This window comes from Trematomus bernacchii, unplaced genomic scaffold, assembly GCF_902827165.1.
Source record: "Trematomus bernacchii unplaced genomic scaffold, fTreBer1.1, whole genome shotgun sequence".
Taxonomy (NCBI): Eukaryota; Metazoa; Chordata; class Actinopteri; order Perciformes; family Nototheniidae; genus Trematomus; species Trematomus bernacchii.
This window is the reverse complement of record NW_022988098.1, coordinates 1,108,417-1,250,000: the sequence shown is the minus strand read 5'-3', so window position 1 is coordinate 1,250,000 and position 141,584 is coordinate 1,108,417. Positions and strand designations below refer to the sequence as shown.

General features: G+C 40.7%; 7 protein-coding genes across 8 annotated transcripts in view; 3 read left to right on the top strand and 4 right to left on the bottom strand.

Annotated features, from left to right (window-relative positions):
- Positions 1 to 25,042, top strand: part of prickle2b (prickle homolog 2b) — an 89,245-nt gene extending 64,203 nt beyond the window's left edge. The window contains exons 1-8 of one of the 2 annotated variants that reach the window (XM_034121903.1): positions 4,971 to 5,435; positions 11,888 to 12,071; positions 17,157 to 17,270; positions 18,343 to 18,480; positions 20,366 to 20,569; positions 21,165 to 21,351; positions 22,395 to 23,270; positions 23,470 to 25,042. In XM_034121903.1, coding sequence (XP_033977794.1) covers positions 11,940 to 12,071; positions 17,157 to 17,270; positions 18,343 to 18,480; positions 20,366 to 20,569; positions 21,165 to 21,351; positions 22,395 to 23,270; positions 23,470 to 24,416 — 2,598 coding nt within the window. In that variant the 5' untranslated portion in view covers positions 4,971 to 5,435; positions 11,888 to 11,939 and the 3' untranslated portion in view covers positions 24,417 to 25,042. Of the gene's footprint in view, positions 1 to 4,970; positions 5,436 to 11,887; positions 12,072 to 17,156; positions 17,271 to 18,342; positions 18,481 to 20,365; positions 20,570 to 21,164; positions 21,352 to 22,394; positions 23,271 to 23,469 lie in introns of those variants that run through there. The other variant, XM_034121902.1, reaches the window with a different exon arrangement.
- An 8,477-nt stretch (positions 25,043 to 33,519) lies between these two features.
- LOC117475581 (solute carrier family 2, facilitated glucose transporter member 9-like) lies at positions 33,520 to 41,773 on the bottom strand. Its single transcript, XM_034121874.1, has 12 exons — positions 41,691 to 41,773; positions 40,779 to 40,874; positions 40,462 to 40,622; positions 40,259 to 40,383; positions 40,052 to 40,181; positions 39,754 to 39,902; positions 39,096 to 39,283; positions 38,902 to 39,012; positions 38,680 to 38,784; positions 35,729 to 35,804; positions 34,874 to 35,001; positions 33,520 to 34,251 (listed from the first exon to the last, which is right to left on the bottom strand). Exons 1-12 carry the CDS (start codon positions 41,718 to 41,720, stop codon positions 34,066 to 34,068), a joined length of 1,485 nt encoding a protein of 494 aa, XP_033977765.1. The 5' UTR covers positions 41,721 to 41,773; the 3' UTR covers positions 33,520 to 34,065.
- A 3,654-nt stretch (positions 41,774 to 45,427) lies between these two features.
- Positions 45,428 to 63,933, bottom strand: LOC117475580 (solute carrier family 2, facilitated glucose transporter member 9-like). Its single transcript, XM_034121873.1, has 12 exons — positions 63,892 to 63,933; positions 61,693 to 61,788; positions 61,400 to 61,560; positions 61,197 to 61,321; positions 60,990 to 61,119; positions 60,726 to 60,874; positions 60,067 to 60,254; positions 59,873 to 59,983; positions 59,652 to 59,756; positions 59,151 to 59,226; positions 58,275 to 58,402; positions 45,428 to 45,613 (listed from the first exon to the last, which is right to left on the bottom strand). The coding sequence occupies exons 1-12, from the start codon at positions 63,919 to 63,921 to the stop codon at positions 45,428 to 45,430; spliced, it is 1,485 nt and encodes a 494-aa protein (XP_033977764.1). The 5' UTR covers positions 63,922 to 63,933.
- A 1,186-nt stretch (positions 63,934 to 65,119) lies between these two features.
- On the top strand, positions 65,120 to 71,528 carry psmd6 (proteasome 26S subunit, non-ATPase 6). The gene is made up of 8 exons (XM_034121675.1): positions 65,120 to 65,393; positions 66,123 to 66,328; positions 66,904 to 67,049; positions 67,147 to 67,366; positions 67,475 to 67,583; positions 68,510 to 68,678; positions 71,148 to 71,225; positions 71,311 to 71,528. Exons 1-8 carry the CDS (start codon positions 65,249 to 65,251, stop codon positions 71,405 to 71,407), a joined length of 1,170 nt encoding a protein of 389 aa, XP_033977566.1. The 5' UTR covers positions 65,120 to 65,248; the 3' UTR covers positions 71,408 to 71,528.
- Positions 71,529 to 74,329: 2,801 nt separating this feature from the next.
- Positions 74,330 to 99,243, bottom strand: LOC117475458 (ataxin-7). The gene is given in 16 exon segments (XM_034121674.1): positions 74,330 to 74,682; positions 76,059 to 77,187; positions 77,314 to 77,435; positions 78,038 to 78,227; positions 78,405 to 78,709; positions 79,844 to 79,926; positions 80,302 to 80,642; positions 81,508 to 81,793; positions 87,108 to 87,212; positions 92,786 to 92,797; positions 92,800 to 92,842; positions 92,844 to 92,854; positions 93,070 to 93,124; positions 93,126 to 93,286; positions 96,864 to 96,964; positions 99,069 to 99,243. Coding segments are annotated over 14 exon segments (2,853 nt in total). The 5' UTR covers positions 93,279 to 93,286; positions 96,864 to 96,964; positions 99,069 to 99,243; the 3' UTR covers positions 74,330 to 74,664.
- Positions 99,244 to 104,937: 5,694 nt separating this feature from the next.
- On the top strand, positions 104,938 to 107,877 carry thoc7 (THO complex 7). The gene is made up of 8 exons (XM_034121824.1): positions 104,938 to 105,018; positions 105,277 to 105,397; positions 106,005 to 106,132; positions 106,321 to 106,407; positions 107,190 to 107,247; positions 107,331 to 107,397; positions 107,492 to 107,561; positions 107,698 to 107,877. The coding sequence occupies exons 1-8, from the start codon at positions 105,000 to 105,002 to the stop codon at positions 107,754 to 107,756; spliced, it is 609 nt and encodes a 202-aa protein (XP_033977715.1). The 5' UTR covers positions 104,938 to 104,999; the 3' UTR covers positions 107,757 to 107,877.
- Positions 107,878 to 109,147: 1,270 nt separating this feature from the next.
- Positions 109,148 to 123,960, bottom strand: LOC117475442 (interferon-induced GTP-binding protein Mx-like). The gene is given in 13 exon segments (XM_034121640.1): positions 109,148 to 109,570; positions 109,676 to 109,933; positions 110,018 to 110,094; positions 110,204 to 110,362; positions 110,437 to 110,578; positions 110,704 to 110,745; positions 110,747 to 110,827; positions 110,904 to 110,982; positions 111,091 to 111,289; positions 111,377 to 111,515; positions 112,831 to 112,985; positions 113,110 to 113,247; positions 123,441 to 123,960. Coding segments are annotated over 13 exon segments (2,202 nt in total). The 5' UTR covers positions 123,949 to 123,960; the 3' UTR covers positions 109,148 to 109,345.
- Positions 123,961 to 141,584: the final 17,624 nt, after the last annotated feature.

Here is a 141,584-nt window from a genome sequence, read left to right as displayed (position 1 = left end):
AACGCAGGAATATTAATAATGTCAAAACTAATAATTCACTGTGTCTTGTTTGCCATTCCTCATATCCCACTGTGTCCACTAAAGTATTTTTTTACTTCTTAGAACGCCCTTTTTCTAAGGCCAGCACATGACCTAGATATGATTTGAACCAGAATCCACATGTACAGTACGATGAGAAAAGCTCATTGACAAACCACCATTGTTGGGCACAGCCCGCTGGAAATTGAGCTGCTTTGCCCTGGAGAGTGCGGTCTACACTGGAGATGGATGGTCTAATGGATAGACGTACGTAGAGGGCTCAGAGTGTGTTTTCTCTCTGTGCTGAAGAGCCCTTGTGTAAGTGGGCCAGAAGGGGCAAAACATAACTCCAGTCCCCTTGAGGAGTCACTCCACAAGGTCACCTCCTTGCCATAGGCCTTATTCGTGAAACTAAGTGTCCATATTATTTATTCTTTCCTCTTTCTTTCTCTTTTTCCTTTTGCTGTCTCCCACTTTTTCCCCCCCATTGGCTTAATAGCTTACCCAGGCCTCCCTACCAGCAAAGTCTCTGCAGCAAGAGTTGAGTTTGTGTGTTAACGAACCCCCAAGCTAATTAGAATTTCAGCCAGGCTGGCTACTCTGCTCATTTCCTTGCCATTTCCCTCCCTTTGGACAAATACAATTTCACCCTTCAGCTCAAGCAGAATTAATCCAGTTAATGTTCAACACGGGGTGAATAATGGCCACTTATCTGTTGGGAACATGGCTACAGAGGGGCTCTTGGGTGGAGGACCCATAGTGTGCCCCCGGTATTGTGTCACACTAAATCTGCTTTCTGGGCAGCGTAGTTGAGCCAAAGTACTGCTTGTTCATGGTAGAGAGGAGGTCAATGTGTCTTCAGAATGACTCTGCTCTCACTCAATGGTTTGAGAAAATCAGTGAACCTTTATACTAACTGGCAGCTGCTTCCTCTTCTTTGTAACTGTATGCGAGTGTTAACATGAATCATTACACCTTTAATGTAGCGGAAGGACCGTTATCCAACAGCAGGTAAGCAAACAAACTTACCAGGATTATCTGCAGTGGTTGGCAACAACTTCCACATCGTCTCCAGTGTGCCATTCACTGAGTGTAATGCCCCGGTAGTTTGATTTTGTTGGTCTGTGTACTAGCAAATAATCTAACAATTAAAGATTAACTTTTTTTTCACCTCTCAATGTTGAGAAGAAAATCCTGCCTTCATGGAGACAGGCGAGACCTGATCAACCCTTTAAATGGTTCAAACACAAATTACATTAATAGTTGTTTGACTTGTGGGAAAAAAGCCTTAGTTCAAATCAGGCTTTCTGTCTCACCTCTGAACATCAATCGCTGCACAAAATGGGCGAGCTATCCGTATTCATTTTCAGAAAGTTACAGATACTGTCAGACACTCAAATATTCTTATACTATAAGAGGTGTATGTTGGTATGAGTTTCGATGCTGTTATGGCATAACTATAAGTGTGAATTAATGCTAACAACGTGACTGCATGGTGGCTCTGTATGTGCCAATAAGCACCTCTCTTGTCATGTTGGAAAGCTGTTACTTCTAGTTAAATAAGTTATTATTCAACTAGTTAACAATCTGCTTTGTGGTTATTGAGGCAAAATGTTGTATCACTTGTCTTTTCTTCCTTTTATCTCAAATGTATTTGAGATTGCAGAACTTTCTTTCTTCAGTGAACCCTCAGAAAAAATCTCACTATGCTCGTTGTCCAAGACAGGTCAGGTTGCTGAGGAATGAAATGGGTGTGATTATAACCCCGCCCTCAAAATCATGGCCGCCTGAGTTTTAGACCCTTTGGTTAAAGGAGTTGCATCACAGTTCAGTAGCTTGGAGCAAATCCAAGTTAGAGCTTGGATTTGCAGCACTGTAAATACTTAAAGAGTAGTCAGAAAGTGCTCAGGAACCTTCTTCAGCAGGGGGATAGAAAACTATATGGAGAGGAAGCTGGCTCTCTCCCTCCCTCCCAACATGTCTGAGCTATCAGCTGTTGGGGTGAGTCCCAGCTGCCTCATATGTTGACTCTAGAGTGATAGCCATCAGCATTTGCCACATGAAAGGAGAGGAGACTGGTGTTCCTAAAAAAGCAGATGAGGAAGCCATGTTGGGATGTTGGCTACTTTTCAAATCGAGATAAACGCATTGATTTATCAGGAGTGTTTTTCTTACCATGTCATGCAGTATATAAATCAGTTCCTTCCCTGGTGAAATATGAATAATTTTCTTGTAGGATATAATCCTTTGATGCCATACAACTTGCATACTTTAGATAGGGATCCCGGCCCCTGGGGCAACATGTATTTACAATATCTCTCATCCTGTGCTTTGATAGAGACAAAAAACTCAATACGCTTATGCATGCTTGGGAAGGGAGTAAACCTGTTTGGCTCACTGTCTAAAATTACCAAGCAGCGACTCTTGGTGCATGCCAGGAGTCCATGTAGGCAATGCTATCTGTGGTATGTCCCCCAAGCTGGCCTCTATGCTTTTATTCACTCCTCTCTGGGCATTTGAAACAGCTCACTGCAAGTTGAGGAACAGTTTATTGGCAAAAGGGAATGACCTATTGTGGTAAATGCCTGGCCCCACAAGAATTGACCCATTCTGTGGTTACTCCGAGCTGAGGACACTGTCACTTAGGGGTCCTCTAAAAAATATTGTGGATAGGCCGCAAATACAGCCCGAGCTGTAATTGATATTCTTGTGTTTGTAAAGAGGCCGCGGTCTTATGTTGAGATGTATGAGACAAAGTCACAGCAAGAGTTGGCCCTGCCATGTGTGAGTGGAGAACACAGGGCAGAAAAAATAAAAGCAGAGCTTCAGTCTGAAGGAACAGTTCCTGAAGGAGAAAAAGACTGAAGCACTGTCCTTAGAAACTGAAGAGGTCGTTCAGAGCTGCTGGCGGTTTTCAGAAGAAAATGCTTCCTTGTGCAGCTTTACATATATTATTTCAAAGGAAGTTTAAAAAAAAAATAAGATATTCCTCTCCACATTTCTTGTTTTGTGTTTAGCCAACAGGCAGCAGCGGGGCACTTTGAGAAGAATATAGACAAATCTTGATTTAATTACTTTCTAACCCACTCCCATCCGTCCTCCAAGTTGCCTTTAAAAATCTTCTTCGAATCTGTTCAGCCTTAATTGACTGCCAGAAAACTTTTGGCAATATTTCCTGTTTCTTGACACATTTTGCGTTACACAAATATGCAAATGTAGAGCAGCAGCAGGACATTGTTTAACACTCCTACCACTCATTGTAGGAACAGGAGAAGGGGAGTAGCCTAACGAAGCTCCTGTCATGTGAGTGTTTGAGAGCCCAGAATAGCTGATATGGTGGCAATCTGTTGGGGAACAATTCTGCTGTTTATGTTTTTGCATAAACAGCACAATTGTCAAGCTAACTCCACGTGTTGATCATATAAAATCTGCCCCCTGCTTTTTTCTGGCTTATAGGTTATAACAGCTGTGTTTTGATAATCATATCAATGTGGGAAGGAAGCTTTACTTCTATATCACTTTTCAAAGCATGGCAAAGTGACAAATTGCCCAACATGCAACTAAACTATTATCACATAATTACACATACTTTGCAATTACATATGCATTGATGGTAGTTATTTATAAGATAAAATCAGATGTACTTTATTAATCCCAATTTGGGAAATGTTTTTGTTGCAGCAGCAAAAAACAAAACAAGGCATTGCACATAATAACAAATTAAAATAGTAGAAATAAACAATTCTGAAATATGAACATCTCAAAATAGAAATAAACCAGCATTAGAGAGTAAGAAAAATATACAGATGACCGTGAGGATAAAAAGTCTATAAACTGTCCGACAAATAAAAACACTATTGAAGGGCCAATTTTCTGTTAACACAATATACACAAAATAAGCAGGATGTTATTTATATCAAGTGTGCATTGAAGGCTAGTCTACTCTGTCCTCTGTTAATGAATCTTTGGCACAACTAATGGACACAATGGGTGCACTTCGAAAATGGGCTCCTGGAGTTTAAAGATCCAACTAAATTGGCTTCACATTTGTTTTTGATTCAGTGGATTTTCATTGGTCTGTAAGCCTTGTGTCCTTTCTCCAGCTAATGTCCGCTTCTTATGCTAAACAGCACTGTTTTGTTTACAGGGGCTCACCTCCCAATTTCCCCATGCAGGTCAGAGCCCTGCAGCTCTTCTCTCTCTTCTCTCCCTCTCTCTCTTCTTGTCCATGGGCCAGTTGATTCAGGGAAGTGGTTTAATTCACATGCAAATCCCGCCAAAACTCCAGTCATTCACGCTGCTAATTACACCAATGTTGGGACGCTTACTTGCTGACATCACACCGGGATATTAGCATGCAGAGAGGAACGAGGGGGGGAGAAGGGTCGGTGTGTGTGAGCGTGTGTCAAGTCAACCAGAGAGGGCCCATAAGACAGGAAGTAAGCAACCGTGCCCTCAAACAAAAGCTTTGTAATAAAAGGGAATTTAATTGATGTTCGCTCACTGTACATTAATGAATAAAAGCCCAACGCTGTTGAAGGTTCAGAAAATGAACCAAATATAGGCAAACATACCAATGCATTATTAATAGTGAAGTGTTGAAATTATTTTTTTACATCTGATATTATAGTATAATCAAATAAAGAGGCTAAAGTAACATCTGAAGGGTCCACAATTGTGTTGCCCCCAAAGTTGAGCTATGTCTTTGTTCTCTGTATACTAATTGGTTTTAAAAAAGAAAAGAAAAAGATTTCCATTTCCAAAAATATTTTTTTATAATGTTATATAATTATATATAACTTTTCTATTCAACCAAATATAATATTCCAATCCATTTGGCAATGCCTTTTTTTATTTTGAAAGTTCACACCGGAAGTGCTCATGTGATTTACAGTGACTTGATTTCGCTGCAGGATTAAAGCGCTGTTATTTAGTGGGTCGGTCAGCAGAGAGGCTCCAGCGCTCCGTGCTTTCAAGCAGCGAAAGTCCGCACTGTTCTTCAGTCAGAGCAGATAGCAGTAACCTCGTTTCCGAGAGATTTCTGTTTTATTTCTTCGGATATTTTCAAATATTTCAGCGGAGTCTGCTCACTCGTTTTTTGGATGTGTAAATGTGGATCTCTTTACACACTTTAAGTTGGCTCTTCGTCTACGCTTTCTCCTCATTTGCTCAACTCCCGAGTGTGTTTGCGGAGAGCAGGGGGGTGACAAAAGGCTTTTAAACGGAGGGGGTTAATGTAGCGGAGGGGTGCAGACACCACACAGCGAGGTGAGACTGGGGTGTTTTCGTGGCAAAGCTGTGGAGTTGGAGTTGTTTGAGAAATTCTGCAATGAGGAAAACGTATTTTAAAACCCGCACCACCACAACCAGCACCGAGGTCAGGGCTATGGCTTCCCTCCGCCGCAGTTTGTAAGAAGGTAAGCAGCTGATTATTGATCGTGTTTGCGTTGCATTTGGAGCCGTTTTGTTGCGCACCGGACGACACAGGCTGGGGCTTTAAATGCGTAATGGAAAAGAAAATTGAGTCCCAAATGTATCCATGACTCCATGTCAAACATAATTTGTTTTTTTACTTTACTCACTCTTTGGAATGTGTGAGTGAAGTAGTCACGAGCCTTATATTAAAACCAGTTGGATTTGTATTTTATATTTTTGGAAGTTTTCGCGTTCTTTGTCACTTTACTCTTTAATGGCTGAAACCTGGTGCTATTTGGATGTAAATACCACACAGTATGTAGAGTTGTCCGACTCGCACTGTAGCTCTCCCTGCATAGACGTGTTCTCACCAGTTTATATCCCCCACCCCACCCCCTGTGGCGCAATGGTCAAGCTACTGTGCGCTCTCCTGCCTGAAAGTCTTTGTTGTTTGGACTCTGTGCCATATGGATTATAGATTGCTTCGTTAATTAAGAGATGTATCATTAGGACTCTATAAAATATATTATTTCTCGACCCCCATATCAACTTGTTTATGATGTTTCTCTAGTCAAGTGTTATAATGATGCAGCCTGTATTTGAGTTTTCCTAATTGAGTTTCTAATAATATTCCTGGGGTTTGATTCAAACTGAATTGGAAACAAGTGGCATAATCGCAGCTCTATAACAGTTGTGTTAAGGCGAACATAACAAGACTCAATGCAGGCTAATTGACCCATTTATATGGCTACTTTTTGGCAGTGTAAAGGGTCACTGGATTAGCACATGAATGGACTGACAGGGGGATAATGAATAATGTGGCTTCAACAGCTGGCTGCAGTATCTTTGGGCTCCTCGGTTCTGAGAGCAACCCAAATACTGAGCTGACAGAAGCCTAATAGCCAGATCAAGATTATTGCTGACATCGACAACTGCTTCTGGAAAAAAACTGTACTGCACTGGTGGCTGCTTTTCAAAAGCTGTTTAATATAGGTAGTTGGTCATAAATGAGCTTATGATCTGGCACTGTTACCACTGTCTGAGTCTGAAGTCTTTACTGAGGCTCTCTTGGAAGCCTGTCCCTTCCATGACTCCCCCTGTTACCATCCAAAGAAGTGTCACTTTATGGAACAAGTCAACACTGAATGAATAAGTAATGTGATCCAGTGTCATGGCTGCAGCTTAAAAGCGTCCCAGTCTGATGGTACATAAATATATCTCTCTCCGTTTTGCTTTCCACTTCTCCCCCAAGTCCTGTATCGTTCAATTCTAAGACAGAGGGAGTGAAACACTAGGGGGAGTTATACGTTGCTATAGCAGGAAGAGAACATCCCAGCTTCTTGCAAATATACAGTAAAAAATGTGTATCTACAATATCCAGGTACTACAGGTTACATTATACAGTTGTGATTTCACCCAAGCTCAGAGATCAGTCAGTGATGAGCATTTAACAACTTATTACATCTCCATAAAGTCTTAGAAGCACTTTTACAGTGAGGTTTTGTCTTGTACTTCACTGAAGTTGTGAGACTCCCAAAAGAGATTGAAGTGATTCAAATTGAAGCAACAGAGGTCAATATTTTGCAAATCTTTTAGTCTGTTTGGTTCAAGCACAAAACCCAATGGCTTCTACTGTTTCATAACACAACTATAGTAGTATCTATATTGAGATACTGCGCCACCTCCTAAATTCACAGTTCTCTTTAACCCCACACCTCCAGGATAAACGTTAAAACACTTTTTGTGCCTAATTGATGAAGTGTCTCATGGGAGGAGTCACAGTGTTGAATGCTATAGAGAGGCGAAGTCCCGCCCTTCCCCATGGGACCTTATTTCGGAAAAATTATGTATTGAAGTCAATGGGGAGAGAAAGATTATCTTTCGATCCCGTTTGAATTGTGCCATGAATTACACATATGATGTTTGTCAATTTAAAAAATCATTTCCATGTCAAAAAAGTCACAGTTTGTCGTAAAACTGTTAAAATATAAGACTATGAAAAATAGGCAACTAGAAAGACTACAAATCCAGAGTCGCGTAAGTGATGTCATTAACGTTACACATTACACTCGTGTTACTCACCGAAACCTTGTAAAGCCGGTCCCGCATGCTGGCTCTTACGGAACCGACTAACTCCCCTTGTGTGTATGTACAGCTCTCAACATGCCCAGACTTGTAGTGATTTTCACCTCTTTTAATACTTTTCGCCTCATTCTGAAAGAAAGAAGTGAAATGTGCCAACGTGACGGCCATCTTGATGTTGGTGACGTGTGCGAGACCAGAGATGTAGTTCATTGAGCGAAAAAAAGGGGTTCCTTCACAGTTTTACTACACATATTTATTTTTTTGACTTGTAAAATTATCTTTTAAATTGACAAACATCATGTGTGTAATTCGTGGCACAATTCAAACTGGATCAAAAGATAATCTTTCTCTCGCCATTGACTTCAATACATAATTTTTCCGAAATAAGGTCCCATGGAGCTCAACCGGAAAGGGAGGGACTTCACCTCTCTATTGAAATCCTCTTTGTGTTTAGGTAAAAATGCAAAATAGCTTTTTATATTTTTATCCAATACAGTGGAGGAAAGTTTGAAACTCACCATCAGGTTGAGGCTGTAGGCTAGTCGAAAGAACGAGAGGGCTCTCTATAATTTGTTATGACAGGTGGATGCAGGCCTAATCTCTGTCCTCGACAACACGCTGCATCTGGCTCATACTAATTGGCCGCTAATAGAAAACGTCTTTGTCGAGCCTGATTATTGTTGGGAACACCTCCAGTCATGTTCAACTGTGATTAACTCCTATTGGCTCTGAAGACAACATGCCGCCTGGTTCAGGTACAAAGGCTTTCTTTGCTTGTGTGTTTGTAATTGAAAGCAGTGCTAAGCATTGAAATCCCTAAAAATTCCAACAACCGCTCAAAAAACACTGTACGGAAATGTTGCAATGGCCAAACAAGAGGGCGTTAAAGAGAAAAGCGTATGTTCTTCTTCTTCCCCCACTTCTTCTTCCAGAGAAAACAAAAGCAGGAAAACAGAAGACAAGACTTGGCTGAAGAGTGTACCCAGCTGCTCTCTCCTCTTGTCATCGAACCTTTGCTTTTGCGCTGAGCTGCCATTTAAAGATGGGATTTTAATCTGGCCATCTAGAGTGATGCCATGGAAAAGCTGCAGCGGTTTTGGGAGCTGCTCAGGAATGAGACTTCAGCTTCAAACCCTCCAAGGCTATACTTCCTCGACTGGCTCTTGGATACAGTTGAATCAGATATTTTCCCTAAGCTTTGGTTGAATGGAGTTTCCTAACCTTAACCCTGGAGTAAGGAATACAACCGTAGCCCTATTTTTGCCTTGCAAAGATATCTTCGAGTCAACTCTTAATTTCTAAGGTAGTACATTTGTATATTTTATAAAACACCTTGTTTTGCCATGATTGCTTAAGGTCTGCAGTGAGAAAAAAATCAATTGAACCGAATCTATGTAACTGTCACTTGGTTCTATCAGATTCCAGTTACGCATTAAAACCACCTGTTACCTTGGTTACATGGCTAATCTAGGAGAGCAAGGCGATGATAATTAACCCGAAACGGTGAATCATTGTCCACTGACATCATGGTCACAGGGATGACTATCCAACAACAATACCCCCCAGGTCTTGAACAAACTCCACGCTCCGACTGGCCAATGATGCATCAGTGTTTTACATCTCCCGGGGGATGAAAGCTTAGTCATGTTTGAATAAAGAACCAGCCTTTCAACTTCCTTGACTTTACCTCGCAGTCTTTTACGAGGCATCATTGATGCACTTGAGTTGTATTAAGTCCAAGAATCTGTCCTAATTGAAATCATGTAGATTGCGAGGGGAAGCTTGGGGTTTAGGTTTCAGTGAAGGGGAAATCCAAGGCATGTGCGTGAAGCGTGTTGTAAATCATGAGGATAGAAGGGAGGGGGCGCGGGGAGAAACGGGTCCCTGTAGGCCTACACTGGTATCTCTGCCAGCGCTGAGGTGGGAAGATCAGATATTTTTCTAGTTAAATCACTAGAGGTAGGTCATCATTGCACATCTGGACTCTTCTGGAGTGTGCGCCAGGTTCATTTCTCCAATGGTCACCACACTGTCTCCAAGTTGAACCCCATAGATATGCAGACCGCTGAGCAGGGACATTGTAAAGTGAACTCTCAGAAGGAATGCGGTGTGAAATGCTTTCCTTCAGCTCTGGCTATTTGTATACTCTTATCTCCAAGAGTCCCTCCTTACCCCAAGGCAGAAATACTAACCACCTGGCAGCATATCCCAAGACTGGGAGATGTGTTTATTATGCTTAATCCTTTTTGTCTCCACCTTTGGTGTCTTTGTCCTTCACTTTCAATCATTATCCTCGCTGCGAGAGTGCTTTCTGGTACATGCACGTATTTCTGTTGTGTCAGCCCGATAATCAGCCTTAAATTAGTAATGATGGTGAAGGTGCTGGGTTGTAATGAGGCAAGCTGCGTCGCCCCTGGCTATAGCAACATGCCGCTGGGACAGGGGTTTGCCAAACACCCTTCTCCTTGGGCCTGCTTGACAGCTGCTTGATGACTTTGTCTGCCTTTGTTACATCGCTGCTCTGTCTATCATAACCATTCATATTCATGACAATGGTACCCTGGCACTTTATGTGAAATATTTATGGAGTTAGTTTGTGAAGCCTGTGGCTTGCCCTTCCACAATGACTACAGTAGTCTCCCTCTCTCATCAGTAGTGTTGAAAGCTGGAGCTGACAGTAATAGACTGTATGGCCAGGAATCTCAAGTCATGATGGAGATTTCTTCCAACTTAAGACCTATACATTTGTATGTTTTCTTTTTAAGGATTATATGTCTTATGACCAGCTTTGGCATGTCAATGAGTTGTTTTTCTTAGAAAGTATTTTTAGTCTCCATTCTGTCATCCAAACCAATCAGCTCCAAGCCAAATTGACAGAAGTGCTTTGTTAACCAAGACTTAACCCTTGGACAAGAAGTGCTTCTTTTGAAAAAGGGACAATGTGAGATTTGGCCAGCTCTCCACATGGTGCTGTCTGCGCTCCAAGGACTTAATATTAACAGATCCTCTGCCGACCACGCTGTCAGTCTGTCAAGCGGTGTCCTGAGTGTCCTTAAGCTCCTCCGTAGGGCTGTCTGTCAGACAGGCAGGAAAGGTCTGGAAAGGTAATGGGATTCTCTCCCTGGTTTCGACCGCCTGAGGGGCAGAAAGGGTTAGTGGCATGCAACCTTCTGGCCACCCAGAGATTCCCTCTTCATAAAGGGGCTTCGAGCTGTCAAGGACACTGAAATCTGTATGTATGCACTGCCTTCCCGCTTTGGATCCAGGTACAGACCTACAGAAGGTGGCCTATATTTGTATTTTAATCCATGCACCATTTAACCCACATCCACTTCGGCTCATTGCAAGACGTCTCCCAAGCTCTGTGTTATCCTCAGAGGAGTAGTTATTGTCGGTTAACCCCAATATTTTGTATGACAACAACCAAGAATAGTTGTTTGAGTCCATGAAATATAACAAGGCTCTTTATTACTCTCTGTACACCACTGGAGACGAAAGAGCAGCTAGCAGGAGAAGTGTCCACAACAAACACTCCCAACCATCTTTTTTCTTAAAAACTCTCACATGGTTTCTTTCCATTTCATAACTGGGTGGGTCCGCTTGATGAATGACAGTGAACCACTGTCCTGGCTAAGCATCTGCTTTTGTTTCTCACTAACCTTGTGCATAAAGGAGTGTGTGTTTGGTGTGTGTTTGTACAGTGCTGCTTTCCATCACTGTCATTGGCTGTATTCTGCTAATTTCCGTAGCCTGTTTGTGATTATATTCTTGTTCTTGGTCCCCCAGAGGATTGTTGAGCTTTGTTTTTGTGGTACCTACATTTTACTGTGAGAGCTGCAGTGGGAAGCCTTGACCTATGAACTGTGTGGAGTTCACATCCTTCAAGGGTAGAAAGTAATTTTTGGGGGTCCATAAACGATTCGTCTGGATTTCCTCTTTTTTTTAATAGGTATTCAAAGGGTTACCTTTCAAATTGTAATTTGGTTATTTTTAATTTAAGTGATTAATGACGGGCTTCAGAGGCCCATACAGCAACTGCAGTATGACGTCTTGTTTCTGTTGAAACTCTATCCCTCCAAATGTATTTCTGTTTACACAGTGATTTATTAAACTGAGGGTTGGTTTTCACCCTCGTGGTGGTGTATACTGGGCTCTAATGAGTTAAAGTGTACAAGGGTTATTTGCAAACCACCAATCACACTTTACAACTTTGTAATTTAAGAGGGCAAGCAACTACTGCCTGCATTTCTAATCTGAGTCTCTTATTTCATTACGTCCTTCACTAGTATGAGCCTATTGAACAAACCGGTAGTATACACATAATATTTGCTTGACTAATGTTATTTTATTCTGTGTTTTTTCCTGGCAGGAAGATCTGTGTGCACTGTAAGTGTCGCCGTGAGGAGCATGCTGTGACAGCCATGCCTGTAGAGATGGAGAAGACGGTCACCAAGCTGATGTACGACTTCCAGAGGAACTCCACCTCGGACGACGATTCAGGCTGTGCCCTTGAGGAGTACGCCTGGGTACCACCGGGACTTAAACCTGAGCAGGTATAAGCATCTTACACCCCTCTGGGTGACATTCTCACGCGACTAAGGTCTATATTGGCTTTTACACCAGGGTGTGAATGAATTTAGAGGCAGTTGGTTTACCAAAGGTTTGCATCCACACAGAAAAAATTACATTTAGAGCATTTGAGCCCACAGCTTTGTGCTATTCTCGGAAAGTGGCATCATTTTCTGTTCAAAGTATTGTTTGTTGTCCAACAGCAGGTGTTAACAAGAGAGTGGCATGCCAGGACTCTTACAAAGTGATTGAAATAACAATGACAGCCCTGGGTTACATTACTGTCACACTCCTCAAACATAGGTGTTATAAAACATTTTTGCGTGAATGGAAGGCCAAAAAACTAGGAAATATTCCATTCACAGATAGATTTCAGTTTTACAATTCTATACATTAACATACATCCCAGTATAGTGTTAACCTAATGAACCTGTCCCTGTGTACGGTGTTGCATCTGATGCATACATTATGTAAGTGTTCTGTAAAAGCTGCACCTCAACATATGATAGCTCACCAGTTCTGCTGAATGCTCCTTCTTCGGGCTAATGGATAACACAGATTATATGGCTCCAGCAGTCAAATTAATCTCCAATTCATTCCACCCGCAAACATGTTAACAGTAGGTTTCACCACCCTCATGGCCACTAAGCTAAGCCTGCTTAATACACAAACATTAAATGGTCCCATACATGTCGAAGAATATCCTCTAATACAATAATCCACTGAACCATAGGTGTGTGGGAGGGTTTTTATAGGACAATAGATGCGTTTATGGAAGCTGGTTTAATTCGGTTCATAAACTGAAAGCAATGAACTGGTCAATACAATGTTGGCACAGACTCCCGTGTTCACCTTCGAGGAATGAGCTAAGCTATTTTTCATCCCCCTCCAGGGTCCCCCTAGTCATTAGAGTTTTGGTCTAGTGGTCATAGCAAAACTGGCTGTGCACTATTGCATGAGCACAATTATAAACAACCTTTAAAATAACTCTATTTTATTTTGTGGAGAACGTTTGACAGCCTTGATTAAAAATGTCCATAACTATAGCGATTTAAATTACCCCAACCTCACGTCCAAGTCATTCAAGCTGTGGAAACATGTTGTGTGACCTCTCACAGAGGAGCGGAAGTACGTGTGATGCGGGGCTTTTCAACACCCGGCCTTCCTCTGCACGAGGTAAAGACAGAGCGAGATGGTAAACACAAAGCTAATCTACAGGATCTAAACTGTGGGTTTAGGTTTCCCCGTAGGGATCCGGGGCTGTGAATGAGTCTGCTATTCAGCCAGCAGCGGTGTAAAGTCTCCACTCTGTAACGAGAGATTTCAGACCAGGATTCAGTGAGATATATCTGAGGATCATGAGGGATAACTTCGCACTGTTCAACTCTCCCGTCTGTGTTTGCATTTTTGCCAACACTAGCTGAAATATCACCAAACACAGCCATTACTGAGAGTGTTGGAGATGTTATTGAGCTGCAATGTGGAGGAGGGCCGGCCAACACTCCCCTCCCACTGTCCTGCTCTCTCCTCTCCATCTTTGTCAAATACAATTCTTGGATGTTGCCAAGTTACAGCTTGTCAAGGCCAAGAATGTTACTCAGCATTGGCCTGTGTCTGTTTATCTGTTCGGGTCTTTTACCATCACATAAAGCTGCAGTCTAATATGATTCTACCCAGCATGTACCAGGATCTGATTTTAATTTCAACTCTGCTTTTTCAGACTGCTCACATTGGGAACATTTTAATAAAAAGCAGTCAAAGGTTATTCGGTCTTTCCAGGTTCAAATTGAATTACAGATTTGAGATCTGAACGATACCTGAGGTTAGTTTGACCTGTTCCAAAATGGAACATGGCACAAATAGACAGGTTCCCATCCAAAATCAAGGACAATGGAAACTGAACCTAACCAGATTACATCCAGCAGCTGTGAATGGAAGATTATTAATAACGCTATTAAAAGCACTTTACACACCATTAAATTATAATGCTGCATCAGATCAGTTGCAAATCTGTACATCTCTAGCAATGCCCACTTCGTGGCTTAAACGTGGAAATGTCCCAACCCGAACTAAAATGGAAAAGCACTTGGAGAGCGCAGAACTCCACCAAGGCCAAATGCCATATTTTACAATGTTAACAGATTTGTATCTGTTCCAAATGTAATGGGTTTTACCTTTGCCAATGCGACACCCTTCCACCCAGTTTCATGAAAATCTAACCAGTAGTTGTTATGAAATCCTGCTGACGGAGAGACTGAGGTTCATATCTTCACAACAGTTTAATGGATTGACATGAAAGTTTGTCCCGATATGTATGATTCCCAGAGCATTAAACCAGCAAAAATGATGTCAACATCTGACTTTTCTTTGCCAGGGCCACAATTAGGTTTTTTGATGCTAATTTGCAGAAGTTGTGCACCAAAATAAGACGGTGACGACAGTAAACATTATACTTTCTAAGCTCCAGTACACTATTATTGTGACTGTGGGCAGTTAAGCGTGCTACTTTAAGCAAATACCAAATACCACTGTTTCTAAATCTAAAGAGCTGCTAGTTTGGCTTTAGACTTTACTACATCCAGTCAAATTGTATTATATTCAGTACTTTGAGTACAGCTTATGTTTCATGCTTAATTAACACGTCTCTCATGCTTTTTAACTTTTACACGCATTGAATTTGCTCCCACAACTGTGCAATGTCAAGCCATGGGATCTTGCCAATTTCAGCGAAGACGTGAGAAGAAGGACAGAGAATTAAAACAGACCGTTAAATCTGCTCATTTCGCTATGAAAACACAATTTTTCCCACCATGTTGGGCCCTAACTACCAGTGTTTTCTCAACAATATAATATCTATGTCCACTAACCACTGTAAAGTGTCTTGTTGAGAGAATGTGAGGACTGGTGCCTGGTGGTGTCCTTTCCTCCGGCTGTCTGGCCATTAACAGCAATAGAAACCAGCTGTGTGGAGCGATCGCTCTTGCCACTCAGCTGCGAAGTCCTACCATTTGCTTTAGCTCTTAAAAACACTCCTTTCAGTACAGTTCGAAATTCTGCCCTGTCTTTAGTTTCGTCTGCTTTCGATTACAGTTATTATCACAAGCTGCTCCTCCTGGCTCTCGCTCCAACTGCGTCCATTATGTGCATGTAAGTGTGCACGTGTGAGGGTGTGTATTTGTCTTAGGATATTTTCCTCGGGGCAACGTGCCTTTTACCTCCAGATTGTAACCCTGTTGTTGTTGGAAGCAGTTTTCGTAATTTATCATTAGCAGTATGTGTGTGTGTGTGTGTGTGTGTGCATCTGGAAGCACAGGCGCTGTGTGATTTATCAGTGCTTGACCACAGTCAGTCTTTCACGGACTATCCTTAGAACCCCGGGTGTCCTGAGCCGTGCTGCTGGACATAGATCCAGCACCTCTTGCCAACAACGCTTTTAGCCAACAAAGCAGAGCAGATGGAATTAGGTTACGCTTACATCGAGATGTTCCTGTTTTAAAAGCATCTCAACAACAAACATGCCTGTACACTATGTTGCAACAAATAAAAAACTTTAATATATGCCAGTTCTCAAAAGCAATATATTTTCATTTAGGTCTCTATCTACTGATGCGTAACTGCGTTATTCAAGGTAATCTGTTTTTGTGCGACAGACTCTGTGTTATTGCCAAGGACAAAGCTGATGGCTTCTCGTGAGTAGATCCATTCTGTAGACAGATTGGTCATTTGCGTGACTGAGTCAGCAGCTAACGATCATGTTGTTCCAAGTGTTCATTATATGTTGTTTCTTTCATTCGATCAAACAACTATCTTGATCTTTCTTCACCCATCTAAAAAATGGTATTTTGTGTATTATTAACTTCTCCCCACCCCTCATTGTCCTCTTCTGTCTTTGACCTCGGTCCTCAAATCCTCCTTTATAACCCTGCGGCTCTCAGGGTTTGCACCCCCCTCTAATCACATTTATATACGACTGCCTGACCCCTGTGATACCCCGGCCCCCTGTTACAGTGTAATAAAAAAAGCTGCTATAAATAACTTGAAGATGACACTCATTGTCTGGCGCTGTAATGCAAGGAATGTCCTAAGCAATTTGAATGGCCAGATTAGCATTAATCCTACAGTCGCACACATTCTTATGCACACACACGCACACACACGTGTGTGTGTGTGTGTGTGTGTGTGTGTGGTGTGTGTGTGTGTGTGTGTGTGTGTGTGTGTGTGTGTGTGTGGTGTGTGTGGTGTGTGTGTGTGTGTGTGTGTGTGTGTGTGTGTGTGGGTGTGTGTGTGGTGTGTGTGTGTGTGTGTGTGTGTGTGTGTGTGTGTGTGTGTGTGTGTGTGTGTGTGTGTGTGTGTGTGTGTGTGTGTGTGTGTGTGTGTGTGTGTGTGTGTGTGTGTGTGTGTGTGTGTGTGTGTGTGTGTGTGTTGTGTGTGTGTGTGTGTGTGTGTGTGTGTGTGTGTGTGTGTGTGTGTGTGTGTGTGTGTGTGTGTGTGTGACGGGTCAGCAATACATTCCCATGTCAATGTGCAAAGATGGAGAGGTGAGGTTCCATTAAGTCTCCGCAGGAGGGCCATAAATCAAAGTGATTTTAAGTGTGGGGGGGGTGTGTGTGTGTTAGGTCATTCCAGGTTGTAGATCCGGTTAATTTAGGCCTTGCATACCTATTTTGTGAAAAGATTACTAGACCAGATACAAAATACTATGATTATAGGTTTTTAATAATAATTGAACTTGTTTGTGTAATTTATCAATACAAATGCCAAATATATGTTCTGTCCTTCATAAATTAAGCTTCTCTCTCTCTTGTCCTTATAATCTGTATCCATGTATGTGTTAATGCTGTTAAAGTAAGCTATTGAAAGAGTGAGAGTGTGGCAGTTCTTGATGGACATTTGTCATCACTTTGTGACATTTCATACACCATACAACAAATCAAAATAGTAACCATGAGCTATTCATATTGGTAATAATCACCGGCCGCAGCCTATAGTATTTTGCATTTGTCAGCTTGTTTACATGTTGCATGCGTGTTCTTTTTTAACTCTCCCCTCTCTCTCTGTCCCTCGCTCAGGTCCATCAGTACTACAGCTCCCTGCCTGAGGACAAGGTGCCCTATGTGAACAGCCCTGGAGAGAAATACCGCATCAAACAGCTGCTCCATCAACTCCCGCCCCACGACAATGAGGTGAGAGTCCAAACTGACCCCCCCCCCCTTCCTTCCATATATCCATCCATCCCTCCCTCCCCTCCTTCAGGGCAATACAAATATAAGAGTGAAGAAGGAAGGAGACAGACGTAGTAAAAAATGGAGTCGGACTGGACAGGAATAAAATATTCAGGTTTTTGTTTGCAAAGATTTGTACAACAATAAACATTTACCACAATGAATGTAAAGATGTTATTGCCATAAACAAGTGGAACACCACTAAGAAGATCTGCAGGCTTTAGCCGCTCGCCTGATTATCAGAGCTGTTTCACTTCATTATCCAGAGTAACATATTGGTGGTAACGTTAGCTCATTTCGGTTTGAGAGGGGTTTATTTTATTAGTGGATGACATCATGGAAGTGGTTTGCTAAGAGCCATTAAGTTTATGTTTTTGGGAGCCCCTGAATGGTTAAGGTACATGCCAACTAACCACAACATCCACTCTCTGATTCCAGCTGCAGACTTTTGTTGCATCTCACTCTCTCTCTCTCTATTTGCTTGTTCCCGGTCCCTAAAAGTAATCTTTAAAATAAAAAAAACAATTTAAGAACTGTTGTTTCTGTTAATTGGCTTACAAAAGCGTGAACAGCTGTGTGAATCTAATCCGTATTTACAGATGATGTCACCATTCTTAAATATGAATTGGTCGATGTCGTCAACACTAATCAGATTAGAATGAATACAAAGAGTGTTTCAGGGGTCTGTAACCGGATTATCAATAGTATGCATTTTAATTAAAAATGTTGGGTTTATGGGAAATGAATTGGTACTGTAAACTAGTTTCTTTTTTTACTTTGAAATCATGTTTTACTGATCGATCTTATTTCAAATAATGAAATGCCTATGGCAAAATGACAGCGTTTTTGTACTCCTTTACAATTGGGGAAACCCTTTAGATATCAATTAAATTACAATATATTAAATAAAATGTTGAATTGAGGGAAGTACTGCATTTGCATATGGTATCATAACATTTTTTGAAAAGGAATACGAACAGATTACATTTTACGAATATATGTTGATGTAATGTGTGTGTGTGTGTGTTTGTAGGTACGCTACTGTAATGGTCTGGACGACGAGGAGAAGAGAGAACTGAAGCTGTTCAGTAACCAACGGAAACGGGAGAATCTGGGCCGTGGCAATGTCCGACCGTTCCCCGTGACGATGACGGGGGCGATCTGCGAACAGGTAAGCTGACAGAAAAATCAAATACATACTCTCTCTGTGTTATTTCCTCAGCAGTCAATGGATATGACAAGATCAAAGATGATCTGAAGGCCACCCGTTGCCTCACTTCTAGATGTCATTTCTGCGTTGCGTCCATGTGACAGGAGCGTATTAAGTGTGACGGGATCAAAGGTGTGTCATGTGGCCGGTAGAATGAAAGCCATGAATCGTGACTGACACACCAAAGAGCCTGTTGGCATTTCATTTATTTGTAGTGATGTACGAGGAGTTCTTAATGTGGACATATAAAGGGCAGAGACGCTACATTTGTCGGTTTTTATAATAACATTTGGACATGTCAGTCTAACCTCAAAGTGTGTCGCATGTGTATGTTGTGTCTTATTTTTCCCTGCTGTCTGCCAATCACAGAATTCTTGTCTTAAGACATAGGCTTACAAAATACCTCAGAGGACTAAGTTACAGCTAAATCTGCACTAAATCCTCTGGACATATTTCATAGTAGTACCCAGAGTCCCATAAAATATTTAATGTGTTGTCAACATTTATTCTTGCTGTGGCCTTATGGGACTAAAGATGGCAACGGAGAGTGTTCTTTTAACAACAAACCAGCGCACTTCAGCATCCGCTAGCCATTTATTACTGTGTGTACGACCAACTCAAGTAAAACGGAGCTACTCTCTGTTGTGTTGGTGCCCCAGGTGTATAGCTACTTTATAGCTTGCGTTTCTGGTTCGCTCAGCAGACACACACATACAGCACATTGTTGGGAGAGTGTGTATTGATTGAATTCCCCCTCCCCCTCTTGGCTTCCTTGCAGCAGCAGGGTTTGTGCCAGTTTGATAACCTGATTGTAACTCTCGCTCTGTCTCCATCTTCCCACCCCTCTAAATCTACTTTCCCTTCCCGACCTTTCCCCCTGTCTCCTTAGCACTCCCTCTCGTTTATCTTTCCGGCTTCTCCACCTTTACACCTCCACGTCAATCTCGCTCTCCTTTTTTATCTTCCCACATTTCACTCACTTTTTATTTCTCCCCTTTGCCCCGCCAACGTCCTCCAGCAGCCATTCGACTACCCCTCTGTGACCTTCCCGGGCCACACATGTAAACACAACCTCATGCTCTCACTTTAGCTTTCATGCTAAATTGTGTAACCAACAGATGCACCAATCAGATATACTTGATTTTTAACCGCACCAATACTGACCTTTTGAAGATACCAGGAAATTCTTGGGTAAAAGTTACTTTTAAAAAACTGTACATCTTCAGTTCAGATCCTCTGTAGCACTGAAACAGCACTCATTCAATTTGTCATTTAAACATTCCCAAATTCTCGTTTGCAACGATGTGCAGCCTTTCACATTGAGATTTTGGAATTGGGAATTTTATAGACCAATTAAGTCCTCACAAATGGTTCAACAATCTCGCTATTCTGCGCTCTATCAAATGGATTACTTGAGAAATTGGTACCATACTGTGCTTTAAGATGCCCACCAATACATTTATTTAAATTAATGTTCTTTAAAGCTGAACTCAATCGTTTTTTAGAGTATCTGAGCCCATAGATCATGGGCATTAGAGTCCATCTCTGGTTGAGCTGGCTGACTTTGCGCTGGCTCATCTCTCACATAGTGATTAACTATAAAGAATGTATGTGCTGTTTTTGTGTCTTTGTCAGTGTAAAAGACACTACACATAAAAAAAGTGGTAGTAAAGCCACCACTTGCCCAGGATCAAAGTTATAGAATTTCAACTCAGTATCAGCCGCTACTCCAAGTTTTGGTATTGAAAAACCCATTGCCAAAGAAATATGAGACCAAGTACAGATAAAAGCTGAAATGCTGCAATCAATCGCTGATTAACTCTTATTTTCCTCCACTTCTTTTTAGTGCGGAGGCCAGATAAATGGTGGCGACATTGCTGTATTTGCAACACGGGCTGGTCACAGTGTGTGTTGGCACCCAGCCTGCTTCGTGTGCAGCATGTGCAACGAGCTCCTGGTGGACCTCATCTACTTCTACCAGGACGGGAAGATCTACTGCGGGCGGCACCATGCTGAGAGGCTGAAGCCACGCTGCACCGCCTGCGATGAGGTGAGCACATGCCAAACACACACAGATAATCATGTGTTAAAAGACCCACAAATCTGTTCATTGAACATACTGTTCCTGTGGGATGGTGTAAGAAGAGCTATTTATTACGTACATACACAAATGTTGCACATATGCACGCAAATATAGTGCAAACTGCTGTCAAATGATGCTCACAAGCTTCCCAACACACACTGGCCCAGTTTAAACATACAAGGGTTTTTCTTGGCTAATGGGGTCAGCTCTCGATGTCTTGATGTCCCAACCATTAGCACTGACTTACACTCCCTGCTAATGGGGAAAAGGACGCTGTTAGTACTTCAAAAGCACCCTGGTGTTTTACCAGCAGGATGATTAAAAGTAAATGCACCATATAGATGTCCTCAAGTCCCCACATACATTAACTTCCCACACTTTGTCACAAGTGCGACAAAGGGGACAATCTCAGAGTATTAGGCTGCAGAGGAAAAAGCGGTGCGTAGGAAATGGATGGGGGCGAGCCGAGCCTTTGTCCTGTCATTCAGCGCCCCCTAATAACCCACCTGAGGTTTTACCATCCGAGGCTCAGTGATAAACGATACTCTTTCTCCTCTCTCAGATCATCCTTGCAGATGAGTGCACCGAAGCAGAGGGGCGTCACTGGCACATGAAGCACTTCTGCTGTTTCGAGTGCGAGACTGTGCTGGGGGGCCAGCGCTACATCATGAAGGAAGGACGGCCCTACTGCTGCTCCTGCTTCGAGTCACTCTACGCAGAGTACTGTGACTCCTGTGGGGAGCATATTGGTATGTTGTTGGCATCTCTCACTGTTACTGATACACTGTACAAATTGCATTAATCACCAGCAGCAAAGGAATGCCTACAGAAAAGGGCTAAATGCTAAATACATGGAAAAATTAAGTGGAGCATTATTTGGCTTCATGTTTTTTTTTTTTTTTTAAAGAGTGACCTATTTTCTTTTGGCATCAAGTAAGAGGAGAAAAAGGCCACGTTAGAAAGGATGTGGCCTGTTTTTCAGCAGTTTATCACCAAATGATGTCATGCGCAGGCATTTGAGGCAGGGGCACGTAGCAGAGGAACACGGAGAGACCTCCGCTTAAAAAGCACCTACATATGTATAATGTATAACATGCAGCGTGAAACCAATCTGGGTCAAAGGCATGACTGTATTTTGTGACTTTTCATCCTTAGGATCTCTTTCTTTGACAGCCACATGCACCAAGCATCAGTTGAATACACATTCATACATTTATCAAGTTAGAGGTAAACCCATTGAAAGAAAACAAATGGGGTACTTTTTTATTGGGGAACCTTCATATTAACACCTCTTGGCCCTGTTCCACCTCCTGTAAAAACTCTGTGTGTGCGTCTGCCCGACAGGATGCCCAGGTGTGATTTTGGCACAAACCTCTCAACAAATTTGCTCTGTAATTATTTGTCTGACAGGATATAGAAAAGTATTTGGCCAAAAAACACAACTGATTATAAATTGAAACCATCAGAAAAACATGCTCAAACCAGATGGAAGCCATTAGCAAATAGCTGGTTTTCTTTCCCCCAGCAACAACTGCAAGCTTACTCAAATGCAAAGTGTTTATACAATGCTGGGAAAGCTCCATAATGACTTTGCCCCCAGGCGCAGTTAAGTCGCCTCCAGCTCTATTTTCTCACTCAACAAGCAACATAAAACAGCATTTCAAATAAAGACATTAAGATTCTTCATTTCAATCTCTTTGATAAAGACATAGTGCTTTGCATTTTAATTGTGTATTTGAACACAAGTCCCACAATTGTATTTTGCATAAACCGATGTGTATCCTTCTTGCAGGCATTGACCAGGGCCAGATGACTTATGATGGGCAGCACTGGCACGCCATAGAGGGATGTTTCTGCTGTGCCCGCTGCAAATGCTCTCTGCTGGGTCGACCTTTCCTGCCCAAGCAGGGCCAAATCTTCTGCTCCCGCTCCTGCAGCCTGGGGGAGGAGCCCAACGGCTCTGACTCCTCTGATTCGGCCTTCCAAAGCGCTCGCTCCACCAGAGAGTCGAGACGCAGCTCCAAGGCAGCGAAGAGTGGAGGGGGAGAGCAGAATGAGAGGTTTTCAGGGGAGGTGGACCCACTGTCTTTACAAATGGATCTCCTGAGTCTCTCCAGCCAAACACCCAGTTTGACTCGCGAGCCACCTGCATGGCAGAGCCAAGAGCAGGCACGTGACATCTATAACTATGAGTCTCAATCAGACGGGACTGCAAACCCCACCCCCCTCCAGCTGCTCAGCCAGTGCAATGTCAGAACTGCCTATAACCCCACCTGCTCTGGACAGAGTAATCAACAGCAGGATCACAGGATCAAGGAGAACGGGATTTTAAAGAGACCAACCATCTCAGCCATGAAAGGCCAATCTATGAATGAGATGTGGTTCCAACAGCCGGTTCCAGAGGATTACTATCCACCTAAACTGAGGACCCAGAAGAGCTTCACAGAGATGTCCCAATGTTCTCAGCACCACAATGGCTTTTCCTCTGACAAGCGTTCGATCAGTTTGCACGGCTTTCAGAGGGACAGAGAGGTGGGGCCTCCAGCTGCAACCCAGGTGGCAAGGAGCAGGAACCCCATCAATGCACTTAACTTCTCAGAACAACTGACGCCTTTGGAGCAGACCCCAAGAGGGTCCATGGAGTCGCTGGCCATGTCCAATGCTACAGGTGGGTGTTGTAGCCTCTCTTTGCTAGTCTGGCTCCATTTTATAGATCCAAGAAGTTTTGTTTACAGCAGAAGTGCTAGTGTTGTTGGTAGTATACATCGCTTATTATGTTTACTTTGCTGAACACATAATTTACATGTATTCACGTCAAATTCAAAGAAAGACATAGTTTAACTGGAGTTGACTCTGCTTTCTTACAGGCCACTCTGCCGATGGAGGAGGAAAGCGTCAGGAGCATCTTTCCCGCTTCTCCATGCCAGACCTGAGCAAAGACTCTGGAATGAACGTGTCGGAGAAAAGTAACATGGGCACCCTCAACTCTTCAGCGCAGTTTCGAAGCTCTGGCTCTATTCACAGCCTCACAGCCGGTCAGCCCTACATGGAAATGAATCCTCCCAGGTCAGCCCCGTACCAGTTGCAGTACTGCGACCCCTCTGGCATGGGAATGGGCATGAGTCATTTACCGCCCGGTTTCACCTTCCAGGAGGAGGACAGGGTGAGTTTGGTGAGCAGTGCCAACGCTGCCCGCCTACCACCCATCAGTGAGCGCAGGGTGGGTGGTGTCAGTGTCGTTGGAGGTGGAAGGGGTGCCGGTGTCAGGATAGATGCACCAGAGGACACTCCCCAGAGGCGCCGGCACCACCACCGCTCCCGGAGATCTCGTCGGTCTCGTTCAGAAAACGCTCTCAATTTGGTGGCAGAGCGAAGAGTGAGACCTCAGGAAAGACCACAGTTGTGTGTCCGTGAGGATTACGACCGTTTCCCGCCGCCCAGGAGCGCCAGGGACCAGTTCGGGGGCGGAGGCGGGGCGGGAAGATACCAGCCCCAACCTTTCAGGCCGTGCCCTAGGACCACTTCAGACCTGACTCTTCAGAACCCTGGGGCCGGCCGGCGCACTGGCTTAAACCAATACTCCTGGGATGATTACGATGATGACGGCTGGTGCTCCACTTGCTCCTCATCCTCAGAATCAGAGGATGAAGGGTACTTTCTGGGCGAGCCGATCCCCAGACCAATCCAGATGCGCTACCTCAGCAACCAGGAGCTTGTCCATAAGTACAACAACACAGGGATCGGAGCACCCAGCCACAGCGGGCAGTTACACACCCGCAAACGCAGAAAGAGCAAGAACTGCATTATCTCCTAACATCCTGTCGTCCAGCAACGGAAATGACTCTTTGTCCAGCGTGTGTACACTAACATCTTCCATCTGGAACAAAAAAAATAAATGAAACTAAAGGTCCATTTATTCAGTGTTGTTGAGTGTTGAATATCAAGTAATAGAGAGTCAGTGATGAATAACAGTCGGTAAAACAGTGAAAAAGCATGCATGTTTGTTCATTTCAATGTTTCAGAAAATCTCCTGAGTATTAAGGCTAACAATGCGCATTTCTATCAAGTCACAACATTTATCAAACGCTGATGTGCAATTTTATTTTACTCATAACTTCAATTCCATGCAGCAAACAAGTGTGCAAGGTAGTCAGATTGGTAAAGTTGAGCTTTTTCATGCAATGTGATTTGGATATACTGTACTATTGTATTTAGTTCATAGTATGTACATAGATAAATGAATTAATAATTTCACTTAAGTTAAGGAAGTCCATGTAAATATGGTTGTAAATGAGGCCTCACATATTTTTATATTTTGTATTGATAGAATCATTTATGTATTAAATATCTATAATGTAGAGATAGAAAATGACAACATATGCATGTTTTATTTGGCTGACCTGGTCCTGCATTTGGAATAAAGGAGTATTTCAGTGAGTGTTTTGATTGACAGCTGGTGTTTCTCTCCAGAGAATGACAACACATGTGTCTAGTTTTCACAAGAGTGAGTAACAGTCACCTTCTCCATCTGTTTAATGCATAAATGAATGACAATGTGGTGTAGAGGTTGATTGGGAGAGTCACCCTCCGCTGGTTTGTTATACTTCAACCCTAATGGGTGCCGTCACTTGGAGCGAACAGAGCTCCATTGTCCTGGAAACAGATGCTACTGAAGTTCTGGTTCATATCATCAGACTATACAAATTGGAAACGGCTGACAACGGTCTAGGGATTTAGTTATTAAAATCTGGTGATACTTGCTATATTTACATGCTAGCGGCTGAGCGGATGGCAATGCTGGTCCACCACTTTGCTCCAAGCTGAAACATCTATGACCAAATGGTTATCTATTATTTTCTCTAGCACCAAAAGCAGTTATATACGAGCAGTTTGTACGATGTGTAATATCACTAGATTTGCTAAATTGGTACATTTTGTAGCACCGCAATGACATATGTGCTTTTGAGGTTAATATCTCAACAACTATCAGATGGATGCCAAGAAATGTGGCATGGATCTTCATGTTTTCATCAATAGGGACTGAATTCATTAAGGTGGTTGTCTTCCTTTACGATCTTTCTTCGTCATAATGTCAATCTCAATCTAATGAGATTCATAATGTCAAATTGGCAGATAGCCTACCTTTTTAAAGCTAATGACATTCCCACCTGCACTTAGCCTGCCAAAATGCTAAAAGTCTGATGTTTATCGTGCTAACTATAATGCTAATTGTCATGTTAGTTCTGTCGTTTTGAGTACCCATTAATTTACATTTAGCTCAAAGCACTGCTTCTCAAAATTAAAGTCAGTTAGCCACTAGTGTGGTTAGCCTCTTGTCGACAATAAGAAGGTCAGATTATAAACAAGACAACCTCTCCCATTTAAATATTGCATATACAGCAGAATATACAGTACAACAGGTTGTATCTGTAAGAGTTAAGCAGTGTCATACTGTAAATTGGATTGCCTCTGACGTCCAGGTGGTCAGGGGATTACTGTTCCTAGCCCCCATAATCCACACACACACATATGCTTGGAACAAGGTGTGTGAACGCCAATCTCTTGATTAGAGGTGTTCAAGCACTAATGCTGATGACATGATTGGCACATTAGTATGTTTACTTCACCTAACCTCAACTTCCATGGCGTGTGCTCCAGTTTTCATGTTTACTCTGGGACAGTCGGATAAGTCCCAGACAGGGAGGAAGAGAGTCTTCACTTAGTCAGCCATGATACGACTAAACCAGCTGCACAAACATGTGAGATACATTATGTCTGACTGCCAATGGATTTTCCCCTGCTTTAAGCAAATCTCCCAACTAAGGATGCAGACTGTTACACTCATCAGCTGCAAGTTTGGATAAGTATTACTGCAATCAGTTTCTCTAAGTGTAATGGGACATACGATAAAGTGTATGCAAAGTCCTGTCTTAAGTAATGTGGATATTAATGTCCTTGACACATGAGCTTCCCTAACATCGTTATTATCTTACTCTCATTTGGGTGTTTCTTTATTAGTCCCTTGCCAGGTTTTTACCCAAGCATGGGGTGTCTCCATGTGTTTAATTAAAAGCAAATGAAGGCCGTACCGAGGGTGGTGCCACAGATTGCAGCCATATGCTTCCCGGGCTGTGCCATATTCAAGGTAGCGGATGGTGGGGAGATAATCCTCTTGTTGCTTGGATGCTTCCAGTTGTGAAAGTCATATTGTCGACTAAGCTGCGACTGCTACTAAATTATCTTCATGAGCATTTAGGTGCCTTCAGGATTAACTCACGACACAAAAGGTTTACAATCATATGACATTGTCGAAATTAGTGTCAAGATGTTGTCATCAGCAACACAACGCCTCTTTTCTGGCGATTCAAACTCATTTACCTGATTATTTTCGATGGCCTGTTCTGTATAAATCATCAACTTGAATGATCATATCCAGGATATGCGAAAGCACTCAGGATATTTAACATCTGGGACAACACTTTATGGAATGAGTTCAAATCTTATGTTTCTGCTTCTTGAGTTTTATACTTTCACATCCCTGTCAAAATAAATGTGTGCTCTAGTAATTCTGACTATTCCGCATTAAATGTTGATATAAAAATTGTAAAATTGTGTTTTTATAAAACATAACGAGGCTGTCACACGTGCACGATTTAATTCAAACTGTTAATTACACCGATAATAAATACTGAGATTACTAGTAATGAAGCAAAGCAGCAGCAGCTCTGCCAAATCAGAGAATGAATGCAGCATTAAAAACAGACTAACAAATCGTGCATGAAAACACAGTTCAGTGCTTTTGAGTGCAGGTTAATTTGAAGTTTGTTGGAAGCATTTTTATTTGTTCAATCAGAAAAGCAGCTGGAATGAATGCAGGATCCAGTAATAAGAACTCTCATTAGTTTGTTCCTCTGTAGATTGGCTGCAGTCTCATGTGACCACCCTGTACTGCAGGTTGTTTCAATACATAGTTGAGTTCATCCCATGAAAATTGCCCATTGAATCACATTGCCTGCACTTTATTAAAGCCTGACAGCACAGCGTCTGGAGAATAGACAGCCATCCCTTCATTAACTCTGATGTATGTGTCTGCACCTGATAAACAACAAGCAAATCAGGTGATGAAGCGATAATAGACAGAGGCTCTGTTTTTAGGTTAGGACAAACCCCAGCCTGATAAGCGTACGATAAAAAGGAACACGGAAATGTAACATGATTAAATGAAACATGCTTACTAAGCTTTCCCTTAATTCTCCCTTAAATATGTATTATGTTGGATTGTCATCAAGCTTTAAAAGAATGTAAGTTAGCCAACTAAAAAGTTGATCAGCCTGTAATGGTTTTGTAAAATTCTGAAATATTCAGATCCAATTTCAATCATTTCATTTGAATCATGTCTTTTGTGAATAAAGGTCTTATTGTACAAAACAACACTATTGATTTAAGTTAGGAAAAAAAACTAAAACTGAATTAATAAAAAAAACAAGTGAAGTGCCTATGCATTGAGTCCACCTCAGTGGGAAAATGTACCAGATTAATTAACAGCCAAACATGTGCTCACGTGTGTGTTTGTGTGTTTGTGTGTGTATGGGTGAATGCTCACTAGCACACATGCGTGTTAGGCCCCAGATGTACAGCTGTCATGAGTTGAAGCCGTTTGAGTTGTTTTGGGAGACTCTAAAAGCCATAATTACCGGTCCTTAAGAGCAGAACGGCTGCAAATTACAGCTGCGCTCTGAGCAAACTAAAATAGCCTGATTCAATTATCTACAAATGAAGAATGCCAATGGTGTGTTATCGCACACACACAGACACACAACCAGCTTGATCTCATAGGCACACAAGTACAAACACACTCTCACACAGACACACACTGGGCTGGGGAATAAGAGACTCATGACAGGACTGAGGCCTTACCAGCACTCCCCTCCCTTAGCCTCATCATGTGTGTCCAATTACTGTGGCAAGAATGCACCAGAACTATGTCAACAGATACACAAACACAGATATCAAAGCATAGACCTACAACAATGTGTCATTTTCCATACAAGAGCCAGACAAAAATAACTTTTTCAAGGTTACATGTAGCAATTTTCCAAAGTGTTAAGGTGTGAAAATTCCTGTATTTCAACACTTTTTCTGGAAATGTCTGGGAGGGTAACTCCTCATGAGGAGGATGTGTTAATATCTTGTGACAGTAACCCCCCTATCCATCTGCTCCTGCTCATGTCTTCTCTTGTCCTTTTTCTCTTCTCTCTTATCCCTGGGGTCTTAATTCTCAACTTCTTTAAAAAGAAAACTTGCATAGCACAACCAAAATCTAATTATCTACACAACTTCCCTGCTGTTCACATTTAAGAAAGCTCCCAATTGTCTGCAGAAAAAGGATAGTGAAAGAGTCAAGTACAGTATTAGACTTCTAGACCTTGACTTAACCCTTTAATCTTGAATGTATTGTCACTCACTTAAGCCTGAACTTTGTCCCTCCACTGGCCTCGACTGTGACCTGTAAACACTTTGCATCCCTCTTGGCTTTACCTCTCAAACTAATCCCTGTTTCAATAGACTGCAATTTTTAAAAAAGCAATTAAATGCTGGAATTGGAATCAGGAAACACACTGCACCATTAATTAGAGTTTATAATAAGTCTCTATGGGGCCCTGTATTAGGCCTGTTTGTTGTTTTCAGCCACAGTGAGAGAACATTATAATTTATCTACAGTGTTTGCTCAGTCAGACACATGGCACGGAAAAAGCTTCCCGGTTTGGGTTAATCTGCAGCGTCAGCGGCCCGTGGGGGCACCTCGCCATAATGGAGAACGGCATGCTGGGTACCTCGATGTTGTACTGCCAGAGGGCTCCGTCTGGTTCATGATGTCAGCCCGCTCACCCCTCCTATCTGTGACTCATTAACAAGCTTGGGCACCAGGAGGGGTCCCATCTGTGGGCCACCTGTACAAAATCACCAATGATAGCATCATTTATTGCAGGACACTATTCACATGTGTTCCAATGTTTCCATCATGCACATTATTTAAATATCTTCAATTATTTCCTCCATTTTCTTCTCTTTCTCTCTCTCTTCCCCCACCTCTCTGTCTCTGTCCATCTGCTTTGTAGAGATGATGGATGGGGCCATTAGTCTTTCAGCTGTAAATGAGGCAGAGGTCTGTGATGTTGACTTTACAGCGACACATTTTTCGCAAGACTTTCCAAGACAAACAAAGTATGGTTACACTGTACTCTTACATTTATAAAAAGAGATTTATATAGTAAGGTTTAAGACGAAATGCATCTGTTTGAAAATTAGTGGGCATACATGTGGATAAACAATGTTGCTGTTTTACTTGTCCCCCATTTACTTTTCTCAGTTTTTTTATTCTTTGCTCACCATGGAGGCATGCGAGAAAAACTTCAAGAATTTAAGTGAAAACAAGGTGAGTTATTGATTTCCAAATGGTCTTGTTGTGAGTTAAGTTGTCCTTCAAATACAACAAAATGGCCATTTAGCCTATATATTTACATATATACATGATGCTTATTGTTAATGGTTTTTGACGAGGATCCCCACACTAGTTGCCATGATTCTACTGTAGCCATGTCAGTAGAATATAGGACTTGAATCTAAGTTAACTGCTCAAAGAAAAATGCTGCATACAGTATACCTTCAAAAAAGCTTTCATTGCTAGACACTTAATTGAAATCCTGCACTGAAAAGCATCAGTGTGTCCGGTTAAATCCACGGACATCTGCTACTCATCCTCTTCCACTTAGGCAAAGTAGATAATCTTTAGACACAATGGACAGTTTAATCAGGTGGATCTTTTTGTCTGTCCTATGCACAAACTGGCATTGTCTCATTTAATAATCATATTCACAAGGCTTAAAGAGCATGCTCAGACCTTTTCACTGGAAACATTAGCACAAGTTGTTGCATGTCCAGAATTAGACCAATGTACAAACTTCAGACTTATGAAACAGTGACTCATTTAATCTGTTATACATCAACTGTGTTCACTTTCCTCTGATTTGCAGCGCTGCCAGTGAGCTCAGTGTTGCCAGGCGGAGAGACAGAAGAATAACGGCCTTTATTTCACCTTTTCTTCGCAATGCTTGGGTTCACCGCTGGAGGAGGGTTTTACTTTCTTTTGGAGTCTCAGGGAAAGATACAAAAGGCTGAAAATAGCATCAGACACTGTAAGAATTATGCTTTTATTGTCTGACCCAGTTCAGCTCCTCTGACAGACTCTTTTCTTTTTCACTAGATGCATAATTTGAAATAACATAAAGAACATTTCTCAGCTAGATGGTATGGTTTAAATACCAGTAGGCTTATATCACTTAACATATACACAAATGTACCTTCTATTATAATTCCCCTATGGCTGAAGTTGAAAATGACAGTTTTGAGCAGATTGCTTTAATAATAAAATGTTTTTAACTGAAGTAGGCTACAAAGTCTGGTTAAAATGTAGGCTACCACGTGTTCAAATAAAAAACCTAAATCAAAATAGTAAATGCACATTTTCACATGGAGTTTCTATCAGCTCCTTTCAAGCATCTGTGACGTTTGTGAGTTTCAGCTCACTTGCTCTGGTTGCTATGGGCTACAGTTATTGTTTGGTGTTGGTGTGAATGTGCATGTGAAGGCCAGATCAGTGTGGAGCCTCTCGGCAGAAGATAAACATTGCCACCTGTTGATGTAAGGGAGCCATTACACCTGTAAACCAAAGCCTCTGAGACCGAGACACCCTTTACCTTTGCTCAATTATTCTAATGACCTGAGCACTGACAAAGTCGGGTCAAAGTTATTATATCACGTTTTGAGGGCCTTTGAGGGCCAATCAATCATATGTTTTAGGGTCTTTTTGAGGGTGTTCATTTAAACGTTAAAAAAGGGTTTCTTGTGGTCATCGTCTAAAACCAACAGGAAGTCGGCCATTTTGAATTTAGTGTGATTTTTTTGCGTTATTTAGATCAGGCTCTGTTTTTTAACAAATTTCTCCTACCCATTTAATCCAAGTTCAAAATTGGTTAGTACCATCTAAACACATTGAGTATCAAGAGTTATTAAAAGCTTTTTATTACATGAAGGACCCCTTGCAGTATATTTTGAGACACTCGCAATGAAAGAGGAAGTTCTTATTACACCGGAGTATCTTCTCCAAACCACTCCCAATGTCTTATTGATAAGAGTCCCAACCTGAGGAGTAACATTGACATACAGTAACATAACATAGTGGACACATGAAGTAGTGCAAGATGTGCAATATGTCAATTTCAGAGCAACACACTCTATCGTCACGGCAATACACCGCAGTGGTAGCAGCGTCCTGCCAGTATGTGGATGTGGAGGAGCCGTTTATCACGGCTTGCAGCTTTAATTCGGCATGTTTCTCAAAAATGTCCACTACAAATTCATGTAATTACCTTCAATATATTTTAAACTGGACACAAATGCATTTAAAAAACACAGATTGGATGCGGTCTGCATGGGTAAACATCTCACAATGGTTTCTCCAATTAATCCTCCAGCTAATCCTCCTACAGTGTTAACAAGGCACAGCAGGACATCAGTCCAGGATGATCAGCCGAGCCAAGACACTGCCAATCACAGCTCGCATCCCCAACGTGCTGAAGTGTGGACAGAGTGAGTTTGGCAGCTTTTGAAGCCCCTGTGGCTGCTAGCAGCTGCTGGATAGTGATAAGGAAGGGGAGACCTTCAAACACTTACGTATATAGACTATATATATCTCATTATAGCCACTGAGTTACTCAAACTGGGGGTGAGAAGGACTCACCGGCCAGGACTTACTGTGTGGTTTGCAGAATTCACACTAATGATGGAGGAAATACTAATGACTAGGAGAAAGGCTCACTGATAGTGGAGAAAATATCCTGAGGAAGAAACTGTCCAGTTCACAATCCTGTATTATAGTGTTCTTGGTGTAAGGGGGTAAAACATGCTGACACAATGCGGTACATAAGCATAATGCATGTTGTATAAGCAAGCAAGGCCTACACACAATATGTCCTTAAAAGATGAGAAAAAGCAAATACAAAAAAAAGCCTTCAGTTTGAGTCATTTTAACGAGTAAGGAGTACCACACGTTGAATACAAAACGTAAGACTATAACTCCGAAGAGGATAAATAACCCTACTTCCTCTTGTTTACGGATAAAACTTTGCTTAATTTAATACTCAGAGGTTTTGCTACCATAGCCTTTCTGGAATGACCACTAGCTCATGGTGTCTAATTTTGGCCAACTTTAGGTTACAATTTCAGATCTGATAAGCGAGTGCAGAAGTGCCTTGCATCTTAGATTCAAACAGAAATTAACAATTTGAATATGATTTTATGGCTAGTTTCTAGTTCCAGTTGAAGTAAATTAGACAATAAGAGTGGCCCAGTCATAGCACAGTGTTGTAAGGTTTTGGTCATTGTCCATGTTTTCATCCTTTACGGTGTGTTCTCAATTTGTAAGATTTAATGATAACAATTTGTTAGCTGAAAAAGGTCTTCCGTTCTGTTTAACTTCATCCTCTCGGGTCACTTCTGGTGGCGACGTCAAAATGGCCAACTTGACCAAACCAATGGACAACGTCACGTAACCCTGACATTTCAAAGTGATTTTCCTTAAAGAATATGGTAGCTTATAAAAGTAAAAATAAAGTTGTTGAACTTCAGTGTGAGTGTGATTAACACCAAGGTCGCCAACATGCCTCCAAATAACCGCCACCCCCCCCTTTGAGCTCAATCCGCCGGCCCTGAGAGACAAAAGAAAGATAGAGGAATGGCCTCTCACAATGTTGTGGAACAGTTTCCATTAATTTCATTTCCTGCAGTGGTCAAAGAACAGACAGCTGAACCCAAAGGGACCAGCGGATGATTTATGGCTGGAGAGCTGGAGAAAGGAAACGACTGACCTCACAGTGACAAACAGAGTGCAGCTGCAGGTGCAGTTTCATCAGGAACGGGTACCCAACACAACAACAGTTTCAGTTATTTAGAAGTGATGGCTCTCTTTTTGCAGTTTTAAAATACAGTAATATCAGTAAAGTTATTAATCTTAAACTCATCTTTAACTTGTCCTGATTGAGTGAAGTAGAAATGAACAAATCAATTAGCTTTTTCAAGCTGTTGTAATTGTATGATGAGACTGTTTATTTGGGATAATTTTGAGGAGTATGGAATAGGAAAGAATGAATCATTTGGAGATGCGCCCCAGCACCTTTTTTAAATCTTTGGAAATGGGCACGTAATTAAATCTTTTGGATAATACTTGCAGCTTGATGACATGCTACTGTATCAACAGCAAATGCTGATAGGAAACAATTCATACAATATTTCATAATAAACCATTTTAGCCTGGCATTTCAGTGGCAAAATAAATCTAGCTTATGGATTTCAAAAAAGGGTATAAATAAGCTTAAATAATGTCCTTGTTGTCACAGTTTCTTGACTCATCGCCTGGTCGCTGCCTTTATTTCATCTGAGAAGGATTTCCCGCAGACGGTGATGGATTGAAACTCCTCTGAGATCTCCAGCAGGGTCTTCCCTTTAGTCTCCGGCAGGAGGAAGAAGGTGTAGAGAGAAGCCAGCAGGCACATGCAGGCGAACAGCACGAAGCAGTACGAGTCCAGGGCGTCCTGGGACAAAGGAAACACAGGCGAAAGCATCAATAAGAGCTTCATAACTTCATGGCAAGTGCTGAGATGTTTTATGTCTTTCAGTATTGGGGCGGTCCATCATTCTTTGGCTCTTGTTGTTATTTCCCTTTTGCCAGTTCATTTTAGCTATCACAATTTCCCTGAGTTGTGTATGAACACCTCATACAAAGGCATATGATTTTCTCATATGAATGCTCTTCATACACATTTCATTATAATCTAAGATACATTTTTCTTTTTTATAAGAGGCATTTGTTTATTATTAAAAAGCCCTTTTTCATTATTAATAGCGGGGCATTTCTTTTGTGTGAAGGCACTTTTGAGATTTGTTTCTCCAAGTTATTATATCTTTTTTTGGTTGGAAACTATTTCTTAGGAGTCTTCAAGATCAGCTAAAACTGGCCAATCAGTTTAGCCACAGCACCATATGACACAGAGAGTTTAATTATATATAAATAATTACCACACCCAGAAAGTTATTTCATCTGTTGTTGATTGTTCAAGTTTTACAACTAAATCTAAAAATAAAACACAAAATAATATTTCTATTGTAAATGAGCAAATACACAACTGCAAATCCTGGCAGATTTGCAGTACTCACAATAAGGAATGGAAAGACTAGTCCCAGCAAAGCAAAGAAAAACCAGCGTTGGGACCCAATGAGGACAAAAGCTGCCATTCGGTCGCTCTGGATGAAGAGCTCACTGAGGAGAGTACCTGTGGTTCCCCCTGAGAGAGCAGAGACATACAGGTGTTAATTATATATAAACGTCTTAAACTTAGGCCACACGGAGACGAAACGGGTTGTATCCGCTACAGTTCTCTATCGTATAGACAGTTCGTCCACACGAGGCCGACAGGGAAACGCAGATAACGATAACGCTAACGATAACAGCTCCCAAGGTGGGTAGATCTGCGGACACAATGCTCTGGGGGGCCAAACGGCTCTGTGTGTATGCCCTATACGATCATTTCCTGATAACGATGACGCCATAGCCCCGCCTCTCCCCACCTCTGCTGCTCACCCCCGCGTCACTGCTGATGTGTTTCGCCAACAACAACAACAATGGCGGATCACAGGGTTGCTTTCGTGCTCCAGACTCTACTGACCATGCTACAGATGTTAGTGCAAAATCTACAGCTCCTCTACCACAACCATCAGCAACAAGTGGAAATGGAGAACTACATGAACTACATGTTGCTAAATCCACCGCGGAGAATAAACAGAAGGGCAATCAGGCAAGCATGGCAACCATGCTCGGGGGGTCTTATTCGCTGCTTTTGGTGTATTTACAGGCCCGGCATATGTACTACAGTGTTTCCAGCGGTCTCGTGTGGACGGACACGTTTCTTGAGCCGATTCCGTGTGGACGGAAGACTTTTTTGATATCGAATTCGGTTTGTTTTCGTTTTCGTCTCCGTGTGGCTGGGGCCTTAACTGCTGTAGGAAACTTACCAGGTCCTCCGCAAAAGAAGATGATGAAGAGGATGATCAAACTAGCCGTGATGTATGGAACCCACTCGCTGGAATCCTGCATGAGAAGAAAATGTTGCATGTGAATATTAGAACTGTCTGCTATACTAAAAATCAAGATCATTTCAAACTAGAGAATGCAATTCCTGAAGAAATTGCTAGTGGGAATGCTTTATGCTGAAAAGCTGACGCTAAACTGCTATGCTGAAATGTAATGTGTAAGAAGAAAGTGAAGAATTTAGATTGAAATGATACATGAACACTGGGGGCTTGAATGTGTGATGAGAGAAGAAAAGAAAGTAAAAAGGCTTGGAAAAGCAGCAGAATATTTGAACTGCAAACTTTTGAACTAACTTGATGGCGAATGATCTGTCGCCATGGCAACGGCATTTGATGACACCCCATAATACGCTTATGGCGCATTTCCACTACACGGTCGGCCTCGGCCACACTCGGTACGGCTCGGTACGGCTTGGCCGCGTTGGGCCTTAACAGGGCCGACTCACTTCATGCTGCGCTTCCATTACAGTTTAGGAACTGGGTAGTAACGCAGTGTAGGCGGAGCCGTGACGTCATCTTCAATGAGAAATCCAGAAACACAACACAGCCGTTAGCTGTGAGCACTCAGAGCTCACAGCTCCTTATATATGTTCAGAAACTCGACAAAAGTTAAACAAGTACACACCACAGACTGCCTGTGTCATGGTGAATACAGTCGCTGCTTAATTTATGTCTGTATAGGCCGTTGTTGTGAGTGTGGACGGTCGGGGCATATACTGCGTTAGCTTAGCCAATCTCCATCTAGAAAAACACGAATTTTAAAAGGTTTTTCGCCTGCCGTCTGTCTGCAGACTTGACAAAGCATTAATTCATGGTTTTTACTAACCGGTATCAGTATGTTGTTACTTCGGCATCATTTTGAAACGTGTATTACAATTAAATCACGGTCAAATATGTCCATCTTGTTGTAGTTCTAGCCCTCTTGCCAGCGCTCCTCTCTCTAGTTTAGCATACTCAGCCCGACTCAGCCCTGTTTGTTGGCCCCGATAGAACCACAATTTTCTAGGGCCAGAAAAGAGGGGAAAAAGTGGCCCCGCGCCGTGCCGCGCCGGAACGAGGCCTAGTGGAAGCACAACCAAAAAAGGGGACGGCACGACACGGCACGCTTAAAGCGAGCTACGCGCTGCAATGGAAATGCGCCATTAGATGTGTTGATGGCTGCATCGTTACCAAACCTGTGAAGTTTTGGGCCATTTCGAGCATTTGAACTGAAGTTGTGAGAAAACCGTGTTTCATAGTGAGCATTGTGTTGCCAAGGCAACGGCATTTGAATAAATCTTAAAACTGTCAAATAGATGTCTTCACGGCTGGACTGTTAGAACACATGTGAAGTTTGAGCACTTTTTGACCATTTTCATAGGAGTTATAGCAATATTGTGTTTTTACGGCGAGGGACGCGTTGCCATGGCAACAGCTTTTGAGGAAAACTCACTAATGGCACATAGACATGTTGAAGGCTGGACCATTAACCATTATCTGAAGTCTGCTGCTCTGAGCATGTCAGTTGGAGTTATGACATCATCGTGTTCCATGACACAGGTGTTTATATTTGAGCTAACAACGTGTCCAGAGATCAAAGGTTTCCATGGTGATGTGCCGTAATCAGTGAGAGGAGAGCATTTGCATTGTTCTGAATGAGAGATAAACCTCTTACATGTGAACGTTTTGTTGAAGAACCGTAACAGATATCGGTGAAATTTCAAAGCATGAAGCATCTCAAGAACTCTGAGCATCTGAAGTGTGCTTTTTGTGTACTTTCGGGTTAATAATGTGGCCTTTTTGGCAGATTAACTAAAGGTGTGCGGCTGCTGTTGTGGGGAAAGATGAGGCTGAACTTACAATGGGGTTTAATGGAGACATGTTGAAAGTTTTTGTCACTTCAGCCCTCAAGAGGCATTTTGTTTAATTGTTTTGCTTAATTTTTCCTACGTTTCTCATGAAAAATTATGTCTCATGAGTGTAGGGTTTGGGAATTATGGCAGGTTTAAAAAAAATATATGAAGGCGAATTTCAAGCTGTCCTCCACTGTAGCTGTGACATCACGCACTCTAGCCTTAACGAGCTGCGCAATACACACTCATGTTAAAATCTGAAGAAGGCCTCTTTACCAAGGTCTGAACAATGTTTAATATCTCTAAAAGTATGAATCTGATTTAAAAGTTGTTTACTATGCATGATGTCTGAAAGATGTGTAACATTTTAAAGTTGGAATGAGGTTTCTGAGTGAAAGTATGAAGGAACAGTTAGCAGTTGAAGTTGCATGAAAATTGTTCAAGTCTGAAGCGTTTCTCCATTGACTTCCATGTTAAAAATGTGATGAATTATGGGATGTATCTCTGGAATTATGAAAGTTATGAATGAGAAAAGTAATAGCAATCGATTCCCGACCGAGCTGAACGTTTTGAGGTTTGAACGGAGTTTCTGCGATGTGGAATGTGGGAGAAGAGGTACAAAATAACCCGGCGGAATAATAAAGAATTTTGTGCGTCGAAGAACAGATAGTGGGAATGCTGTATCAGCATTCCCACTAATTAATGGCTGCCTTTGCACAGTGCAACAATCAAAGGTAAGACGTTTATTTTTAAATACACTTTCACAGCTTGCATTTGCTACATGTCACATTTGAAAAGGTCAGTTACAGCATCCACCGCAATAAAATGTAATTTGTAGTAGGGACTATTTCTTTGATTGAAAGTAGTTCCAGTGAGTGTGTCCTTCAGTCCTCCTCAGATTATCTCAAAGATATCTCAAAGTCTGAATGTCTTGAAACTACCAAGGCTAAGAAAATGTGCTCAGGTGGGTAAAATGACCCTTTAAAGAGTATCTTCTGACCTCTCACACAGCTGTGTAGATGTCCGTGTCTAAAGGTTTACCTTCAGGTTGAGCGTTACAGTGACAAACACCAAGCTGGCACCCATGACACCATAACCGCCCCAGAACAACGGCCTCCTCCCAATGTGCTCAATCATCAATAGGCCCTGGGAGAGAAAAAAAAGGTTTTAAAATTTGACAAAAATGGTTATCCTGGGCATGAAAGAGGGCCTAAGCCATGAGTGCAATGAAGATGTGGAGATAAGGAGCTCATGTTCACTCACACAGGTGATGGAGGTGATGATTTCAAACACTCCGAGACAAAGAGTTACGTAGCGGATTTGGTCTCTCGGTAGGCCTGCCTTCAGGAATATGTCAAAAGAGAAAGTACTGATCTGGGAAAGAGAGAAGCATTGGTTGATAATCGTATTGTTTAAGATGATTAAAGCTCTTTTGGATGCCGTGATTCCATCCTTACCGTAGACATGCCCGACAGCTGGTTGGACCAGAAGATGATGGACATGGTGAGAAGCTGCCATCGGACGGTCCTGTCCCTTAGCAGCTGCAGAGGGGTCTTTGGTGGCGCTGCATCGATGGCTGCCTGCTCCGCCAACATCTCGTCCATCTCCTGTTCGTAGTCACCCTGACCCCACAGACTCTGGAGAGCTGGGAGGAAAAAGACCAAAGACACAGACACTAAAAAGCTGTTCCTTTGCTCACATTCAAGACAGATTTTGTATAGGAGTGTGTGTTTCCTAAAGGGATATGAAATATCAAAAAAGAAGAAGGAAACAAAGGCAATGATCCAAAATGTGTTGGGAAACCACAACCTACACTGTCACATGACCATGAAGGGGCATATTTAGCAAATATGTGGTTCATACTTGATAAAGCATGATTACATGCTTTATTCTGTAAAAAACACATTATTTTCTCATACTATCTGTTTGAATTAACCTGTATTACGACTGAAATGCTCGGTTTAAGCTTTAAGAGTCCACATTTTGTGCACAATAACCTCATCCTCAAATATTACAAGCAGAATTTCATGTAGTGCATTGCTTTGTTTTTATTACTCAGACTTTAAAAGACTGTTTTGGTTACTGTAATGCATTTATTTATGGGATAATACTAACCTTTTTTGCATGCCTTTTCATCGCCTTTCTCTATGAATAAGTATCTAGGAGCTTCCGGGAGAAAAGGCAACACCAAAACCTGAACCAGTGAGAAGAACGCAGGGACACAGAGGACGACGTTCCACAGGTCCTCGCGACCTAGGATCTCACTGAAAAAAAAAAAAAAAACTTAATAACAATAATAAAAACTGCATTTCTACCCTTCACAATGTTGTGTTTTTGTATGCACAATTCTCAGATATGAATAAGATGACTAACTACTGTTGTCATTTCCCACGTATAGACAAAAGGTACAAACCTCAATCCAAAAAACTGTCCAAACACTTTACCAAGAGAGCCAAAAGTGGCTGATGTTAGAGTCACTGCCCCTCTTATCTTTATGGGAGCAATCTCCCCCAGGTACATTACATGGGTGCTGGATCCCAAACCTGCAAGTCATGCGATCTCATGAGTCAGGTGAAAACATGATGTGCTGTTTATTTTAGAGAAAGTCCTGATAGCTTACCTGCAGAGAAGCCATACAGGATCCTTGCCACTATGATCATTTCATATGATTTAGCCTGTTTGCTTGCCAGCATGACCCCCGCTGCAGCAATGGAAATAATGCTGTTGCTGATCATCGCTTTTTTTCTGGTTAGGAAATACATAATTCAGTGAGGTGTTTTAAGGCGAAAGGACAGCTTTTTGCAGTGGGTGTCTCTTATTTACCTTCCAAACCTGCCAGAGATCAGTTTGACACTGACGGCACCAAAGAGACCCCCGACAGCATACATGGAGACGATGAGGGACCAGATCATGGTGACCGTCTGTGGAGGCGGAGGCTCTTCATATCTGTCGTACCAGCTGCTGTTGATGAAGCGCTGAATGTACTGCAAGTTTGGAAGCAGATGTTGCATGTGGAACTTGAACATTTTAAATTGCTTATTATTTTCACATTCAAACATACAGTGACGGACGTAAACATTTGGTGTAGGGGGTTTCAACAGAGAGCAAGAAACAATAGTGATGCAAGTGATGAATCTGACCGGTGAGGGAGAACTCAATCCGGTGATGTGGTAGCCATTTTGAAAGGTTCCTCCAATTCCCAGTATGATGATGAGGAACAGAGCATTACCACGGGTCTACAAAGCAGAGGGAATAGTGATTAGACACAGACAAGTCTATTGGTGAACACTTTTAGCCTCCTTTATTATATACCTTTATTAGTAAAATGAATAATACCCCATTGTTAATAAAGTATATCATTATGTGAGCAAAATTAACTGAAATAATAAAAAAGCAAAAGTAGTATTTTATTGAAAACATTTGTTTTACTATAATATGAAGTTATGGGATAAATACTACTGCTTTATTGCTGTAGTTGCTAAAGGGTTTTTGATCATTATTATAACTTTATGTACTGTTGGGATTTACAGAAATACATTTTATTCCATAAAATCAGCATATTTTTAAGGTGTCGCTATCCTGCATGTGTGACATAACAACAAGATTACATGTCATAACAACTGCTAAACCTTTTTCTACTTGATTTTAAAATGATATTATACTTAATAAATGTCATATATATGTATATCAATATCTCTTTTGCTTAAATCTTAATGTGTTTATTCCCTTTCCTACATGTTGCATTGACTGATAAGTTCAAAATGTATTCAGAAACTGACAAAGTGCAATGACTCAGCTTAATCTTGGGTTTGAATGAGGCGCTTCAATCGGACCGCTTAAAAATATCCTGCTTGCCTAAAAAAACGTTTTTATTTTTCTCCTGATATTAAACGTTTTTTTAGAGCAGAATCAAAATGTTTAGTCTAGAAATAAAATAGTTATGTTTATAAAAGATATTCACACAAACACATTTTGTTATGGCTTATACGCTATACATGAATATATACATTTATAAAGATGATGATTGTAAAGATGATTCAGATGTAGCTCACCAGTTGTTTCAGTTGTTGAAAGCTCCCCATTCTGTCTTCACTTGCATGGACTTAAAATAAATGGTCAGACTATACGGACTCTGTTAAGCATTTGAGGAAAGTTATCATTAACTTTTCAGACCAACTGGCAGGAAATAAAGTAACCAGCAGACACCTCACAATCCTGGCTTCATGACAACGTTTTTTATTACTCTTTATAACGAAAGCTTTTCTGTTTGATTTATGGTATAAAAACACGATAAAGCATTCGTGAAGTGCATTGTTTTATATGCATCTGAAAGCAGGTAAACTGCAGCAACAGAACCAGCGGGAATTCTCTGGGCGGATAACATTTCATATTATTCAACCTATTGCTATTTGCTATTTTCTTTCTTCATCTTATTATATACATATTTAATTTATATATACAACACACTAGACTTGGATGTTGTAATTGTATTCAACATACTGTACTTTACTGGGACTTTTTTGTATTTAAAAAAAACTATATTTCTTCTTGATATATTTAACACACTATGCAATGATCTTTTACATATTTTAATACATAGTAGTATACTATATTTGACGTATTATACAACATACACTGTTGTCTATAAAGTTGGAATAAAATATGTTTCACCTCTGAAGAAATGATTGTGTGTGTAAATTGGAGGAAAAAGAGGAATGTGTCTGAAAACTAAATTATTCCAACTTTATAGGCAAAAGTGTACTATACTATAACTTCTTTTGAATACATTTCGACATACTATACCAGGGGTCGGCAACCCCTGGCACGCGTGCCACCAATGGCATGCGGCACCGTAACCAGTGGCACACTAGGAATAAGTGGAATAAGTGTACAAAATATTTATTTTATTTTCGGATCCTGAACGAGACCGCCGCCAGAGCGTGTCTCCCCGTTACCTGCAGAAGGAAGCCATGCACGCAATGCAGCCCCACTCTCTTTAAAGGCCCTGACACACCAGGCAGTCACCAGAGAACACGCCGACACCGACACCGACAGTTACATCGACGAGTTCTCCTGCGTCTTGGCCATGTGTCGCACTGGAACACACCGCAAAGACTTCAGCCGAGCACGTACGAACTGCGCATGCGTGAGTGGCAATAACTCTCCTTACCAGCAGGCGGCGGTAGTGTGTATTCGTCATTCAAAATAGGCAACAACCGGAAGACAGAGAAGAAGAACAGACTGATATAAACAAACAAATAGCGTGTGCGTTCCATTTTCACTCTCGTCCATCGAAAACATGTTTTAGAATATAAAAATACATGAATGATGAAATGAGCACATAAAGTGCAGACATACTATAAAATCACAGTTAATAGACCTGCATCTGATGATCGCAGTGTTCTGGCGGGTGTGTAGTTTATTGAGTCAGCAATGTAGTCAAGGGTGTAACTTTGGTTTGAGAAGTGGGGGCGACACAAAACAGGGGGTCCTCCGCAATGAAACATTCTCGATTTAATTCCATTTCCTGCCTTTCTACAAATATATTAGGGACTATAGTGTTAACAAATCCAAGAAAAATGTGTAGTGTATATAATGAGTGTGCACACTTATCTAGTATCCTATCCATGTGAACCTGTTTTACGACAGGAGAGAGCACTCCCTCTCCTTATTGTTGAAACAGCTTCTAATCTCCGTTAGCTCCGGGCTAGCACCAGATGCTAACAACAACCCACGTAACTCTCTCTCTGTCTCTCTGTCTCTCTCTCTCTATATATTTGTCTGTCTCTCTCTCACTCTCTCAAAGTCCGACAGGAAAGAGCTCTCCCTCTCCTTATTGTTGAAACAGCTACTAATCTCCGTTAGCTCCGGGCTAGCACCAGATGCTAACAACAACCCACGTAACTCTCTCTCTCTCTATATATTTGTCTGTCTCTCTCTCTCAGTCTCTCAAAGTCCGACAGGAAAGAGCTCTCCCTCTCCTTATTGTTGAAACAGCTACTAATCTCCGTTAGCTCCGAGCTAGCACCAAATGCTAACAACAACCCCCTCTCTCTCTCTTTCTATCTCTCTCACAAGATGCGCTCGTGCCACACACACACACAGATGCTCCTCCTTGACGATGACCGCTTGCGTAAAAAAATAAAAATAAACACATTTAAAAAGTGGGGGGGACACAAATGGGATTTTGAAAAGTGGGGGGGACATGTCCCCCCTGTCCCCAGTGGAAATTACGCCCATGAATGTAGTAATGTAATAATGGCCACTTCTTGCTAAATTTACATTTCCATGTGATGCTTTTATCCGAGGCGACTCACAATAGGTAAATGAACAGCAGTAGACAGTATCTCATTTACTTAGACACTGTACTTAAGGACAATGTTGAGGTACTTGAGACTAATCCTGCAACTTTATACTGACAAATAAACCGATGAGATGAAAAACCGGACTTGACCAAACAAATCACGGAGCTCTCAGCAGAGGACAGCCGGGGACGCTCCCGCCGATATCAGAGATGTCCCTGCTATGTGTGGGAGGTAAGAGAGGACATTTAAGGGCTATGTTTGATGTCTTTTAAGTATCACCTGCTGGGGTTTAGCTGCTGTCCTGTGCCTTTTTAAATCGTTTGTTTACGTCCCTCACTTCCGTTTCGCTTCTCATTTGCTAGCTGAACAGCTGATCAGAGTGGTTTCTTGGCCCGATAGCTTGTGTCCGTATTTTGGCCGATTCAACATGTTGAATCGGCCATGTGTCGACCGTGAAAGGCCAAATAAGGCGTGTCACGGCCAAGGGTTCGGGACACACCAAATTGACTTTGGGCGACAAGGAACGCGTTGTCGCCAGACAACCGAAGACGGCCGAATACGGCCTGGTGTGTCAGGGCCTTAAAAAGGCCGATCGCGAGACGTAACATACATGACACTTTTCTCTGTGTGCAGCAAAACAAGCTCGCCAAAAAGTATTTTAAGGTGTCCGAAAAAGACAATAAAATAGCGGTATGCAACGTGTGTGAAGCAGAAATCCTGCAGCTCCACCCGCTGTGACGGACCGGTGAGCGGAGCAGAACACACAAGAGTTAGACCTAACACACTTAGCTATTTGATCTACCTTTGGAACTAGTTATAAATATATTTATTCTTCACTGTCACTCATTACTGGATCAGTGAGCTGCATGAGATACTGACAGGCTGTCAGGAGAGAGAGAGAGGGGGAGAGAGGAAAAGAGAGCGCTTCCGCTCATTTCTCCCGTGTTATTATCCAAAGTTAATGTAAACTTGAATAATGTAGGCTACTTCATTTGAATGTAACAATTATGTTGGTTGTTGTTTGTGGAAGCGCCAGTGAATGAGCCCCATTAACTGAGTTTTAAACATCACTTTTCACGAGTGTTTTCGTCGAGCTCTTCAACACCCCCCCCCCCCCCTTGATAATTCACAATCGTCGGCACGCTGATAAAACATTTTTTTTAGAATGGCACTTCATATCAAAAAGGTTGCCGACCCCTGTACTATACTATCTATATATGTATAGAGAATATACTAGCCTTAAAAGCTTAAAACCTTTAAATCTTTGGAAATGGGCGCGTAATTAAATCTTTTGGATATTACTTGCAGCTTGATGACATGCTACTGTATCAACAGCAAATGCTGATAGGAAACAATTCATACAATATTTCATAATAAACCATTTTAGCCTGGCATTTCAGTGGCAAAGTAAATCTAGCTTCCTGTATTTCAAAAAAGGGTATAAATAAGCATAAATAATGTCCTTGTTGTCACCGTTTCTTGACTCATAGCCTGGTCGCTGCCTTTATTTCATCTGAGAAGGATTTCCCGCAGACGGTGATGGATTGAAACTCTTCTGAGATCTCCAGCAGGGTCTTCCCTTTAGTCTCCGGCAGGAGGAAGAAGGTGTAGAGAGAAGCCAGCAGGCACATGCAGGCGAACAGCACGAAGCAGTACGAGTCCAGGGCGTCCTGGGACAAAGGAAACACAGGCGAAAGCATCAATAAGAGCTTCATAACTTCATGGCAAGTGCTGAGATGTTTTATGTCTTTCAGTATTGGGGCGGTCCATCATTCTTTGGCTCTTGTTGTTATTTCCCTTTTGCCAGTTCATTTTAGCTATCACAATTTCCCTGAGTTGTGTATGAACACCTCATACAAAGGCATATGATTTTCTCATATGAATGCTCTTCATACACATTTCATTATAATCTAAGATACATTTCTTTTTTTTATAAGAGGCATTTGTTTATTATTAAAAAGCCCTTTTTCATTATTAATAGCGGGGCATTTTTTTTGTGTGAAGGCACCTTTGAGATTTGTTTCTCCAAGTTATTTAGTGGGAATGCTGATACAGCATTCCAACTATATGTTCTTCTACGGACAAAATCATTATTATTCCGCCGGAACTTTGCACCTCTTCTCCTCCTACATTCAACATCGCAGAAACTCCGTTCAAACATCAAAACGTTCAGCTTGGTCGGGAATCGATGGCTATCATTTGGATTTGTCATAACTTTCATAATTCCAGAGATACATCCCATAATTCATCACATTTTTAACCATTGAAGTCAATGGAGAAAATCTTCAGACTTGAACAATCTTCATGCGACTTCAACTGCTAACTGTTCATTCATACTTTCACTCAGAAACCTCATTCCAACTTTAAAATGTTACACATCTTTCTGACATTATTCGTGTAACACAACTTTTAAATCTGATTCTTACTTTTAGAGATATTAAACATTGTTCAGACCTTGGTAAAGAGGCTTTCTTCAGATTTTAACATTAACTAGAGTGCGTGATGTCACAGCTAGAGGGTAGGAAATCTTGAAATTTGCCTTCATATTTTTTTTTAAAACTGCCATAATTCCCAAACCCTACATTCCTGAGACATACTTTTTCATGACAAACGTAGGAAAACATCTCGTAGCTTGAAAAATGACAAATAATTAAGCAAAAATAATTAAACAAAATGCCTCTTGAGGGCATGAAGTGACAAAAACGTTCAACATGTCTCCATTAAAACCCATTGTAATTTCAGGCTGATATTTACTCACAGCAGCAGCCGCACACCTTTAGTTAAACTGCCAAAAAGGCCACATTATTAACCCGAAAGTACACAACAATTACACTTCAGATACTCAACTTCCTTGACATGCTTCACGTTTTGAAATTTCACAGATATCTGTTATGGTTCTTCCACAAAACGTTCACATGTAAGAGGTTTATCTCTCATTCAGAACAATGCAAACCTTTGATCTCTACAGAGCTCGTTAGCTCAACTATAAACACCTGTGTAATGGAACACGATGATGTCATCACTCCAACTGACAGCAGTCAGTTCTAACTGTTCATTTCATACTCACACACACACACACACTCTCTCTCTCTCTCTCTCTCTCTCTCACAAACACACAGACACACACTATCTCTCTCTCTCTCACACACACACACACTCTCTCTCTCTCTCTCTCTCACACACACACACACACACACACACACTCTCTCTCTCTCTCTCTCACAAACACACAGACACACACTCTCTCTCTCTCACACACAGTCTCTCTCTCTCTCTCTCTGACACACACAGACACACACACTCTCTCTCTCTCTCTCTCACTCTCTCTCTCACACACAATGTTCCAAACGGCCCAAAACTTCACAGGTTTGGTAACGATGCAGCCATCAACGCATCTAAGCATATTATGGGGTGTCATCAAATGCCGTTGCCATGGCGACAGACCACTCGCCATGAAACACGATGTCGCTGTAAGTCCAATGGACACGGTCCAATCGTCCCCCAATAGTAGTAATAATGATCCCGCTTTCGTCTCATTAGTATGCATAAAAAACTGACAGGTCACACCTCTTTGATATGCTAATGACCTCCTTTGTTCGAGGTGTTATAACATGCAGGTGCGATATCGCACCTGCCCGTTATATCCTTATGACGTACAGGTGTCACATCCCCCCTGTCTCCCCCTGTCTAGCGCTCCCCCCCTCCCCCCTCCACCCCCCCTCCTTCTCCCCCCTCCTGTCCGGTCAACATGTCCGTTACAGTTTAAATCTTCCGGAAAAAATTTGAAAAGTGCCGGTCAAAGGTCTTCTATGTTATTTATTGAGCTTTGAAACAAATTGATATGATATGATATTAAACAAACTAATTATAGTAGATTAATTAACTATTCAAACGTGTACAGTAATTTACAATAACACGGGAATAATAAACGGAGCGCTCTCCCCCTCTCCTGACAACACGCCAGTATCATGCAGCTCACGGATCCAATAATGAGTGACCCGACAGTAAAACTAAACAAATCTATAACTAGTTTAGGTAGTTTGAGAGGTAATTAAAATAGCTACGTGTGATATTCTAACCTGAAGTGTGTGTTTTGTTCCGCTCACCGCTGCAGGGGATCATGCAGAGATGCGTGTTGACTCGTCAGCAGCAGCTGGTCTCTCCCGTCAGATTAGACTTTACTCGCGTTTATGTCCATATCGATCAGATCTAGCTAGTTCTAGCTAATGATATGACTACCTGCTTATTAAAAGACACCTAAACAATAAGCGTCGCTATGCAACGGGGTGAGGCCACAAAGTATAGCACAGCATTATGCATTTTGTTTACACGCCCACCGGAACCCTGAGGCATTACCAACAGATCAACGCGCAATCAACCCATACAGGACATCTCTTTCTCCACATTATGTGTAGACATTATAATTGCCTATTCTTGTCTGTCACATACTCTTTTGTCTGTCACATACTATTCTTGTCTGTCACATAAGTGGCGCAACTGATGCGGTATTGCGCTAAGGGGATATCATTTTGACCGGACATTCTGACCGGAGAGATTTAGATTTGCCGGTCTTCAGCATATTTTACCGGTCATAGTCCGGTAATTACCGGCTAACGGGAACTCTGGGGTGGAGACAATGAGGCTTGATTTGGATCTGATCTGGAAAAACTCTGGTAAGTACCTTTATCATTATAATATCATGTCATTATTTAATGTTGTTTTGTGTGTGTGCATACAACGAAGTCTCTTTGAGAGGAAAATTATAATTTAAAGATCTTAATACCCCCTTATTGTTTAATTACTTCACACAACTATTAAAGAATCCCTATATGAAGTTACATGAGGCTACATTTACTGGTGTGCTTCCCTAGATTATGTAAATAGTATAATCGTTGCGGGTGAAAGGATAGAGAATTTGCAAGTGATGTTAATGCACTTATCTGATATAAAAAATGCATTCATTTACTTCCAAGAGACCCCTAAACATCTACTTGGGCAATGTGAATTGAACGATAAACCGATCACTGTAAATGAAACGCGGAGAGAAGCAGCAGTGCAAATCGTTAAGTCTATTACCTTGTATGCACTACGACATTAACTTGGTCAAATGTAATATGTCTTTCTGAAAATGTGGCGAATGGTGTGTTTTTCAATTAAACAACCATAACAAATGAAAATGTGTTTTATTTTTGCTTTCATATATAGTAATAGTATTAACTCCTCTGACTAGACTGTACTAAAATAAGACGTTTCACTGTTAAATAAAAATGGAAGTAGAAAATCGAGATAATGATGAGGTTCGTTCTGTATCCAGTAACTATGAACAGCAGTTTGAAAATGTTATTTAACCCTTTAACTCCAATTGACAAATCTAAAATAGCCTCTAGCTTATCTATAAGTTTGTGATTTTAACACTTATTCACTGACACAAGGCAGATTATGGCTTTTTTCTCTTGCCAAGATACTTTTAGACACACTTTGAGGTATGCAAAACCTTAAAACTAGAACATGAAGTACATTTTCTGATTAGATTTTTTTTTTTAAAGACTGTTTCTCTAAAAGGCAAGTTTGTGATTTTTAACACTTATTTACTGACACAAGGCCGATTTTGACTTTTTTCTCTTTTCTTGTGTTACCAAGATACTTTTAGATACACTTTGATGTATGCAACACTTAACAAAAGGGTATAATATGAAGTACTTTGTAAGGAATGGGGGTTTCTTCAATACCCCGTTTTTTATTTTTTAAAAACACTTGTACAGTTAAATAATGTAGGTTTTCTCTGATATTTTAGTTATTTTCAGCTACCAAGATACTTTTTTGATACACTTTTATGTAGGAACATTTGGCAACTGGTAGAATGTCAATTACTTTGTAACAAATGTATTTTTCTTAAAGACTGTGACTCTAAAAGGGAAATTGGTGATTTTAACACTTTTTTTTTTTCTCCCGTTGTCTTTCACTTACTTTTTGGATACAGTTTTATGTATGACAACTTTACAACTGGTAGAAAGTTGAGTACTTTTTTCTGAACAGATTTTCTTTAAGACTGTGACTCTTAAAGGCAAGACAATCCAGTTTTATGGAAGTAACTTAAATTATTTTTGTTTTTTCTCCTACAAAGATACTTATAGTTACACTTTAATGGATGCAAAACTTTATAACTTGGTAAAATATTCATTATTTTGTAATGAATTGAGTTTTCTTTTTTGTTTTTGTTTTTCAACATTAAGTACACAATGACTTTTCCATATATATATATATTTTTTTTCTGACAAACTATACTTTGACTCATAGTATTTCATGTTGAAATTATCAAGGAAAAGCCAGTCAATGTTGTGTTAACACAAACAAAAGTTCTGTTTTATATGTTGAAATATAATTTAAAAAACAACGATATAGTATTTTCAAGTCTTACTTTAGTATGGCAAATTTAAGAATAAGTCACATTAAAGTTTGTCATGATTTTCCGTAAAAAAGTCAAGTATAGTTTGTCAAAAGAATATGAAAAAATCATTTTGTAGAGTAGTATGTTGAAAATCTCAGTGTTTAACTGAACACACCTACATGTGATAACAACTCGAACAAAGGGGTAATTAGCATACAAAGGGGGGTCACTAGCATCAGTAGGGGAAAGGTGCTACGAAAATGAACTTTAAGGAGGGGGAAATTGTAAGAATTTCCAAGGTGATAAAAAATATGAACAGAGTTATACCGACTAATTATTTACGGCGTCCGAACGCATACCTCGTCAACCATCTGTTTACAAACTCAAAGATTATGATGGAGAAGAGATCAAGGGGACTTTTTATGAGAAAGAGTTACAAAAAGTGAAGGTAGTACTTTTTTCTGAACAGATTTTCTTTAAGACTGTGACTCTTAAAGGCATTTTCTAGTAAGACAATCCAGTTTTCTGGAAATAACTTAAATTATTTTTGTTTTTTCTCCTACAAAGATACTTATAGTTACACTTTAATGGATGCAAAACTTTATAACTTGGTAAAATATTCATTAATTTGTAATGAAATGAGTTTCTTAAAGAATCAAACTCTAAATGGAGAGTTTGTGATTTTAACACTGTTTCGATGAAACAATGCGGTTTTGATAACTTGACTTGACTAACATAACTATTTTTTTTAAAATATATGTTTTTAGATGCTTTACTTTGATTTCTTTCATGTTATTTTAACACAACATTACTTTTTTCACATTTTTCAACATACTGTGATATTTGTTTTTCTCTCCTTTTTTCCATTATATTTTTTAAAAACTACACAGTGATTTTTATCAAAATACAACATGCAACTAATACATTATACAATATTACGACTTTTTGCGATATTTACAACACAATATACTTGTACCTTTTTTTTGTAGGGCTTCAGGATATTTGGCATATCATGCATAAAACCGGTGTCATCTTTCCTGAAACTGACGTGCTGTCCGTTTTACAAACAAGTTATCTTTCTGCTTCTTCACCCTCTGAATTTTCCTCCCCCGTCCCTCTTCCTTCAGTCATCACAACAACAATCAAGTCAGATCTGTGAAATTAAACACCTCTTCCCAAAGCGTGACTTCCCTATTGAGGGAGTGGGGCAGTAGGGCCTAACCCGATTGGCCTAATATACTAACATGCAGAACGTATGGTATGTTTGAAAAAAGACTAACCATCTATCCAGTTCAAGCTGTCTTTAAGATGCGACATCGCGCTCTGACTTTTGACAGAGGCAACACGATTGTCTGAATGACATTCCAGAATATTTCTTCAGAAACAAACCGAAAACTATTAAACAGCCCTGCTATATACTATGACCCTTCTTTACTTATTTATAATATGGTTCAAATGGAGTAATTTGAGTTGTCTGATGCACTTGATACAAATTTACTTTTTTAAATACTGATGTCTTTATTCAAAACCATTTCAACACACAATGTCATGACTTTTTCAAGATCTTTTTGTCAAACTATACTATGACTTTCTCTCATTTTAGAGATCCTATACTGACATTGCAGACAAACTATATAATATAATTCTTAACTACATACTATACTTGGACTTTTTTCAAGATACTTTTAACATACTATACTAGTACTTTTAAAATAAATGTTCGGACATTCTACACTGTGACTCTTTTTTTAAATGATATGTAGGAAATACTATACTATGATTTGAAGACAACAGTTTTTTAAAATGTAAAAAACACTTTTTATTTGCAGAATTTCATATTTACAATGTATTGTTTTCACCCCATAGGAATCAATAATACATTTATACTGATTGCAACATCCCCAGGATCTTCTCCAGCACAGAATCCCCCAGATGAAGGGAAATATTATAATGGAGTTTTTGCACTTCGGCCAAAATATTCATGTGTATGCTGTTTTTGACACAAAGATGCATTAGATCTACAAACAGAGCATACAATGCGAGCACATGATACACTTTTGGTGTTTGTTTCATTTCTTCGGTAATGTTACAGAATGTTTCGGGAAATGAAGATTCCAGTACCACTTTAAATGTTTCGTTTACAATCGTTTCCCAATGACCCGGAATAGTACTGCCAGAATGAACGATATCCAAAATGTCTTCAAGTTTACAAACTTCAGCCATTCTGTTTACACGGGGGTCACTACTCATTCTGTTTTCAATCGTCATCAACAACACACTTATTAAACAGGTATTGACTGCATTCTGATAAATATATACAGATTGTTTTCCATAGTAGTTACCCATTTTTGTTATTTTACTTTAAAGAAAAGTCAAAGTATCAAAAAAAAAAAAAACAATCCTGGCTTCAATCAACCGCTGGTTATTAGTCTTCTTCTTCTCCATCCAGCTCGGCATGGATCTTTTCAAGTCTCTCCTTGAGGCGTCTGCAGTTTTTGAGATTGTACAGAAAAGCCTCCGAAGCGCCTTGGATCCTCCATTCAGCCGTGTAAATGTTTTTTATCATTAAGACTCTGGTCAATCACTGTAATGAAGTCGGCAAGCCAAAGTCTTTTCATTAACGCGTTGTAATTGTTTCTGAAGAAATATTCTGGAATGTCATTCAGACAATCGTGTTGCCTCTGTCAAAAGTCAGAGCGCGATGTCGCATCTTAAAGACAGCTTGAACTGGATAGATGGTTAGTCTTTTTTCAAACATACCATACGTTCTGCATGTTAGTATATTAGGCCAATCAGGTTAGGCCCTACTGCCCCACTCCCTCAATAGGGAAGTCACGCTTTGGGAAGAGGTGTTTAATTTCACAGATCTGACTTGATTGTTGTTGTGATGGCTGAAGGAAGAGGGACGGGGGAGGAAAATTCAGAGGGTGAAGAAGCAGAAAGATAACTTGTTTGTAAAACGGACAGCACGTCAGTTTCAGGAAAGATGACACCGGTTTTATGCATGACATGCCAAATATCCTGAAGCCCTACAAAAAAAAAGGTACAAGTATATTGTGTTGTAAATATCGCAAAAAGTCGTAATATTGTATAATGTATTAGTTGCATGTTGTATTTTGATAAAAATCACTGTGTAGTTTTTCAAAAATATAATGGAAAAAAGGAGAGAAAAACAAATATCACAGTATGTTGAAAAATGTGAAAAAAGTAATGTTTTGTTAAAATAACATGAAAGAAATCAAAGTAAAGCATCTAAAAACATGTATTTAAAAAAAAAAGTTATGTTAGTCAAGTCAAGTTATCAAAACCGCATTGTTTCATCGAAACAGTGTTAAAATCACAAACTCTCCATTTAGAGTTTGATTCTTTAAGAAACTCATTTCATTACAAATTAATGAATATTTGACCAAGTTATAAAGTTTTGCATCCATTAAAGTGTAACTATAAGTATCTTTGTAGGAGAAAAAACAAAAATAATTTAAGTTATTTCCAGAAAACTGGATTGTCTTACTAGAAAATGCCTTTAAGAGTCACAGTCTTAAAGAAAATCTGTTCAGAAAAAAGTACTACCTTCACTTTTTGTAACTCTTTCTCATAAAAAGTCCCCTTGATCTCTTCTCCATCATAATCTTTGAGTTTGTAAACAGATGGTTGACGAGGTATGCGTTCGGACGCCGTAAATAATTAGTCGGTATAACTCTGTTCATATTTTTTATCACCTTGGAAATTCTTACAATTTCCCCCTCCTTAAAGTTCATTTTCGTAGCACCTTTCCCCTACTGATGCTAGTGACCCCCCTTTGTATGCTAATTACCCCTTTGTTCGAGTTGTTATCACATGTAGGTGTGTTCAGTTAAACACTGAGATTTTCAACATACTACTCTACAAAATGATTTTTTCATATTCTTTTGACAAACTATACTTGACTTTTTTACGGAAAATCATGACAAACTTTAATGTGACTTATTCTTAAATTTGCCACACTAAAGTAAGACTTGAAAATACTATATCGTTGTTTTTTAAATTATATTTCAACATATAAAACAGAACTTTTGTTTGTGTTAACATAACATTGACTGGCTTTTCCTTGATAATTTCAACATGAAATACTATGAGTCAAAGTATAGTTTGTCAGAAAAAAAATATGTATATATATGGAAAAGTCATTGTGTACAGTAGTATGTTGAAAAACAAAAACAAAAAAGAAAACTCAATTCATTACAAAATAATGAATATTTTACCAAGTTATAAAGTTTTGCATCCATTAAAGTGTAACTATAAGTATCTTTGTAGGAGAAAAAACAAAAATAATTTAAGTTACTTCCATAAAACTGGATTGTCTTGCCTTTAAGAGTCACAGTCTTAAAGAAAATCTGTTCAGAAAAAAGTACTCAACTTTCTACCAGTTGTAAAGTTGTCATACATAAAACTGTATCCAAAAAGTAAGTGAAAGACAACGGGAGAAAAAAAAAAAAGTGTTAAAATCACCAATTTCCCTTTTAGAGTCACAGTCTTTAAGAAAATACATTTGTTACAAAGTAATTGACATTCTACCAGTTGCCAAATGTTCCTACATAAAAGTGTATCAAAAAAGTATCTTGGTAGCTGAAAATAACTAAAATATCAGAGAAAACCTACATTATTTAACTGTACAAGTGTTTTTAAAAATAAAAAACGGGGTATTGAAGAAACCCCCATTCCTTACAAAGTACTTCATATTATACCCTTTTGTTAAGTGTTGCATACATCAAAGTGTATCTAAAAGTATCTTGGTAACACAAGAAAAGAGAAAAAAGTCAAAATCGGCCTTGTGTCAGTAAATAAGTGTTAAAAATCACAAACTTGCCTTTTAGAGAAACAGTCTTTAAAAAAAAAAATCTAATCAGAAAATGTACTTCATGTTCTAGTTTTAAGGTTTTGCATACCTCAAAGTGTGTCTAAAAGTATCTTGGCAAGAGAAAAAAGCCATAATCTGCCTTGTGTCAGTGAATAAGTGTTAAAATCACAAATTTATAGATAAGCTAGAGGCTATTTTAGATTTGTCAATTGGAGTTAAAGGGTTAAATAACATTTTCAAACTGCTGTTCATAGTTACTGGATACAGAACGAACCTCATCATTATCTCGATTTTCTACTTCCATTTTTATTTAACAGTGAAACGTCTTATTTTAGTACAGTCTAGTCAGAGGAGTTAATACTATTACTATATATGAAAGCAAAAATAAAACACATTTTCATTTGTTATGGTTGTTTAATTGAAAAACACACCATTCGCCACATTTTCAGAAAGACATATTACATTTGACCAAGTTAATGTCGTAGTGCATACAAGGTAATAGACTTAACGATTTGCACTGCTGCTTCTCTCCGCGTTTCATTTACAGTGATCGGTTTATCGTTCAATTCACATTGCCCAAGTAGATGTTTAGGGGTCTCTTGGAAGTAAATGAATGCATTTTTTATATCAGATAAGTGCATTAACATCACTTGCAAATTCTCTATCCTTTTACCCGCAACGATTATACTATTTACATAATCTAGGGAAGCACACCAGTAAATGTAGCCTCATGTAACTTCATATAGGGATTCTTTAATAGTTGTGTGAAGTAATTAAACAATAAGGGGGTATTAAGATCTTTAAATTATAATTTTCCTCTCAAAGAGACTTCGTTGTACGCACACACACAAAACAACATTAAATAATGACATGATATTATAATGATAAAGGTACTTACCAGAGTTTTTCCATATCAGATCCAAATCAAGCCTCATTGTCTCCACCCCAGAGTTCCCGTTAGCCGGTAATTACCGGACTATGACCGGTAAAATATGCTGAAGACCGGCAAATCTAAATCTCTCCGGTCAGAATGTCCGGTCAAAATGATATCCCCTTAGCGCAATACCGCATCAGTTGCGCCACTTATGTGACAGACAAGAATAGTATGTGACAGACAAAAGAGTATGTGACAGACAAGAATAGGCAATTATAATGTCTACACATAATGTGGAGAAAGAGATGTCCTGTATGGGTTGATTGCGCGTTGATCTGTTGGTAATGCCTCGGGGTTCCGGTGGGCATGTAAACAAAATGCATAATGCTGTGCTATACTTTGTGGCCTCACCCCGTTGCATAGCGACGCTTATTGTTTAGGTGTCTTTTAATAAGCAGGTAGTCATATCATTAGCTAGAACTAGCTAGATCTGATCGATATGGACATAAACGCGAGTAAAGTCTAATCTGACGGGAGAGACCAGCTGCTGCTGACGAGTCAACACGCATCTCTGCATGATCCCCTGCAGCGGTGAGCGGAACAAAACACACACTTCAGGTTAGAATATCACACGTAGCTATTTTAATTACCTCTCAAACTACCTAAACTAGTTATAGATATGTGTAGTTTTACTGTCGGGTCACTCATTATTGGATCCGTGAGCTGCATGATACTGGCGTGTTGTCAGGAGAGGGGGAGAGCGCTCCGTTTATTATTCCCGTGTTATTGTAAATTACTGTACACGTTTGAATAGTTAATTAATCTATTATAATTAGTTTGTTTAATATCATATCATATCAATTTGTTTCAAAGCTCAATAAATAACATAGAAGACCTTTGACCGGCACTTTTCTAATTTTGTCCGGAAGATTTAAACTGTAATGGACATGTTGACCGGACAGGAGGGGGGAGAAGGAGGGGGGTGTGGAGGGGGGAGAGGGGGACCGCTAGACAGGGGGGAGACAGGGGGGATGTGACACCTGTACGTCATAAGGATATAACGGGCAGGTGCGATATCGCACCTGCATGTTATAACACCTCGAACAAAGGAGGTCATTAGCATATCAAAGAGGTGTGACCTGTCAGTTTTTTATGCATACTAATGAGACGAAAGCAGGATCATTATTACTACTCCCAATCTTCACTTGTATATCACCGGTCCATGCCTCAACAGCTCTACGTCAAATCTGAAATCTCACCATATGCCGTTTCCATGGAAACGCATCCCTCGCCATAAAACATGATGTCCCTTTAACTCCTATGAAAATGTTCAAAAAGTGCTCAAAATTCACATGTGTGCTAACAGTCCAGCCGTGAAGACATCTACAAGACAGTTTTGAGATTTCTTCAAATGCCGTTGCCATGGCAACACAATGTTCGCCATGAAACACGGTTTTCTCATAACTTCAGTGAAAATGCTTCAAACGGCCCAAAACTTCACAGGTTTGGTAACGATGCAGCCATCAACGCATCTAAGCATATTATGGGGTGTCATCAAATGCCAATGCCATGGCGACAGACCACTCGCCATGAAGCACGATGTTGCTGTAAGTCCAATGGAAACGGTCCGATCGTCCCCCACACTTCGCTTGTATATCACCGGTCCAGCCCTCAACAGCTCTACGTCAATTATGGGGTTTCTTCAAATGCTGTTGCCATGGCAACACAATGCTCGCCATGAAACACGGTTTTCTCATAACTTCAGTGAAAATGTTCCAAACAGCCCAAAACTTCACAGGTTTGGTAACGATGTAGCCATCAACGCATCTAAGCGTATTATGGGGTGTCATCAAATGCCGTTGCCATGGCGACAGATCATTCACCATCAAGTTAGTTCAAAAGTTTGCAGTTCAAATATTCTGCTGCTTTTCCAAGCCTTTTTACTTTCTTTTCTTCACTCATCACACATTCAAGTCCCCAGTGTTCATGTATCATTTCAATCTAAATTCTTCACTTTCTTTTTACACATTACATTTCAGCATAGCAGTTTAGCGTCAGCTTTTCAGGATAAAGCATTCCCACTAGCAATTTATTCAGGAATTGCCTTCTCTAGTTTCATCTGTTGTTGATTGTTCAAGTTTTACAACTAAATGTAAAAATAAAACACAAAAGAATATTTCTATTGTAAATGAGCAAATCCTGTTTGGCAGATTTGCAGTTGTGTGTACTCACAATAAGGAATGGAAAGACAAGTCCCAGCAAAGCGAAGAAAAACCAGCGTTGGGACCCAATGAGGACAAAAGCTGCCATCCGGTCGCTCTGGATGAAGAGCTCAGTGTGGAGAGTACCTGTGGTTCCCCCTGAGAGAGCAGAGACATACAGGTGTTAATTATCTGTGCAAGTAAACGTCTTAAACTTAGGCCCCGGCCACACGGAGACGAAACGGGTTGTATCCGCTACAGTTCTCTATCGTATAGACAGTTCGTCCACACGAAGCCGACAGGGAAACGCAGATAACGATAACGCTAACGATAATGGCTCCCAAGGTGGGTAGATCTGCGGACGCAACGCTCTGGGGGGCCTAACGGCTCCGTGTGTACGCCCTATACGATCATTTCCTGATAACGATGACGCCATAGCCCCGCCTCTCCCCACCTCTGCTGCTCACCCCCCTCGTCACCCCGCGTCATTGCTGATGTGTTTCGCCAACAACAATAACAATGGCGGATGACAGGGTTGCTTTCGTGCTTCAGACGCTACTGACCATGCTACAGATGTTAGTGCAAAATCTACAGCTCCTCTACCACAACCATCAGCAACAAGTGGACATGGAGAACAACATGAACTACATGTTGCTAAATCCACCGCGGAGAATAAACAGAAGGGCAACCAGGCAACCATGCTCGGGGGGGTCTTATTCGCTGCTTTTGGTGTATTTTGTGGCGGAAGTACAGCGCCACTTACAGGCCCGGCATATGTACTACAGTGTTTCCAGCGGGTCGAGCGGTCTCGTGTGGACGGACACGTTTCTTAAGACTTTTTTGATATCGAATTCGGTTTGTTTTCGTTTTCGTCTCCGTGTGGCCTTAACTGCTGTGGGAAACTTACCAGGTCCTCCGCAATAGAAGATGATGAAGAGGATGATCAAACTAGCCGTGATGTATGGAACCCGCTCGCTGGAATCCTGCATGAGAAGAAAATGTTGCATGTGAATCTTAAAACTGTCTGCTTTACTAAAAATCAAGATCATTAAAAAAAATTGCTGCCTTTGCACAGTGCAACGATCAAAGGTAAGAGGTTTATTTTTAAATACACTTTCACAGCTTGCATTTGCTACATGTCACATCTGAAAAGGTCAGTTACGGCATCCACCGCAATAAAATGTAATTTAATTTGTAGTACAGGGACTATTTCTTTGATTGAAAGTAGTTCCAGTGAGTCTTTAGTGTCCTTCAGTCCTCCTCAGATTATCTCAAAGATATCTCAAAGTCTGAATGTCTTGAAACTACCAAGGCTAAGAAAATGTGCTCAGGTGGGTACAATGACCCTTTAAAGAGTATCTTCTGACCTCTCACACAGCTGTGTAGATGTCCGTGTCTAAAGGTTTACCTTCAGGTTGAGCGTTACAGTGACAAACACCAAGCTGGCACCCATGACACCATAACCGCCCCAGAACAACGGCCTCCTCCCAATGTGCTCAATCATCAACAGGCCCTGGGAGATAAAAAAAAGATTTAAAATTTGACAAAAATGGTTATCCTGGGCATGAAAGAGGGCCTAAGCCATGAGTGCAATGAAGATGTGGAGATAAGGAGCTCATGTTCACTCACACAGGAGATGGAGGTGATGATTTCAAACACTCCGAGACAAAGAGTTACGTAGCGGATTTGGTCTCTCGGTAGGCCTGCCTTCAGGAAGATGTCAAAAGAGAAAGTACTGATCTGGGAAAGAGAGAAGCATTGGTTGATAATCGTATTGTTTAAGATGAATAAAGCTCTTTTGGATGCCGTGATTCCATCCTTACCGTGGACATGCCCGACAGCTGGTTGGACCAGTAGATGATGGACATGGTGAGAAGCTGCCATCGGACAGTCCTGTCCCTCAGCAGTTGCAGAGGGGTCTTTGGTGGCGCTGCATTGATGGCCGCCTGCTCCGCTAACATCTCGTCCATCTCTTGTTCGTAGTCACCCTGACCCCACAGACTCTGGAGAGCTGGGAGGAAAAAGACCAAAGACACAGAGAATGAAAACTAAAGAAAATCCTCTTTTGCTCTCATTCAAGACATATTTGGTACTATGTAAAGGATATAAAATAGAAGAAAATAAGAAAAAATAAGGAAACAAAGGCTCAATGATCCAAAATGTGTTGGGAAACCACATCCTACACTGTCACATGACCATGAAGGGGCATATTTAGCAAATATGTGGTTCATACTTGATAAAGCATGATTACATGCTTTATTCTGTAAAAAACACATTATTTTCTCATACTATCTGTTTGAATTAACCTGTATTACGACTGAAATGCTCGGTTTAAGCTTTAAGAGTCCACATTTTGTGCACAATAACCTCATCCTCAAATATTACAAGCAGAATTTCAAGTAGTGCATTACTTTGTTTTTATTACTCAGACTTTAAAAGACTGTTTTGGTTACTGTGCAGTTATTTGTGGGATAATACTAACCTTTTTTGCATGCCTTTTCATCGCCTTTCTCTATGAATAAGTATCTAGGAGCTTCCGGGAGAAAAGGCAACACCAAAACCTGAACCAGTGAGAAGAACGCAGGGACACAGAGGACGACGTTCCACAGGTCCTCGCGACCTAGGATCTCACTAAAAAAAATAACAACCCTTCACAATGTTGTGTTTTTGTATGCACAATTCTCAGATATGAATAAGATGGCTAATTACTGTTGTCATTTCCCACGTATAGACAAAAGGTACAAACCTCAATCCAAAAAACTGTCCAAACAGTTTACCAAGAGAGAAAAAAGTGGCTGATGTTAGAGTCACTGCCCCTCTTATCTTTATGAGAGCAATCTCTCCCAGGTACATTACATGGGTGCTGCATCCCAAACCTGCAAGTCATGCGATCTCATGAGTCAGGTGAAAACATGATGTGCTGTTTATTTTAGAGAAAGTCCTGATAGCTTACCTGCAGAGAAGCCATACAGGATCCTTGCCACTATGATCATTTCATATGATTTAGCCTGTTTGCTTGCCAGCATGACCCCCGCTGCAGCAATGGAAATAATGCTGTTGCTGATCATCGCTTTTTTTCTGGTTAGGAAATACATAATTCAGTGAGGTGTTTTAAGGCGAAAGGACAGCTTTTTGCAGAGGGTGTCTCTTATTTACCTTCCAAACCTGCCAGAGAACAGTTTGACACTGACGGCACCAAAGAGACCCCCGACAGCATACATGGAGACGATGAGGGACCAGATCATGGTGACCGTCTGTGGAGGCGGAGGCTCTTCATATCTGTCGTACCAGCTGCTGTTGATGAAGCGCTGAATGTACTGCAAGTTTGAACGCAGATGTTGCATGTGGAACTTGAACATTTTTTATTAAAAGTGCTTATTATTTTCACATTCAAACATACAGTGACGGGACATAAACATGTGGTGTAGGGGGTTTCAACAGAGAGCAACCGGTGAGGGAGAACTCAATCCGGTGATGTGGTAGCCATTTTGAAAGGTTCCTCCAATTCCCAGTATGATGATGAGGAACAGAGCATTACCACGGGTCTACAAAGCAGAGGGAATAGTGATTATGGGATAGTGGTGGTCTAATGGATAGTGAGGTGGGCTGAAGATCGGAAGGTTGTGAGTTCAAATCCCGCCAGGAACACTAGTGTGCCCTTGAGTAAGGCACTTAGCCTTCAGTTACTCCAGGGAGAATGTAAGTCGCTTTGGATAAAAGCGTCAGCTAAATTAAATGTAATGTAATAATAATAATAATGATAATAATAAATGGAATTTATAAAGCGCCTTTCACAGGACCCAAGGTCGCTGTACAGGTGGACAGACAAAACAAAACAGACAATGAGGAGCGAACAGAACAAGAACAAAATAGAATAGAATAAAGGAAGCCAGGGGACCAGGAAAGGACTAGGGTCCGAAGGTCATGGTGAACAGGTGCGTAATGTAATGATTAGACACAGACAAGTCTATTGGTGAACACTTTTAGCCTCCTTTATTATATACCTTTATTAGTAAAATGACTAATACCCCATTGTTAATAAAGTATATCATTATGTGAGCAAAATGAACTGAAATAATAAAAAAGCAAAATAAGTAATTTATTGATACAACAAAACATTTGTTTTACTATAATATGAAGTTATGGGATAAATACTACTGCTGAAATTATGTGTGTTGAGGTTTATTGCTGTAGTTGCTAAAAGGTTTTTGATCATTATTATAATTTTATGTACTGTTGGGATTCACAGAAATGCATTTTATTCCATAAAATCAGCATATTTGTAAGGTGTCGCTATCCTGCATGTGTGACAAAACAACAATATTACATGTCATAACAACTGCTAAACCTCTTTCTACTTGATTTTAAAATGATATTATACTTAATAAATGTCATATATATGTATATCTATATCTCTTTTGCTTAAAGGTGGGGTAGGTAAGTTTGAGAAACCGGCTCGAGATACACTTTTTGTTATATTGCATGGAATGCTCTTAACATCCCGATAGCAATGAATATCTTAAGTGCTTTGACAAAAGATCCATAAAAAAATGTCATCTGTGGAAGCCGTAGTACTGTAAAAAGCACGACCAATCATTTTAGCCGGCCCGGCTAAAATAACTGGATGGCCTACCTGCCTGTCAGCCTTCCATCTGTGCACAAACTTATCTCGTGCCCTCATTGGTCATGTGGGCGTTCGTGTGTGTTGGAGGAGGGGCTCTGTAAGGAAGTGGCAGATTTTTTCCAGTTGTGTATTTTCAAATTCTTGCACACTCGAGCTGGTTTCTCCAAAATTACCTACCCCACCTTTAAATCTTAATGTGTTTATTCCCTTTCCTACATTTTGCATTGACTGACAAGTTCAAAATGTATTCAGAAACTGACAAAGTGCAATGACTCAGCTTAATCTTGGGTTTGAATGAGGCGCTTCAATCGGACCGCTTAAAAATATCCTGCTTGCCTAAAAAAACGTTTTTCTTTTTCTCCTGATATTAAAGGGCCCATGTCATGGCCATTTCCACTGATCATAATTCCATTGTTGAGGTCTGTAGAATAGATTTATATTGTGCAATTTTCCAAACTCACATTGGTTTCTCATACAGCATCTCTGTAAACTACGTGTATTCACTGAATTTCACTCTCTGCCTTTAACGGCTCGTTGTAGCTCCAAAGCTCCAGCCCCCACCCTCCCTGTGAGCACAGTGTGCTCTGATTGGTCGGGACGTTGTGAATCGCGCTGAGCTCCGTGGAGGTGTTGTTTCCTTGTTTAGGATACACAGCGAAACACAGCCAAACTCATCCTGAGCACACACAAACTCACAGCCGGATTAAAAACAATAAGTGTGGCTTGATATTGAGTAAGAAAAAGGTTGATAAACGCTGTGAGAATGGGTCTGCAGAGAGAATTTTGCCGCGATCCCAACTGTCTGTTATCAGCCTGCAGCCAGGGAGGAGAAATCAGCTGAGCTGCCTGCTCCCTGCACACAGATGTGTGTGTGAGGAAGTCCGTTTAGTCTAGAAATAAAATAGTTATGTTTATAAAAGATATTCACACAAACACATTTTGTTATGGCTTATATCATATCATATACATGAATATATACATTTATAAAGATGATGATTGTAAAGATGATTCAGATGTGGCTCACCAGTTGTTTCAGTTGTTGAAAGCTCCCCATTCTGTCTTCACTTGCATGGACTTAAAATAAATGTTCAGACTATACGGACTCTGTTAAGCATTTGAGGAAAGTTATCATTAACTTTTCAGACCATCTGACAGGAAATAAAGTAACCAGCAGACACCTCACAATCCTGGCTTCATGACAACGTTTTTTATTACTCTTTATAACGAAAGCTTTTCTGTTTGATTTATGGTATAAAAACACTATAAAGCATTCGTGAAGTGCATTGTTTTATATGCATCTGAAAGCAGGTAAACTGCAGCCACAGAACCAGCGGGAATTCTCTGGGCGGATAACATTTCATATTATTCAACCTATTGCTATTTGCTATTTTTTTTCTTCATCTTATTATATACATATATAATTTATATATACAACACACTCGGATGTTGTAATTGTATTCACTGGGACTTTTTTGTATTTAAAAAACTATTTCTTCTTGATATATTTAACACACTATGCAATGATCTTTTACATATTTTAATACATAGTATACTATATTTGACGTATTATACAACATACACTGTTGTCTATAAAGTTGGAATAAAATATGTTTCACCTCTGAAGAAATGATTGGAGAGGAAAAAGAGGAATGTGTCTGAAAACTAAATTATTCCAACATTTTAAGCAAAAGTGTACTATACTATAACTTTTTTTGAATACATTTCGACATACTATACTATCTATATATGTATAGAGAATATACTAACCTAACAGATATTTTTTCCTTTACATTTTCGACAAACTATCCTAAGATTTATTTTCCTATTTTGACATGCTATAATTGTATGACCTTTTTCATGATATTATCGACATACTACAATACTTTGACTAAGTTTGACATACTTTACGTTGAGTTTTTTCATAATCATTTTGAAATATTATATAAACTCTTTCTGGTTATTATTAAGCATGTATTCTAAGAAAAATACATTTAGCTTTTTATTTCTCAAGTTTGATTTGGCAGTGAAATTTACAAGTAACACTTTGATTTTAATATGTCCTCTTTTTGTGTGTAATTTAGCCAAAACAGAAGTAAAAGTACAGTAACACATCTGTGTATAAAGCCTAAAATCATAGTGCATACATTTACAGGGGTGTAGTTCCAGCTCCAGTCCAGCAGGGGGCAGTGAATGATTCCCTGGTTATTAATGGTCCGCCTGTCCTCCGCTCTTTCCCCCCCTCTTTGTCTGACGCTCCGGCGGAAGCAACACAGTCACTGTTTTCCGTAGTCATCGTTGACAAACGCTAGCTGTTAACGGCGAGTAGTGAATTGCACAAAGACAGCCGTTTTTTCTTTGTTTAACCATTATCTGAACCAAACATGCCTCAGGAAAATCTGGAGGAAGAGGGTCTGCCCAAGAACCCCGATCTGAGGATAGCACAGCTGAAGTTTCTGCTCACAATGGACGGGCACAAACAGGACGTTAAAGTGAAGACCGAGCTCATGGACGCTATCACAGCTAACAGTGAGTTAGCATTTCACTGAGTGACTTGTAACGGTAGCAGTAATAGTCTGGTTGTCATTATAAACATGGTGTTGGTGGTATTAATGATCATTTACTCGCATACACGGGGTGCTTAGTTGCTCATAAATTATTATACATATGTTTTAATGTATTCCAACTAAACACAAACAAACAGCTCAACCCAATTAGCATGTTAGCTTGACGCTATTAGCAAACGTCAGCTAGCCGACAAGCAATCAGACATAGGGTTGTTCAACTTTTAGTAAGATTTTGAGTACATTCCTTTTGTTTTTTTACAAGGCATTTAAGTGTAGAAAATAACAGAACCTTGTTTATTTTAATGAAATCTGTAGTGTTTTTCTGTTTTAAACCTTACTGGGTCGTAAATATATTCATATTAAACTATTTGTATACTATCATATGTATATATGTTTCTGCAACTGTAGTATATTATATATTTCTGTTGCTGTAGTATATTTCTCTCTGTATAGAACATTCAAATGTGTATTCTTTGTGATATGTCTTTTCTACTGTAAATATGTATATATTGGCCGTTTTTATTCCACCTTTTCAATATCTTAATGCCTGAACACAACAAATATTCATATTTGGGGATGAATAAATGATCTCTCTGTCTATATGAGAAGCAAAAGCTTTTAGTTACATTATTAAAACTGAGAGCTGTCCCAGTCCACAGGTAAAACGACTCTTGTTTTCTCTCTGTTTCAGACATGGCACCGTATTATGAGGGTCTGTGTAAGGATCTGAAGTGGCCCGTGGACGGTGACCTGCTGAGTAAAATGAAGAAGGCCAACGAGGAGGAGCTGAAGCGCCTGGATGATGTCCTTGAGGACGCAGAGAAGAGCCTGGGAGAGAGCGAGATCCGAGACGCCATGATGGCCAGAGCTGAATATCTGATCAGAATCGGAGACAAGGTAAATCCTCCCTATTCAGCATATTGTCCTATAAAGCTGTGAAAATTCAAACCAGCCAAATGTGGGTTGTGTTTTATGGTAAGATGATCCTCTGTGACTGTTTGACACCTGAGCAGATATCATTGCTGTGTCATATAAACACATCTTTATATAGGTTAGCTGTAGACAACATATTTTGTTTTCTGACATAGTGTCAAGTAGTCAGACTCAAATAATGTAAAGAGGGTCTATGTTGTTTTCCTTTCTTTCAAAATCAAATTTGTGTCAGAGTTAATAATGAATAGAAATGTCACCATGAAAAACATGCACTGAAACTTCACTTCAAATGTTGATAAATCCACACCTTTTTTACTTCAGGGTGCACACTTGTTCATTGTTATGTGTGCTATTTGGTTTTAATAACATAATAATGATAAGTGTACCTTTTCCAGGAAAATATGACTCACTGATGTCCTTCCTGCCTGCCATTGACTTAAAGCTCGTTTATTGTTCATCTTTGGCCAGATGGATGTAGTAACATAAAATGCAGAGTAGCTGATTTATTGACAATGTCTTTCTGTCTCATGCGTCCACAGGAGGGTGCTCTCACAGCCTTCAGGAAGACTTATGACAAGACAGTGGCTCTGGGTCACAGACTAGATATCGTCTTCTACCTGCTGAGGATCGGACTCTTCTATATGGATAGCGACCTCATCACGCGCAACTCAGAGAAAGCCAAGAGGTAAAGGCTCTTATGTCTTTGTTCTCAAACATCTCTCCACCAACAGCCTGTTATATTTCCAATCCGCATCTCTCTGTGCGCTTGCTTCTCTCCGCAGCCTTATCGAGGAGGGGGGAGACTGGGACCGGAGGAACCGCCTGAAGGTCTACCAGGGTCTGTACTGTGTGGCCATCAGGGACTTCAAGCAAGCTGCAGAGCTGTTCCTCGACACAGTCTCCACCTTCACCTCCTACGAGCTCATGGACTACAAGACCTTCGTCACCTACACAGTCTACGTGTGCATGATCGCTCTGAAAAGGCCTGACCTCCGTGAAAAGGTAGAAGAACTCAGAAAAGGCCATCGAGGACGTTTTGTGTCAATGATTACTGGATTTGTGCTATGCTTTCACCCAGGTTGTGGATACTAAAACATGTTATTTGTATAGGTCATAAAGGGGGCAGAGATCTTGGAGGTGCTGCACGGTCTGCCTAATGTACGCCAGTATCTTTTCTCCATGTACGAGTGCCGTTACTCCGTCTTCTTCCAGTCTCTGGGTAAGGAAAGCTTTTTATTTTCTTGTCCTAATAGAGAACCGCAGTGACGCGTCCTAAAACCCGGAAGTAAGTTTGCATTTTTACCACGTCCGGTTCCTTCGACAAAAAGCAATGCAATTTCTCCATAGGATTTTGGAAAATAGCTCGAAATAAGGTCTGTTTGACACAAATTGAAGAGACGGATCACGTTTTGTTGTACGACATTAAATCCATCAGCAGTGACCCCGCTGGTGATTTTTGAAGAGTTTACGTGTCTGAAAAACGATGGTTGTTAACATGTGGCTGAATAGGACTACAGAAATTGTCCAGGCCGTTTTACGTCATTACACCGAACACGTAAACACTCCCGCTAAGTTTGTTTGCCCTGTTCAGCTTGAAAGCAAGTACCTGCCTCCTGCAAACTGTTCAAACAAACACTTCAACTTGTACCATTTAGAATCTGTATTTTTGAATATGGATCTTAAGTTGGCGTGACGTTGAAGCACCCTGCTGTAGTTCGTTTATAGCATAACGTTAGCATTTTGCTTCTGGCGACTAGATTTATGATTAGAAAATTATAAAAGTAGGGTAGACATGTGGATATTATCCGGCTGAACAAAACGTGACCCGTCTCTTAAATGTGTGTCAACCACAGACCTTATTTCGAGCTATTTTCCAAAATCCTATGGAGAAATTGCATTGCGTTTTTGACGAAGGAATCGGAAGGAGTTTACTTCCGGGTTTTAGGACGCGTCACTGCGGTTCTCTATAAGCAAACACTTAATCTGGTCACTTGTAGAGTCATTTAGCTGTTTAGCACTCTTCGGTCTCTCGAGTAATTTCATATATTGATAGGTCAGAGTAACATTTAACTTGCATCCATGTGTTGCTGTATTATTTTGTTCCTGCTCTGCCACATCCTGACCTGTGACCTCTTTGATCCTCAGCCACGGTGGAGCAGGAGATGAAGAAGGACTGGCTCTTTGCACCCCACTACCGCTACTATGTGAGGGAGATGAGGATCCAGGCGTACAGCCAGCTGCTCGAGTCCTACCGCTCCCTCACCCTGGGCTACATGGCCGAGGCCTTCGGAGTCAGCACAGAGTTCATCGACCAGTGAGTGCATGTACACCTTGTTCTGTTGGAGATAAATAATGTATCTTCAACGCTGGAGCCTCTGTCACTGCACAAATCCTCGCTGTAGTTTTTACCTCACAGTTTAAGAGCACATGTGTATACCTCGGCCTGAGAATCTCAAGTGATACATTGTTTTAGATGAATCAACATAGTATTCATTTCATTAACAAAGACTATTTTTGTGAACAACCTTTTTTCAATGACAGACAACATGGCACTTCTTTTAAAGCTATCTGTGACCGCATTGTTGTTCTTAAAAAAGACTTAACGAAGACTAGTTAAAAAATGTAAAACTTGACTGGTGGCAGAGGCTGTCCTACAAGATAAATGTTCACACGCTCGCATTAACTTAACGATTAGTTGCCGACCACCTAGCTCCTGAGTTAATAGAAAGTGTTGTTTTTTGGCTAAAAACAGAGGGAATGAAGTTAATCTGGTTACTATAAAGACTATTATCAGGGATGCAAACTTGTCACCTTTCGGCGAAATTCGCCGTTTTGATTCCAAAATAGGTCGTTTGTGTGATTCATGTAGATCTGCAATAAAAATATTTTTGGGGTATGGGGGGGGTCTGGGACCCGGAGTAATCTGCGGCCGCGAGCTGTTATGTGCCATCATGACACGCATGGTGTTCTTTTTTATATATTATAATGAAGCGCGAGCACAAGTCTTCCTGCCTGTCAGCTCTGCTCATGGATGTATAATAAGGCTCTGCTGCTCCGGGATGAGGGTCTAGCTTCAGCAGCTACATTACCTACGGTGCGTTCGTTAATATTAACTGTGCGGTCCAAAGTCACTGTGGCACAGACTGGACCGCTGGTTAGAACGGGGTGTTCGGAGCAGCAGAGCGTGATGTGCACTGAAAAGTGTTTCTGTCGCAATATTATTTAATGAATCGTTGAGCTAGCTAACTAGCATACATTGTCACTATCTGCTAACGTTAGCTTTAGCCTTCGTTTTCAAATAGTTTCTTTCATAGCCTATAAACGGAGGTGGTATAAGTATCTTGTACTTGAGTAAAAGTAGAAGCACTCAGATCTTGTACTTGAGTACAAGTAGAAGTACTCAGATCTTGTTCTTGAGTAAAAGTTGAAGTACTCAGGTCTTGTACTTGAGTACAAGTAGAAGTACTCAGGTCTTGTACTTGAGTAAAAGTAGAAGTACCAGAGTGTAGGAATACTCTGTTACAGTAAAAGTCCTGCATTCAAAATGTTCCTCAAGTAAAAGTAGAAAAGTATTATCATCAAAATATAGTTAAAGTAGCAACAGCAAAAGTAGTCATTGTGCAGATTGGTCCATTTCAGAATAATATATATGATATGTTTTATAATGATTGATCATGAAAGTGTTCTCAAAGCTGGTAAATGTGCAGCTAGTTTGAATGACTTTGTATACTGCAGGGTAGCTTGTGAATTTACTCCAGGTGGAACTAAAGTCTGATTTAACACTTGATTATATTTCACATCATTCATCCACATCTGTGAAGTAACTAAAGGTATTAAATACATGTAGTGGAGTAAAAGTACACCATTTACCTCTGAACTGTAGAGGAGAAGAAGAACAAAGTAGCAAAACATTGAAATACTTAAATAAAGTACAAGTATCTCAAAATTGTACCCAAGTATAGTACTTGTTGAGTTTATGAACTTGGTTACTTTACACCACTGGCTATAAAGATAGAAAGACAGCCTTGCACAGAGGCATGAAAATACATTTTCAAAATGCTCAACAGTCCTGCCAAAATTATAAACTGACTGCTACACAATTAAAATAAATGCTTAAATATATTTCTATTAGATGTGACTCTTTGGCGTTTCTGTTATTATTAACTGCTGCTTTAGTTGTTCTGACTGCTAAAATCCTCTGTTATTCCTCATTTTAAAGCCGATATGTCGGGGGGCTCGGATCCTTGTCACCTTTTTCATACCTGATGAGTTTGCATCCCTGATTATGTCTTAACCCTTAGATGCACGAGTGACTGGACCCTACACTATCCCATAAGTGGGTCAAAAAGGACCCGTATTAGAATGTGTTTTTATGTCATTTTGGTTAAGAAAAATCACTTAAATATTTTATATTTAATTCTTCACTATTTATAATTTTAGACATTATTTTTACATTTTGAAAAAAAAACGAAAGCGGGTCATTTTTGACCCACTTATGGAAGTAATACAAAAACTACAATTTCTTAAAATGTGAATGGCATCATATCCAAAACATGTTTTTTGAGGAATAGCTGGAATATGAAATGCTCTAAGAAAACCACCTCACCAGTTCAAAAAAGACCCACTTATGCATCTAAGGGTTAAGCTTGTGTTCACTATAACTGGTCGATTCTTTGAAAGAAAAAGTGAATAAGCACATTTCCCAAACTATTTATTTTTGAAGCTTCATGTTATCAAAGATTTTGTGGTTGCTACCTGAACTAAATCTCTTCTCTTTCTTCAGGGAACTCTCCCGATTCATAGCTGCCGGCCGTCTCCACTGTAAAATTGATAAAGTGAATGAGATTGTGGAAACCAATAGGTAATGTAACTATTCTCCAAACGTCAGTACTGGAAGAAATGACCAGATGCAGAACTGTAACACTCTCTTCCTGTTTTCTTTCTAGACCCGATAGCAAAAACTGGCAGTACCAAGAAACCATCAAGAAGGGCGACCTGCTGCTGAACAGAGTCCAGAAGTTGTCGAGAGTCATCAACATGTAACCAACGCGGCCATCTTTGTCTGCAAGGGGAACTTGCATTATTCATCTTGGTATACCCGAACCAGTAGTCTGACAAAGTGACTCTTATATTGTGTATATAATAAAATTTGTTTAACTGTTGACACCGCGTTTCCTTGACCGTTTTTATTATAGAAAAGAGGCAGACACATCGTTTCATATAAATAGCAGTATAAATTATTTTATTTACAGAAACTTGTTACAAAACAAATATACTATACAATCTTTTTTTCTTTAAATATTAATTCTAACCTATGTTTTGTTCATGAATTACATAGCAGCCAATACATAAGTCCAGCTGAAAATGATTTTGATAATGTATACAAAAAAAATCTATACACGCTTTTACAAAGTTTGAATGGCGGATTATTTCTTCCTCCCAAACACGAGCTGTATTCTCACTTTCACATTCCAAGTCTATGGTGCTAATAAAAAAAAACATCCTCACGATGTTCCCATCTGCTGGAAACACTGAGATGTCAGTGGAGTTTGAGGATAAAAAAACACTTGATTGAAGGTTTTTTTTATGTAGAAATCCCAGTAAAACTAGAGGGGGCTTAAGCCACACGGGGGCTAACAAAATCTTGACGTCTTGTCTGGAAAACTTGGATAACCCCCCCCCCCCAAAAACACACTAAAAAGTGTTTCATACTGGGCAGCTGACAAGCTCAGGTTTTACCATTATTTAGGCCTCAGAGGCAGATTTAAAAGCAAAGTCCTTAACACTTCGAACATTCAAGTAAGGTAAAACAACGCAAAGAATACTGTCCTCAAACAGTCAGGGTGAAACAAATTCAGGCACTTTCTTAATTTGATATTTCTTTTAAAAGCTGTGATTCAAATTACTTGTTTGGCAACGATGATGCAAGCAGTCGGACTTTGAAGTGTTCCTTTTCCTTGCGATGATTGCTAAAGTCCCTTCAGCCTTTATAAAAGAACGTATGTGTTTAAGGTCTACAAAGTGTGTGTGACTGAAGAGTCCATGGAAACCGGTGAGACAACGGGCACAGCTTAAAGTCTGCGGGACGTTTCAAAATCACAGGCTAATTGGGTCATAAAGTAACTTTTTTGTTGTGTTGATTCATAGGCAACGTAAAATGTCTTGTAAAAGCACGTGTGATAGAGACCTTGAACTTGAATACAGGTATCCTCCGTCGTACAGACACATGCTACAGTGGCAACACTTCACCTTTGTTCCTTTAAACATCTCAGTACACGATTCATGAGATGCTTCGGCTTCTACATATAGGCGTATTGCATTATATAGACTTGGCAGTGAACCACTTCAAATAATCAAGTTCTTTGACTTTTTCCATCTTTTCTTTTTTTTTTACTAAATAAATAATTCCTTTTGTATTTCATGTTTTGAAAATTGTACCAAAAATTCAGCATGTACGAAAAATGCCTGTGCAAAAATACATATTTCACTATGTACAATTTAACAAAATATGTATTCTCAAATAGGGATACTTCAATACTTGTTTGATACATAGGCTACAAGAAAAAAAAAAAAAGGCTAAAATAAGAATATTAAAAAATGTCTCCTCTACTTTTCGACACTGACATCAGTGGAGGTTTCATAAATCAAAAGGTGTTGCCAAAAGTTAAAATATGTCCCGTGAAGCCATCTCCATGAATCTCGCACTTAACACCCCTCGAGACTACTCGAAATAAACAAACATCCCGACGAGATGGGCAAGTATTGCCTGATTTAAGACTCCATTTTGACAAAGGAATAGAGTATAATGCCTGGTTATCCGTTCTACTACCACTAGTCTTTCCTCGACACACACCAACATAGTGTTACGCTGAGGCATTAGAACTGTAACATCCAGAGCTTGGGTAGTGGTTACACACAGGAGGGACAGTCCAACTCACAGAAGACAGGTGACGTGCATAAAGTTTGCTCCAGTTAAGACGTACCATACCTGATTCCCTATGTAGGAAAAATAAACATTACAATTCACATCTGCCCACAACAGCTGTGGATTCCACTGGGCTGAATGGGTATAAAGTAGGTAAGTTGTGGCAATAACAATACGGCTTGCACAAGTTGTATCATATCCACGCAGGCAATGCACCATCACCGCTTCATGAGCAAGAATTGCCCACCTTTTTGTAAAAAAAAAAGAAAGAAGTAGTTGGCAAAGCTGATAGCAGATTTTGGCCAGCTTTGTGTACGACTAAGCAATGCCTGTGGAGAGAAAGTTATTTCTTAGTGCTTTTCACAGTTGGGGGTAGGTGTACTGTGTGGCGATCATTTTGCACAATGAAAAGATTCGGAAAATTATGTCCAAGTTATCTCTCACAAAAGATTCGATCGAATGGGCACATCAGGCGTCCTTTTCACATTTGAAACTGCCTTCACCACGTCTACAAAGACTCTTTGTAGTTCAGTGTAAAAAGCTCATAAGAAATCATAAAAAGGTAACACTTTGCATAATTATTCTGGGTAATAAAAGGATTGACCAGATCGTCCCTATAGGCTCCTCTCGGGCCAACCCAAAGTCACTGGAACGTAGAGTCGGACTAAGGAGAAGTGGAACAACACAGGGTGATTGTGTGTTGCAAGAAACGGTTTGCTGCTCCTCCTGCTGCTCCTCCTTCCAAGGCTTCTGAGATCAGGCGCTGGGGGTGAAATTAAGTTGGAAATTCCAGTAGTCCAGCAGAATCTGACATGAGAAAAATACTTGTACGCACATTCGCACACCCATTCTTTAACTGACGCGGAGGAGATGGGCTTGTTGTCTCCCCAGGTGCTCAGCCTCATGGCGGCTTGTCGCTGCAGCCCTTCACTTCAACCCAATGAAGCTCAAGAGACTCATGGCTGTTGCTATTGTTCCTCTAGACAGGAAGACCTCTCAGAATACTGGGACACTTGTGAGGGGGGGGGGGGGGGGGGGGGGGCAGGGGTCCCTGGCTCGCTCATTAGACCCCTGGTACTCTACGCTGTACTATCGCACCCATATCCCTCCCAACATACACACACTCACGCACACACACACACACACACTCACGCACACACACACACACACTCACACATGGCTTTGGGAGAAATATTAAGGACCACATTGACTTCACTAGGCAGTCCAGATAATCTCCACCCTGAGGATTGTGGGAAGCTGAGAGTAATGTGGGTTTTGATTAAAAGGCCTCGTGCCGTCCGGAGCGGTTTGCGGAAAGCTCCGGACTGTTCCCCGTCCGCCTGCCGGTTCCACACAACGAAGCCGGAGACCGCTGTCAGGGACGAGCCTTTGGCTGGGGAGGAGGGAGAAAACAAGTGTCAAAATGGGTGTCAAATATCCGCCTTAAAAAAAGTTCTCTGCTAAGAAATTAACTTTAACACTCAAAATAAATCATTACTGGTCTGCAGTGGTGCAATCCAACATTTGTATGTCAATGGCAGACATAGTTATTCTAGAGATACCATAACTTCATTAAACAAAAAGGTGTAAAAAATAAATGTACATGGTGTTTGTTTGCTAGCAAGCTAAGGAAAACCAACTGCTTTAGTGACTTTAAACGACAATAGTAAGATGTTGCTTTCAAAATGTCTGCTATGAAAACCTATGAAGTGTTCATTATGACACATTTGTGTGCGATCTATATTATTAAATAATCCTTTGATATTTTCTTATTCATTACTTTATAAATAAAATAAATATTCTATGAAATGAGAAAAATGTCCCTAACAGGTTACAAAAGTATACAATTATTAATAAAATTATATTAAAAGGGAAGAAGAAAAGTTATTTTGGCTTTTGTAATATCAGGTAGGTTTAGGAGCAGTTTAAATATGTGAAATGTGTCATTTATGGCGCATTTCCACCGCAGGCCTCGCTCGACTTAGTACGGTTTTGTTAGGCCTTGTTAGGCCCGGCTCACTTTAATGCTGCGCTTCCATTACAGTTTAGGAACTGGGGTAGTATCTATAGTAACGCAGTGTAGACGGAGCCGTGACGTCATCTTCAATGAGCACCCCAGAAAAACAACATCAGCCGTTAGCTGTTAGCACTCAGAGCTCACAGCTCCTCATATCTGTTCAGAAACTAGACAAAAGTTAAACAAGTACAAACCACAGACTGCCTGTGTCATGGCGAATACAGTCGCTGCTTTATTTATGTCTGTAGGCCGTTGTTGTGAGTGTGGACGGTCGGAGCATATACTGCGTTAGCTTAGCCAATCTCCATTTAGAAAACACGCATTTTAAAAGGTTTTTCGCCTGCTGTCTGTCTGCAGACTTGACAAAGCATTAATTCATGGTTTTTACTAACCGGTATCAGTATGTTGTTACTTCGGCATCATTTTGAAACGTGTATTACAATTAAATCACGGTCAAATATGTTCATCTTGTTGTAGTTGTAGCCCCCTTGCCAGCGATTCTCTCTCTAGTTTAGCAAACTCAGCCCGACTCAGCCCTGTTTGTTGGCCCGGATAGAACCACGATTTTGTCGGGCCAGAAAAAAGGTGAAAAAGTACCCCCGGGCCTGAACTAGGCATAGTGGAAACGCAACCAAAAACGGGCCTGGCACGACACAGCACGCTTAAACCGCGCTCCGTGCCATGGTGGAAATGCGCCATTAGTGCCCTTGGTATTACAATGCATCCTGATTGTTGTAGTATGAAAAACCCACCTGAAAATGGTTGTTGGGTAGCCCTGGTGTCCCTGGAATGCTTCGCCCATGCTTCCCATGGATGTTGTTGATGGCAGGTGACTTGGCCACTTTGGTTCTCGCTGGTCCAGGTCCCCCTCCTGCCACCCCACCTCCACCTCCTCCTGCACTATTAATGCCGCTGGAGGCAGGAGAGCTTTTGCGCTTCTTGCCCTCGAGGCGCCCGTCAGAGTGGTGGCTGAAGTTGGTGTGGTGGTCAGAGGAGGATAGAGACGGGTGGTGGACAAAGGGCCCAAGGGACAGGGTGGAGTCGCTGCTGTTCATCACCACGCTCATGCGCTTGATGGACTCTGCAGGGCTGCCCGAGGGGGGGCCTCTCGCCGGCGGCCCCGAGGAGCCGCCCGCTGACCCTCCTGTGGACTCGGCCTTGAGGCTGAGTGAGTTGGTCCGCACCGTTGGGCCACAGTTGAGCCCCACGCTGTGGACACCGGTGTGGGAGGAAGATAACAACGATGAGGATGAAGGGCCTAATGAGCCGTGGTGGTAGGTGCTCCCTGAGCTGCCGACATTTGCACAGTTCTTCTTGAAAGACGAGGAAAAGTTGGCATTGGAGGAGGAGTCCGAAGGGACGTGGGACGAAGAGAGAATCGCGCTGTTCTTCCTCTTCTTCCCCGAGCTGAAGCTAGTGTTGCTACTGTTACTGTTGGCTCCACTGAGGGAGTTGGGGGAGATGGGGGTGGAGGGGCCAGAGGAGATGTCTTTGGGCCTGAACGATGACGACGACTTGGTAGTGCTGCTGCTGGAGGAGGAAGAGCGGGACTTAAGCGCCCGGCCTGAGGCGAGGGAAGGAGCTGACGAAGAGGAGGACGAGTGGGCTGAAGGCATCTGAGGCGACGAAGACACTTGTCGGGCCTGCGTAATGCCGTAGGCCGGGTGCTCAGCCCCGCCCTGTGGGGAGCTGCGGGCATTTAAGGTGGTCCCATAGGAGAGCACGGACTTGCCCTCGTACGATTGGCTATAAGGAGTCTGGGGCAGGGTGGCAGGGGGGCCCAGGAAGCCTGAAGAGGGGGTGCTACTGTGGGAATTTGTGCTTGTCCTATGTGAAGGTACAACAGAGGAGGAGGAGTTCTCCAAGGCCAAGGGGATTTTCCTGCAACAAGGAATTACATCAACTTTTAGCTATAACTGTAAAAGTCTATTTTGAGACCAGGAATGGCCAAGGAGAACAGTGATCATGTGTGTGGGCTCTAATCAAATCTGAGCTGGACACACTTACTTCCACATCTGAGAGTTGACGTGCTTGTCCATCATTGAGGTGAGCGCACATCGCACTCTGTCCAATCTCCTGTCAAAGGAGTAGCAGCCTCTCCCAAACAGTCGACTTCCAAATGTACAGAACTGTGAACAGAGGAAGAAACCGTATGAGGATATATCAGATTTTAACTACAGGTTATCAAGTCCAAAGGAAATGAAGCTAACAATATAATTACAAAACTAACAGTGCATTTTAAGAGGGGCTAGATTGTTTACTCAATATTATCACGCATGATTTCTCAACAGGATATCAATAGATGTATTTTTGAAACATCAGTTATTCCAATGACCTCCATCATTTTGCTTAACATTACAGTTGTGTATACATGCTTGTTTTTAAGATGTCAACAACATTTTCGTCCACATGATGGCAGAATAAACAGTGGGTTTTTTCCCTACCATTATACGACTTGCAAAAATGTGTAAAGAGCCCTGGAGATCATTCTATTAATAGCTTTGGTATTGTGTTCTTAATAATTGATACATTTGTTTACTTAGGATATTTGAATAGAGTATGCATACAAGTTCCAAAGTCTTAATATCCATATGAATTAACAGATCATATATTACTAAAGGTTTTACTTGTATTACTATGGTACAATTTTAGATTATATTTGTGGCATAAAATAGTCTAAAAATGAAAATTATTATTATTTCTGGGACAAAACATTGTGGTGTGCACTTACAGCTGCCGGTCGAGGGTGATAACCTGAATAGTGACAGTCCAGTTTGTCAGCGCTATCCTCCCGCTCCTCGTTCTCTCCCTCGTCACTGGAGGGTCGGGAAAGCCCATCGGGGGTGGTCTGGGCGTGGTGGGGTGACTCTTGGACAACTGCAGGGTCGCCAGGGGTTATACCTCCGTGACTGCTGTTTAGTCTAGACCAAGAACCGGGAATGATCAAATTCCATAATAGTCAGGAAATTGATTTCAGAGAAGTATAGAAAATGTGTCAAATGCTAAGTTGTAATTGTTTGTTTCACCCTCCCACCCTTTGTTTCTGACGATCACTACATCAATACATACAAATAGATCAAAAACAGATCTGGACATACCGTGGAAGACCAGGGCTGTGAAATTTGGGCTTGCCGATTGGCAAAGGCTTTGTGGCGTCTGTGGCGGGGCCGTTGACGTGAGCGACCTGGTGGGCGTCATGGGCAGCGGCGAGGTGGGAGGAGGGGTGAGGGTCCCTGAGAGAGGGGTTCTGCTGGGAATGGGTTTGTTGGAGCTCTCTCTCCTTCTCCTTCTCCTTCTCCTTTTCCTTCTCCCGATCCCTCGTTCTGCTCTTGTGCTCCGCCAGCAGCGTGTCAAAGCGCTTCCTCCGCCCTGGCACCGCTCTCCGCTGGCTTAAGGAATGTGTCTGGTGGGGCAGTACAAAGGTCAGAATTATTGTTTGAGAAGATAGACTCCTTGGTTTTTATGCCTATAAGATATAGCATGCATGAATTTGTGAACCACAACCATCGTTAAAAAACAATTCTACATGTTTGTAAATGTCAAAGAATTTCATTTCAAGAGCAACACTTGCTTTCTGCATCAAAAACGTAATAAAGCTTATCGCTCCAAGCCATAGAGCTCAGTCATTGTCTAAAAACTATTTAGAATACATGGCTTACATGTTCCTTTATTACAGTATATAGAACAAATACTGAAACAGAAACTGGAGCATGAGATCTGTAGAAAATCGTCCATAGCAAATACTTTTCTTCCTGTTTGAATAACAGCCCACATGTTTTTATTTAGCTTTTTTTTAGCCTTGTTCACAGAATCACTCCAATTCTAACGGCCTTGAAGGCAGTTCACCAGCATTAAGGCTGACGCTCTGAACCACTGCTTAGTCACATCAGTGATTTGAGCCATACTGAGTCTGAGGTTATCACCATTTGCTGAGAGTTCTGAACTATGAGCAACACTGAGCAGCAGCAGCAGCAGATGACTCAGCAGATGTTGCAATATAATGAATGAAAAGTAGCGTCTAGGAAATCTCATCAAAGATTTGCAGGCTAGGCTAACTGTTTTAAATTGTCCAAGCAAAAGCTAGTAAACTTAGCTTGCTGGCCTCCGCAATCTAAGAGCAACACAATTGTAACATTAGGACGGGTTATCCGTGTTGGGGAATTGTGTCAAAGGCCAGATGAGTATTACGCTACTTAACCAGCACTATGTAGGCTTGAACAAATGTGTAAGAGTGTTTGCAAGCTATATCGAGCCATATCTTGTTTTTTTTATCATTACAGAACCAAATAAGTTGTCTGTGTTGGAAATCCCATACTAAGTGCTTCCTACATGCTCAATCAAGTATGTAATGCATTCTGCCTACTAAATGAACAATTACATACATTAGAGTGGAGGATCAGAAATAAATGGTTCAACTTAAAAAATGATTTGACACTTTTTGACAATAGAACAATTGAGGAACATTTCCAGTTTATGCTTAAAAACCTACGCAGCCATACAGGCCGGTTGCTCGGCACAAAGCAGAGAGACTGCTTACCTTGCATGTTAGCGATCTTGTGCATGTTTTCCGAGCGGTCAAATCCACAACGCCACAGTGGACATCTGCATTGTACTCGCGCTCTGAAGGCACAGAGAGAGAGACAAGAAAATTGTTACTTCCATATATTGTGACAGATCACCTGCTCTAGTACCTTGATTAACTGTACTTTATGTTATGTAAAATATTCTATTTAGGTGTCCTTTTGTTATCAAAGAAATGGATTACTGACGTCGGGATAAGAAGATTAAGTACTGTGAATGGTCTTCCATTGACCTACCATTACCCTATTATAAAATAGACTAAGCAGGTCTAGAGAAACAATCTATTTTAGGAAAACAAATATTTAGTTTTGGTTTTATTATGAGACAGTACAAAAATACTGTACCTAATAATCTAAACTGAACTCATGACAGAAGTGTTAACAGTCCTTTTTCCTCAAATCATCTCCAACTGACCTGTAACTTTCTTGTTAACGTGGCGTCTGCTACTGGCACTGCTGCTGCCGTCCTGCTTCTTGTCTGAGAGGACTGAGAGGTGGCCCTTGCCGTTGGGAATCTGACCCGGGGCCAGTAATGGAGGCTTTGGTATGGAGGGACAATTAAGGCCTGGTTTAAGGGCTGATGATGAGGATGAGGAGGAGGTGGTGATGGTGGTATTGTTGGAGCTCACAGTGGTGCTAGAGGAGGATGTGGAGGAGGGGGAGGTGGTGGCTGGGGCAGACGGGGCCTGCACCAGCTTAGCTGACGAGGAGTCCACCCTCAGATGCATCTTCTCCACCTTGACAGCCGGGGTGAGGCTGGAAGAGAAGGTTACAGAGATGAAGAGGGCAGCAAGGAGGAAGCCGAGCGTTAGAAACACGGAGCCGGTGAGAAACGCATGGTAGGAGACAGATGTGCACGTATGGAGGGGGCTGGGAGGACAAAACATAATTCTAACATGATCAAACATTTATCACCATACCAACAGAGAAAAAGTCAGATAATGACACCTGTTTTGTAAAAGCTCCTGAAAAATAATCCTGATTGAATAAGAGGGTTTGATAATAAGGACAGCACACAGTACTTCTTCTTTAAAATTGCAGTGTGTTAAAATCAAGAGCCTAGTTCAAATACATGTTGACTTATCAAGAACAAGCCAAAGTTGAGGACATTTAAATAGAATAATTCAGAAAAAAACTGTGCTATAAATGTTTAAACACAAGTTTGTATATATTTATTCAACACTTGGACGTTGTGACGTTTGAGGGCTCAGATTGTGGCCAAAAGGATAATAACTAAGGTTGTTTATGTACAGAAAACAGTCAAAGGTCACAGCCTACTTCCTATTTCTAATTAAAAAAAGTTGTACTGCTTGGTGGTTCTTAGTCCCCACCTATTTTTGTCCAAGTGTAAATGTACTGCCACCAGAGAGCATATTAACAAGGCAGCACCCGAGATTTCCTTTGTGTCGTTTGGCCAACAAACTAAATTAACTTTTTATAGCCGAGTAAATTCACAAGCAGCAGTTCATATGAGAGTCAGTTAAATTAACAATCCCTGGCTTAATCTTTCGAATTGCTATTACTATATGAAAACAATTCATAGTTCAGCCCCAGTGAAAATGGGTACATTGCAAAACCCTATAAACAAACTTCACTGCAAAGGTTACAGAGTAAAACTTACATCTTGTCCAGCTGGGGCGTCCTGAAGGGTGCAAAGGGGGTTCTTCGCTGAATGCCTGGCTGCTTCTCTTTGGCTGGTTTGAGGAGTTTGGGATTGGAGGAGGCGGAGGACGCTGGGGAGGATAAGCTGGATCCAGCTGTGTTAGGTCGGCTAAGGATGCCTCCAGTCGCCACTCCAGCTGCAGAGCCCGAGCCCAGCAGGGGCCCGAGCCCACTGCTCCGGTTCCTGCCCGACACGGGGAAGGGCGAGGTGGAGGCTGGCTTCATGGCCGAACTGTGTCTTCTCTCTGGAGGGGCATCATTCAAAACATAATAATTAACTCATTTAGATTATCCGAAGAAAGAATAACAACATGCACATAAATACATGTTTGTGTGCATGTAAATGGTCAAAGGCTAAGATCCCAAAGTTCCCTCCAGAGGGAGTTTCTCTCCCACATTCCTGAAATGCCTCCATTGGGCTTCTTTGTTTACTTCCGCAACACAGGGACATCATGATGTAACACTCACGTTTCTATTCCAACACATTGTATGTAATAGGCTAAGGGGACATCTCTAAGCGATTGAGAAATCACAACAGAGCCGGCCAGCTAACCAATCAGAGCAGACTGGGCTCTGGTTTCAGACAGAGGGTGAAAAGAGGTGCTGCAGCACAGGCAGTATGAGAAAAATAAAGAGCTTTTAGAACATTGAAGCATGGAGACATGTCACAGTAGAGGCATAATAGGGCCCCTTTAACCCTACACCATAACAGATTAATGTATATGAATAAATGTATCAATGCCATAAATCAGTAGAAACCACACACAATACACATGGGAATATAAAAAAATCTTCCTCTGATAGAAGTGAAAGAAGGTAACCTCGCCAAATAATAAGCAGCATTTGTGATTCATGCGAACTCAATGCCTGAAATAGAAGCACCCAACAGGTCAAGAACTTCATTTCCTGTCTGAGCTTCTAAGAACAGCTACTGTGAAGACTGATAAAAGGCAGTGTGACAGCAGAAAAGGTTTGGGTGATACAGATAGGTAGATGGAAAGACACAAATAGAAGAAATGCTCATCTCCAAGTGATTAAATATTCCTTCTCGGAAAGAAAAGTTTCACAAACATCATCAAACAGCGGTCTCATGCGCTCACAATAAGGGTTTGGGTTTTCAAAGGAGGCTCTTGCTATTTATAGTAACAGCATAAAACTATGAAATGGCACACTCATAATAATTCCATTGACATCACCACTACAGTCCCACCGCAGAGACTCATTTAGCCACAACAGACACAGTCCAGAGCTCCTTCGCTGCCACATCTGACACTCCCTGAGAGGAAGGCAGGACAGCAACCTCAGGAAGGCATTTTATAATACAGGCGTAACTAACATTTGCACCAAAGTCTTGAATTTTCTACCTGACAGATATACTGGGCCCCCGGGGCCTTCAAGGGGTCTTACAGACAGACACTGCTGCTGCTGCTCCAAGTGAGAGCACATATACAGAGAGAGAGGTGTCCACTGAGGAGAGACAGGCGCCTGGAGGTTATCTCGACCCTCTTCTTGTCAACATGAGCAAATTAAACAAATTAAAAACTACCAGCAAACATGAAGAACATTAGAGCTGGCGTTTTTTTTTAACCAGTATATCGATGATATTGTAGAGTTGACCATCAGTTCCTTCACAAAATATTTACGCAATGAGATTTTTGATAGCTAAATATCAACCTGTGGGTAAACTGCTAGAACAGTCTGGTAAATATAGAAAATGACATCCTTTTAATGTAATGCAGTCTTCAAAACCGTAAAAAGATAACGCTTTTTAAAAAGACAACATTAAGTGATACATTGTCCGGTCTTACAGGGTATTTGAGAGGATATAGCGCCAGGAGAGTAAATATGTTTTCTTTAAAATGCGTCTGTGTCGGCAGCTAGCTAACATGGTGAGGTGTGGGCCGGATAAATTAAGCTTTCACTCAGCTAACTCCAATGTGTTGCAGGGAACTGGCCATAAGCCAAAACTCAGTCTCAGCAGGTGATCTGTGAATAAGCATGCTGCTGCAGAAACATTGAGAGGATGCTTACACATACGCACCCACAAAAGCTGCTACTCCCTATTTCCATTACTCCCCAACACACACACACACCCTCAAACTGCATAGCGTTCTTCAAATTCCCTTTTTCAGAAGGACAAACAAGTTTAAGTGTGCCCTCTTCTCGTCTAAGGGCCTTTCTTTACACACCCATTCAAGACACACTCCAGATTTCTTGCCTCCCTCTACTTAGCAGCCTTTCTTTACACTCCCCCCCTTCCCCTGCTGTCTTGTCTTGTCCTGGTCACAGTCAACAGCACACCCTCCAAACAAACTCACACCAGGAAACCCCAACATGACAGTGAGCGCTCAGTCCACAAAGCACTAACACTGAATAAAGAGACCCAACACCAGTAGCAGGAAAAAAAGGAGTTAAGAAAAATGTGGGGGTAAAAAACAAAAACAGCGTCAATATCCTCTTTCACGCTGCCAAACAGTCTGCTCCGTGCTAAGGGGAATCCCTGGCTGTGGGCGGGAGCCAAACACCTTGACGTACAATGGCCTTACTACCATCTCCACAAGCACCACGTTTCAGCAGTTTCTTAAAACGGCCTTTGTGAAATATTTGTATAATAATAATAATACCCACTTCTCTTAGAGACAGATAAAACGATGGTTATTTTCCTTGCCATCGAAGCGCAAGGTTTGTTTGTGTGCGTTTGCCCAGCCAATGCAATGTGTGTGAGCAGAGCAGCAAGAAGTCTTTGTTCGAAGGGTTCATAAGTGAAGGCATAAAACGGCAGCCTGGCTCACAGCTCCGCGTTCGGCGGTGAGTGCCCCCCCCCCCCCCCCCCTGCTGGGACCAGCCTCAGTCGAGAGGCGCAAACACCTAACGGGAGGCAGATGGGCTCAAAGAAGCACGCAGAAATCATATTGAGCCCATCTCAATGGTGCTGAGATCAGTGCCTTTGCTCCGTGTTAACGCCACACGGGTTCTTCCTATAATGACATCAGGAGGAGGAAGACGGGAGGAAAATCACAGTGAGAGCACTCCTCTGTATAAAAAGCAGCACAGTATTTTACTTGGATTAAGCCTGCTTCTGTGTGAAGTAAAATGATTAGTCAATTGATAGAAAATAAGTAACTAACTACTTAAATAATCTATTAATCGTTTCAGTCAAACTAAAAGAGTAGCAACTCCACAAAATTAAGAGGTTGGGAGAGTTTTTTATGCTGTAAATAAAGAGACCTGAAGGCCTTGGACTGTTGGTCAGACAAACAGGACATCTACAAACCTCATATTAGTCTCTGGGATATCAGCATTTTAATTATTTCTTTAACTAATTGAAAAAGTAATTTTTTATGTATTATTTCCACTGCTTACAACAAATGCTAATGAAAATCAAAGGTGACACCATTCGTTGCCTACCATGGAAAAGTCCCTTTATGCAACATTAAGGAAAACTAAAAAACAGATGTTATAGTAAAGGTTTGAAGAGTGGGTTGAGGTGTCTCACAGCTTGAAGATAAAAGAATGCATGTAGCAATTTGTATGATTTAATTTACACAATAATGTAGTAGCATAAGGGCGACTAACAATTGAAGATGCATCAATCCATTTCAGATGTCTGTCTGTCTTCATTGGCAGTGTTATGGACTCCAATGTGTGTCTCCTCCTCGTTGCATGCAGGTATGGTAACTCAACTTTAGTAATCATGAGTAGTAGCATTGTAGTATTGGTTAGCAGAGTAGGAGGAGCCCTCTCTTTGAATATTGTTGACCCAGTAGCGAGGACAGTCCCTCTGGGCGCCATGTGTCGTTATACCTCCCTCTTGTGGCTGACTTTGATCCCTGTAATTACTGTCAAACTTAAATGGAGAACGCACACAACTGAGAGGAACAATAAATCAGGGAAAAAAGAGCTACGTTATAAAAATAAATGTTGCTATGTGTGGTCAGATGCTGGGTGTGTGGGTAGTGATGGGACAAAAAAGTAGTGATAATAAGCGCTGAAGCCATCAGATCTCTCACATGAACATTGTGCAACGTGATTGCAAAGGCTAATTGACATTTTAAACAACAGTGACACAGGACATGGTAGGTGACTCTAGGTGGCATAGGGACGGGTTTATAAAAATGTAATGGTACTACTACTCTTTATACTGCTTATCGATCCGGTATTTTTTACGGTATTTATTTTGTAAGCCTTCCTTACCTATTTAAGAAAATGCTTGGGAGATTATTTCCTGAATGACAATTGTAAAATTGCCGTGAAAGCTGTAAAGTTTAAAGAGATCTAGAGTGATGCAGCTACTCTATTCACAGATCTATAATTCATCAATTTACTTTACCACTTTGGTCAAAAATACAGCTTAACTTTTAAGCAGTGGAAATCTTCACACTGAAATGCACAAACACACGTCTATAAAGCAGTAACAGCACCAGAAATCTGATATGAGCTGTGCGTGTGAAAAAAAAAGTACATACAGCGAAGACCGAGAGAGGGCCACATCAAATATTAACAGCGGAATTGTAAACACACACAAGTGAGACAGTGAGTTAAATAAATAAATAAATCAAAGTCTGTGGCCTCCCATCTTGGGTTACTGTGTGGAGAAGGAATGGTGGAGGGGGAATACAAAGGCAGAGGGAGAAGTGATACCACAGAGCGTGTCAATGTGTGAAATATCACCACCAGCCTTGAAGTGGTACTCTGGTCCTACAAGTGAAGACTACTTTGTTACTTCCTTCTTCACTGATCTCGCCTCTACCGTTCATGTTCACTCGCCCCTCATGAAGGGGTTCTATAATCTATTTAGATCAGAAACTCTTAAAAGCTCACTCCGCATGGCGTTCACATGAAAGATGACTGAGAATTTTTGAGGGGTTTTCTAGAATAGAGAATTACAAGGTGGACGTCAAATGTAGTCTCGCTCAAACTCTGAACTAAAATCTTAATGGAAAACGTCACTAACCGAGTGATAAAATATCATTATCAGTGTTTGCAATAACATCTTAAAAATTAACCATACTTTCCACGATCAATCACATGGAACATGTTTTAATAAAGTTTTATATCTGCAGCGGGCATTATTTAACGAAGCCTCCATGTATACCTCAATGTGCTGTACTGTGACTACCAAGTCATTCAAGTTGTTAATTATTAAAATACCTTTAGTACTTAAGTTTGTTTCTAAATGCTTCTAATACAGGAGGAGATTAACCTTTTTGTAATTATTATTTTTCCAGAAGAAATTAATTGTTTTGCAAGACATTATTGGGGTCATATTCTCAGTCTCAACATAGCTGACCATGTCATGTGATATGCTACTGTACAAAAGGACCACATATTACTTGGACAACAACATGGCATTGCAGATGAACATTACAAATCCAGGGGTTCATATAATAGACACCATCACTGACTAAGCCTTGTAACAAATAGACCACACATTTAAAATACACGGTCTAGGATGCACAGTTGTACACATGATCAGGATGGTAACACCTTTGCCTCTTTTTGAGCCAGAAAAAAACATTGTATGCCTATTCATGAATGTGTGTGTGCATTAAAACTTACCGTAGTGTGCTTGGAAGGCTTGGGGCTTCACTACCTGGCTGCAGTGGCTGCACATCACCAGGTAGAAGTCGTCCTGTGCGGGACACTGGCCAAATATGTGCATGTCTGTACAAACAGGGAGAGAATCAACCAGACAGGGCACAAGTCAAGGAGAGGAAAATAAAATAGACATTCACCTGGTGCTCCAGTTGGCAGCAGACTGACTCAACATTCAAACATCCATAATATGTTGTAATAATCCATGATATGTTGTCATAACACTTTAATAGCTCAAGATAAGGGGAGTCGAGTTTGATGGTATATTGGTTGCTAAACATCGAGAATGAAAATTGGTTACATCATTATGTTGCAAAACACACACATGGAAACACGTAACCATATTAGGAATATTAAAAATGAAAGAGCAGCTCACTCGTGGTAAGGCAAAGTCAGCACATGCAAATACAGATCGCTCCCAAGTGTGAGTCCCCATTCATCATAGAGAGAGTCCTGATGATAAGGAGCTGGGAACGGGCCGAGCGAGCAATCCCAAGGTTACTCGCTGTCAAATAACTAACGTCCCTCCAAGATGTAAACAAACACAGCACATCCAGGATGTACTGTGTGAAGCATAGAGTGGATGACTTGGATTTAGGATTTATTTTTATGTTTCTTGTATTGTTCTTCCACTGGGTAACTTCTTCTTTCCCTTTCATCTTCCCAATGTTGCCAGTCTTCATTTAAAAAAAAGAATCCAGCACATTAAAACTCTATGAAGAATAAATAATAATATATGTAGTAATACACTATTTTTGTCGTATTTAAGATTCACATCTACGTGTATGTCTTAAAAACATTTAAACACAGCCGGCAGTGGCTCAGTCAGTAGGGGCTTGGACTGGGAGCCGTAGGGTCGCTGGTTCAAGTCCCCGACCAGACCTAAATATGGAGTGTGGACTTCTACTTGGAGAGGTCCCAGTTCACCTCCTGCCCTGCCGTGGTGCCCTTGAGCAAGGCACCGGACACCCCCCTTCCCATTGCTCCCCGGGCGCTGTACAATAGCTGCCCACTGCTCCTAGTACTAGACTCCTTGTACTAGGATGGGTTAAAAGCAGAGGCCAAATTTCACTGTGTGTGTGCTGTGTGCTCTGCATGTGTGACCATTAAAGAGGGTTTCATCCCTCCCTATTCTATTCTATTCTATGTGAATACTGTAATATTATAAAATAAAACCTCACAAAAAAGAGCGGCAACACAAAAATCTGAAATGTTGATAATAGCTAAATTGTTGAAATAGTGCCATTTTATGTGACCGTCACTTTGGGCTTTAGGAAGTTGTTATAGACAAATCTTACTTTATAGACCAACAAACATACAAAAAAAAAAAAACAATAATTAAGAGAACAGATCATTGATAATGAATATAATAATTTGGTGCAGACTTGCAATTAAAACAGGGAGATAATGGTTTTCTTTGAAGTCTGTCAACTTGTAAAAATTGCATCCAGCAATCCAGTAATAAGGTCATGTTTTCATGACTCATATAAAGAGTCCTCCCCTTAAACCAGCTTATGATTAACACACGAAGACCTTATGGAGTAGAAATCTAAATGCAGATACCAACAGTCAAATCTAGATTAAAAAATAAATAAAGCCAAAACCGGAAGAAATGCCTGATTATAGGGAGGGTGTAATGGATGTCCCATAGGGCCAGTGAGAAAGTGCAACTTTCAGGCACACAATCATAAAGAAAGTTCTATAGGAATCGGCATGTCTCCATCTCCAGCCACCCAACTGAATGAGAGAAAACCAAGACTCTTCACGAGCCACTCTAAAGGCAAATCAGAGGGAAGTGCCGCTCCTCACCAGAATGTGATCAAAATGTACCCTGGCGCAGAGTACCAGAAACCACCTAATTAAGGAGTCTAATTAAGAGATTGCCTGGGGTGTTATGATGAGATGCGCAGAAGACGGGATACAAGAGGAGAGGAGTGGAGTCCCTCTTCAATATGTACTCTGCAAGGCCGTCAAGGGTTCTCCAAGACCACAAGACCGTAAGGGATGAGGGCCATTAGGCAAAGGCCATTAAACAGGGCCTACCTGGAGGAGTTCCCTCTCAGGGAGGTCAGTGGCAGTCTTGTGTGGATGAATTGACAAGCCCGATGCTCTTTAAAGCATGTCAATTGTCTAAAGCCACTCTGCTAAGTGTCTCCTTCAACAGCAGTGGAGCGAAAAGACACATTTTCACAGCGGCTGGGGTCTGCCAAGAAGAAAAGGCAAATGTCTTCACTTAATAGTCAAAGGCGTGTCAATTATATGGAACCTGAGTAGGGAAGCATGCTACTGATGGGCATAAACAAGGGTCTAACAACCATACAAAGAAAAGAAGTTCTTCTATCTTTCCTTATAAGACTGTTTCCATCAATCTCTCTGCGAGCCATTCTGCTGCACCCCTAGCTAATTTAAGTTATAAAGAGGTATTACACATATAAAATCAATAACTTCCCATGTATTCTCCATATAAACTTTCACCTTCTCTCAAATGTTTATTGAAACAGGCCAAGAACTGCAGGGTCCAACAGGCCGACCACATTCTCTTGCAGGATCAATAGCAAGGTCAAACGAAACTCATTCCCAAACTGCTGCGAGAGTTCTCCAAAACGGGCTGCTCGACTATAAAAAAGCGGCCCGTCTAGATCGCCTCTCCACTCTGCATTCAACGCACTGGCACAGGCTGAACTGTACCGCTGAAATGGCCTGACTTGAAAAGTGGTCCAACTACGCCACTGCGTCTGACCCATTCTCAATCTCCATTTTCTCTTCTTTTGCGAGGAGAGGATGAAAAGGATAGAGAGAAAGAAAGTCACCGTGGAAAGAGAAAGAAGAGACAGAACAACCAAATGGAGCCGAGAAAAAGCACAGTAGAGAAAGAGCACAGTAGAGAAAAAGCACAGTAGAGAAAGAGCACAGTAGAGAGAGAGCAGAGAAGCAGGCCGAGGCGTCAGCGAGACAAAGAGAGTGAGCAGAGGACCTGCACTCTAGGAGGAGAAAGAGAGCCTGTGAGCACGAGACAGAGGAAGAGAGTGAGCCTCCAGTTAATCTCAGCATCCTCATCCATGGCAGTGATGAATGATCTAGGTGGAACAGTATCAGCTCTGGCTGCTTCCGAGCAGCACACACGCTGGCTGAATCTGACCTGTAGCTGACACTGGCACTACATTTCCCAGCTTCCCTCACTGTGACGGCACCACTCTCAAATTCAGAGGATGAGTGAATGCATCCGTCATTATTTGCCATGCATTTTTGAAATGTGTTAATCATCTGTGTGTGCTAGGATGGTGGTCACACCACAGGAGGAATCTGGTGGTGAGTCATGGCAGGAGGTGTAATCATCCACTTGTAATACCGCTACCAAGCACACACACAGACTCACAGAATAATTCTATGAACACACATTTCAGCCGCAAGATGTGTTGACCAGCCCCATGACACTAACAGACGCTTCAACATAACAGAGACATGATATCAGACAATGATTTGAAATGTCCCGTTAGGTCTAAAGCCTTAAGATAATCAGTTTAAAATTAAACTGAAAAAAACAGGAAGGAGCACCATGTTGGAATTGAACACATTTCTTTTCAGCGATTAATCATTTATCAAAAAGGAGTTGGTTATACATTTTTCAAGCCATTTAGATCGATTAGTTAACTAATTGTTGATCTTATCTGATTCAATTCTTGACAGCGTTTCTTTTGAACAAAGCAGACAGCTTTCTTTAGGTGACCCACCACTTCTTCTCATGCAGTGCCTTGTATCTCACCCAATGTTTTTTAAATGTTGTGTTAAAGATTTATTCTCCCTTAGGAACCTTTAGGACAAGTTATTGACACTGCGCAATGGTCTTACTTAGTGTATGCACATAGACCGCATTGTTGACTCGTGCAAATGCAACATTAGATAAATGAAGGAGTCTGCAATTAACCCTTTCCTTTAGAGCACCGTGTGGAAAGGAGAAGAGAAAAAAAAACTAAATCTGGACACACTGATGATGTGTAAGTGTTCCTGTGATCAAAGGGAAATGTGTCATTTTTCGTGATGGTCAATACTCATTGAGATTTAACGTCAGACAGAGATCCTGTTTGTGCAAATGCCTTCAAAGAAAGGCATGACAAATAAACAAGAAACCTTACACAATGCTGGACAAATCTGTGTCCAAAAGTGACCAAAAGCTGACAAATGTTGTGTCAATTATTCAAACCTAAATGATCGGTTGTCGAATGAATGACGGTGTTGAAGCGTCTGAAGATGATACTCATGGTTTTGCTAAATAAGTGCCATATTTCTCTGCCAAATTATTATTACTATTATTATTATAATACACAAACAGATGTATATGTACTGTGCGTTTAGTTCGGAAATACAGCTTTTTGAAAAGTGCTATGTTATTCTTGAGGTTCTAGTAGCTGCAATGACTGCCCCATAAAAGCAAAGTCACACTTGAACATGTGTCCTTGAGACAATAGGTTTTTCTGAAAATGTGATTAAAAGTAGCTCTGAACATAGAGGACAGTGCAAGTCATTAAAAAGCTATGTTTCAAAACACAAACGCTGTTGTTACGCTGTTTGTTTTTCATTCATTTATTAAATTCTAAGTTGGAGGAACAGGTTTTTTAACTCATCCGTCAACTTGCTCATTCTGATGTCAATCTTAAAAGCTTGCTGAGGCTGTAAAATTGTGCATGAAGACTGATATATAATTAAACAAGATGCCAGTTTCTTGTTATAACAATTTACCTTTGTAGTGATGTTCATTCTAAACCCAGGCCACAGATCTGCTAACATTAAACAAGGCGTTTCCAAAAATAAAACTGCCGTTCTAACTGATCTGAAACATCACCTTGGCTCAGGATCCAGATTAGTGTATCTGACAATGTGTGTTTCATCACCTATGTCAAATGATTTCTCTTTATTCTGCCATGTCTGAACGTTTCCTGTTATCAATAAAACAAACCATACTACAGAAATCTAAAATAGTTTGAATCCTAAAATAACATGAGCTTATTTTAATAGTTTACTAGTTTACAATTATCCAATTACTTTTTTTTCTGATCAGATTAGGGAGAAAGTGCATAGTAAACATTTTAGAAGTTAATGTACGTTTGGTCATATTTGGGTGTCAAATAGAAGCAAGCCATAAAGCACATTTATACAATTTAAATAGGAGAGTTACATTTTTATTTGGCATTTTTGTTTGAAATAAAAAATTCTAAGGAACTTTAGAAATATACTATACTTTTTAATAATTTACTACCTAAATATGTGTATGGCAGCAAAGAGTTATGGTGGATGTTTTCATGTTTAAAAAAGGCAGACATGTGGGAGATAAACAATAAAGTTAATTCAATGCATTCTCCAACAGAATATGACATTGTTATTAAATGTTTTGGCCTCAAACTATCAACAGTGAGTTTAAGTTGTTAACCGTTAAGTTATTTTATGGACACATGTACATGTCAACTGTCACACGAATAAGACGCATGTTTCCCCCTTTGTATCCGGCTGTGCAGAAAGATCGTTATTTACAGTTGGTTCACATATTGGCTTAGCGACGCGTGTAAAGTGCTTGAATCCATGTGTATGTGTGTAAACCTCCAGAACCAAAATACACCTTTGGCCCTAGAGAGAGAAAAAACACTCACCTTCTCTGCACAACGCATGGCTTCTCGATTTTTCCCGAAGTCTTTGAAACTTTCCTCCAGATTCAGCACCTGAAAAACGAGGCGATCCGACACACAGACAAATAAATAGTTGCACTTGCTTGCCTGCTCGTGCTGTTTGCTACCAGTAGCGTTTCTTCATATTCCACAAAAAACTGCATGCACTCGGCCAAAAAAGGGACAGGACATGGCAACTGTCTGCGCGCTACCCAATACCCAATTCGCGTTCCTCCTCGCAACACATTCGGGGCCGCTAGGAAACTCACCGTCGTAGCCGTGGAGTTTGGCGGCGTCGACCCAGTTGCTCCAAGGCTGTCCCAGCTATTATTTCTGGACTAGGCAAGGATCTCCGCTCCGCAACAGTCGCCATTGCTGTGGAGCCCTTCTCCCCCGCTGGATCTGGCTGCTGCTTCAGCTGCTGCCTGGCGCTCGGCGCTGCTCCCCCCTGACGGTCATCCTCGGCCCTTTCCGACATTCTTTCCGCTACAATGTAACAACACGAGAGTCAGCGATGGTCGCGATCGGGATAGGAGGACTTTTTCACTGATTGACACGGGGCAAAAACAGCGTGTTTTGTATGTCCCCGCCCCTCACAAAACACAAAAAGCTCTATTGTTGATCATTTAACAGGGCTACAGAGCTCTCATACAACACATGACATATGCTGGCAGTTTACTGAGGTTGTAGGGTTTCCTGGATAGTTTTGGCATAATTTAATGTACATGCAAATTGCCTCGTGGTTAATGTTGCTAATTAAATATACATTAATCCTAATTACACAGATAAACATTAAATATACATTAATCCTAGTTACATAGAGATATAGATATATATATATATATATATATATATATATATATAGATATAAAAAGACGATATTCCATTTAGGTTTTTAAGGTGTGCCCTAAAATAGCCGCTGTACCATTACAACTTGAATAAAACAGTGTGTTACTGTATGTCATCTTTTGTTGCATCATAGATGCTTATATATTTTTTTGAATATTTACAGCAGAGGTGCAAAAATATAGCGTCTCAGTTTGGACATCTTATCAGTAACTGTATATACTTCCTAAATAAATAAAAAACCGACGTGTGTTGTTGGTCAAACATTTTTTGACTTGATTTCCCTCAATATATATGTGATGGTTTGACACTACTAGATTTACAGTCTGCCCCATGTTTGTGCAAATTCTGAATCATATTTTTTTTTTTTTAAAGAAAAAAAGTAAGCATTTGAAATATAAAATATATTAGCCATGAGAATGCATGACCAAAACTCAAACGTCACATGTTTGGAGACATTATCTTACAGACTGGTGGACAAATGTGAATAAGAACACCTAGGAGCAAAATAATTACAAATCTGATTTTGTCTTCCTGGCCTCTCAAATTATATAGCTGTCAAAATGTAATTCAAATAATAACTGTGAGACACTAATCTAAAGATGTATAACAGACCTGACAGATTCCCTGTGGCTCTTAAACTTAGACAGAGTTAACCACAGCAGAGTTTTCTTACTTCACTTTCAAAATGAAGGGGAAAAAAACTTAAATGCATGCAATGGGAAATGTAGGCTTGTATCTTGTCTTGACATCGACAATATGTTTGCATGAGAAGCTATGATAAATAATACTATCCCTAACTTATTAGTACTTTCTTTTACAATCTTAAATCATCAGGAATCAGACATCTGTCAGTCCAACATAAAACAAGGCCCAGTTAAAAAGGCCTCCCAGTTTTTTCTGATATCAAAAGGCCGGAGCGCCTTTTTATGAAAAAAACAAACTTGCTAAAAAATGGAAGAAAGGTTAAATTAATACCCGTTCGGTAAATTGGCACGTACCCTGAAGAGCCTTGAGCAAAATGAAACTTGCCCCTTTGTTGCTAATTTCAAGTGCACAATTCAGAAACTTGGCTTTGGCGTCCAATACTTATATAGAATACAAATTAAGAACTTGTCATTGCCAGTGTCCTAACAAAATTCCTTCACCCCTTGATTTAATGCAATATATAGAAAATCTGTGGTATACTGTACAAGCTCTGTATGCATTTCAATCATTTGACAAACTGGCCTGGCCACGAGTGGATTTCTTACAATGATACAAAACTTTAAAAGCATTTGTCAAGAGGAATATCAAAACAAATATGTTCTGCTTCAATGTGTAACTTACCCATTTATCCAGTGCCACAAAAGGCTAACTGTTCTGTTATCTTGCATACCTGTACATTAGTAGCATAGACTAGCACACCATGTAGGGTTATGACCTAGTTATGTTGTTATTATTTGACCGTCTTCATGAGTGGATACTAACTAATCTAACGGTTTTAATTCAACAGCCTCTTTCTAGTCATGCGCTCATCACAAAGGCATCTTTGTGAGGTTTTCTGTTAATATGCAATTAACGACTAAATGAAAAATCCTAGAACAATATAAAGCAGTCCAATACAAAAGCCTTAACAATCGTGCCATTGTGTAAGCGCTTGATGTTTGCAGAGATGGTATTGTTGAATTGGATTCCCTATCATTGAAAGACACCTATCATGCTATATTTAAATGATATATTGTAGGGCCCATACCTATATAAGGTATATTTATACGTTTCGTTTTCAAAATACCAAACAGATCATGCCTTTTATCCATGCCTCATTTCGCTCTATGTGCTGTTTGGCTGTCTACGGGGCTGATCTCTGTGAGCTGCAGCTGACCACGCCCCCCTGCAGGAGAGGGGAGCCGTGCTCTGATCAAGTCAAGAGGGGGAGAAAAATAGATCTCCGTCCTCCGTGTTTTATTATATAGAATCGTTATTCATTTGTTTTAAAGCTCAATAAATAACAAAGAAGACCTTTGAAACCGGCACTTTTCTAATTTTGTCCGAAGATTTAAAACTTTAACGGACATCTTGACCGGCGAAAGAAAACGAAAATGAAAATATGCCGCACGGTCCCCTCGTTCCTTGGAAGAGGTGGAGAGGTGGGTGTTTTGTCATCTGCTGGTGGACTAACCGGAGAGAATTACAGTGCTTGCCTCAACGGGGAGGGATTGCATTGAATTAAAGAGCAGCGGGAGCAAATGGCTTGCCTCGGGGGGGAGGGAGAAAAAAAGCCACAGCGGAGAATAAAAACAGAAGGGTAACCATGGTAACTTGGGCGGGAAGTCTTCTTCGCTGCTTTTGTGGCAGACTACAGCGCCACTTACAGGCCTGGCATATGTACTACAGCGTCTCCAGCACTTTCGAGCGGCAATGGCCGGCCGTGGCCCAACCCCACATTCCCCTGATAGGTGGAGAGTTGGCCCAATAGCCGTAGCGCCACTTTACTGACGTCAGTAAAGTGTTCAAATCTGGATCAGTTTTTATCAGATCCGTTGCAGCCCCTTTTTTTTAGAGATTTGGGTATGGAGGAAAATAGAGAGGGTTGTGTTTTCTGACACTTGGTGAGTCCCTGGACACCGGGGACACATATTCATGTATAAAATACGTACAACAAGTGCATTTTGCATGATAGGTCCCCTTTAAAGAAGGATTCTGTAGTTTGTATACATAGTCAAACTAAACACGTCCAATATAAAACAATCCTTCTTCTGCAATATGCATGCAACCATATACCTCAAACCAGTTACAACCTATAGCCTCAATAGGCAACACACTCTTGCTGTAGTCTTATCAAAAAGTGAACAAAAGACCAAAAACTAAGTATTTCACTAAGCAAATAAATGTTACTCATTTCAGAGACGGTTGTACTTAGTTGTTATTTTCCCATTAGCTATATACTACCTACTATGCTTTAATACACTAATGTGTATCATAATGACTCCATGTGTATAGAGTTGTTTTTAAAATCCCTCCATGATATTCAAAGGCCAGGCAAGAATATTTTGGTTCTGTCTATCATTTGAATCAACCTTAACGTTGGGTTTTCTGAAAACAGTTAAATTGTTCTATACTGAACTCCAATATGTCCGCTAAGTAAGCACAACTACAACTCTGTAATCACTATACAACGACTTGTGATTATTGTACAGCTATAAATATAGTAACGTTCGTATGTTATGGATCTTACCTTGGCAAAATAAGAAAAAAATACCTTATTTTTAAGTTTATCAGCCGATCCTCATCAGTTTTGGTGATTCCTGCAGCACTCACACACACTGGAGAGGACGTCTATGGACACACAGTCACACACACACACACATTGAAAGTAGATGAGTCAGTTATCAGGGACTTTGTTTTGTTGTTTCTAGATAGAGTTCATGTGAATATGGAATCATAAGGAAGGGAACACTTTAATACTTTTTTATGCATGTAACATATGTAACATTAAGCTGTCTGTGGCTCTTTGCCTGCTCTAACAACGTACATTTCCCCTCTGTGGGACTAATAAAGGTATTCTGATTCTGACTTTCCTCCCAGGGCCTTGTTGTTGAATTCTTCACCCACTTTGCCAGTAATCACACCCATTGGCCTAGCAACATCTAACACCCCCTCCCCAGCCCCGCTGTAATCCCTTCAAACACCAGAGATCGTACCCCTATTTTCATGTTTTTGTTTGTCTTTACCTGATGCAAGACATATTGGTAACTGTATTCATAAATGTAACTTCCTTATAAGCAAAAAGCCACTTTAAGGACATACAATAGAAGTGCTGTGTATAGGATATGACGATCACTTACTTGACTTCACATGATTAAATGTGGCATCATACTTCAAAAGGTGGTTCGTCACGTGCGTTCTGCTAATATTTTGCTGTAGCATGTTAAAGCCCAGAAACTTCAAACTCAGTCCGATATCATATGAAGTTTAAGTAATGATGTATTTTGCCTTGGAAACATAACAAATGATCGTTTGATAATATGCTACAGGGATTTGGAATTCATTGTATGAGTAGAGCTACGCAGTACTCGTTCCTTTCTTTCTAAGAACATAGACAGAATATGAGAGGAACTGCAGTGTAATAAACTCTTCTCTTGCTTAAAGCCATTGAACTGGATGCTTCAAGAAGTGCGGTAATGTGGATATAAATCTGTGGCTTAAAACATAAACGGGAGCTCTTAGCATTTTCTTTGATTGGACATTTTTGAATAAAAAAGGCGTAATATTTCCTGTAAGAATTAAAAAAAAATGTCTCCAGTCCATTAACCTTTCACATAAGTGTAATAAGAACCGACGGCAATGAAGCCTTGGAATAAAATGTCAAGTGGTAATCTTATAGCCGTTATTTTGTTTTAGCTGACGCAAATATGTCAACTGCCAAATACTTACAGACGGAACTGCTTGTATGAGAGTTAAGTAATGCACATTGAGAACTTGACACATTTACAGCCATGAGCCTAAATGAGAAATACGGGACAGTGTGCTTCAGAGTGGTTGTTAAATGGTGGCTGTTCTGTGTCCGTACAGATGAAGCAGGTTGTACCCTGCGTATTCTGTCCATAAAAAGGGGTGTACATCATCACATGGCAAGCTTATGCAAAAATAGACATAAAATACAATCAACTGACATTCAAAGCAATAAGTCTGTTCAGAATGTTTGTTGCTTCACATTAAATAAAAAACCTTGAAAAATTGCATGAAAACATGTCATTTTGACAACAGGATTGTGTATAACCATAACAATAATATTATCAAAATATGATTACACTGAGAGGCAAGTTTACATCATATTGAATTGTCACCCAGCCTCACATATTTCTAAATACACTGTCTATTAACTACTACTAGAGATTGAATGATGTAATATAAAACCTGTAACATTGTCCTTCCAACAACCTGCTATATTGCAAAGTAAACAAATCGGGGGTTGGGTTGCACAAAAGACAGTATATCAAAGGCTATGATTGGCAAATTAGATTATGTAATTTAGAATGCTTACTACTTGACATTGACAAGTAGTTAGGTGCACAACTTGATAAGTTGTTAGCTAGCTGACATTAGCTGCAGAGACCAAGAAAGCAGCACCCACCACTACTATAGCACACTAAGCCACATTAACATTGTTTCAAAACAATAGAATCGGCAGAGTAAACGATAATTGTAAGTACATCAGCATATCAAAAGAGACACAAAGTCTACCAGTAGTTATGTCATGAAAACAGGCTCCATGCAGTGTGGGGCTGTGACTGGTACTAACGCTACTACAGAGCACTGTGGCTACATTAGCATGCTAGCTGAAGCTTGTAGCTAGCCGTGACTAGCGCTAGCGAGGAGGCTGACAGCACAGCAGAAGTCATTAGCAGTCGTCACGGATCGAGAACAACTTCACTCTTACCAAGGCTGTGGGTGATGTAGGCGTAAACGGGACACCAGGCAGGTGTATATCAACGGGATGCACTGGGCCAAGGAGATAGAAGACGGTGGGAAAGAGCGAGTGCAGAGCTCAGCCTCTGTGGAGGTCTTCACCTGGTGCTTCCATGTCTGTTTACCAGACTGCATTCTGGGACACGGACGTCACTGCGCCCGCACGTACGTACGCACGCTGGTGACTTAAAGCAGCTTCCCCATCATCATAAAGTTTTTTTGGTCTGCTATCTTCATGGAAAAACTATGGCATACGACTAGGCAGAGGTGGGGAAAGTACTCAGATCGTGTACTTAAGTAAAAGTACAAGTACCAGTGTGTAGGAACACTCTGTTACAAATCAATGTCCCGCAATCAAAACGTTACTCAGTCAAGAGTAAACGTATTGGCTAAGAAAGTAAAAGTAGTCATTATGCAGATTGGCCCATTTCATACATATTTGATTATAATTATTGAATGCTTTAATCATAATTCTGTGTTATTGCATGCATGTTTTTATCTGCTATGCCACTTTTGGCGTCTATGCCACTGTAGCTGATAACCATGGGCGTCACTTTGTTAGAAGTGTTTTTTTTTATTTTCTCCAGATGTAATATTAGCATCGCGAGAAGACATACAGATGTCCCTCCCCTGGGTGTTGAACCTCGAACACCTGCATGAAAAACAATGCATCTGGACCACCAATGTGTTTTTAGAAAAATGGAACGCCCACTAAAGGGTGTTGTTGTGATATGAATTTTGCCAGGGTATTGAGGACAGAACATGACAGGAGTAACAAATAATAAAATGCATAAATACAGAATAAATACAGGAAATAAATACAGGAATAAAAACGGGAATAAAAACGGGAATAAATGCACGAATAAAAAAATACAAGAAGAAATAAATGTGAAAAAAAACTGAAATAAATACATGAAGTAAAAAATACAGCAATAAATAAACACAAGAAAAATAAATGAATACAGGAATACATATATAAATGTGGAAATAAATAACAGGAATAAATTAACACTAAATAAATAAATGTAATAAATAAAAAATTACAAGTTGAGATTAAAACAGAACACACATTATATCTTTAATGTATTTTTACTAAAATTAATATATTTATTAATTTCTGTGTCTGTGCGTGCTTCACATAATGTTGTTCTGCTTGGTAGCTTTCTGTGGATACGACAACATTTATAACAATTGTACTTTCAATTGCTCTGAAAGTTGTGCATGTGTCTTTAAAGTTGCTATAAGATTTTATTTCACTTCTTCGGGACGTCCCCCTTTTATTTGGAAGCTTTGTGTCAAGTTGTGCACAGTGTGAGGAGAAACACATACTCTTCTCTCTTCTGTCTTCAATAAATATTTTACAAGCGTACAGCACCGGGAATTTCCAGCATATTCATGTTCTGTATAAACCTTGAAGCCCCCTGAGACAAAAGTACAATTTGTGATATTGGGCTAATAAAATAAACTTTGATTTACTTTTATTGATGTATTTGGCGCAAGAAGTACACTTCTCTTCAGAGCCCCTGAAGAGCCTGATATAAATGTTTATTAGCGCCAACAATGGTGTTGCTATTAAAGGTTTTGCTACTACCTAAAACTCAATAACAGAAGTGTAAGGGATGGGATTTCTAACAGGTTTGAGATTTTAGATTTTAAAGCTTTTCTCCACTATAGCAGTGAGATAACGCACACATTTAAACAAGCGGCAAACTACACACTGGGATAAATCAACATGATGACTGCATGGCTGGGGTTTGAAACCCACCACCTTCTGACTCAAAGACAACAGCTCTTCCTCTCAGCCACAGGCGAATTATAAGGTGTTGTTCAGAAACAATGACGTCATAGCCTGACTGTCCCAATCGAGATAACCGTTTTGTTGTTTGAATGGAGGGTTTTTTTAAATTGGAAAAAAAACCTGAAGTTTGATAAGTTGAAAAGGTTTAATTCCATCCATTCCATCCATCAAGATTTCTCCCGCTTATCCGTTGGTCGGGTCGCAGAGGGTAGCAGTTCCAGCAGAGAGCACACAACGTTCCTTTCCCTGGCCACATCAACCAGCTATGACTGGGGGATCCCAAGGCGCTCCAGGCCAGCGAAGAGATATAATCCCTCCACCTGGTCCTAGGTCTACCCCTCGTCTCTTCCCAGCTGGACGTGCCTGGAACACCTCCCTAGGGGAGGCGCCCCGTGGCATCCTTACTAGGGTGCCTGAATCACCATCAACTGGCTCCTTTCGACGCGAAGGAGGAGCGGTTCAAACTCCGAGTCCCTCCCGGATGACTGAACCTTCTCACCTTATCGCTAAGGGAGACGCCAGCCACCCTGCGGAGAAAACCCATCTCGGCCCGCTTGTACTCCGCGATCTTCGTTCTTGATCTTTCGTGTCATGACCCATCCTTCATGACCATAGGTGAGGGTAGGAACGAAAATGGCCCGGTAGACAGAGAGCTTTGGTCTTCTGGCTCAGCTCTCTTTTCGTCACAACGGTGCGGTAAAAGCGACTGCAGTAACCGCTCCCCGCTGCTCCGATTCTCCGGCCCATCTCACGCTCCAATTGTTCCCTCACTCGAGAACAGACCCCGAATACTTGAACTCCTTCACTTGGGGTAAGGACTCATTCCCTACTTGGAGTGGACAGTCCATCGGTTTCCTGCTGAGAACCATGGGCCTCAGATTGGAGGTGCTGATCCTCATCCCAGCCGCTATCAACACTCGGTGGCGAACCGATCCAGTGAGTGCTGAAAGGTCGCAGACCGATGAAGCCATTAGAACCCCATCATCTGCAAAAGCAGTGGTGCAATCCTTAGTCCACTGAACTGCAGACCCCCTCCCCCCACGACTAACGCCTCGAAATCCCATCCATGTATATTACAAACAGTGATTGGTGACAAAGCGCAGCCCGCGGAGGCCAACCCCTCACCGGAAAATGGGTTCCGACTTAACTGCCGAGGACCCGGACACAGCTCTCGCTTTGGGAAGTACAGAGATTGGATGGGCCCTGAGTAGAGACCCCCTCACCCCATACTCCTGCAGCACCTCCCACAGTAACTCCCTGGGAACCCGGTCATACGCCTTCTCCAAGTCTACAAAACACATGTAGACCGGATAAGCGTACTCCCAGGCCCCCTCCAGGATCCTTGCGAGAGTAAAGAGCTGATCCGTCGTTCCACGACCAGGACGGAATCCGCATAATTCCATTGTTTCTAAATGACATATTAAAGAAACCTGACTCCAGATGCCCTGATAGCCTTGTGTTTTCTGAACAGATGTACACAATTGGACTGTCACTTCCTGTGATGAGTTCAGACAAAATGTTCTTTAACAATATCTTTGTGTCGCCTTGTAACCCTAATAAACATAGAAGCCAATCCTGTAACATTTGACTAGAATTTGTACTGGTAATAATAATAATAATAATGCATTTGATTTATATAGCACACTTTAAAAAACAACGTCATCTCAAGGTGCTTCACAAGGCTATAAAGGAACAATAAGTAAAAAGTTATCTAAAGATAAAGTGTCTTTGGCTGAAGGGGTAAATGGATGCCTAACAACCAGAGGGTTGGTGTTTTGCTTCCCAGCATGGCAAAGTGAAGTGTGGTGGGAGGCAAGATGGCATGTGTGTGTGTGTGTGTGGTTGTGTGTGTGTGTGTGTGTGTGTGTGTGTGTGTGTGTGTGTGTGTGTGTGGGTGTGTGTGTGTGTGTGTGTAGTGTGTGTGTGTGTGTGTGTGTGTGTGTGTGTGTGTGTTTGTGTGTGTGTGTGTGTGTGCGCGTCAGCGCAAGCGTAGTGTGTGTGTGTGTGTGTGTGTAGTGTGTGTGTGTGTGTGTGTGTGTGTGTGAAATGGTGAAGATCGTGGTCAAGGGCGGTCAACTGGAGGTAGACGCCCCTCCCCCCACACCTCCGGGGATATTTAAAAATAATAATAATAATAATAATAATAATAATAATAATAATAATAATAATAATAATAATAATAATAATAATAATAATAATAATAATAATAATACAAATAATAATAATGTAAAAAAAGAACACAAAATAAATGGAAATAATAATTTAAAAAATAATTTAAAAAAATGAAATATTTTTCAAAAATATTAATAATAACTATAATAATAATAACAATAAAATAAAAACAAAAAACATTAAAAAACGCCTTCCAGGCGAACCCCTTCGGTGAGGAGGGGCTGCCGTGCTGGCGGAGAACGCCCCAACCCTCCGGGTGACGTGAAACAAATAAAATAATAATTATAATAATAATACAATAATAATAAAATAATAATAATAATAATAATAATAATAATAATAATAAAATAATACATAATTAAATCAGAAACACTAACTTGAAAAAAAATATATAAGGATATTTAATATGAAAAATATGTTTTACCAAAAAATAAATGTAATGAAAATAAGAAATTTTTCAAAATCCTTGATGCAAAAGCCTTTATCCAGTGGGTTTTGCAAACTGTGGGGCGCGACCCCTGGTGGGTCGCTGAGGTACTGCAGGGGGGGGCGCGGGAAGAAATTGTAAACAAACACTGCTCGAAAATATCTCATTGGTCAGAGAGCTGTGGGCATACTGCTTGCCTTTTGCAGCATCCTACTTGTGTGAGACAGGCTTTTCTGCTGTTGCTCCCATCAAACGAAATACAGATCAAAGCTGACCATTGAGAATGAACTGAGAGTGGCAGTCTCAAAACAAATAAATTTGAATTACAAAATCTACTACTCAGGGAAGAAGGACTAGTTTTAATCAGGCCAAATTAATTCACAGTATCTATTACAAGCACTTTTGTTCATTGTGTAATAATCCATAATAAAATATAAAATTATAGTTGGATCTTTGTATCTTCTTATTATTAGCAGAGAAAATGTAATGTTTTTACAACAATATACAATTAATCCTACCAATATAGATGGGAACCGGGTTGGGGGGGCCCGAAAATATTTCCAATTACCCAAGGGGGGGCCCGACTGAAAAAGTTTGGGAACAGATGTTATAGGGTAGTAAAACCACCAGGGGAAGTGTTAGGTGATGTGTGAAGTGATTATTCTTTCTTGGACCATGCTTCAGACTGAGGTTAGGACCGCCTCATTCTCATACGGACACAGAAATACATAAATAAATAAATGTAAATGAACGTAAATGTAGAAATATATTAAAGATTTAAAATAATGTGTGTTCTGTTTTATTCTGAACTTTTATGTATTTAATTATACATTTATTTATTTTTCCATATTTATTTATGCATTTATTTATTTATTATTATTATTTTTTATTCCGGTATTTATTTAAACATTTATTTATTTATGAATTTATTTGTTCATATATTTATTTATTGCCGTATTCATTTATTCATGTTTTATTCATACATTTATTTATTTATACTTATGTCATGTTCCGTCCTCCATAGTCATCAGTCTTACGGTTAATACACATTTTAGTTAATGCTTATTATAAACTGGGTGAAGTATAGCATTGCTTCAAGCTTTCACTTTATACATATTCAATTCGTGTTCTTCCTAAAGTCTGTATTTGTGATAATCTAACAATCTTTTTGTTTGTTTTTTGACAAAAGGTTTCCATTTGACTCTCCACAGTGTAAGCCTACATGTTGTGTCACTGGAGATGACAATTTTGTTAAACTCATGGCCTTTCATTCAGCTCTATTTAGACTATATCCCTGTTTTTAATGAGCATACATTATAGTATTAAGCTCATTTAATTATTTTACATAGTAATAAAACCCTTGTTCTAACTCAAATAAAGCTTTATCAAAATAACGTTGAGTCCTTTTCTGTGGCCAATCACTGCCGACCATTTAATCGGAGGCGGGTCGAGCTGCTTTGTTCACTTCCGGCTATTCAATAAAGTTTATTTAGCTACATACAAACATGGGAGCTGTAACGGACGGTAAGTAATGGTCTAATTCACTAATTTCAGCTCTCTGGAAAAAAACACAAGTAGAAATGTGTACCGAAGCTCTTAAAGTGTCGACATATATCCAGCCAAATGACAAAAACGGTCCAATGTTACAAAAGATAGAGGCTTGCTCTCGAAACAGCTAATACACAGAAGGCATGCTAGCTAGTTACCAGTTAGCTTAGGTGCTTTTAAAAGTGCCTGCTGTATCTGAAATGTTGTTTGAATCCTGTTTTTGCACTTATTTAGATGAAGTTATTCGGAAACGTCTTCTTATTGACGGGGACGGGGCTGGAGATGACCGCCGAATCAACGTGCTGCTAAAGAGCTTCACTAAATGGTGCAACTCGCCTGGGACCCCGGAGGAAGGGTGAGTGAGCGCTACTGGGAGATATACAATAACCGGTGGTGTCATGTAAACATTTACTCTCGTACTGTTCTTATTTACAATGTTTAGCATTTCAGTTTGTTGCTACCTTGTACTTCTACCCCGATACAATTCAGAGGTAAATACTGTGGTTTTACTCCACTCCATTTATTTAATACCTTTGGGGTCTTTGTAGATTTGGATTATCTGAAATTAACAACACAATAATAAGACTTTAGTTACTCCTGGAGTAACTTTCACAAACTACCCTGCAGTGTACACAGTAATTAAAACTAGCTACACATTTACTAGCTTTGATAACACTTTAATGCATCAATAATTATAATCAAAACATATAATAGGTTATTCCAAAATGGGCCAATTTGCACAATGAGTTGTTTTACTTTTTGTACTTTAAGTATATTTTGATGTCAAAACTTTTGGGTAATATTTTAAATGCAGGACTTTTACTTGTAACAGAGTATTCTTACACTGTGGTAGTCCTACTTTTACAAGATCTGAGTTCTTCCACCTCTGACAATAACAATTTTTTTATAAAAGTATGGTGGACAACTTGTTTGAGTATTAAACATTATGCTGTTCTGTTCAGGTTCACGCAGTATCAGAGGGTGATGGCCACCCTGGGCCAGTGTGAGTTCTCCATGGGGAAGACGTTAATGGTTTATGACATGAATCTTCGAGAAATGGAGAATTATGAGAAAATCTACACTAACATAGGTAAGAAATTGTGATTTTGTATGTGTGTGTTTTTTGTCTTTTTTATACCAGAACTACTCATGTTCCTGCATTTCAAACATACAATGTGGTAACTAGCAGATCTAGGTCACCACAAAACAATGTATTTTTTGTGTTTTTGAAGTGTTTACACAATAACCTTATCTCTCACCACCTTGTTGTCTTTGCAGAACAAAACATCACCTCTGCACACGAGAAGATAGCAGAATGCAAAAAGGAAATACAGAGAGCAAAGAGGGTACGGAAAAATCGCCAAGGTAAGAGCATTTCAGTGATCCAGATGGAATTATAGTAATTATTTACATGATAAATGTACTGCTTTTGTTATTTATAAACACTGAGGAAGAGTCTAAGCAGTATTTGAGGTGTCACACTATGTTGAAGTACAACCAATACATCCAACAGCTTGACATAGTGCTGCAGAACAATAGTTATTTAAAATGGCAAATAAGTTATTGCCAATAGATTAGTCATGTATTGAGGAAAATATACATTTTCTGCTTCCAGCTTCACCAATTAAATGAATTTCTCCTTTTCTTTATTATTCAAAACTGAAGTTCTTTGGGTTTGCAAAAATGTGAGTCAAACTAGAAAATCAATCAAAAACCCACTTATTAACTAAAATGTTGTCAGTTTAATCAAAACCAAACATCCAAGCTTTTTCACAGGAAAAAAAGCATTTCCTTGAGAAGCAAAGTAAAGTTGTCATACACGCAGATTACATTTTATTTATTATACAACTGCAATTATAATCCAATCAACTGTTGCTCAAGGAGTGTTTTCAAAAAAGATAAATCCTAGGGATGGTTTGTTTAATTTGATCTGTTAAAATATTTTACTAGAATACTTCATAGAGAATGCATTTTTTAAATGGAAACGGGCTTACATTTCAAGTATAAAAAAATTAAAAGTAATCTCTTACTGATTTTAAAATAATTAGTGGCAATATAGGTTTCTCAAATAACATAAATATTTCTGTTTGGTTGAGCTAGGTTTTTGTATAGCCGCTTGTCTCACATTTTCCCTTCATTACTTCCAGAGTACGATGCTTTAGCTAAGGTTATCCAGCAACATCCAGACCGACATGAAACACTTAAGTGAGTCATTTGTTTCATCCAGATATTGAGTCGAAGACGTTTGGGCTTTCATGATAATCATATCATTGTTGGTTTGATCACAGGCAGTTGGAAGCGCTTGACAAAGAACTCCAGCAGCTGTCTCAAATCAAGGAGAACGTAGATGCTAAGGTAAAGCTAAATACATTTATCACCTTGCATTCCCACATCCAATGTCTTCGACCATGAGTAATGTTATTATTGGCTCTCGCTTTGTCACATACAGTTGGAGTTACGGAAGAAGCAGTTCCATGTGCTGCTCAGCACCATACAGGAGCTACAGCAGACACTTGAGAGTGAGTACACAAGGACATTGGAGATGCAGAACTTGGCATGTTTGTGGCCTTTTTTCCTTAATAGCTGTTGATCAATCTCATCTGTAGAGTTTAGGAAAAAGTAACTTTGCCTCGCTAATAACTTTAATCCTTTTAGATGATGAGAAATCAGACAATGACGACAACCAGGAGAGCCCTACTCAAACTGGAGAATGAACCTGTGACGATCCTGGAAGAAATAATTGAAGTGAACCGCTTTTTAAATTTGTATTTGTCTTAGAATACTTTTTTGTATGTATTTTTTGAATAAAGCTTATGTTCACGCATTTTACCAACATTTTGTATTTGCATACGTATGGAAATGCACACGATAAGTTATTGATGAAGAGGAAAAACCTAAATGAATAGTTATCAGAAGAACAACAAATCGATATCCGAGGCCTGTACTACGAAGCCGGTTCAACATAACCTGGATATGTTTGAGTTAGCCGGTTGGCCCAATCCAAAACATACGCGCTCTCGCTAAGCTGTACTACGACGCTGGTTATCAAGTGGATCGCTCAAGCCAGCCATGTCCTATCTAGTTAGGTGCGCGTTCACATGAAAGGGGTGGTATTTGGAGCATTCGACCAATCTCAAACATGGACAAGCGTACTGACAGCGCAGCGTCATACTTCCTGAATGAAAAGTTAACTTTAATATTAGTCAAGTCAGTTTAAACTGCATTTCCTTTCTCCTCCTGTCATATGAATTGATCGCTTTAAACTCCGCACACTGAGCTCTGATTGGTCAGCAGGCAGTGCTTTTATCCTGGAACCTATCCTGCTCCGGAGGATAGCCGTTCAGAATAAGTTATCTAGCCCGCTAAAAAGTGAACCAGCTTCGTAGGACCGGAAACCCCTGAAGTTAGCTTGCTAAACGAAAATCTTGATTCGTAGTATAGGCCCCAGGCCTCAGGACTGACTCAGCTTTGTATTTACTTTTTTTGTTGTTAAACTGTAATTGCAATCACCATTTCATCTAAAACCACAAGGGGGAGCTAAAGGACATAGTTTAATCTGGATACTCATTAATTGTGGGAAGTCAGGAGAAGTTTGATGTACAATGTGTATCTGTTAAGAATCGAACGGCTGGAAGGCAACACCAGGCAGCTTCAATAAGGCAAACTAAAAAGTGTGGTTTGTTAGATTTTAGTATGACCCGTAGAAAAAATATTTACTGTCCTGTTTGTTATTGTTTTCTATATTGCAGTAGTTGCATGAAAGCCCTTAAAGTTGCAAATTGTTCACGTTAAGAATACCTAACCTTTAAGGGAGAAAGTACAGTTTTAATTTTACAGTAGTTTCACCCGTGAAAGCAAGTTGGAATAGCCAAATTACAAACAAAGTCAAATTGTTTATTTTATTCAAAAATCTTTTTTTGAATTATTACAAATGTCATATGCATATACAAATAATCTGATTTATATATCCAAACATTTGGCCCAATGTTCCCTGGCAGGAACTGAAAGAGGAATATGCTATTAACATGACATTTGACTTTTACAGTGTGTCCCTTTGATCTATGTTTGCCTAACGAAAAGCTGGCGTTAAAAAAAGAAAAAATGGCAATATACATATTACACTACATTTTAAAGAGACTCCCTACCGACGTAGGACATCGACCTTCTCTGACTTTACATTTAAAGCAAATTAATTCTTCATTGGACAGGGTAACAAAAAAAAAAAAAAAATCCAACATCAATCCTATAACAAGGGAACTGTATTTTATATTGAAAAGAGGTTCAGTTGAGAGCTTGAGCCCCTCTAGAACTCCACCAAGTATGTGCGAGCCTTCATGAGGCGTTTAAGGCGACTCTGCAAACCAGCCCTCTGCATGCCAATGTCGCAATCCTCCTTCAGGTATAGCTCCAAATTCTCCTTATCCTGGATCATCAGCAGCATCTCCCTCTCCAGAGCAACGGCAGACTCCTGCAACATCTGGTAGCGGATCACCAGTGGGATCTGGTCAGCCAGACGCTGGCTGGCAATCTGAAGAAGGAAAAAGAAAGGGAGGTTTGAGAAAATGGGGTACAGGGTCTAAACCCTGCTGTATTTGTGCTTTTGTTCATGAATCATCTCTATATTAAAACTTACTTTGTAATAAGATTTAAGGTGCGTCATCAGCTCCTGAAGTGTAGCATGATTATCCGTGCTGTACACCAAACTCCTTTCTTTATGATGTTTTTGGCTTAAAGTTGGAGCTTCCTCCTCCTCTTCCTCTCTCTTGCACTCACTCAAACTGCTGCTGTAGGTCCTGTCCTGAGAGTAAACAATCAGCTCCATCTTGAACTGAGTTCTCAGCATGGATTCAGCAGCGGACTCTTTTTCTTGCTTGATGGCTTCGATCTTTGCCTGAAAAAATAAGATACCAGTCAGTCTGCAAGGGGACAAAAATGATGCATATCAAGTTTTAAGAGGTTCATAGAAGATGGCTACCTTGGCTATTTTGACCAGGTTCGGATATCCAATGAAGCTGCTCTGGGCAAGCTGTATGAAAACCCTCCTAACAGCATCTGGAGGAAATGGGAAAACAAGAAGACACAGCAGCTTTGAAGAATGGAAACTTGTTGGAAATGGTGAAAGCTGCTACTGGATGAATATGTAATTCATACAACCATTTACCTCCTACATCCTTGAGTTTTTTCACAGCTGGCTCCTCCAGCTGTTTGATCTGGTCCTTGACCATGGTCTCAAAGGTCCTGTAGTTGATGAAGCCCGGCAGTTCTCTTCCACGATACGTCGCTTCGTATTCCTCCACCTCTTTCTCAATCTTTTTGTTAACTGGAAAAAACAAACGGACATTTCAGACTCCTGATGTTGCTCAACTGTAGACCAGATCTAAATGACACACTCACACTTTTCTCCTGAGTGGAGCAGGTGGTTGTTCCACTTCCCAAACTCATTTCTGAGCATGGAGAAGACATTGAACCTGTCTCCACACTTGAGTTCCTCTCCTGTAGTCAGGTTGATGGCATCATGAGTGAATGCAGTCACTTTCTGCAGCACACACATGACAGCAGAAACAGTTTACAGGGGATTTGTATTTATTTGAAATGCATACATGATGGTGAGTATATGTCTTGTGTAGCCAAGTGGATGTTATGCAGAGTTTGGGAGCTCACATCAAGGAGGTAGTAGATTCTTTCGGCTGTGTCTGACGGGGGGGCCGTTGCCATATCTCTCCAGCTGTGCCTGAGTCTCTGCTAGTTTCTCCTCTATTTGCTCTTCCAGTCGAGGAAGAGATTTCTACACATCACACATAATAAACTTTAACGTAAAAAGTAAGCAAAATACCTTAAGTTATTTTGGAGTAAGAAGTTACCTCAATGTGATGCACAAGCTCCAGTGTGAGTTTTTCAGCCAGTTTGGGAATAGTAGCATGGCCGTCATTATAGAGAGAGCTACAACAAGAATAAAAGACGACTGAGTACATGTCATATTACAAATCCCAGTATGAAAATTGAACCATGAGGATATTTGTCAAAATTACCCAAAAAGTATGAACTTACTGGAAAAACGCATGATCACTGAAGAAGGTTTTCTCTCTTTCTATTGCTTCAGTAAGAGACACTTTCTCTGTGATCTCCTTCTGACCTCGGCACTTGACGATCATGTAGCCTTTCTTCAGGTGGATAACTTCATTATTGACAATTTCCACAACGTTCTCCTCTGTGCCTCTGTCCACCAGGTCAGGCTTGGTCAAGATACCTGAGAAACATAGAGACAAATAGACAGTGATCTAAAAGTAAAGTAACTTGTCCAAGGAGTTGATTTTATAAAATCAGTTCTCTTTACCCAGAGTCCTCTCTCCTTCAGGATCCACTTCCTGGGCCATCTTCAAAGCTTCTGTGGTTGCTATGTCCACATTGCAGGGGACAACCACCAAGCTGATGGTTTCTTGTCTTCTGATGAACTTCTGGATCATGCTCTTTATCTGAAAGTAATAATTCAGATTATACATTAAGTTATTTTTTAAAACGTGGAGCTCATATTCTTTTATCTGTCATTTATTTATTAGGCACTGTGTCGGCGGGGTGTGGTTAGAGTGCCGGCTGCTGGAGTGATGGGAGCGGCTCGGCCGGAGGCCAGACAGCTGATCAGAATCAGGTAATAAGTCACTAAATAAAAGCATGCTGGTAACCTGGTTCTGGTCTCTTGTCTCCTTCCGTCATTGTTGTCCCTGTTCAGACGCCACTGTGAGCGTTCTGGCTCACACTTGAGTTAAACATGACGGAAGGAGCTTTTATGCTTTTATTTAGTGACATATTACCTGATTCTGATCAGAGGTCTGGCGTCCGGCTGAGCTGCTCCCATCCCTCCAGCAGCCGGCGGTCTAACCACACCCCGCTGACACAGGCACATTTCCAAAGGTCTGGTTGACTTCATGTAAATACCATAGCTAAATACATTAGATAAAGCGGGGCAACAGCTAACCTTGACAATTATAGGGATGTTTCTACATTTGAATGCCTAGCAAATAGTGAATAATCAGCTTAAAGCTTAAAAACTAAAGATATTGAGTAAGAACATGTTTTTATGAACCACACAGCTTCTGGTCTTCCAAGACCCGACCGGACAAAAAGACGTGTTGCAGGCACGAAACATACTACCAATAGAAATACATTGCATTTAAAATCGTTCTGTGTGACACGAAAAAAAGGTGAAAATCGTGTTGGTGAACACGAATCAATAGATTAAATTAATTTCGTGACTAATAACACGAAATGCCGTGAGACTGGGTTGTGTCATGCGGTACCCGGAAGAAACAAATGGACAGTGACGTATCTCCAACGAGGCGTTTTGGGGAGGTATTTTCTGTGTTAGAGTTTTACTCGCTACAGGGTGTACTTTGAGGGTTTTGACTCTGCACACCGTTTACATGCATAAAAACCTTCATAACACACAAGGGGACGGGTAATAACCGGAAAAGCATGACATGGGAGCTTTAAGGCTGTCTATGTTTTAATTTTATTATGTTTTATCCATACACACACTGAATCTATTGCATGTCTGTCCGTCCTGAGAGAGGGATCCCTCCTCTCTTTTGCTCTCCCCGAGGTATCTTTCGTTTCTTCCCCTTTATTTGTGGGGTTTGAGTTGGGAGTTTGTTTCTTGTACGATGCAAGGGTCTTAGGACTGAGAGTTGTATGCTGTTCACACTGTAAAGCCCCCTGAGACTAATGTGTATCTTGTGATATTGGGCTATAAAAATAAATGTTGATCGATTGACTGACACTAAAGTATCATACCCTGTCTCCAATGTTTGCATCTTGTCCCTTTACAGCCACCCTGGTGATGCCGGGCAGGTCAATGAGCGTCAGGTCGGGAACATCAGGAGAGGCGATCTCCAGACTGATGAGTTCATCACTGATCCCCACCCCTAGTCCAGCTATTTTATTCTGAGCTGGAGAGAGAGGAAACATGTTGAATGATTACAGGATGGAGGTGCTGAACACTGAAACCTTAAGTAGCAGCTCCATCAATACTCTGTTTTTGGTAGTGACATTTAAGAGCTCTGTATACCGTACCTTCTCTGATCTTCTTCTCCACATCTACGGGGTCGTCTATCTCTTCCTCAAAGTCCTCGTAGCTTATCTTCCCGTACCACTCCTCTCCTTCTTTCTTTCTCTTCATCTTCAGTTCGAGAGGACATCTTGTCACAATGCCTGAGTTTATGAAGATATAAGGATGATAATGAGAGGGAAAAGGGAAATCCAGTGTGATTGGTGAAATTAGGAGAAAAGCAATAGGCAACACAACTGATATCATCTTTATAAAAGTGGTATTTATATTACATCTCCAAAATATCTTCCATGCATAATACATAGCTAGAGAAGTCTAACTAAAAGAATGATGTGTCCAGAGGCCTGAGGCCTGTACTACGAAGCCGGATTTTTGCTTAGCCGGCTAACTTCAGGGAAAACTCGGGCTTTCCAGTCCTACGACGCTGGTTCTCTTTTTAGCAGGCTAGATCTCCATGGTAACTTATGCTGAGCGGCTAGCCTCCGGAGCAGGATCGGTTCCAGGATAAAAGCACTGCCTGCTGACCAATCAGAGCTCAGTGTGCGGAGTTTAAAGCGATCAATTCATATGACAGGAGAAAGGAGGAAATACAGTTTAAACTGCCGTTGCAGGAAAGACGGCCGGCCAAAATCACCGACTGTGTGAACGTGAAAATGAATAGAATCACCTCCCATCTTCAGAGCAATCTGACTATTATAATATTAGCGTTAAGAAAGCTTACTTAAATATCTGCCACAACATAAGTAACCGGATCAAAGTAACATTACGTAGCCTAGTCCGCGGCACTGTGAGTGCAGATGGCGATGTGTCCCATTATCATTCATATCACATGATCACATCATAATGTATCATATATTTCCTTATCAGAGTCAGCTTCTTGAGCCGTATCTGGCCGTGCAACACTCACAGTGTCACATACTGTATGCAGAAGTATTATTTTAAGCAACACATTAAGTTGACGAAACACTCGAGTCAAATGTAATTAAAGTCAGATCCACTCGTGTCTTAGACAGGCCAGCAGTGATATCATAAAACTGTTAATGAACGTATTCAAACACTTTTTCTTTTACCAGCAGTATTCACCTTGCAGCTGCAACTATGTGGCTTTTATCCTGGATAAAGTGTTTAAGTCATGGATGTTTAAAGTTTAACGTCTTCATATTTGTCTAATATTAGTTGACTTTTCATTCAGGAAATATATGACGCGCTGCGCTGTCAGTACACGGCTTGTCCGTGTTTGTGATTGGTCGAACACTCCAAATACAACCCCTTTCATGTGAACGCGCACCTAACTAGATAGGACACAGCTGGCTTGAGCGATCGAGTTGATAGCCAGCGTCGTAGGACCGTTTAGCGAGAGCGTTTTTTTTTTGGATTTAGTCAACCGGATAACTCAAAACATATCCAGGATATGTTGAACTTGATTCGTAGTATACCCCCCAGGTCCGGAGCAGGTTAGGTTCCAGGATAAGAGATCAACTCAGTGAAAGCACCGCCTGCTGACCAATCAGAGCTCAGTGTGCGGAGGAAATACAGTTTAAACTGCCGTTGCAGGAAAGACGGCCGGCCAAAATCACCGACTGTGTGAACGTGAAAATGAATAGAATATCACCTCCCATCTTCAGAGCAATCTGACTATAGGGGGGGGGGGGATAATCATCAAGTTCAAAATGTCAACACACCCATTTGGGACTTGATTAACACTATCAATACAAGAACTTTGACACCAAAAGTAACTCTGTATCTTGAAAATAACCCCCCACCACTTGAAAATGAAAAAAAGAACCCAAAAAGTGGCATTTTCTGCACATTCCGCCTGGTATGCATAAGCTATTCTTACTGTTTGCCTATGTACTGTTGAATGAATGCTTTCAAACCCATTTGAGAATTAATAAACACTATTAATAGAAGAACTGTTATACCTCAAAGTAACTCTGTATCTTGAAAATAATCCCCCATCCCTCTTTAAAATTAAAAAAAGAACACAAAAAGAGCGTTTTTTTGGCTGTTCCGCCCTTTGAAATTCACTATTCTTACAGTCTGCTAAGACTAAAAGACTAAACTCATTTGGAAAACTTGATTAGATTTTTATTCCAAATACAAAACAGTTAAATCATTTTTATTCAGTCACATTGACATAGAAAGAACTTGAACTTGTCAGTCTTAAGTAGCACCTCATATTTTTCTTAGCCTTTCAAGACTTTCTTGGAATTTTGCATATTCCAGTGTGGTTCGGTCACTCCTCTTGCCTAGGTACGCCATGAGAGCATCTCCAAACTCCTGTGCCGTTTTCATCCTCCTCTTCCCACTGGGCAGTGTCACCTGGATTCTGAAGATAGGATCGACTTTAGGCAGAAGCGTGGTACTTTCTCTGGCAAACTGAACCTCAAGCTTCATCCTCTGCAGCTTTGCGTTGTTGTTCAGACTTTCATCCACAAGGAACTTCTCAACTTCCCCACTGTCAGTGAAGGGGCCACCTCTAGATTTCAGTGTGTCCAGCATGTATAGTCTCTTCCTCTCCTTTCTTTGAGCCATCTCCTGTTTCTGAGATTGGCTATAGTTGTATAGAACTCATCCCGGACTTTTCTCTCGGACAATCGTATGTGTTGAAACTCTTGTGGTAGTAAATCTTCATCCATGTCTAGTTCAGCAACATCTGTGAAGATTTTTTTCCTTCCTTTGGGTTCTGCTCGCCCCTCACTCTCTTCACCCTCCTTTTGAAGCTGTGTGTCAGTCTCAGACATCTGTCTCAGTCGCTTTTGGGGGTGTGCCCTCTTTCTCTTCATCGCTGCTGCAGCTGGATATCTCACCAGTTTCAATCAAGATATCTGTGATATGGTCCAGAGTTTGATATGAGAACTGCTGGTCTCTCTTCCTCTGGTACTCTTCGCTCCTCTCCCTCAACCTTTGGGTTCGCATCATGCTATGGTACCAGACAGGGTCCACACCTTTGGAACAGAACATCCTTCGCTCTGTCTTCTGGTCTTCATAGTATTTGTGCTCCATCTCACTCATGCTTACACACCACTCTTTCTCCAGTGATTGCCGCCGTATAGGGTCATGGGCAAATACATCAAAGAGCTCAGACTTTGTATGAAATAACTCTTTGTATTGTTGGACAGCCAGTGAGTCTTCTTTCCCTGTCTGTCCATACCTCTTTCTGCCCTCACTGAACTGTTTCCAGATCCTTTCTACCTTCCTCTGGATGGTGCTCAAGGAAACACAAAACACAGTGTCGTGGTAGTACTTGGCGTAGACCTGTTTTGCCACTTCCCGTGCTGCCATGGTTGTAGTCACTCTCCCATTGCCCATCTCCAGGTGGTACCGTCTCATGCTTATGACACTCTGCAGTGTGGGGAGTTTTATGGGTGGTTGGAAGTTCTTGGAGGGAGGAAAGTCGGTATCTGCATTATAAATGTTTCCGGTAGATCTAGTTTTGGACATGTGTCTGGGCTCTGCCATGCTTGATAATGTATGTCATCAGACTGATGTGACTTCTCTGAAAAAGATTAATATTCTAAATTAGATTAAGTTACAAGCACTAGGTCTAGGAGAGTGTTAATTACTTCAGTGCTGTCTACTAATTTAGCTTAAAGCTCCCATGTCATGCTTTTCCGGTTATTACCCGTCCCCTTGTGTGTTATGAAGGTTTTTATGCATGTAAACGGTGTGCAGAGTCAAAACCCTCAAAGTACACCCTGTAGCGAGTAAAACTCTAACACAGAAAATACCTCCCCAAAACGCTTCGTTGGAGATACGTCACTGCCCATTTGATTCTTCCGGGTACCGCCTGATGTCATGCGGTACCCGGAACGAAATGGACCAATCCCGAAGAGCTATGGCCACACCAGCAGCGGCGTGTTCCTCCTCCAGAGGTTCGAAGAACCGGCATTTCACAGACGAAAGCTTCCAAAACATTGCCCAGTTTGAGGCCGGATATGCACAGCTTGTTTGGACCGTTTGGAGCAGGGGAAGATCCGGGTATACAACCTGTAAGTTTGCATTGTTATTTGTGTATTTATCAAACAAGACTGTTTAAATGTGTAAACTGTGTTGGACTGCTAAGCCATTGACACAGTGCTAACTGTGCTAACTAAGTTGCTAGAGTTTCCATATATCAACTCTAATATCAGCAGATGGCCTTGCATACATGTATCTCATAGCAGGAGAATGTCTGCATTCACACACAAAATACCTATTGACAGTATACTCCGGGTGATTTGCCGTGCGGTCAGTCGCGAAACGTAATTACATTATAGCTGGCGTAGCGTGTATTAGGGATGCCAGAAACTGACCATGACCAAAATCGAAGATCGGACAGCCCTGGCGAATATTAATCGATTAATCGCCACCCCCCCCCTCCCCCTCCCCCCTCCCGGGAGGAGGAAAAAAAAAAACACTGACAAATGGTATTCCGTTGTTTTCTTTTACTGGAACGTGTACATGGTACAAAAGGGCTCTTCAGGTAGAACAGTATTAATAATAGCATCATTGAAATAAATTAAATAAATAGCCTACTTTATGTGTATGTATGTATGGGTGTAGGCGAGAGCGCAGCCGGTTAAGGATTAGTCCTGCCGCCGAAAAAACCCTTTCCGAGGGCACAGAGCACTGCGGAGCCCCTCAGCTAAATTAACCGCACTCTTCATCTCCCATTCACTATCGATATAATGGCAGGTTATGGTAAGATAGGATTTAGTTGTAAGTGCCGTCCACCCGTCGGTGGTTATCGACACCTTTGAGACAGTTGATAAGAGTACGGCCCGGGACCCTGTAATCTGGTTCCACGCTTGCCATAAACTCAAGGAAACCGCCTCCTTCCACGACGGAGGGGGCGGGGCGGGGTCGGTGTGTCAGGCTGCAGCAGCAGTCTGCACTCTGCGCTGCTGGCTTCCTCCAAGTTTACAGTAAAACAAACTGGTGGTGTGATCAATGGTCATTTACAATTATTAATACTATTACTATTATTAGCATTAGTCTATATTTTGGTTGAAACCAAACCAGGAAAAAAAAAGAAAAACATAAATATTAATAAAAAAATATATTAATAAAATCGATTTTTAAAAATAATATTCGATTATGGAGACTGTAACGAATAATCGAATAATCGAATAATCGCTGGCATCCCTAGCGTGTATGCAACCGATCTAACACACGGAGCTAGAGCTAGATTTGGTCGGAAAAACATTTTTGTGATGCTACGTTGCTAGCGTTTAAATATATCAACTACAATGTCAGCAGATGGCCTTACATGTTTGTCATGGCAGGAGAATGTCTGCAGTCACACACACGGAATACTCATACAGTATAGTCCGGGTGATTTACCGTACATTGTGACAGTACATACGGTCACAATGTACGGTAAATCACAGTACAGTATACTGTATGAGTATTCCGTGTGTGTGAATGCAGACATTCTCCTGCTATGAGATACATGTATGCAAGGCCATCTGCTGATATTAGAGTTGATATATGGAAACTCTAGCAACTTAGTTAGCACAGTTAGCACTGTGTCAATGGCTTAGCAGTCCAACACAGTTTACACATTTAAACAGTCTTGTTTGATAAATACACAAATAACAATGCAAACTTACAGGTTGTATACCCAGATCTTCCCCTGCTCCAAACGGTCCAAACAAGCTGTGCATATCCGGCCTCAAACTGGGCAATGTTTTGGAAGCTTTCGTCTGTGAAATGCCGGTTCTTCGAACCTCTGGAGGAGGAACACGCCGCTGCTGGTGTGGCCATAGCTCTTCGGGATTGGTCCATTTCGTTCCGGGTACCGCATGACATCAGGCGGTACCCGGAAGAATCAAATGGGCAGTGACGTATCTCCAACGAGGCGTTTTGGGGAGGTATTTTCTGTGTTAGAGTTTTACTCGCTACAGGGTGTACTTTGAGGGTTTTGACTCTGCACACCGTTTACATGCATAAAAAACCTTCATAACACACAAGGGGACGGGTAATAACCGGAAAAGCATGACATGGGAGCTTTAAGTTGACAAAACACTCGAGTCAAATGTAATTAAAGTCAGATCCACTCGTGTCTTGGACGGGGCAGTGATATCATAAACCTGTTAATGTACGCATTCAAACGCTTTTTCTTTTACCAGCTGTATTCACCTTGCAGGTGCAGCTATGTGGCTTTTATCCTGGATAAAGTGTTTAAGTCATGGATGTTTAAAGTTTAACTTCTTCATATTTGACTAATATTAAAGTTAACTTTTCATTCAGGAAGTATGACGCTGCGCTGTCAGTACGCTTGTCCATGTTTGAGATTGGTCGAATGCTCCAAATACCACCCCTTTCATGTGAACGCGCACCTAACTAGATAGGACACGGCTGGCTTGAGCGATCCACTTGATAACCAGCGTCGTAGTACAGCTTAGCGAGAGCGCGTATGTTTTGGATTGGGCCAACCGGCTAACTCAAACATATCCAGGTTAGGTTGAACCAGCTTCGTAGTACAGGGGCCTATACTACGAATCAGGATTTTCGTTTAGCAAGCTAACTTCAGGGGTTTCCGGTCCTACGAAGCTGGTTCACTTTTTAGCAGGCTAGATAACTTATTCTGAACGGCTAGCCTCCGGAGCAGGATAGGTTCCAGGATAAAAGCACTGCCTGCTGACCAATCAGAGCTCAGTGTGCGGAGTTTAAAGCGATAAATTCATATGACAGGAGGAGAAAGGAAATACAGTTTAAACTGCCGTTGCAGGAAAGACGGCCGGCCAAAATCACCGACTGTGTGAACGTGAAAATGTATAGAATATCACCTCCCATCTTCAGAGCAATCTGACTATTATAACATTAGCGTTAAGAAAGCTTACTTAAATATCTGCCACAACATAAGTAACCGGATCAAAGTAACATTACGTAGCCTACAGTCCGCGGCACTGTGAGTGCAGACGTCGATGTGTCCCATTATCATTCATATCACATGATATCACATCATAATGTATCATATATTTCCTTATCTGAGTCAGCTTCTTGAGCCGTATCTGGCCGTGCAACACTCACAGTGTCACATACTGTATGCAGAAGTATTATTTTAAGCAACACATTAAGTTGACGAAACACTCGAGTCAAATGTAATTAAAGTCAGATCCACTCGTGTCTTAACGGGGCAGTGATATCATAAACCTGTTAATGTACGCATTCAAACACTTTTTCTTTTACCAGCAGTATTCACCTTGCAGCTGCAACTATGTAGCTTTTATCCTGGATAAAGTGTTTAAGTCATGGATGTTTAAAGTTTAACGTCTTCATATTTGTCTAATATTAGTTGACTTTTCATTCAGGAAATATATGACGCGCTGCGCTGTCAGTACATGGCTTGTCCATGTTTGTGATTGGTCGAACACTCCAAATACCACCCCTTTTATGTGAACGCGCACCTAACTAGATAGGACACGGCTGGCTTGCGATCGAGTTGATAGCCAGCTTCGTAGGACAGTTTAGCGAGAGCGTTTTTTTTTTTTATTAAGTCAACCGGATAACTCAAAACATATCCAGGATATGTTGAACTAGATTCGTAGTATACCCCCCTGGTTAGGTTCCAAGATAAGAGATCAACTCAGTGAAAGCATCGCCTGCTAACCAATCAGAGCTCAGTGTGCGGAGTTTAAAGCGATCAAGTAATATTACAGGAGAAATGAAATACAGTTTAGACTGCCGTTGCAGGAAAGACGGCCGGCAAAATCACCGACTGTGTGAATGTGAAAATTAATAGAATATCACCTCCCATCTTCAGAGCAAAAACATTAGCGTTAAGAAAGCTTACTTAAATATCTGCCACAACATAAGTAACCGGATCAAAGTAACATTACGTATACAGTCCGCGGCACTGTGAGTGCAGACGTCGATGTGTCCCATTATCATTCATATCACATCATATCACATCAAAATGTATCATATATTTCCTTATCTGAGTCAGCTGAGCCGTATCTGGCCGTGCAACACTTACAGTGTCACATAGGATAGGCCTACTGTTGCAGAAGTAGCCTATTATTTTAAGCAACACATTAAAGGTAGGGTAGGTAAGTTTGAGAAACCGGCTCGAGATCGCTAGAATTTGAAAATACACAACCGGAGAAAATCTGCCACTTCCTTATAGAGCCCCTCCTCCAACACACACGAACGCGCACATGACCAATGAGGGCACGAGATAAGTTTGTGCCCCGATGGAAGGCTGACAGGCAGGTAGGCCATCCAGTTATTTTAGCCGGGCCTGCTAAAATGATTGGTCGTACTTTTTACAGTATTACGGCTTCCACAGATGACATTTTTTTATGGATTTTTTTGTCAAAGCACTTAAGATATTCATTGCTATCGGGATGTTAAGAGCATTCCATGGAATATAACAAAAAGTGTATCTCGAGCCGGTTTCTCAAACGTACCTACCCTACCTTTAAGTTGACGAAACACTCGAGTCAAATGTAATTAAAGTCAGATCCACTCGTGTCTTAGACGGGGCAGTGATATCATAAACCTGTTAATATACGCATTCAAACACTTTTTCTTTTACCAGCTGTATTCACCTTGCATGTGTAACTATGTGGCTTTTATCCTGGATAAAGTGTTTCAGTCATGGATGTTTAAAGTTTAACGTCTTCATATTTGTCTAATTATAGTTGACTTTTCATTCAGGAAGTATGACGCGCTGCGCTGTCAGTGCGCTTGTCCTGATTAACCAGCCATACAGGTTTTGTCATTTCCATTTCCGTGTTGCGAAGTAAGACATGCCAACTGTAGCCTATTGAACAAAATATTAAAACAGAAATGTGTCTTTCCAGTTTAATGTTTAATTTACTCCATCGACAAACACCAATCACTGCAGCTTTAGTTTTTGTCTGGTAGGCTACTGATGGTTGTGTACTGTTTACTTTTCTTTTTTTTCTTTTTCTTCACGTCTAGGAAAAGGCTCTATTGAAAAGATGGGTTTTGAGTGCTTTTTTAAAAGCATCCACGGTCTGTGGTGCTCTCATATGGTCGGGGGGAGCATTCCACAGACTGGGAGCAGCCGAGCAGAAGGCCCGGGTTGCGGTCGAATAGTCCATTTAGCTTAGGAACCTTCCTAACGGAGTGAAATTACCCGGAAGTCCCTCAGTGGCAGCCATGATAAGTGCCGTTCGAATTCTCTAAATTAAAAGGAAAGGAGGTTTCAAACTTCCTTTATAACCTCCTTTAGCTTAGGAACCACTGGACCTCCCTTACCGAAAGGAGAGAAGAAAATGCTGCCCCACAATGCCTTGCGGCCGCGGCATTTGCCGTCACACAACAGTCGGCTGTTCACGGAAACAACCGATTATGAACGAGAAATGATATCATGAAAGTTACGGTGCTTATTAAGCATTTTAAAACGTATGTGGTAAGTTGCCAAAGTGCTTTGTTTTGAACGTTCATCAGTATTATAATCAAAAAGAGAAATATGAACGTTAGTTTTTACTGAAATGATCAAATAAAGTCAACATTTCACAGTCTTTACTGAGCTGTGTGGGGTTTGTTCAACTTTTAAAATATGTTTGAATGGTGATATACACAGTGATAGATGTTAAGGACTAACGTTTATAATAAATACATTTGTATTGATTTTAAGATCTTTTCATACAATCATACGTAGGCTATTGGGATCATTTGTATTAATGTGGACCGGAGGGAGAGGGTGACGAGCATAAGTTTCACTTTCCTTTTTTATTTCAATTCCAACTTTGGTCATGAAGAATATGTTTCTCTGTTGTCCCCGTTCATAAAGCATAAAACAACAGCATCAGAGCACGGTGCAGAGTCTCTAGATGAGTTTACAGTAGTCCCTCGTTCTTATTAAACATCCATGTTGTAGTCCGCTGTATAGAAAACTGTAGTTTCCATAGTTTACCCACAGCAGCAGGCGCACATTTATGACCTCCGCTGGCGCATCATAAACACGTCGGATAGTGAAAGTGCAGTCGGATTCTCTAAAGTACCGCAGTCTCTTCTCCTAAATCCTTTTGAATTCTCCTATCCACTATCCCTTAACCCCATGACGTTTCACTCCGAGGTCAAGGAATAATAGGGTTAGAATTTAGGAGCTGTTTTTTTGGAGTATTCGACCGCAACCCCGGTCTCCCATAGCAACTTCTAAGGTTACACAAATGCAACATCCATAATTTCCGTGTGGACAGAAAGAAAGAAAGAAAGAAAGAAAGAAAGAAAGAAAGAAAGAAAGAAAGAAAGAAAGAAAGAAAGAAGAAAGAAAGAAAGAAAGAAAGAAAGAAAGAAAGAAAGAAAGAAAGAAAGAAAGAAAAAAAGAAAGAAAAAAAGAAAGAATAAATGTCTATTTTTTATTTATTTATCTTACCACTTCCTCTTGGTAGAGCCACCCCTGACAGCGCCTCCAGCACGGAGCTCTTCCCCGAGCTTTGGTCTCCAATGACGGCGATAGCAGGCAGAGCCAAGTCCTTTTCTACACCCAGAGAGCGAAGAGAGTCGATGAGGTCGATGCAGGGACGCACCTTCTCCTCATACTGTTGGTTCAGAGTGTTCATAATGATGACTTCTTCTATCCTGTCAATACAGTTCTTGGTTGAATCTGCAGTAGCAGCAGATCGGATGCTGAGATTTGAGTGTGTCGGACTCGGATGCGAGCTGCCGGTAGCCTGTGCATTCAAAGGTAGGTTTCGTTTCTTTCCCTGAGTTTCATTTATTCGCAAAGTCGTTTCGAGACTTGTACCAGCAGGTGCGGACTGGCCATCTGTGTGTTCTGGAGAATCACAGAACGGCCAGTCGTCAGTTGGCTGTTGACGACCGGCTCGGTTCGCTGACGGCCGGGACCGGCCTTTATCTTTATTTTTTTTAGACGGCATCATTTAAGTTGCGCTGACAGGCGACAGAGGTCCACAGTTTCCCCGCAGCGAGGCTCCCCCGCCCTCCTGTTGACAGTTCAGGAGCGTCTAGCTCATGGATGTATAATAAGAACTGGATACAGCGTGGGAGGCGGGGCCTCATTCATTCCTATGAGAGTTGCTCAATCGCGCATGATGACAAAATGGCCCAACTTTTGAGAGAGCGAAACGTCACAGATTACCCGGCATGCCTGAGAAGTACCCGTATGTGCGCTCATAGCGCATGCGCAACTTTAAACATGCCCCCCAAAATGCTCGCTCACATCAAGCACGTCAATTTGCGTACACGTAACAGCACCGCGCGTTCATGACAGCATGGTAATGGGTTGTTATGATGGATTTGATATTAACGACGAGGCGGCAGTTAGCAGCTAGCGGCTAGCTAGTAATTATGCTAATTTACACATCAGTCGTTATGTACTTTTATATTACGCTGATGTAACAGGATCTAGTGATATCCAAGCAACAGAGCTTAATTTAGCATGAAACTTGTGTGGGTTGTAGCCTACATGAAACCACTTGGTAATATATAAAAATATATGTATTTTGAGTTATGATCAATTGTGATTTAAATCTTTATCTAAAAAGTAAAGCTGATGATGGATTACTGTGGTGGAGTTAAAATAACAATAGCCTATTTCTCTTTGAAATGTGATGGAGTGAAAGGATAGTAACTGTGATTATTCATGTTAAGTACCCAACAAGTAACTACAACGTATAATACTTGAAGGAAAGGTGTAAAATGTTTCCATAAATACCAATATCACACAGTACAACACCCCTTGTTGTTAAATACCAACCATGTGTATATATATATATATATATGCCGCTAAAACTGTGTAATATACCTGGCTGCTAAATCCTCCAAACTGTTACAGGATGTGTATTTTGTAAAATGTGTAACTGTTTTTATTATAATTTCTTGTTTTTAATCTTTAATACTTTTTGTATGCATACTTTAATTAACATTAGGCTGTCTTTGGCTCTTTTCTGCTGTAATAATGTAAATGTATTCTGATTCTGAACTAATTGATATGTTTTTGTCACAGTTTGTTTCCCTATATTGCGACACTTGTTTTGTTTAAGATTATTTCTCCTTTTTTTACAGACATCCCCAACCATAGTGGAATGCTGTTGTAAAGGATTGCATTGATCCGTGCATCAATACCTTCACCCAGCTTTGAGGCCTCCAATGAATGAAATCATCTTGTGGCTGGGAAAAATGTGAAAAAATAAATCTCACAAAGAGTGACTTTCTGGTGTAATCATTATAATATCAAAGACAAGCACTTTTAGTAACAATATATAAAATCATTCAGCAGCAGAGGTTGGGGTGGAAACAGCATTTCTAACTAAGATGATTACAATATTACAAGTTAAACATCAAGATGAACATACTATTATTAATTTAAAAAGTACATGGGAAACTTAAATATCCTGCAATATACCATTAGCAGAATAGGAACAAATGTGCCAAAACATTTCTAACATTAACATAAACTGAGGGCTTTCTTCCTGAGCCGCTGGGAGTAAAGCTCCTCCATGGGTGGCAGCTCCGTCCTGGTGATGTTCTGTGCAGTTTTCACCACCCTCTGTAAAGCCTTACGATTAAGGGCGGTGCAGCTGCCGTACCAGGCCGTGATGCAGCCGTGTCCGTGATGGACACAGAGGAACCTGAAGCTGCTGACTCTCCACCGTAGTCCCATTGATGGCGATGGGGGCGTGTCCCTCTCCCTGCTGCTTCCTGTAGTCCACAATCAGCTCCTTGGTTTTGCTGACGTTGAGATGGAGGTTGTTATCCTGGCACCAAGATGTCAGGTTTTCGACCTCCTCTCTGTACGCCGTCTCTTCGCCGTCTGTGATCTGGCCGATGACGGTCGTGTCGTCAGCACGTAGGCCCGTACCAGTGTCTTGAAGTGGCTGCGCTTCCTCCTGGGCCACATCCAAAATTGAGAAGAAAGAGAACAGACACACCACAGCTGGGTGAGGCTGGTGAGGCTGGGGAAGATGAGTAAAACAACTCAAGAGTAAGAGTGGGTAACTCAAGAGTAAGACTGGGTATGTATACATTCACTCCGCAGCTGCTTATAATCAGCTCATCACAGGCGTTCTCTTTAACCTATTACATTCACCTCATTCTCCAGCAGCCAAACACCGAGCTGCAGCCAAACTTTAAAATGGTTCTCCTCTCTCCTGCAGTCAGCTGTGATTTCAGGTGTTCATGCTGCCGCCCGCCTCCTCCCCATCCACCTCCTCCCCATCCACCTCTTCTCCACCCACCTCCGTTCATCATATCCAGAGCCAGGAGAGCTAATCCAAAGACCTCATCACACCTCCTCTTCATCCCATCTCCTCATCAAATCCAGATCTTCATCATCATCACCAGTGTCTAGACCCCGGGGAGGTTCCCTATGCTCACGGCTGCATTTCCCCCTTTAGATATAAGATTTCAGGATCGGGGTCTAATCGCCAAAGACTTAACATTTATCATATGACATGTGTCAATAAATGTTCTTTAAACAAAATGAAGTCTCTCCTGATTTAACTGTCTGGACCCCATCCTCAACTTTTTTTCAAACCACAACATGCCTTCAGAGGGCTTTCCTGTTGATCATAATTGGTGGATCTTTTAATCTAATAATTGCAATCAATATTATATATATTACCTTTTAATCTATATAAATTGTATTTACATTTGTTGTCACTATTTTTTCCACCTAGTTCTACAATGCCAGCCATAAGAGGTATACATTTCTTATTTTTGTGAATTTCTATATAAAATGCTGATTTTCTACCTGAAAATGCTTATGTATTTTTAATTACATTTTCGTAGAGCTTTGACTTTTTCAGCTGAATAAATATTATAACTAGATGGTTTTGTTCAGCATTGCCAGCTTCACTTTTGAGCTTTATGTTGTGCCCAGCATTCTCCTGTGCTCTGAAATCAAAATGTGGATAAGCATAACACAACACTAAAATAAACACTACAATACAACTTGTTATTTGACACACACAAGGTTGTTCATTTGTGTGTATAAATATAAAACACAGGCTATATACATATATATATATATATATATATATATATATATACATATACAAGTATAATTAATACAACTGTTAATTTGATTAGAGCTTTGACACATATATCTTTATTTATATATGTATAAGTATGACGACTTCCTCGGGCGATATCATGGTATAGCTAATTAATCTGGGTCAAAACGTGTTGTGCCCACATGCAAAGGTTGTAAACTCTGGTTTATCCCTGCGTGGTATTATAGTAATAGCAAACAGCAACGTTCAACTCCTTTAATGGTATATTGCAAGTGCAATAAGAAGCTACAGGGACGTTAATCTACGTCGGTAATATTAACTTTATTTAATACAAGATTTACGGTACAAGATTTAATCATACAGCCCATGTAGTATAATATTTTACAAATGATGAATTACAGCAAACATGTGCAATATATCCGTTATTACAGCTCCGTGGGCTGGCAGTAAGGCGATATGGGTCCGTTCTTATTGTGCATCCATGGGTCAAGATAAACGCATGTAGTGCTGAACACGTAACATGAACGTGCCGGGCGGCGCGGTCCCGTGGGTTAGATGCGCGTTCATAATGCAGAGGGAAATAACTCTCAGAATAACGTTATTAGCACATTTTTACAACTTGAGGAACGAATGTTTTTAATAAGGGCTATACAAGTGTTCATACTGGGTAGTTTATTTAGTTTAAAAAAAATTATCCAACGAGTTACAGACCACTCTTTCCCCATGTAAGTCAATGGGAAAAAGTGTTTCCGGGCCTGGCAACCAAAAGGAAGTGTAGTACCGCCGTTTGGCCAGCACGAATATTTTCATCAGAGTCCGGCGCACTTCCTGGGGGCTTGGTCTAGCTCCCCCCGCCTTCCTGTTGACAGTTCACGAGCGTCTCTAGAGCTCACCCCTCCCATTCAGTTTCCTGAAGTCTATTATTTTTTTCAACCAAGTGACCTGAAGAACCTAAATACACGTCTCAGTAACTTGATTAAGCCTAAATATATTTTTTGAAAAAATGCACCTTTTTAAAACTATACATATTAAAATAATATAAGCATTAAAACCAAATGTTAGTGCAGTGGTTCCAGCATGGGCGTAATTTCCACTGGGGACAGGGGGGACATGTCCCCCCCACTTTTCAAAATCCCATTTGTGTCCCCCCCACTTTTTAAATGTGTTTATTATTTTATTTTTTACGCAAGCGGTCATCGTCACGGAGGATTGGGTTGTTAATAATAATAATAATACATTTTATTTTTATAGCGCTTTTCTAAACCCAAAGACGCTTAACGCTTGTTGTTAGCATTTGGTGCTAGCTCGGAGCTAACGGAGATTAGTAGCTGTTTCAACAATAAGGAGAGGGAGAGCTCTCTCCTGTCGGACTGAGAGAGATAACGTCAGCTCAGGGAGGTAAAGGACTCGCTGAGCGATTAGATTGTAAACTTTAGTCTAGTTATCTCAGTGGGTCTCAAACGGTTTGGTCATCTATGTAAACAAATATTTCCATCTATGTAATATTAGTTGTATATAAAATAAGTTAAGAAATCCTTCCAATGTGTACTATCTATAGGTCAGTACAAAAATAAAAAAGCACAGTTTCAAAGGGGAGTGATTAGTCAAATATGCATAAATATAAAGAAAGAAAGCAGACTAGGTAAGATAAAGATATAGAGAGGAGTTTATCAATGATTTGTTATTGCTTGTGAGCATATTCTAATGTTTTTTGGAGTATTGAAATATATACAGTTCTGTTTTATATGAGTGTTGAGAACTGTATCCATACATCTCTTCATTTGTGCACCAGATTGATGCATTTAGCTTCGATTTAAAGAAAACAAATCTTCCCGGGGGGCATGCCCCGGGACCCCACCACATCCTTGAAACTCACTCATAATGAGTGAGTTTCAAGGATGTGGTGGGGATGACGCAAATGTCCAAGGTGGTAAGGCAAGGCAAGGCAAGTTTATTTTGCACCTTTCAACACAAGGTCTACCATCAAAACCCATATACCGGTAATTAAGATATTTTGCTGTACAAAGTGTTTGTTCATAGATAAAGTGTCTTACCCTCTACGGCAGGGGTCACCAACCTTTTTGTCACAGAGGGCTACTTCAAGGGTACTGAGTAATACGAAGGGCTACTTGTTTGATACAAACTTCCTGAATAACATAATTGCATGTTTCACCTTTAATGATAATATTATTATTAATAATAATCAGAATAAATATTAATTTACTGTATGTGAAGGACTGTCTGATCACATGTTAATGTTAATTATTCCTCGAAATAATTATTAACAATGATTTACCATGGTAGGAAACATAGATATATTTAAACATACAATATTATTTATTTATTATAATCATAATATATAATATTATTATGTAAAGTTTAAAAAAGAACATCAACTCAATCAGATCATATTTTTATTAATCACTAAATCTGTATAATTTTTAACAACAGCACATCTTTTACACTTTTTGATCAAATTATTTTTCACATTTTTGGACAACATTTGAGTTTACCATTGCCATGGTGTTTCACTGAAAACATCTGTTATCTCTTTCTTTGGCTTCTACTGTATTAGTGGGAAGTCTGGCATTGCATGCTGTCCACTAGTGTACTGTAATCTGGGGTATAATTTGACACTGCAACTCTGAGTAAATCTTGTAGATTTGCATCAGTAAGGCGTGTTCTGTGTTTGTTCTTGATGAAGTTCATGTCTGAAAAGGCTGACTCACAAAGATAGGTTGAACCAAAAAGGCAGGCAACTTTCATAGCTGCTGTGCATACACCTTTGTACTTTTCAGTGTCCACAAGGCACCAAAAGTTTGGTGCATCCTGATGGGCTTTGAGGTGGAGGTCATTTTGCAACGTTAGGATTTCAATCTCCACCTGTCCAGCATCCACGTTGAAGGTTGCACTTAGTTGCTCAGCAATGCATGTCAGGTCCACTTGCATGAAAGGATTTGAAATGAATGACACACATGGCTCAAGTTGACCAAAGTCACAAAACCTGTTTTCAAACTCTTGACCAAGTCTGTTTATGACTTGAGAGTACTTTTCTGCAGCTTTGTCGAAAGCCCCAGATGCAGAAGCATTGTCATGCAGCACTGACTGCACAGAGGGAAAGTGCAGCACTTTCTTTCCCTGTAAATGCACAGAGAATATGCTCATCATAGCTTTAAATGCATTTACAGCACTTATCATGTCAGCAACAGTCTTGCCTTTGCCTTGCAGTTCACAGTTCAAATGGTTCAGTTTCCCAGTGATGTCTGTTAAAAATGCAAGGTCAAGTATCCACTCGGTGTCCTCAAGCAGTGAGGCGTCTTCCCCTTTGGATTGCAAGAATACTTTGATTTCACCCAAAAGTGACAAAAAACGCTGCAATACTTTTCCCCTGCTGAGCCATCGGATTTCTGTGTGCAATAACAGGTCACCATATTCAGCTGACAGCTCCTCTAACAGCACTTTGAATGTCCTGTGTTGTTTGGCTTTGGAGCGGATGCTGTTTATGATTTTCACGACAGGGGTCATCACATGATTAAAGCCGGTCACTTTTGCACATAATGCCTGCTGGTGAATGATGCAGTGGTAATGTAGAAATGATGGGAAGTCGGAGTCACCTTTGCATTGCGCAATGAAGCCTGCATGTCGGCCCGTCATTGCGGGAGCCCCGTCTGTAGTCACCGACACCAGCTTTTCTAATGGTACCTTCTTCTCCACGAAGAAGCTCTTGACCGCGGTGTAAACGTCAACTCCCCTCGTTGTTGTCTTCAGGGGCAGTAGTGTCAAGAGTTCTTCTTTTGTGGAGAAATCATCAAACACCATTCGGATAAACATCATCAGCTGTGCTGTACTGCTTCTGTCCACGGACTCGTCGCACTGGACGATAAACCACCGGCATGTAGCCAGATCCCGGTCCAGCTGCTCTGTCAAGTTCCCGCACATAGCCGACACTCTTCTAACGATCGTACTTGCTCCCAGCTGGACATCGGAGAGAGTGGAGATGACATCGGAACCATTCTTCTCGTCACTGAACACAGTGTTTGCAATAACCATCATTGCCCCTTTCAAGACCTCTCCGTCCGAAAAGGCTTTCTTGTGCTTTACCAAAAAATGAGCAGCTCTAAATGAGGCTTCCGTTGCTTTTTGTGACTTTTTCACCGGCCTTGTGAAAAAAGACTGCTGCTTCCCCAAAGCTGCCTTTAACTCACAGGCTTTTTCTGCCCGTAGTGTGCTGCCATGTGGGTAGTTAGCATTGTAGCTTTTGTGACACGTATCAAAGTGTCTCTCCACATTGTGCCGCTTTGCGATCGCCACAGTCGCCCCGCAAATGAGACATACACACTTTTCTTTCACTGTTGTAAAAAAGAATTCTTCCTCCCAAACGTGTTGAAAACAGTACCTTTTCTTTCGCTTCTCTGCCATGTTTAGGGTAAAACCCGCAGCTAGAGTACCATCGTAGCTGCTCACGCTAGCTTGTCTCAGCTAAAGGTGGAACGGAGATTTGGTGCGTGGAGTTCAACTCTGAACCGCTCAGAGTTCAATTTCACACACCAAATCTCCATTTCACTTACATATGTACATAAAAAATGTGTGCTTTTTAAATGTTATATTCAATATTGTCATTTTAAAATAAAAATGTATTCAATATTTTTTTTTAGACGGAGCTCCATGGTGACTTGTGCTATTTTTAGAACATGCACGCGGGCGACCAATTTCCCCCCTGCGGGCGACTTAGTGCCCGCGGGCACCGCGTTGGCTACCCCTGCTCTACGGGAATATAAGCGAAATTGAAATGTATTTATACATTACAATATGTGTACACTTCTGGACTCACATGTTACTTTGTCCAATAGGCTAAGAGCATCTTGGACACAACCGATCTAATACTTATTAGCCGACTTAGTTTAGAGTTTTTTTCAGACCGTAAAGTAACAGTCACTATAACGGCCCGTCCACACAGCGGCGTGCGTTGAAAGCTTCACCATTCACTTTGAATGGGGTGACGTCACTTTTCGCCGAACTGCATTGTGGGAAGCGAAGCGGAGCTTTGCTGGCGTGGCTCGCTACAAAAGTTGAGCAATGTTCAACTTTTGAAGCTTCGGCAGAAGCGTCAGCCAATCGAATCATATGCCAGTACAAGTTCTAGCCAATCAAACCGCTGCTTGTGTGTCAGGGGCGGGAGATTCATGTGATTGGTTGTTGGTCGAGTTTCAGACACGCCCGCCGGCAAGCTTCAACGCACGCCGCTGTGTGGATGGACCGTAAGGACTGGGTCACATGGATATGGGCTGCACTCATAGTCACAATAATAACCTGTTCACCTGTATAAGGTGTGAGTGGAAGATATCGGATCATATGTTTGTATAATAAATTGACCATTTTCATTAAATTAAGATTTTGTGCAAGAAATGTTTTGATCCCCTCCTGTTGGACCATCTGGGCTTCTGGTAACACTTCAGTCTAAATAAGACATTATTTGTAATCTTATAAATGACAACTGTTCTTTTCTTTATGACATACAGCAATGTCAGTGAAGCGATTTCATGCAGTTGTACTACTAAAAAAGAAAAAGATCACTATAACAAACATGCCAGTTATTTTCATATGTTTGGACCTTATGTAGACTACTGTATCTGTGGCATGACATTCAGGCAATAAGAAAGTTGAATGAAAATAAGACAAGATAAAATATACCTTTATTGGTGCCCATAGGGAAATTCAGGTGTTAAAGCTGCCACAGATTAAGAGAGAAACAAAGGACCGTACAGATAAGAGTTCACACAAGTTCAATAAGAACATAAGAGTAAACATGGAAGTGATATATAATATGAAGAAGAATAACAAGTCATAATATTTATGAACAAAATTAATTAAAAGGCAAAGAATTAATAAGAATATAAAATCGGATCACTTATCGATAGCCACTCTTTATTTTACTTGCTTTTCTAGCTTAAGTGACTAATAATATCACAAATCTGCAAACCAATGTGATGAATGTGAAAACCCAACCTACTCCTTTTATCAGGAATCTGATTTTAAGGTTTGTGCTTTACTTGGGTTGTGTTGAAGTTGTATATGTTCATGCTAAAGTCATTCAACAGAACACGGGCCCCTGACATGCGCTTGAGGCTATTCTAAAGTTGTCTTCTCTTTGTTTCCATTGAAAAGTCCTCTTGAAGCAAGCACTCGGTTTTCTCCTTGTCCTGAGGCATCTGCAGCATCTCCCTGCGCAGCTGGTGGGCAGACTCCTGCATCACATGGTAGCGGATCACCAGCGGGATCTGGTCAGCCAAACGCTGGCCAGCAATCTTTAGTTTGGAGAAGAAACAAGTAGATATAACACAATATTTAAAAGCCATCTTCAAAACAATTAACAAATAAGTGTGCATTTAATTGGGGGGTATAGATTCAAATGCATGCTGTTTTCCTTTCCATCTTTATATAGTAGGTGCAATATTTGATGTATTACATTTGCGAGGCAGAACAATAAAAAGTACTGCATGTAGATAACACCAGTGGTGAAAAGTAACTACACTGAAAAAACTGATTCTGACCCCTTTTAGATGTTACATGTTTTAATCTAGCCTTTTTTAATAGATTTGAATGTGTTATAGCATCCTTCTTATCTTTTTTAATTAATCTTAACATATTTTGTCACTGTTTAAAACAAGTTCATTTCATTCATTTAAAAGTAATTAGAAAAAATGATGTACCATTTAATTACCACATATACTGTCCTGTCTGCGCATGTGCATACACAAGCAGACCGCCACTTTTCCCTCCATTTTCCATTCGAAATCGGAAGGACAGGACTGCCTGCGTCGCTCCGCTGTTCTCCACGGCTCTCCGTTTTAAGTAAGTAGGCTAGATAATTTATAGCATTGGGTGTATTATATTATACTTAAATAGGTAGCTTAATAGCTAACATTAACGCTATAGACTGTGTGTTTTGATAGATTAACATTAGCAAACGTTAACATAGGCAGCAGCTAGCTAACTGTTAGCCTACTGTTAACCTAGCTTAGTTGTGTAGTAATGTTTAAGTAACCTAAATGAAGTGTAACATGCATCATTAACATTATAAGATAACTTAATACTGCTCTCAAGTTCATGGGCGTCGCAGCCATTATATGAGGGTGGGACAAGTCCCCCCCACTTTTTCAAATGATTAGTTTAGACCCCCCCACTTTTACTATGCGGAAAGTCCGTGAATCGGTCTATCCACTCGCTGCACTTTGTCGAGCGCTGTGTCAGTGCTTCACTATCAAATGAAATCCATTCCACTTGCTTATTGAGAGAATGCCCAAATCAATGAAACTCCGTTCCATGTTTTCACTGCTACTTTGTACCAAGGCAGATTCTCACATAGCGCGCGCATGTTCAAGGAGTGATGTCATAGTTGGACAGCTCAGGGGCCTCATTTATAACGCCTTGCGTAGGATTGACGTAGGAAGGTTGCTTACGTAGTACAAAGCACAAAAATAGGTACATACATTTTCCGCCATTTTCCGATTCACAAAACATTGCGTACCGGCGAGGGAAGTGCGTACGGCACTCCCTACGCCTGTTTCCCTTTATAAATCACAATCGACTCGTAACGCCCATATTTGCCTATACATAGTCAAAGAAACGCCCATTCATTCATTCATTTTGACTGACTGCATGAAGAAGATCGCAGGAAATTACGATAGAACAGCTAAAAAAGACATCTCACACCGTGTCAGATTTTGGTTATTGTGGGGAGGTCGAGATAAATCATATTGTTTGGTGGATGCAGTTTGAACCAGAGTAGCAGCATGGAGGTCGGATCGTCACCAAAATAAATAAATAAGTGGTCCGAAAAAAGTTAATGACAAAAAAAATACACATAACCTTCCTCAGGCAGTGTGTTTGTCCCGGGGACAGGAGACACCCCCTTGATGAGAAACTGTAATATCGGGGAATCCCTCCGGAGTGGAGTCATGACGACTGGATCTGAATTATTTTTGTTGTATTTGGTGGTTTGTGTTCCAGCTGTCGATCAGCAACTATATATCCATAATCCACCAAAGGAAATACAACTAATGGATTGTGTTATATTGGCTGTACAATTTACCACATATGGTGTTCTTAGTTTCCATACCTCCTGTGTTTTACGAGCGACTTATCAAGTCTTGGCAAACGGCATAAAACACGATTAAACGTGATAGTATATAAAACCATGCTCGTATCTACAACCTATAGAAATGCAAAACGGCGTCAGTTTAGACGTAATTCTGTCCTCCTGCTTACCGCATCATTTATGAGAAAACATTTAATAACATTAACAGTGTTTAACACAACATATTCGAGGTGGTTTTAAATAGCATATCCGTATTTATTTATTTCTCCAAGTTATGTTTTTGTGTGCACTGAGGAGTCTCAAACAGGCGTTTGTTTAATCATTTAAAGATTGGCTTTAATCAATATTTGAAAATGAATTCTTCATATTTGATAAATGAGAGGTAACATTTTATTTATGGTATTATTTCCACATATTTCTCTCCATTCTTCCTTCTGCCAACGGTGTCGCAGTTTCTCGTCTCTCCCGTTTGTGTGCTTAGTGCGTACGCATGGGTTAGAGTTTGCGTGGAGGACAGCACATTTTCCCGTCAAGTTAGTATTTTATAAATCGCAAACATTGCGTAGAAACTGGCGTACGCCATTTTTTGAGCGTATATCCCTTTATAAATGAGGCCCCTGATCTGTTGTATGAAGCGATGCCGGTAGCGGAGGTAAGGCACACACACCAAATGTTCAGGAAATGGTTAATACAGCGAAAATCAAAGCTGACGATCTCTTGGTTTGATATGTTTTCTCCCCCAGACAACATGGACATAAGAACATTTTTTTCAAAGAAGAGGAAAGTAAGTCATCAGCTGGTAGCAGTTAATCAGTTAACAGTGATGGCGGTGTCTCACTTCTGGAGAGGAGTTTCGTCTTTATGTCATGATAGAGAGATACAAATACTGAATAGTTTAGATGAGAAAAGGCATCGAAATGCCAGGTTACTAGTATTTATCAGTATTTATTATCACTTCACCACCTCTCTTGACATCTAGGCACTTGAGAGTGAGTCAGAGGCAGAATACAGGGACAGTGGAGAGAGGTCCATTGCTGAGGTGAGTGATGAAAGGGAAATGACAGTTGAGAGTAAATTGTGATGTGGACTCTCATCCCAGGATTTTAAGGAAATCAGTGGGGATCTTGAACAGGAAACATTTCAGTCAAGGGGCATCATATGACCAATATAGACAGAAGAGCAACATTTATTTGAACATTTAAGTCAATGATACCATTCCTAGGTGAACTTAACATCCGTATGGAGTCAGATCAGTCTCAATATTAATAAATGCTCACAGAAGGATTCACAAATGTATTTTGCGATTTATATATAAATGACTCTCCACAACAATATCTCTCAATGCACTCACAAATATTTATTGTTGTATATAAATGTACAAAAAATGGGCATTTAAACTGCTTTTTATTAATTCAAAGACAGCTCTGAATTAATAATCAAATATGTTTCCTTTCTTTACTACTGAAATTACAAAATGTACCCATCATTTTCCTCATGCTAGTATAGCCACATAAAAGTATCAAACCACCTGTTAAAATGCACCAGAATACAGGAAATCTATATATTTTTTCGCCCCCACACCCCCGTTAAAAATGTCCCCCCCACATTCAGGATGCTTCCTACGCCCATGCTCAAGTTAAATACGTGTTAAATTCAATCTTTGTCTTGTTAGACTTTCTTATTAGTTGTTGGCTAATACAAGTTGAATGTTAACTGCCTGTTCCTATGGCTTTTTTTTTTTGTAGCTTCAACTTCCCTGCTGCCCCGGCTTGTATACTGGCCGACTGTAACGGGCCGTCTCCACGGCAGCGTTAAAAAATCTTGAAACGCTTCTGCCCATTCACTTTGAATGGGGTGACGTCACTTTTTTTCGCTTTCGCCGAAATGCATTGTGGGCAGGCGAGCGGAGATTCTCAGGATTTTCAAGATCCAAAGTTGAACAATGTTCAACTTTTGAAGCTGAGGAGGAAGCGTCAGCCAATCAAATCCCGTGTACGCAAATCTGACAGTTCAAGCTCTAGCCAATCAAACGGCGTGTATGCTGGGAGAGACATACCGCAGATCATTTCCTCATATTCCAAAAAATGGAGGAGAAATTAGCGGTAGCGAATCAATCACCCGGTGCTTTATGACCAGACCTACCGGGATATAAACCGGAGGAGCCAGGCATGGAGGGAGGTGGCAGAGACAGTGGTATGTTTTCGCCTGTTTTGGGGAGTTTATATCCAGTTTACTTCGGGCTTTTTGGCTTCGTATGTCGCGGGCGGGAGATTCATGTGATTGGTTGATCGCAAAAAAATCCCCAAGCTTCAGATACGCCCACCTCCAAGATTTTTTTAACGCTGCCGTGGAGACGGCCCGTAAGTATGTTTTTTTTTTTTTATTCTTATCACTGTGGTAATATTAGGACACAACTAAACATATGAAATCACGTTGGTAAGGGTGCTTTTGGTAACGTTACTCTCTGGCGGCAAGGGGTTAATGTTACCGCGGTGTAGGTACCATATGTGTTCGGCCTACCAGATGTGTTCGGGGTCCGTTACGCTTACCAATGACGTCACGCATTGGCTGTACGGTAACCCAAGAGGACATTTTACACGGTCAAATTCCGAATGTATTGAAACTCCAGACTCAACGTAAGAGCTTGAGCCTCTTCGGGGGGTGCTAACATTTAAACATACACTTCATTCTTTACTTTGTCCGTTATTATATGTAGAAGATATTACTTTTTTCTCCGTCATGTTGTTTCCATAGCAACAACTTCAAAATAAATAAATCTAAATAGATGTGTGTTCTACACACCAAAATACGTTATTTGAACACCCCTCTCGATCGATTTACAAAAAAAAAATAGTATGGCCCGCCCTAATACACCAACGCAGTTTTTAAAGATATACATTTTTCAACACAGAATCATTTACCAAATTACACTATATCCAATCATTTTACGAGTCAGAAAATGCTATATGTTCATTGCAGTTATTGTTTATTGAATTAGATTACCATGAGCTCAACATAATTATGTAGAGTACAAGTCCACAGCCAAGAAAATGTTATTTGCATATCATTTTATTTATGAATATGGAATTATGGAATTCTAACACTGGAGTTTGTTATTATTTATTATAACTTTATTATAGTATTCGGGTACAGCCCTACTGTACCCGAATATCCGTTCGTTGGAGTACTATTTCGGGTTTCAATTTCGTTATTCGGATATTCGTTTTGTTGGTTTTTTCCCCGTTTTTTTTCAAATTGAATTGATTGAAATCTCCAATATCAACGTTAGAGCTTGTGCCTCTTCGGGGGGTGCTAACACTTAACCATAAACGTTATCGTTTACTTTCTCCGTCTTTATATGTAGATATTACTTTTCTCCGTTAATCTCCGTCACGTTGTTTCCAAAGCAACAACAACTTCCTGTCAACTGCGCTAACTCTCCTTCAAAATAAAAGCATGTCCATAAATAGGAAACCAAGCCAAATTACACTTAAGACGTATACAACTGCAACGAAAGTATCAAACACAATGCGATATCCTTTTCAATTTCAAAGAACACAAATGGGGTTACATTAACAAATAACTATAAAACAACAATACTGTAGAATAACAAAATTAATGTCGTGAATACACCGAAATACACGTGTTGAAGCAGTTCGCTGCTGATTACTACGCCCCCCGCATTACTACCGAATATCCGGAGCCCGAAAAATGGTATTCGGGACAGCCCTAGATCATTCTGCTTCAGTTTGTGGGCTACAGCCAGTTTATGGTAGCAGTACGTTAACAGCTTCATCCTTTGATCAGTATACCCTAGTCAGCGCCCCTTACACCAATGAGCGTGCGATTACCGTACAGCCAATCACAATGCGTGACGTCATTGGTAAGCGACGGACCCCGAACACATATGGTAGGCCGAACACATATGGTACTGACAGCGGCTAACGTTCATATCTTGGTCTTATGCTGCGTTCACACCGGACGCGATGCGACGTTTGGGGGCGGCGCGATTACATGTAAAGTCAATGCAGAGACGCGGACAGACGCGAATTCGCTCCGACGGCGCGCATGAAGTGGTGGACGCGGCGCGAATCACGCGATTGAGGCGATTGAACGGTGCCGCGTTAAACGCGAGAGTTCAATTTTTTCAACTCGAGCGTCAAATTCACGTGACGCGTTCTCGCGGAAGCCAATCAGCGGTGAGGATCTCAGCCGCCGTCACTGACGTTCAACCACACAACATCAGCCGTTAGCTGTTAGCAGTTAGCACACAGAGCTCACAGCTCCTCATATCTGTTCAGAAACTGGACAAAAGTTAAACAAGTACAAACCACAGACTGTCTGTGCCATGGTGAATACAGTCGCTGCTTTATTTATGTCTGTAGGCCGTTGTTATGAGTGTGGAATGAGCATATACAACGTTAGCTTAGCCTGGTCGACCCGATCTTCATTCAGAAAACAAGCATTTTAAAAGGTGTTTTGCCTGCCGTCTTGTCTGCAGACTTGTCAAAGCATTAATTCATGGTTTTTACTAACCGGTATCAGTATGTTGTTACTTCGGCATCATTTAGAAACGTGTATTACAATTTAATCACGGTAAAATATGTTCATTTGTTGTAGTTGTAGCTCCCGAGCCAGCGCGTCTTGTTTGAATGATGCGAGTAAACACAGCTGGCAGCCGCGGTGAAACTCCAGCGTTTAGAGCGATGCGATAGGAGCGATTAGAGCGAAGCGAATATTCGCATTGCGTCCGGTGTGAACGCAGCATTATAGTACACCGGACCGGAGTCTAGGGGGGTGGGGGGGTAGTCTTAGTTTCGCCAACACCGTATATAATATGCTATAAGACGAAATGCGTCTATGATGTATTTTCGATCTTTCCAATCCCCCGTGCCCCGTCTGTGTGCGAGGGGGCGGGGCAGTTTACACACAGGCGGCTGCGACATGCATTCAACACACACACGGCGGAGAGAGAACTAAGCGCTCCGAGGTGTGTTTAAATGTTACCCGTCTTGAGGTGGACTCTTTGCCAAAAGTGAGAAATAATTGATTGGTTGTGTGTGTGTGTGTGTCATTTTAGATAATTATTTTTTACCTTATAAGGAGAATGAAGGTTGAGCATATTTATATGTATGAATGTTGATATTCATCAACAGACTAAAGCATTTCAAACCATCACCTTGTTTCTTTATACGATGAGGTTGGCTTTATTCATTGTTTTTCTTATTGTCCAATGGAAAGACCATAATCAACAATGTCTTAGTCCACCTGTCAATCCTCTCTGACTTCTGACACTCATCACCAAGCTTATTGGGTCGTACGTAAATCTTTAAAAACACCTCACACATATTTAGTTTGATTCAGAAATATATACAGTATGACCAGCTTTGTTTTAAGGGATTAATAGGTATGTGAGCAATATTACAAAAAATGTATAAGATAAAGTATGTCATTCAAATTACATATATTGAATGAATACATGTTTTTTCTTTAAATATACAGGACATCGGAGGAGATGACGTCACCAGAGACCTGCAGAAATCTACCATGGGCGTATACGTCATCAACAAGGATGGTGGAGAACCTGGACATTATGACGACGTTGGGATTTTTGTTGAAGGACTAATCATTCTGGACAACATTGGATCTGTAGCCCGAGCTTGTGCCATCATGCTGGGAGTCATCTATACACTGAACATGGCTTACCCCAAAGAGCTAAGGTACTACTATGAATTCATTCAGAAAGTGCTCTTGCAAATGGATGGTGAAAGGCTTTCCCCCAAAGTCCTTGGACTGAAGAACAAGATACATGCTGGACTGTAGGATTTCTTCAGCCGCTCTTGTGAACCGATGCCACTACTGGCACTAAAGTGAGAGGCAGGGGCGGACTGGCCATCGGGATGTTCCGGACGAATCCCGAATGGTTCAGTGTCTAAATGAGTGTTGTCGCCCCCTGCTGGTCACTCAGTACACTGCACACGGTCCTGAGTTCATTTCAGGTTCTAGATATGACTGCAGGTGGATATGACAGCAGTATGTATCCTTTTAAATTAGTGTCAGTTAAAACGACACACAGTACTTTCAAAATAAAAAAGCCTAGTAATTGTAATTGTTTGATGTATTACGTAAATGACATATTTACAATTAGTGGCCTGAAAATATGCTTCTGGCTGAGGTTAAAATGTGACTTTCACTCTTTTCCAGTAGTTCAAAAAATTGATATTGAGCAGCCCGTCTCGTCAGCATCAACTTGACTGTAAATTGATTGTACTGTAAATGAATTGTAATATTGTAATTGTATTGACACGTGCTGGTATTTATATTGTACTGGTCTGTATCTGATCCGTCTGTATAATTGATAGTGTAATAGAGATTATGTCATGTTTTATGTCTGCAAATGGAAATTAGCTAATAGCTACATCTGGCATAAATCATCTCTTCTCTA

What these genes read in the sequence shown, in the direction of transcription:
- LOC117475581 (XM_034121874.1), bottom strand. Translation starts at nt 41,720, where the DNA reads ATGGGGAGCTTTCAACAACTGAAACAACTG. An exon ending in TTCAACAACTGAAACAACTG is followed by an intron (nt 40,875 to 41,690) that starts GTGAGCTACATC and finishes TCTGCTTTGTAG; the next exon opens with ACCCGTGGTAATGCTCTGTT. An exon ending in CCTGTATGGCTTCTCTGCAG is followed by an intron (nt 40,182 to 40,258) that starts GTAAGCTATCAG and finishes CATGACTTGCAG; the next exon opens with GTTTGGGATCCAGCACCCAT.
- LOC117475580 (XM_034121873.1), bottom strand. Translation starts at nt 63,921, where the DNA reads ATGGGGAGCTTTCAACAACTGAAACAACTG. An exon ending in TTCTCTGGCAGGTTTGGAAG is followed by an intron (nt 61,322 to 61,399) that starts GTAAATAAGAGA and finishes TTTCCTAACCAG; the next exon opens with AAAAAAAGCGATGATCAGCA. An exon ending in CCTGTATGGCTTCTCTGCAG is followed by an intron (nt 61,120 to 61,196) that starts GTAAGCTATCAG and finishes CATGACTTGCAG; the next exon opens with GTTTGGGATGCAGCACCCAT.
- psmd6 (XM_034121675.1), top strand. Translation starts at nt 65,249, where the DNA reads ATGCCTCAGGAAAATCTGGAGGAAGAGGGTCTGCCCAAGAACCCCGAT. An exon ending in AACTCAGAGAAAGCCAAGAG is followed by an intron (nt 67,050 to 67,146) that starts GTAAAGGCTCTT and finishes TTCTCTCCGCAG; the next exon opens with CCTTATCGAGGAGGGGGGAG. An exon ending in AGCACAGAGTTCATCGACCA is followed by an intron (nt 68,679 to 71,147) that starts GTGAGTGCATGT and finishes CTCTTTCTTCAG; the next exon opens with GGAACTCTCCCGATTCATAG.
- thoc7 (XM_034121824.1), top strand. An exon ending in CCTGGGACCCCGGAGGAAGG is followed by an intron (nt 105,398 to 106,004) that starts GTGAGTGAGCGC and finishes TGTTCTGTTCAG; the next exon opens with GTTCACGCAGTATCAGAGGG. An exon ending in GGTACGGAAAAATCGCCAAG is followed by an intron (nt 106,408 to 107,189) that starts GTAAGAGCATTT and finishes CATTACTTCCAG; the next exon opens with AGTACGATGCTTTAGCTAAG.